The following is a 118239-nucleotide window of genomic DNA, read 5'->3' as shown; positions in this document are numbered from 1 at the left end:
GATTTTAACCTACAGCAAAACACTACTAAAACATCCTGACATACATTGGAATAACACTGCACATCTTCACGGTTATTAACAGGGCACCACTGTGTAGTATTTCCATAATATGGAGGCAAATATAATCTGAATATTAGCCAAACAAAACTAAACAGTTTAATTCGAGGTGGCATGAAAAATAGCATGGCAGTGAGCCCAAGGCTATGTGCACACGGTTCACTAATTAATGCTAAATCCTTGATATGCAGCTCATTCCTCCATCTTCAGTAAGGAATTCACTGACTCGCATACAGAGCTAAATTGGGCTGCGGGAGAATGCTGATGGGGATCTATGGCTCGTACCAGAGCCTCCATGTTGTGGCATTTGGCCACCGTCGACAGAATTACATTCCCGGCTTATAGCTGTGGAGCATGTCACTGTCACTCTGTCCATCCTTATCTCGCTGCTCTCACCAAACGGGTGGCAGAGGTCGTGGTCGCTCTGAAGTGGCAGGGGAATGTCAGGGTCATAAAATGTGACCTGAACCACCCGGATGCTGAAATAGTCAAATCCACATTCCCTAGTAGTCTTTAATAGATATAAACAGCAGACTCCCTGCAGAAAGCCACTGGCTTTGTAGATGTGTAAAATACTTGGCTATAAATACACTATAAATGTTTCACAGTGAGCAGTGTTACATACATGATGAGGCTGATGTTTGATCAGCGCCGGCACTATTTGATGTCTCAGGTAAAGATAACAGTCGGACACATTGGCAGATTACAGAGGCACACAGGCAGTTACAGAGCCCAAAGTCTGTAATGCTTTCAGCTAAAGCGGATGAGCTTATGAGATTTTCAGCACCCACTCCACAACTGGCCTCTATGAAAGCATTAAAGGCAGCGTGTTTGTTTTATTTATTTATTTAATATTATACCACAGATAAAACCGAAATATTCAATAGTGACAGTACTTCTGTCTTGGGTCACTGTTCCCGTTGATGGAAAGTCTCACAAACACTTGGAAGGATGGCAGCTGCCTTCATGGAATCCAGATAAAAATAGCTTAGTCAAAACCACCTCTCACCCCTCCCCCAACCCCACCTTCATTCTGTGTTTTCCCAGACCCCCCCACCCCCACCAAGTGAGTGATGATTAGCGGCTCTTGAGCACATCCTGCCTCACGCTGCTGACATATTCATCATCTCCCAGTGGATGCATCTATAAGGTCTTGAGGCATTTCTATGAACGGTGGTGAATGCTCCTGACTCAGGTCACCCCAGTGTGTTCCCTTATGTGTATAATGTACCAGGCCAGGCTGCTGAGGTCTCACTGTTGTGTGAGGTGAGTGCTACCCAGAGCATTTGGGAGCACCAGCTCCTCTACAAGAGCATGCTACAATTTTCCCTAATGGGTAATTTTGTCTGCACAGATAATCCAAATCCAATAATCCACTAACAGATCAGGGAGTCCTCTACCCCCTGTTACTCCTCTCTCTGCACACTGTGCTGACATGTTGGTACCTCTGCCAGTTTGGAGAACAGCACCGTTAGCCACACTGTTGTGAAAAGATTTGACAAGACTTATAACAATTGTCAGATCACTTGTATTCATACTGTCAAAGGAAATTTATCTGTATCCGTGTCTACCTATTAGTTAAATTCAGGGTTTTAAGACAAGCTAGCAGCGTCCCTTTAGGGATGGCAGTATTGGTATGTCAGTTGGTTCACCCCTTTGTTTCAGGCTAAAATATTTTTTAAAAGCTATTGGATGTATCGGCTTGAAATTCGGTGCAGATGATCACGTTCCACTCAGGATCAATCATCATGTCAAAATTTCACTTATTCTAACACTTCATTTCATGACCAAATACGAAGCAAATTTTACATAGTGGCCAAATGTGGAATTACAACTTCAGGTCCTGTGATGTGATATAAATAAACTATAGAAAAAATTCAATTGAATGATTAATTTCTTACTTTGATTTTTTTTTTTTTTTGGTCAGATATGCAATGATGATTGCTGGGTAATATGTATGTTGATGTTGTCCAATGTCAAGTCTATTTGTGTCCAGGCAATACATGCACAATAGTGTGCACTAGGGCCCATTGTAACTGTCTTACGCTATTGAAATTACTTGATACATTTTTTGACCATCACGACCCCTGTTAAATGACTCATTTCATTATCAGAATTGGATCCATTCAGTCCGGTAACATTTTAAAAGTCCAGAAGAGCCTCTAGGTGAAAATGTTTTATTAACATTTAAGTTAGCATAAGGCTAAACTGGAAGTTAGCTGCTTGGCTGTGTTAAAGTCTGTGGTGCACTTGCTTTATTGGCCCCACAATGCTGAAATTTCATACCATGGAAAATGAGCTTTTTTGGCATCATGCACCATTAAAGGGAAATAAGTAGCAATATGCAGCAGGTATTTGGCATGGATGTTTAAAGAGAATTGAATACAGCTCTTGAGGCGGGCCCCATTCATTCCTATGAAAGTTGCTTAAAGGGAAATTTCGGTTTATTTCAACCTGTCTCCTATCATCCTAAATTTGTTTCAAGTGACTAGTGACATAAAAATAATAGTTAGCATGTTAGCCGTTAGCCTAAATACAGCAGGGGCAGATAAGTAGCATCAGACCTGTTAAAACATAAGTGAACGGGCATACTTCAAGTGCAAAGTTAGTCCACTAAACAAACTTTTTTTCCACAAAGACCGCCTCATTGTTAGGATAAATGTCAGAGAACATATAGAAAACGACATGTAAACGTGTTGTCTTACCTTACCGGTGTGGTGCCATGTTTGTTTACCATTTAGCTCTGCTTTCCAAAGCACGGCCGAAATATCGCGAGAACAAGCTGCGATCTCATACCGTGCCTGAAATCTCGCGAGCTCTAGAAAAAAGCCCAGCTGGATACTACTCCAGGTGGAGGTGTCTCATCCTTGGTCACATCCAGACCTTGAAAATAAGGCTGCAACCGGTCCCATTCCTTGCAACAGAGGCATTCCTCTTCTGTGGGCATTGGGGTACAGCATTCACAGATACACCACCAATCTCCAGAGCTACGCAGCCTTGCAGCAGCCATTCCTCCTCTCTCGTCTTCTACCTGTTGCGCCTCTCTCTCTCTCTCCTCCTCCGTTCTTTAATTTCACGAAGCTCTTCGTTAGTGTATTCTGGCTCAAATAAATAAGGGCGGCCATCAAACTCTGCAAAATCAAATTCCTCAATTCCTCGAAGTCTGGCAAAAAGTCAGCCATTATTCTATAAATCTTTCATAAAATAAATGAATGAACTTTTCAGGTTACTGTCTGGTTCTGCCTTCCAGCTGTTGCTGCTTGTTCTCGCGAGATTTCAGGCACGGTATGAGATCGCAGCTTGTTCTCGCGATATTTCAGACGTGCTTTGGAAAGCAGAGCTAAATGGTAAACAAACATGGCACCGCACCGGTAAGGTAAGACAACACGTTTACATGTCGTTTTCTATATGTTCTCTGACATTTATCCTAACGATATGAGGCGGTCTTTGTGGAAAAAAAGCTTGTTTAGTGGACTAACTTTGCACTTGAAGTATGACCGTTCACTTACGTTTTAACAGGTCTGACGCTACTACGCGCCCCTGCTATATCTAGGCTAACGGCTAACATGCTAACTATTATTTTTATGTCACTAGTCACTTGAAGCAAATTTAGGACGATAGGAGACAGGTTGAAATAAACTGAAATTTCCCTTTAAGCAACTTTCATAGGAATGAATGGGGCTCGCCTCAAGAGCTGTATTCAATTCTCTTTAAACATCCATGCCAAATACCTGCTCCATATTGCTACTTAGCAATCGTTAGCATGCTAACACTTGAAATTAAAATGGTGAGCATGGTAAATACTGAAAATGCTTAGCATTAGCATATTAGCATTGTCACTGTGAGAATGTTAGCAATGCCGACGTTAGCATTTCACTCAGAGCGTGGCTTTGTCTAAGCACCACCTTTCAAGCAACTCAGCTCAACTCTTGGTCTTGTTCAACATCTTTTTCTGTGGACAGTACACACTTCGATGCCTGCCATATAATTACATAAATCTGCATACCAATACTGGACTTCTGTGAGTCCACACATAATAAAGTTAATTGGATGTATAAAAGTTTGGCTATTAAAAGCGGCCATTTTCAAAAACAACACACTGCTGAGTTACAATTATTGCTTCTCCGTAATCTTGCATCATCACATTTAATATTAACATTTTTTAAATGTTAAGCTTCGACTTTGTCCCCTCTTTAATAGCTGTCGCAGTCCTGAAGGTACTGGCACTGTTAAGTTGCAGAATATAAGGACGTGATCACTTTGTACACCAGTATTCTTGCCTTAATACTAAGCACAGCCTTGAGCAATATATCATTACTGACACAAACATCATGCATGATAAACAACACCCCGAGCAGCTATACCAATAAGTCCATCCCATCCTCACAGCCTTTAATTACCTACCTGACTCAGTTCCTCCTCTTTCCCTCTCTTTGCCTCTCTGTCTTTAACTGACTCACAGGGATTACACAGTTCAGTGTCATTACTTATCCTGATACTTCAAAGGAGCTTTATACTGAGAGTTTTAATTTCCATCAAACTCTATCTAGTTTTCCAAGTATCCACAAAGTGTCCAGAAAAAGAGTGTTGCCTCTGCAGGCGACACTCCCTCTTCATTTATGTGTGACACAACATAAACAGGTGCATGCAGCAGCAATTTCAACACTCACTCTGCATGTTAATGGATTACCAAGAATGGGCTTAAAGTCTTATCTAATAGACTTGATCATGGATGTCAGGCATTATCACAGATGTCAGGGGGAAGGCTTTGGGCATCAACAGAGCTGTGCAGGGTTGCTGGGGTTTTGGAAGACAGCAATCGCAAACAGCAAATTTTTCTGGGGATCCCATAATAAGTATCTAGAGGAACATGTCACCCCCAAATGACCATTTGTATATCAGCTACTCACCCTGTGGTATGTTGAATTCATGAAGAAAACTTTGTCTTTCTTGCCTCTAGTCAATGAAAAATCCAAAAAAGGAGAACATTATTGATGAGTGAAGTTTAAGGGGTCCACATTTAACAACAGTGACACTATAGCAAACTCTAGCACAACTCATGCTGGTCTACCACTGCCTCGATCAGTTAGATTGTGTTATTGTTTGACTTTGGTGTTTTAAAGGGTTAGTTCGGATTCACCAAAGTCCCTCGATACACAAACAAACTACTGATTAAGGCAGTGGAAGATCAGCAGCTCCTATGTTCAGCAAGGTAATTTTTTAAATTTTTGTTTAATTTTCTGTTCAGTTCCCCGTCGAAAAAAGGTCTGTCTGTTTGGGAAGTACTGAGCATACGACTGATTAAATGAGACTTGGATTATATTGCATCAGATGTGTGAGAGTTTGTAAATAGATGTTATGACATAGTACTTGCTGTTGTTGAATATGGTTGCCTATGACTCCAGTCCATTGAAGAACTTTCTCACTTTTTGGATTCTTCGTTTACCAGAGGCACACGAGAAAAACAAAGCTTTCCTCACTAATTCATCCTAACACAGGGTGAGTAATTGATATACAAATGGTCATTTGGGGGGAGAGGTATCCCTTTAATGCTGTTTATCACAATCTCCTCTACTCCTTTCCCATTATTCAAATGTAAACATTAGGAAATGACCAAAATGTGACAATAAGCACCATCAGGAGAAGGACAACAGGTGCCATGTGGAAGTGCACTGCTTGCTATGACAGTATCTGAACTATCTGCTGATGTCATCATAAGGCTGGGCGATATCAGGACAATGTATGATATATTTATATATTTTCAAGCAAGATATAGATTAAGACAACACTGTTAATATTGATATAGGGTCAAGTTGCGAAATAATGCTGTTCTCCTGAAAAGCCTAGTCAGTGTGCATCGCTCCTCTCTCACTCTGCACAGCTCTGCCCCACTCACTCACTCAATCACAAGTTCTCCAGCACCAAACAGAGAGACACAGAGCTGCTCCTCTGTTTAATCTGTCTGTTAATTAGTCTACAGTGTGAGGCTAAATCAGTCTGTGAGATGAATTAAATGACCGCAGTGGCACACATGCAATACAGCGCTGCGCTGCATGTGTGGGAGACCAGAGCTGCTTGATTGTGTCAGGTAATCGTTTGTTTGCTAGTTTGTGTGCGAGGTTGATCGTAGCCCATTGCCGTTCTTCTTGGTAGTTGTAGTCCATTTTGTCTCATTGAGACAGCACCTGGATACAGGGGAGGGATGTGTTTTAAAAAATGCAGCGACAACACAGACATTTTGTATACAAGACATATATATTGCTGACAGTGTCTCTTGCCCCGTCCCTCCCTCTGCCTCTCTGTTGATGCTGTGTGCTTATATAAGATGAATAGCCTGAGCAAATAAAAATATTGAAATCATTTTCCGGCACTAGATTAATTTAAAAGGCCATAGAAACCACTTAACTTTTAAGATTCATCTACCTTTAAGTGTAGCTTTGATCACAGAAGCTGTTTTTGTTTTTAGGTTTAAGAGCTGAGGCACATGACTTCCCAGCATCGCCTCTAAATTTCCCACTCAGGTGAGCATTCCCCATTTCTACAGCGGCGGCATCTACTTTGAGCTTGACCATAAGGTCTCAGTCATCATACAGGTTTCATCAACTTTGTCAGAACTGATCCCAACAGTAAATATGTTGTTATTTTATCCAACCTCTTAAAGTATAATTTGATTGCAGCAGTTTTGATATCATCTGTAGAAAACTTTCATTTCATCAATATGCCTCTGGGAGTATTTCAGTTTGAGCTCTTGAATCTCAGTCAACACTTAGAGTAGTTAATTCTCTTATTTGCTGAATCTAGGACTTTCCCCTTTTCATCAAGCAAGCATCTTGCATTTGAATGCATATAAACACTGCTGGTGTCAGCAGATGTGTTGTACTGCCCAAATTTAGGGTACATAAATTAACTAAATCCATATCCGCCCCCAAAATTATTCCCTTTTTCCCGTTTTTGGTCATCAATAAAATCGGTCTGCAGATGAGATGTTGCAAAGGACTCAGCACACACAGTGGGAGCTTTTACCTTTTTGTGTGTCGCACAGCTCTCTTGTCTATTAGTGTCATGCTTAATGTGAATAAGATTTACTGAATGTGTAACACAGACGCACACAGATTAAGAGCCCATTGTCATTATCTTTATAGTATGTTTGTTTGAACAGGCATGTGGCCAAACTCCCAGCAACCAATGGCTTTCTCTCTGATTGGTCAAAGCGGATAAGCATAGGATTCACGGGCCATGTGCTCGCTAAGCTTTTACATTAATTACATCCAAACATGTTTGATTGCGGATAATGCTAGAGCATGCCGGCCAACACAGTCACTGATCCAATCTCTTATTGTTTCTTGGCTTTAGCTCAGTTAGCGAACGCTCGGAAATTATTCACAGTGTAGCGTCAGCCTCTGCCAAACAGCAAGATATAACAGTGTCCTTACTAAATCCCCAAAAACAGATAATGTATTGTTTCTGTTTTGTGGTATATTTGAGCAATCTGAGGAAAGATGTATTAATTTAATTACTGCTGGCTAAGTGGAAATATTATTTTATTGCTTTATTTAAATTGTGTATAAATAACAGACATAAAATGCAAGTCATTAGCTAATGCAGACTTTTTGAAGCTCACCATTAGCTTTTGTAGCTTTTGTAGCGCAGCAGCTATTCTTCCTGGGGTCCACACAGTTTCCATGGTAACAATACAGACATATATTCATACTACTCATCACAATATACTCAAGCCAATTAATTATAAAGACTTATTAACGTTTACAACTGACTGATCTATAAAGCATTACTAAATAATTTATTAACTATTAATTACAACCCTTCATAAAAGGTGCTAGAAAATGGCACCAAAAATGATCTTAACAAGGGACTCGACTAGAACTCAGTGCCCTTTTTTAAAAGGCAGCACAGCTTGTTGTTGATATATGGAGGTGCTACACATCGCACAGCGGTGTGGAATGACCAGACATGACAGTCGGCACTCATAAATTTTGTTTAAGCAAAATGGCATTGAAGAATGTTTCACACTTTGTCCTCACTGCCATCCGTCATAATGAAATGTTTGGATGTTTTTAAGAATTCTCAGCACTCAGAAAACCACTTAAAGGGAGAGGCAGCACATCATCGCTGAGGACAACGCTGCAATAACACACGGCTGTACAGAATGATCAATGCGGCCTAAGTGAAATGAGTCTGTAATTGGAATTGAAAATAATGACACTCTATCTGCCTTTTTTTACACCTATTTTAAACCTGTCCTCATCCCACTGGATATTCCCGACCTTTTGTAAGCTTTGTAAGTGGTGCAACTGTGCAGAGAGAGACATTAAAGGAGCTATGAAATCAAAGTCTTATGTTTTATAAATGTGGGTGAAGGTATTAATATTCAGATAAAATAATTATGGACAAGGCAGGCAGGGTCAGATGAGGTGTTCAGTTTAACTTCTCATAAAGTAGTTTTATAATATAACTGTGTAAAGGATCTCGATGCTTCCCCCTCAGGAGCTGCTTGTGATGTCTGAGTTTATTACAACAGGCTTGGCAGAGTGTGGGAGGTGTAGCATCCAACTACATCACATGCTGTAATTACACTGATGGCAATTAAAGTTTGCCTATAAGTACCCTTGTTGCAGCTCGTGGGATGCTCAGTGTTTAATGGCTATCATTAATTTGATTGGAAAATTGCACTGTACTGTATAGTAAGCAGTTGTTGTCCTCTGACGGTCCAGATGTAGTCCTGATGTACATGTTGTTCAAACACCAGTCTCTTATATAACTGTAGGGGTTGCAGTGTGTGTCTGGCTTCAGTGCAGCACTGATTTATCGACTTCAAATTAAAAATGACATAATGTCTGCAGGGTTTCAGCAGGCCTTGAAGAGTCTTTAAACACATTGAATACCGTTCCCTGGAAAACTGTCACAAAAGGTATTAAAAAGTCATCAGTTTAATTCACAAAAGTCTTAATTATTTTTCTCCTGCCTGCCACAGCTGTAGCCAGTATCTCAGTTATATGTGTTATTGTGTATTAAAGCAAAACAACAGCAAAACATGGCCTTGCACCAACATACATTATAGATTTACTTACGCCCTATGAGCCCAGCTGCTGCCTGCGCTCCTCAGGTAGGGCCCTCCTAACTGTTCCTACAGCCCGCCTCGTTACAAAAGGAAACAGGGCATTTTCTGTTGGAGCTCCACATCTATGGAGCTCCTTACCCGAGGAACTTAGGTTGGCAAACTCATTGTCTTCATTTAAACACTCCTCTGCACACTCTGATTTATCTGATCTTAAGCCTATGTTCAATGTTTTTATTGCTGTTTTTATCTTGATGGTGTGCACTATTTTATTTCTCCCATAAAGCACTTTGTAACTATGTTTTGAAAATGCTATGTAAACAAAGGTTAATATTATTATATCAAAACATCCATTTACAAACTCTCTCAAAACTGGTGCAGTATTATGTAACACCTGGGCCACACTGTCTGTATGAGCAGTGCGTGACGGCCACCTTGCTGAACTGCAGCGTCTTTGCCATGTATATTATATTTATATATTATATTCTGTCCATTTATATTATCCATATTATGTCTGTAATCGATAAATACATTGAAACTTTAGTGAAAGGTGGTACAATGTCAATATAATTGTCAAAATGTTCACCTTCATTAATTAATTTTTGCTAAAAACAAAACAAAACAAAAAAATGTGCATGTAACATGGCAAATATAGGCAAGACTCAAAATCTCTAGATGTTTTGCAGCTGAGCAGCAGCCAAGCTAGACCAGCACTACTCACGCGGGCAGTGAGGCTGCTCTAACCTGTTAACATGAGTGCAAAAAAAAAAAAAAAATACAAAAGGTTCCACAGTGCACACACTGCTCAGTGTGGCCCAGGCATGAGTGACATTTATCCAGTTGTAGTCCCAGTGCTTCCCAAACACATGCATTAACCCTTTGTGAAACTAAACTTAATAATAAAACTTACCTGTGCTCTCCAATACTAGGCTTTTTTCACAAAAATGCATGTGTTTGGGAAGTACTGAGCACACGACAGGATAACTGAGACTTGGATTATACTGCACGAGCTGTATGAGAGTCTGTAAACGGATGCTTTATATAGTTTTCCTGTTGTTAAAGCATTCCTCAATACAGTAAATCAATATGTTCATCGTTTTTCATGGAGGCATGCATAAAAAAGAACAGTTTTCTTCACAAATTCAAGGTAACACAGCATCACTAATTGATTTACAAATGCTCATTTAGCAGGTGAAATACTCCTTTAACTAAAAGTGGGATTGCTGCGACAGTGTGTTTGCAGGAGGCTGTTAAATCCCTTTTGTTGAGTTTCAGTCAGCACCATCAGACCTGCAGCAAACACTGTCACCACTGCCAACTGCAGTCGCTATGAAGCTCTTTATTCCATAATGGATGAATGTCAAGTAAGGAAAACCCATTTTCTGTCACTTATATGAGTATAGGTTGTGTTAATTCACGATATCATTAAGAATTATTTTTACATACTGCTGGGAAGCACTAAAAACAAATGATGTGAGCATCATGTTTTTATTCTGTGACTGATATAATAATAAAATGGATATTAAGTTGCTTTTTATGCGGCACTAAAGAGGCCCTAACAACTCAACGAGAGCCGTGCAGAAGCCCTGTGACTGATGCTATCAACAGGGACCTCAAATCTTGTGACTGGTGGAAAATATGTCACTTAATAGAAAGCTGTCATTGTCTCTCCCTCTAATTATTCGTGCTGTTTGTGTTGACGGAGAATCCGACGCGGCAAACAGGATATTACATCCTTGGAAGCACACAGGGCTCTGAACACGATGCAGTTTGTGGCCTCTGACAATGTGTCTTCAGAAAGTTTTCATTACTGGGCTTTGTTGACACTGCATACAAATTGAAATCTGCAGAAAATGGTCAGAAGCCGTACATTCCATCAGACATTATTATTCCCATTTTTCACTGATAGATTAAACATTTGCAGATATTTATACATCTGCACAAATATGTCAACAGCTTTTCACATTTGCAAGTACTGCAACTTTAAAAATCAAAGAGGTGAAATGACAAGTGTAACCTAAGTCCTGCTCCAAGCAAAGTAAAAATTTACACAGAGGTCAGACCTGGTAAAGATGGAGGTCGTCTAAAAGCAGCACCAATATATTTCTGTGGATCAGTAGCTAATAAGCCACGGTATTGTCCCAGACATCACAAAGAATGATGGAGGGCTCTTGCAACTCTAACACCGTCTCTGCGGGAGTATTAATAGTAATGTCTGGTGCCAAAGATACAGTGGCGCAGTGATTATTCGGTATTACAAATAGTGACAGGTGGATGTATGTGAGGAGACTCTGCAACATACTGACAGACTCTGAGTGAAGTAAATATAGCTGTGCATGTACAGCTCAGGAATGTAACAAGGATAGCACACACAGGAGAGGCTGCAGGTCTGGAACTGGGTCCAACTCCATGTACACATACACAAGCTTCTGCTATACCATTGCATTTGGTGTATAGGATCAATAATTTCTTAGTAAACCAGCCGTTAAATCCAAGTATTTGAGTATATTTACCTTATCAGCTCCTCAGTCTTCTCAGACTTTCCACACTTCTCATTAAAGCCACCCGTGGCTAAATCCCAAACTTGTCTTAAGATTTGTGAGTCACTGTTCTCCGTATCTCAGCCTGTACGGAAAGGGACAATATAAGCTCCCTGCTTATGCCGTGGACTAAAGATTAAATTAAAGCCCCTACCTACGTGTCTAATGTGGTAATATTATATACCAAGCGATAACCTGAAAATTAAACAACCCAATAGAGCACTTTGCAGTCCTCTGAGAGTTATAACAGAGGTGCAGTGAAGACGGGGTGGAAACAGCGATGACGGCTGCTCAGCATACCTGTGTTCTCTCTTGCATTTCAATGACTTCATTCAGACTCATAAATTTTGATTCATTTGACCTAATGATTGTGTGTTGGTGGAGTTTCCGAAGGCGCTAAGAGTTAGTCACTGCTCAGTTGTGCCTCATCTTATATAACGTAGCTCTGATGTTCAGAATATAAGTAAAGTATCCTTTTTGATATCCTTCATATCCCCTTTAAAGAGAAGGGTATAACTAGAAGTATGATAAACGGGGGGTTGTTCACATAAACAGTGGAATATATGGAATAATAAGGCCAGAGATATTATGTATTTTTCTTATTGTAATAAAATGAACAGTGTAAAAGCAACAATAAACTGACCCTACTAACAATTATTTTCTGTTTTGTTAAAGCCTAATAGAGATTACTCCTCTCTGCCATAGACCTCCATTGTTCTCCAAAATCTATTAAAAACATCAATGAGCCACACTTTTGCTCTGGGTGATATTTTTCTTCACTACGACAAACATGGGCACTGTAGTTTATTTTATGTCAATCTCATACATTGTAAATACTCACTAGCACACAAAATGTGTATTAATTCGCAACAGAAAATAGTTCCCCCCAAATTTTGCACTGTTTACTCCTTTTTAAGTAATGTTTGCTAAAAACTACAATGCCCAACTGTTTATGGGCATTACTGAGCCTTTTTTGAAAATGAAATGAAATATTTGTGAGCAGCAACATTTACTTGCCGCAGACAGGGTAGGGAATCAGAAAGTATTGGTCTTGTCAAGGGATTATTTTTGCCAATAAAAAAAAATACAGAATATTGCCATCCTCGTCTTTTAAATAGCAATATAGCTAAAAGTGAAAGCAAAGTATGAATGAAAAGTAAAGGAGTCAATGATGAGACATAGAGGAGAGGTAATAGAAAAGTCTCTTCATGACTGGTAGAGGTGTCAACATTCTCCACACCTTAACTGTACGTGCACACCAAGAGCTGCAAAGCAGCCGAGGTCACCCAAGCAGTGCCGCTGTCCAGAATATTTTTGGCAGCTCAAGTCACTCATGACATCATACATTCGAATGTTCAGTCGTGCTTGTCAATTTAAAGGAGCCACAAAACAGGTTACTGGCTGGAGCACAGCGCCTTTGCCAGCTACCCAGCCCCAAAAGCTAGACTACATGAGTAAAGAAATTCATTACATTAAACAAGGGAGATTAGCATGCTAGGTGTTATATTAGCATGGATGTATTCACTCCTAGTTTAAAAAAATTCTTTCTCAATATCAACTCACCAGGCAAACCAACTACCACGCCTGCTCCTTTTGATTTCAGCCCCTATATAAAAACAGGCTCGAATCATAAAGGACTCTGTGTCCAGCCACAGCAGTGATTAGCTTCTCTCTCATTTTGAATCAGGAACAAATGTTTGGTAGGAACTAAAGTTTCCGAGGATGTTCTCTGGGTTCCACACAAGCGAAGGACATCTCATTTTTGATTGGTGGCTGGTCATTTGCAGCCGAAATGCATCATAGCTAATTTGCATTAAGTTCACGACTCCCCAACTTTCATCTGACGCTCTGGTCGCCAAAACGCGGATGCTTTGCAGCCGTGGTCGCCGGTGCCCATTGAAAATGAATTGAATCAGTCGCCTTTGCAGCTTTTACAGCACTTGGTGTGCACGTACAGTAACAGACACTGGAGTATTTCTGTATACCAGCTTTCATCCTGGCTATAAAGGCAGTAGTGTACAATATTTGGGTGGTTTATCTTTAATCTGAAAGCTGACACCTCGCATACCAATCATTTCTCAACTTCTACAACAAATCCAACCACCAAAGATTGAATTTAACTCAACTTTACAACAGATACATCATTTAGTCATCACAGTTTTGAGCATTGTGGTTTGCTCCATTTGAACTTGGACGTTAGACTTCAGAGTTCCCAATCTGAAATTTAACTGGAACACTCCTGGAAGTTGAATTTTTGACCCAGAAAGTCACAGGAACCTTGCCAACCCCAACCTCAAAATCCAAGATGGCTACTTCTCATATCAACAGTCGTGAAAGCTGCAGTAATATACTGTTTATTAGCATTTCTATCATATTTTTGTCTCATTAAAACAGTCTTAACACAGTCTTGTCCATCTTCTGTCTGTGTACAAGCTACTACGGTGTTTATATGCGCAAAATACAACATAATTTGATGTTATCAACTGATATTGCTAACAGTAGCTAGCCTGGCTAGAACTGGTGTTGCTAACAACATCTTGATTTTCTGTCTTGTATTGGAGCACAGTCAATACAGGTGTGACATCATTCCCAGCTCCAGCTTCAGATCTCTGAGGTAAATGGACCATAGCATTATATGTAGAATGTGAATTTCCTGGGGCGCCCTGGTAGCTCACGTGGTAGAGTGTGTGCATGTAGGCTGGGGAACTGCCCATTGGTTCGACATCCCATTGTTCCGACCATATTAAAGTCATTGTTCCGAAGTCTGTTCCGAAATCATCATGATGCCCTGTGGTTAAGGTCTGGTTAGGTTTTGGCACAAAAACCACTTGGTTAGGGTCAGGAAAAGATCATGGTGTGGGTTAAAATGAAAAAGAAAGTGACAAACTCATAAGCCGTGAGCCTGCTCCGCCTCAAGCCAGTCGCGGCGCACCATACGCCGGCCGCGAGCCGTTCAGCACCGCGGACAGTCGGACTAATGGGATGTCGAACCAATGACATGGACCCGTAGGCTGAGTCCTTCGCAGCAGCCGGTTTGCATCTGACTTGCAGCCTTTTGTTGCATGTAGTTCCCTCTCTGTCTCTCCCCTTTCATGTCTTTGTGTCCTATCTAGTAAAGGGTAAGAAGGCTGACAAATTAAGCCTCAAAAAAAGAATGGAAACTCCTTTATTTGTTATCTTTCTCAATATACATTTAGTTGAAAATTGAAGTTCTTCCTTCATTGATTCATGTTGCACCTTTGGTTTATTCGTCAGCTGTACGTATATAGTCCCTGACCATATGACTCTAAAGGATCTCCACAGATAATGTCTCATTCTTCCACTCTATTATATTTCCTTTCTTTACTGTATCTCCTTTCATTGCTTTTAATCACCGCGGTCACCAAAAGAGACTTATATAGAGCAGTAACGTCCTTTGCGATGCTGCAGAAACCTTTTGACTGGCCAAAGCTACATTACATCATGTGCTCAGCCATGTATGTGCAGCCTCGGGGTTTGTTCGTACGCGTGCAGGCTTTCAAGATTTTTCAGTTCAGCACTCAAGACTATGTTTCTTTCTGTCATAGCTCAGAGGATATCTGGTTCTTTGATTTGTGCGGTGAATGAACACACAGCCCGACATGTTTGGAAAGGAAACCACCCTGAAGTGACACATGTATGGATGAAAGTAGTAGATTAATGCAGTATAATTAGCATTAAGGAAGACAGCAAGTAGAAAAATACGTCTCCACTTCTACGCTAAAAAGAAACGGAAAGACAACAGATAATATTTGTACATTTTATTCATTCATGAAAAAGACCTTTTTTATATATATTTTTTTCAGGGTTTGTTTCCCCAGTGTTGTGCATTTTCACAGTTTTAAATATTTGCCAGAACTGACCCATTTTCAAGTATTGGTGTAGAAGTCAAAGCTGAACAAAGGAACACAAACTGATTTGACTATTTCAGTGCCGTATTTCCAGAAAACAAACCAAACAGAATGAGAAACACAGATAGTCGCTCATATTCCTGTATGTGCTACATTTAGGGTTGTGTTTAAACCATGATGCTTTCATTGTTGAAGTCAGGAGAACAGCGAGATGAATTTTTATGGGATAGAAACAAAAGTGAAAGCCAGGAAAATGAAGGCAGGTGGTCCTGAGTGTGAAGTTGGGATGTTGGGATGGGATAACTTGGGATAACTACATCAGGATCTGAAGCAAAGGTTAGCAGCCCTCAGAAGTGATGGTGTGGGTTTAGGAGAGGAGGCTTTCGTTCACTTGGCACGGCCTTACAAGCAGAAAACACTACAACAAATAATCCTTCACGTGGCTACATTTTGCATTTGTGATGTTTCTCTGGAAATAAATAACAACTTAAAACAGGCCTGTTATTAAGTGCCAGGAAGTTTTAGATTTCACAAGTTACTACTGCATAGTTTTGGCTTTGTCCAATTTTGGCACCTTTTGCCCTCCATACAGCAAACGAACCGAGCGGTTTTGTTTTTCTGTGGCGTAGTAAGGAAGCACATAAAGCATTTATGAAGTTCTTCTATGGTGTGAACATAAAATACACATCATTAACACATCTTTAACAGATCCAGACACACACTCACAGAAGACGATTAAAATCCTTATCCTATGATATAACATAAAATGCTGTTGACAGCTGACAGGCACCCACTCAAAGACCTCATTTCTCTTTTATGTTACACAACACATGTTTCACTTCTTGTTTATTAGCAAACAGGTGTGTTTTGTGCATATGGCTTTGCAGCATGTGCATGTCTTCAGACGGTCCACGTGCCGGGCTGATAAATTAGTTCTCGCTGCCAATGTGACACTGCTGTGACAATCAGATACCACGCCAGGCCTGCTCCTTTCCCCTCAGGGTGTTTGTGTCTGTGTATGTGTGTGTGAGAGAGAGGGCAAGCTCTGTCCCTGTTTTACGACAAGGACATAACCTTCCCTGAACTGTGTTTGTGTGAGAGAGCCAGAGAAAGAAAGAATCATGACTCAACAACAACGGAAGCACATCAGTGAAACTCCTCATCCTGCCTAAATCCCTCAAATGGGATTTAACACACACACACGCTCACATCAACACACACACTTACATGTGAGTATGGGACACTCTGCGTGTCAAATTTTAATCACATTACATGTACTCCAGGTTGAGCACTACCCAGTGAGTCTACAGGTCATCTCAAGACATTACGAGGCAGCTACAAATACTACGTAAGGTGAAAGGTCGCCGTGTTCAAAACAAACCACAAATTAAAATAACTTGTGGTTGATATCCAAGTTGCGCGTGGTAAATGTCACTGTTATTTTAAGCCGGCTTTAATGTCTGAATGGATTCAATTTGTTGTCACCCTTCGTATTCATTCCCTCGTGGCCGCTCGCCTGTCTGCGGGACATTTTGGGACTTTGACGGCTCCCAGTGCACAAACACTTTGACCCTGACCTTTGCTATTTGACCTCACTTAAACCTCAGCCATGACTCTAGCTGGCCCTCGCGTTGCATGGCACGACTCGGCACAGTTCAGTCCATCTAGGGCATATAAGTGTGTCACAGCAGATCTAATTATGACAGCAGTCCCCCAATAGCCTTTTGCTTCTCCTCTCCCTTCACCGCAGCACCCTGCGACCCAGCCTGAAGCTGAGGCTGTCGCAATTATGCATGAACCTAGCCAAGCAGGAGTGTCTATATGAAGCCATGTGTGGGCTTAAAATGTGGCTATAAAGCAATGTAGCTGGTGGCAAGAGATGGACATTGTGAATTGATGTTTGAGCTCTGGTTTGGCTAGATATCATTTGACTTGTACCGCATTGATCCACATGGTGCTCTGCAGAGAATGTAAGCTTGTACACTGAAACCATTTGAGTCACAGTTAAAGAAATATCTCAACATTTTTGTCAATACTTGCTTTCTTGCCGAGAGTTAGATGAGAAGATTGATATCGCTCTGGTATACGCTAAATACGAAGCTACAACCAGGAGACGGTTAGCTTAGCTTAGCATGAAGACTGGAAACATCCTGATCAAGCCACAACTTGTCATTTTTACACTTTTGTTTCTTACAGATCAAACAAACGAGATATAATGTGTTAACTGGTGAGCTTTAGAGGTGCTGGTAGGTGTTTTTGGTGTCTTTGGACAAATCCAGGCTTGCTAAGCTAAGCTAATAGGTTGTAGCTTCGTACTGTGTACACACATGAGAGTGGTATCGATCATGTTATCTGATTCTCGGCATGAAAGCAAATAAATAAGTGTATTTCTCAAAGTGTCAAGCTATTCCTATACAGTCTAGGTAGAAGTATCAGTTAAATCAAAAAAACGTTAAAAAAAAGTTAAATGGACAGAATATTCTAAAAAAGATGTTTCAAAATGTGGGTATTTTGGATAAAATTCATTGTTAGTGAGGAAACGCTTATACACTGAAACAGCAAAAGCTTACTGATCTTTGTGAAATACAGGAGCAGATCAGGCTTGCATGCAAATTATTTCTTTGGTTGGAGGCAAAACGCAGGAACTTGGAGAGCGCACTGAGCTTGCGAGATGTTTGTGACATCTGAAAGTGAAAAACGGCCCTTCAACAGAACAAACTCTCACAGAGCTCATTAACAGACTCTCAAAAAAGTATGCGTATATAAATATTTTGGCTTCCCATGATGCCAAATTCAGCCTTTCTCTCTGCTTTTAAGAGTTTTAACTCAGCCCCTCTCAAAGATTAAAAGCTTAACCGGCATCATCTCGTCTAATGTTGGTATTTAGCTGACCAGAGCTGTTTGTGTATGCGTGTGTTTGTGTCTTACACTTGCCGGCGGTGAAATAAAGGGAGGCAAACCCCACGTTCCTGCAGCGAGAGCTACAACTGGCAGGGCAGAGAAGTGGGTCATCTATATGCCAACCGTGCAGTCAGGATCAAACTTGCATGCCTCCTGCTCTGCTTTTCAGCCTCGACAACAGATAAAAAATGAGAGAAAGAAGAGGGGGAAGGCAGAGGGGGAGGAAGAACACTGGTGTGGATGAAGATAGCAGATGACTGCAGAAGAGGGACAAAAACACGTAACATGAGAGGCATGTTTTGACTTTAATATTACAGAAAGAAAAGGGATGCTATTGATTTAAAGGAAGGCAACAATAATGAATACAATGTGATTAAGATTGTCAGGATTGACAGCGCAGCAGAGATCCTGCTGTGTTTACTCTCCTGTTATTAAAAATTATTTCCCCTGTCTGTGGCTGCGTATTAATCAAAGTATTGATTGTTCAATGTGAGCAATGCAAACACTTAGTCACTCACTGCGGTGAGAAAGAGAAGGCCAGACAGGATGGATGAAAGAAGGGAAGGAAGTGAAATAGGGGCCCTGAGATGGAGTGATAAAGGAAAACTTGTTCTGTTGAATGCTAAAACTGCCTCTAAACAGAATAAAGTGAATGAAATGAGGGTAGCTGAGGAGCGCTTCTGAGTACTTTTTGCTCAGGTTGTTATTGCACGTTATTTCGTTGAGTGCTATCGACAAGTGTTGGCTTCACTGGTGTACTCTGTATCAGCACAGAGCATCTCTTCGGTTGCATAATGCACTTGAAACACAGCTAGTTAGATTGGTTGTATAACTGTCTACGCATAATGCTGGTTGTACTCGTGAGACAATACATTTGTCAGGTAACTTTAACATAACATAAAAGAAGCCGGGTCTTCTTCTGTGGTGTCCTTCCTGTCCTAAACCCACACATACCAGCACCAACAGTCTGGAAGAGACGGGACAAATGAGCAAAATACTGCATTGCACTTGGTTTAAGGCTAAAAATTTGCAGTGGAAAGCGATGTAAACTTAAGGCAGCATGGATTGAATGTCTTGCATGTTGTTTTTAAAAAAAGTACTAAAATCTAGCATGTCACCCAATGCAACAACAACAAACACAATTAAATGCACTCTCTCCCAGCCCATAAATAAAAACACAACTGGTATTCATACACAAGGTTTGTGCATATCCATGTTTGTAGCCCATGCACAGACATGGTCATGTAAAATACTTCAATCCACCCACGCTCACAAACCCCATATCACATGGCCCGGACAGCCAAAATATAAAACTGAAATAAAAAACAAAGTAATTCTCGTTTTTCATGTTTGCAATGATTTCATTTAGCACAGTGCGACCCGACCCAGTTTGAAGGTAGAATGGTTACGGTTTGTTCGCTCCAGTTTTGAAAGTGTGTTCAATCCCCCACCTCAGAGCAACAGCTGGTCTTTTTCTCAGAGCTGGTTTCGTCTGTCTCTGCCTGTTTTTCTCTCCGTCAGTCTTTTTCAAAATGTAAGAGAGAAGAACGTAGAGGCAAAAAAACAACAAAAAAAAGACAGGAAAGGGTTAAAGCAGTGAGAGCTGGTGACAAGTGGGAACATAAGAAAGACAACAAATAAGAGATGATACTGTTAAGGTATCCAAGGCCAGTCTGGTCAGTGAAACAGGTCAGTATTTGGGTGGGATGACAACCACGGGGTCGCCATTCTTTGGCCGCCACATCAGCACCTGGGCGTCATTGGCGTTAGGCTTAACCATGGCGTTAGAGGGGATGGACTCGTTCTTGCCCAGGATCTGGGGCTGCTCCTGGGCCACGGGTTCGTTCAGAACAGCCCTGTGGCCCAGAGGCTTCTCCGGGTCCACTTGGATGTGAAGTCGCATCCTCCAGCGGATTGTCTGCAGGACGAGTGTCTCTGAGGTGGCCTGGTTAATGGCCACCAGCCAGGTCGTAAAGCTCTGGTCGCGGTGGATGCTGCTAAGCTGAGGCACGTTGCTGTCGCTGACGGGCACACCCCAGGTCACGCTGGGGTAGAAATTGTCATTCATACTAACAGTGAACTTGCTGTCCTTCTTGGTGGGGCCTACCACAGTGCAGGTCTCCGTAGTGTTGCCGTACCACGGGTAGTTCACCCCATCCGAGTCGCTGATGGCCTGGATTTTGCCATCACGCAGGTCGGGTAGCTCCCAACTCGACCTGGAAGTTGAAAGGAGTTACAAATGAGGATTTATGCAGAGGTTAAGCTCATAGAAACTGAAGCTCAGGTAAGCAGTTTAGCTTTGCGTCATTGGGCAAAAATTGAGCATATTCTAATTCAAGTGGTCTAAAAGAACACTAGACTTCTGCAGCTTCTCTTGGCTCTGTTGTTTAGGCTTTAGAAGATCTAGCCCATGATGAGAGACTTTGAACAATCACATTTTCAGAAAGAGCAGCTGTCAATCATGTCGGTCATTGTTCCTGAACTGCAGTCAAACTGTCAAACTAGGCAGCAATGATCACATATGAGTCAAGATTCTGTTCCTGCATTGCCTTCTTCTCACCTCACATTTTAGTGTACCGTTTAGCTGTAAAATGACAAAGTTCGTGACCACCCACCATGTTGAAAACAGTCGAGCCAAAACAAAGCACTGCTCACTGGCTCGAGCAAATATTCTCATTGTACAGCTCATAAGTACACTAAAATATGTTTACAAAAACAAAAACAAAAGCGGTCCAACTGTCAAACTACACAGCGCTGATCAAATTGAAATTCTGTTACTGCAGTACCTATTTCTCACCTCAGTGTACTGTTTAGCTGTAAAATCAGAGAGTTTGCTCCAGCTGGTGAGTAATGCATCGTTTTCAACATGGTGGATGGTCACAAACTTTCTCATTTTACAGCTAAACAGTACACTAAAATATGTTTCTGAAAACATTTGAGGTGAGAAATAGGCAATGCAGCAACACAGTCTTAATTTATATTTGATCAGGACTGCTAGTTTGACAGTTTTTCACAAATGACATTGAGAGCACTATGAGGAGGCAGAGGAGCATTTTTTCACAGATTATCTGCTTCACGTACTACTGTCACGGTAAAATGACGGTTATGAAAAAAAATACGATTTTGTCACCTACTGTAGCTTTACATGTCTGTTGTGGTTAAAGGACAATAGCTGCTTTTTACACCTTTGGTCTTTTCACCATAGGTTTAGTCATCATGTATTTCAGTTAGGACAACATCATCGCTACAACTGAGTCTTATGGCGGCAAGAAATAAAAGCAAAAAACAACAATCAAGCCATTTTCTATTTAAACACTTCCTTTAATGGTAAAATAATGTCTTATGTGAAATTTAATTATGCCTAATTACATAGCAAAACTGTGCATGCACAAGTACAGTAGGCCAGAGTTGAACCAGGAAGTTGTCTGTAAACTTAGAAGGATTGGTCCATATTTTTACTTTTTGTTTTCTCTTCAAAATAAGCTGTTTCTTCACCCGTATGACTTCTTTTTTGTCATGTTGTCATTTCTATAAGTGATTTAAATCACAGCCAAAAACTACAAAAATAGGCCCCAAGCTGTAAAAACCCTGAATTATCCTTTAAATTCATCCCCGGTGCACTAAACCAAAGCAAGGGATTCCTCGTGTAAAAACTTCTCCTGTCTAATCCTCTCTGTATAAATAGCTTATAATTTGCATCTCAATAGTGTGACAAGTCTCCCTCTTGATATCCCTGTAGGTCCAATAACACATAACATGACAGACACAAGGAGTCGACTCAAAGCCTCACAGTCGGATCTTTCCACAAATTTTCAAACTGCGGTGGAGAAAATACAACACAACAATAAAATATAGCGACACACACAGCAGGCGACACTGAACGGCTTAAGTGACCTGGCACCTCTGGTCTGTCCACCTATGGATTTTCTGCCCGCAGCAGGAAAAAGATTACCTTTCATTCCCTGAAGTCGAGGATCAGCAGGACAGAGGAGATAACAGTGTGATCACCGGCCACATGACTTACTGCCTGCTTGGCCTGGCCCCGCATTCTGATTTATGTATTCACCCAGGGGGTGAGATTAGCATGTCAGGCATGATAATAGCTGGCCCTTGTGTGTGTGCATGCATGTGTGTGTTCGTGTGTGTGTGTGTGTGTACATTTCTGGTCTGAAAAATCACTTAACCCTCTCAACTGATGCCTCCAAAACAATTTGCAGCAATTCTCCATTTTGTCAGACATTATTTTAACTGAATATCTGCATCTGATTCTCAGTGGGAAACGTCTCCTGTTTATTATTTATGAGAGCAGGGCTTGATATAGATCTCCAGCACAGACAATATAGCCTAACAAGCACATGTGCTGATGAATTTTATCATTACATGTACTGTCCATAACATCATCAAGTGGTGCTTCTGTTTAAGCAGTAAACTAAACTGCCTAAATGCTGCTTTGTTTAACAGGCAAACTGAAACCTGGTCCTGCACATGAACTGCTGTGAAACAGGTGGAAAAGTAATCTATAACCGCACATCAAAAGCAAGAACACACTGCGGCAGCAAGCGATAATGGTGCATGAAGCAGAGTCGACTGCACATAGGTACAAAGTGGCATTGTCTACCTGCTGAGGAACTTTGATCATGAGTGGGGAAAGCGTTGCAGACATATGGCTCACTTCCTGTTTGTGTCTTCACAGCCAAACGGTCTGCAATAAGTGGTGTGTGTCTGACAGAACCGCAGGGATGCTACAAACCATTCACTAAAAAAAATACTGAACTGCCTCGCACTGTGACTCCCGAGCATGTCAGTTGTTGTAAATGTTGCATGCACTCTAGCACAGTGATTCTAAATCAGGGGTGCTTGTTGCTCAGAGGGCACTTCTGCAGCTGCCGAGGGGGTGCTTGTGTAAAAAATATTTATATCCACATATTGTGTGAGCTCTAACACCTGAACACGGGAAGTTGGGACTCAGAGTGTGTGCAAAGTAGTTAGCAAGTCAGCAAAGAAGTCTAAATTGTTGGCTCAAAGCAACTGATAATTGATAACTGAAACTTTTCTGTGTCTGCTGCTAGCAAGGTAATTGTTCATATGCTTGTTTACCATTTGTTTATGAACACACATTAGTTATGCCTGCTTAGTATGTCAGTAAACTCTATGATAGTCCTGCCAGTGTGACGCGAACAGACGAAATACAAAGTGATCTTGCTTGATTAACCAATGATGTGTGGTGGGCTGCATACAGTATATTTTGAAAGACAAGCAGGGGACTGTTTAAAATCATCTGCACGCCACAGTTGGCCCCCGGCCTGGACTTTGGACATGCCTGACCTATTGCTTTAGTGGTTGAAATACTGAAAGTCCTAGCAAAGGTTTGACTGAATGAATGTCATCTTAAGCCACATTCAGGTCATCACCATGATAGCAGCAATAAATCCATCCAAAATATGTCTGCTGTCTTACAACATACAGTAAAAATGCATGACAAAACTCTTAATAAAAGTTGATTTCATAGGCTGAAATTGCCAACTCCAGATTGGTGATACATAAAAGTATTCAAAGCTTTCGCTCTGATAACACCAGGCTTATTAGAAGTTTGAAGAAAGCTTCATTGAGAAGTCATGCATCTGCTGAGCAACGCGGAAACACAGCTCATTTCCTGTTTCTGCAACTTTGCTGCCGCATTCATTTGTATGTCACGGGCAGATGGTTTGGAGTAGCAGAAGTGTGTTTATGAGACATGATAAATGCACCGAGGAGATGCTTCCTGTCACAGGTGGTGAGGACTGGGTCGATTTTATAGAGTACAGGTGAAGAAAGAGGGTGCCAATGCAATTAATTAATTATTTACAGCATGCTCAAGCCTCACCACCTGCACTCTGTGTTTTTGGGTAGACTACCACAGTGCTCTACCAAGAATTACGGTAGCTCACAAATGACTATTTACATATCAGTTTCTCACCCTGTGTTACAGTGAATTTGTGAAGAAAACTTTGTTTTTGCATGCCTCCATGGTGAACGAAGAATCCAAAAACCGCAAGAAACCTGCTTTAAACAACAGCAAAACTATATCAAAACATCAGTTTATAAACTCTCACACAACTTGCACTGTGTAATAAAGTTTCATTTATCCAGTCGTGTTGTCAGTACTTCCTGTGCAAACAGACATTTCTGAGAGGGAGCTGAACAGAGAGTGAAACTTATCTATGCTCTCTTCAAAGCCAGACTCCACTGGCAAAAACAGTCATTTGTAATTCCTATACACGGGAGCTGCTGCTCTACCGCTGCCTCAGTCAGTTAGTTTGTTTGAGTTATTGTATGACTGTGGTGTTTTAAAGGGTTAGTTCAGATTCACCAAAGTCACATAATAAGACTAACTAATCGAGGCAATGGTAGACCAACTGCTCCTTTGTTCTTTAAGGTAAAATTGCTGTTTTTGTCAATGGAGTCTGGCTTTGAAGAGAGAACAGATAACTTTCATTTACCATGAAGTCACTTGTCAGAAAGGGCTGTTGGTTTGGGAAGTACTGAGCAAACCACTGGATAAATGAAACTTGGATGATACTGCACGAGTTGTGTGAGAGTTTGTAAACAGATGTTTGATAAGTTTTGCTGTCAGTTTTTGGATTCTTCGTTCACCAGAGGCATGCAAGTAAAGCAAAGTTTTACAGGGTGAATCATTGACATATATATGGTCATTTGGAGGGTGAAGTATTCCTTTAACAGGAAGTGTTGTGCGCAGTATACATGTTCATGACGAGGGTTAACCTTATTTAAGGAACATTATAGCCATAAATGCTGTTATCAAATGATGTCAATCTTAAACAACAGATAAATATTAATTTCTTTTTTAGTTTCGCTTCTGCCACAGTTCCTATTTTTAGCAACTTTAAATTTTTAGGGCAGCACGAGACATGTAATCACACATGGGTATGTGCTCAGCCCTACAACACTGTACCTCAGTAAAGCTATTCTAAGAGACGAATGCAACAACCAGGGAGGAGAGACTATGAATGTGTCCAGAATCCCGAGCACATCATCCAAAGCCAACAGAGAAATCATCCACATTACCGTCCTCAGCTGTTCTGTTCAATTACAGCACGCCGAAGCTTTATTGCCATCAAAGAAACTACTTAGTATGAGAGACTCAGCAGCGAGAGCGGGCTCATCTCTCGCATCCTAAGAGCGGCTTCAAAAATGAACATCGAGAATAGGTGGCCTTAATGTGGTCGTAATGACTTCAATACTGGAATATGATGATATATAAACTGCTTTTTTGGTTTATGAGCTATACGGGTAGAGAAATATGTTAACACTGCACACAGAGGGGATCAGTGGGTGGGTGCATTCAAACACCACTATATAAAGCACTGTATTTACTGTACATGTATGTGTTACATGCATGTTGGTTAGTTCCAGCTTGTGGTAACTGTTCCCCTTTGTTGATATGGTATATCTGTGTTGTTCTCTTAATTTTGTACTTGCTGGCTGCATTTTGGGCACAAATACATTCCCACTTTTTGGGCTATGTTCTGAAGCACACATCATTAGGAAAGTGCTGATTACTGTTGCTCTTTAATAGCTGGAAAATGCTTGTATTTTCAGAATTAAAGTCCTTTTTAGAGGATTCTTTTACATCTTAAAATATTATTGAAATGATTATCTGTTGATTCCTCTACCGTGAGCCCAGTAAAAAACAAATACCAGAATAAATGTTGGCGTTGTGCATTTCCGCACAGCACAGATATGTAACTTTTGTACGTTATTACTGTGGATATGTTGAAAAGTTACATTTCTTTACGATTCAACACAGTTAATGTGTTGTTACATTTAGGCACAAACCCCACTTTGGTTGTGGTAAGGAAAAGATTGCACTTTTGATGGCACAATCGCTGCTGTTAGTGCAATGTCTCACTCAAAAACACCTGCTTTTGGTGGCAGCTTGGCCGCCCTCTCGCTTAGAATGTCACGCCATCCACCATCTCCTGTGTCTCCCAATGAAAATGTCAGCTCACATACATCTAATGACAACTACTTCACCGTAGAGACGTTGATATGATACATCTGAAACATAAAACTGTAACGTATCTGTATTTTTGCAGAAATGTACAACGCCAACAATTTCCTCTGGCGATGCAGCCGCTGGCAATTAGTAACTGTCTCCAATTTTATGCTTCAGGCTTCAAAGTGGGGAGCTATGCTGCTTTCTGTCTATATTGTGTTTTAAAATTGGAGTTTTTTTGAATGTGTCTGTGCTCCTTTAATATGAACGGCACATCGCTAACACAAAAGAACTTGACAAAAGAGCGTGACAACTCGGTGAGATAAAAGAGTAAATATTCAGGCCTGGATGAAAGAGGCAATTACTGTAAACACAAATGCAGTTTACTGTCTCTTTCTCACTCTCACGCACACACACACACACACACACATGCTGGACCCAGTTTGGGGTGCTGGGAGGGGACTGAGTCTCTAATCTTAGCTGTGCAGCATGCAGTATCTATAGATAAAGCATATTCTGGGTACATGTCAGCTTGTGGTTGCCCACTACAGGATATGAGATGAATGAATGCTAGTTGTCTAACATTAGTACTGATATCCCTCCCACACACACATCGCCCAAACACACTCACACTGACAAAAAAGAAAGGGACATGAGTCTATTTTCTTAAAGCTGACTTTTCTCCTGTTTATAACCGCTGCTGCAGAACCTAACTGTGTATTGACAAGTGGAGGGATCTGAAAGGTCACAGCAATTATTTTCCATCACAATGTCCTGCTCTCATATCTGTCAGATTTTGAAGTACTTTGTAGCCCGCAGGCATGCAGCCACGAGCCCATACACTGCAGATAGCCGAGCGACTGATTGAACATTAAAGTTCACTCGCAGACAAGTCCATTTATTTTACTTTTCCATAAATCTCTTACTTATCTCCCGGCATGCAGATGTTAATGTGTAATATTTTCAAAGTGATGCAACCACAGACAAGTTTCACTACTGCAGAATATTTCCATTGAAGGATAATTTTATCATTATTTGTGAGACTAAAAACAGGAACGCAAACACTCTCACAGTGACATTGAAATAAATGTTTTGGTGGTTGGCAACTACTCTTTGTTTTTTCTCCTCTGGACATTTTAAGGGTTTGGCCTTGAGTGTCTAAAGTACTTGAGTTGGCAATTTTTTACTGAAGTCTGATCTCAAAACTTAAAATTCTATCAATGTAGTTCTCTATTTTGGGCGAAAGCACTTCTCCAAAAGTGTCTTAAATGATCTCGTGTTCCAGTCAGAGTTGGGTGGTACCAATAAAATATATGTACAAGAGTTTAAAGTCAATCAACAGAAAATTCATGAGCAGCTAGTTTGATGATTGATTTGTTCAGGTGATTGACAAGCAAAACTAGATTTTGGACTTTTGGTTGGACAAAAAAAGACATGTGAAGATGTCACCTCAGCCTCTGAAACCTTTTTGACATTTCATAGACCAAATAATTCATAGGTTAATCAAAAATAATAATAATTGTCACATTAATGGTCACTGAAAGTTAGTTGCAGCCCGTATGTTAACTTGTTTCTGTAACCCATGACCCCAGCTCTGATGAGGTAAAGAGTGACTGTGATTAAAACCAGTTTCAAAGTAACCTGTCCAACCTTGATCTAAATGATATCATCTGAATTGTGGCAGGAGTGCAGCAAATTACAGAGCTGAATCTGAACTGTACTGGGGTTTAATATTCCACAGATGAAGCATTATCCTCCCTTTTTGTTCATTTCAAAATGAATATCCTTTATTAATCCCCAAGTCTCAGCCAGATGTGCTCGACACATGCTCATCAGAACTGAATGGAGCAAAAGACGGATAGTGGAAGTTTTGGGGGGTTGTTATGTTGCATATTTTTGTTTTTATGGCAGTTATAATGTCTGCATGGTTGTGTAGAGGTGTATGAGGTATGGTATGAATGTATGGGTGCATGTGTGTATGTAGATCTGTATATTTTTTATACTTTTTTTATGTAGAAATATTTATAGACATATTTCTTCTTTCCACAACTCAACTCTCAACTCATTACAAGCCTGACAACACAGTTAAATAAATACATAAGAGCCCAGGATACTCACATCCCTTTGTTTCCATACGTATTGTAGAACTCCATGTGGTTACAGGCTTGAATCCAGCCGATGGTCCATGTCTCTTTACCGGCTACTGGCGGCACCAGGACCCGGGCATAAGCTCGGAAGTGAGGTGTCCGGTAGCGCAGGACCACGCTGGATGACTCGTCGATGCTGGTGGGGTTTGGGTCGATGGAAGTGTTCACCTCCAGGACGATGATACTGTCTCGGAAACTCTTGGGCTTACACCTGATACTCTGGATACAGCCCATTGCATTAAATAGCAACACAATCCACAACAACGTCCAGAGGTCTGGAGAAGAAAAAAGACGCATGGACACAGCAAAGAAAATCACCACAGGTCGATCCACATCATGTTTAGAAAAAATAAAAATAAAATACAAAAAAGCTTACCAGATTAAAAAGAGTTTATTTACAGCAGACTGTCTCATGTGTCTTTCTCATGTATCTTTGATGCAAAACTTTCAGAAAAGAAGGGAAAAAGCAGGCTCAGAGAATCTTCATATCTGTAGAGCGCATGCTTTCCGCTGCGTAAACGCAACTTCATCAAACAAGCGCAGGTACAATAACTTTCCTTTATCCGTGCACTGGTGTTTTCATGCTGTCAGGTTACAAGTCATTGCCGCCTAACGTTATCACATAAGGACTTGACCTTTTGGCAACATGCATCCATTGGAGAGCTGTGCGTAAAAGCTGCGGGTTAATTATGAGCTGAATAATTAACACGAACTACTACTGTTACATCTTGGCGTCATATTCTCTTTGTGTTTGATGCTTTATCTCAATAACAGCTAATCTGTGGACCATCCAAAGGCTAATGCGCTATGTCCAGCTGGTGACATGAATCATAATCAAAAATGTTGCGCTGGACAGTGCACGCGGACAGTTAGAAACGACTAATGGCAGCTCGGAGGTGACGCTCACATTATGTGGAGCCGCCTTATGGACATTTAATCCGCAATAGCCTCACAATAAAAAGTGTCATTTACCGATTTCAGAGCGCTACACTGAGCGTTTTTGATGCATGTGCGGATTAACGGCTCATGCAGTGCAGTTGCATGAACTGTGATCTATCTTTAGCCGACAAAAACAACATGCAAAAACAAGTCTACCTATAAAACATTTGACTGGAAAGTCTCCAGTGTCTCCAGCAGCAGGGTGAGATCTTGGAGGAATTCAGAGTGGACGGCGGCTCACACAGTTCTTCGGTCAGAGAGGTAATTCCGTTATCTCCTTCACACCGGCTCCCGTTATTTCTCCCCCACAGCTGCAAATGATCTCACCGTCCCACAGAGAGAGGTAGCATTTCCAACAAGCACTGAGACATCGGCGAGTTAGAGACGGAGCACCGCAACATCCAAAGGACACCGCCGGGTCAACTTTACCACCCATTTCACCGGATCCATACTTGGATTTTAGAAAAATAAATAAAAATATAAGACCTCGGGAAGGAGAAATGTCAGCTGTCACATAGTTGGACAGTTGCGCTCCTGTCCTGTGTGCGATGGGATGCAGCTCAGCCTAAATTCCTGCACAAGCTGTCATTTCTCTGTGATCGTCCCATCGCTGCCACGGCAGGTTCACCCCGCTACGCATTGGTCTATTTCAGCTGCCTGGGAAGCAGCTTTATAAGTATCTTTGAGACGACACTTCCGCTCTGGGATGCAGGCATGCTGGGAAGTGTAGGCGCGGCGGAGCTCAGCGCAAAGAGAGAAAGAGTGATTAATAATTGAGTAGTTCACCTCACACAACCTCACGGGAGAAGATCCTCTGTGTGATGTTGAACAGTATACTTTGTGGCATTTTGTCTGTCGACCTTTAACCGTTACACATAAGCGCGTGCAAATAATATTAGCTACTCGTTTATTATAGGCCTAAATATTAGATTTCAGATTCAGATTGAGAATACGTTATTGATCCCTGGGTGGAAAAGGCTAGATGTTACAGTTACTATTATATTATTATGCTATACATTATACTATACAGACACAGAGAAAGTATAAGAAAATAGAAATAGAAAATAAAAGTATGCAAGAAAAAAGTGAATTATGCTACAATATATAAAACAAGAAAATATAAATATAAGGAAAGATAATTAAGAAAATAAAAAAAATAAAACAAAAAATAAATTAGTAAATGTAAAAATATAAGAAGAGATATGTGTGCAAGAAATAGAAAATATGAAATAATAAAATAAAAAATTAATAAGAAAATATAAAAATATAAGAAGAGATATGTGTGCAAGAAATAGAAAAATATTAAATATTTAAAAAAAAATTGAAAATATAAAAATATAAAACGAGATATGTTGTGCAAGAAATAGAAAAATATAAAATAGGGAAGTTAAATAAAAAACATAGGAAAATATAAAAATATAAGAAGAGATATGTTGTGCCAGAAGTAAAAAAAATATGAAATAAGAGAATAAAATAAAAAAATAAATGAGAAAAATATAAGAAGAGATATGTTGTGCAAGAAACAGAAAAATATCAAATAATAAAATAAAATAAAAATAAATAAGAAAATATAAAAATATAAAAAGAGTTATGTTGTGCAAGAAATAGAAAAATATGAAATAAGAAAAAATAAAATGAAAAATAAATAAGAAAATATCAAAAATATAAGAAGAGATATATTGTGCAAGAAATAAAAGAAATATTAAATATACAAATATGTGTACAAGATATATAAGAAATTATATTCCTTTTACAAATTAACATGGAGATGCATGAATACTACAAGGCCTACTACTACTACTACTACTACTAATAATAATAATAATAACGTGTTGTTATTCATCTAGCTTATTTACTTGAGATGTTATGTTTAGATTAATTTAAATGTAATATTTAACTGTAATTTACATTTGACAATACAACGTAACATCAGCATTTATACCAAAAAAAAAGTTTATTAGATTTTATAAAAAGCTTTCGTGCAGACCAGATGTTGTTGTAATCAGTGACGATAAATAATCAACAATTAATCAAGTCTGCGGTCTGACTACCACATTTTTATTATTTTATTAATATGTGGTGTGATTTGTTCCTATAGCTGCTATGTCATGTGAAACGTAGCTTTTATTTTAGGCTATTCTCCACTTAACAACCAAAACGCGTTATTTATGTACGCATTTATTTACTCGGTTGCTTTTGTTTGTATTTGCTGTTTGTTTACTCGCATGGTAGCACCGTGACAATGCTCCCTCTGTCTCTGTGAGGCTTACATCATGCCAGGGCGCTCCTCCTCTGTGCTGCCGCTGTCTGTTTAAGCACCTTGGAGAACTCCGCTCCTCAGCAGAGCGCAATGCGGAGGCTGAATCGGGATCGTGCGTAAACCTACGTCAAATCCGCACGGAAACACCAAATGCTGCACTGGCTGGGCTGCCTCTCCCGCACCCCTTTGTTTATGGCTTTGGCTCATGGTTAACTGTTTGAGGTTTTGCCTGCATCGCTTTATAAGCTACTGTAGATCCCTGTCTCTCTGCTTGCTGCCTGGATATCAGAGGTGTGATGGAGGCTGCAGGGCAGATTTAGAGTGATGCTTCATATTCATCCTGCGCTTGGTAAGATGACAACACCGTGTCTTGCGTATTTCTTTCCTACACTGAAGGCTGTTTTGCACACGCAGTGAAGCACCTGTTAGCTGTGTAGCTGTGCCATGCTGTGGCGCAACAAGATGCTCATGTTGTTATTTTATCTCCATGCTGTAGATCGGGTTTCACTGGATTGGCCGAGGCAGATGCCATTCAATAGCTCCGCTCTCCCAGCGTGCATGGGTCGTGTATAAACAGCATGGCCATCACACATTCCACTGGGTCTAAATATATCTATTAAGGCCACAGGAGGGGGAGGACTGGTGTAGGGGGCTTTCACTGTGGTGGTGAACTCGCACCACTTCAATTATCTTCCACAGATTGACAATCGGTTGTTGCACCCACAGAGGAGAAACTTGGCCCTATCCAAAACATGCCCTCCAGTTACACTGTGAGATCCAGGGCGCGGGAGAGAAACAGCGTCCTGAGCAGACCTGAGTTCATATCCCTGAACCAGCCGCTCCGAGGCGGCGGAGGTGGAGGTGGCGGTGTTGGCCCCTCTGAGAGCCGAGGCAGCTCGAGGCGACCGGGTCAAATCAAGCACCAAACAAGCCAGCCGAGCGAGGAACCTACCGACAGTGGCAGCAAGGACAGGAGAGAGCCCAGCAAGATGCCAGAGGATGACTGCATGCAGCTGAACCCTTCATTCAAGGGGATAGCGATGAACTCCCTCCTCGCCATTGACATCTGTCTGTCCAAGCGCATGGGGGTGTGCGCCTACACGTCGTCCTCCTGGGGAGGCTGCCGCTCCATGGTCGCCCTGTTGGCGCTCACAGGGCACGGCATCACGTGGATCATTGGCACTATCGTGTGTCTCACCAGGAGTAACACTCTGGCTGGACAAGAGGTCCTGGTCAACCTGCTGCTTGGTAAATGCCACACTCACCACCGACCTCTCCAAACGTCAGCAGTAGCTTAATACCCAGCATGCACCACACAGGAGGAGCAAGTCTGACATGCTCTTAAAATCTTTCCTTTTTTGGGGTGAAACTGACTCACATTCTGTCTTTGTCAAAACTTGAAACAGGTGACTGCACCCTGTTTTCTTTTCACCTGTGAATCAGTCAGCTGGCTCATTTAGGCTACTGTATTTTCATGACAATATGGCAACTTAACTTGCTCTACAAAGTATGGATGCATTATTTATTAACCATTGTGAAGCCATGAGCTAAAACGCAAACATCATGAATACTTAATAAGTTCAAACTCATGCACTTAATGATAAAAAAAACACCCTTGTTAATCACTGTCCCTCAGCAACAGACAAAAGCAGCAAAAAAGTCAACAGAATTTTCTATTGCATTTTGACTTAGACTGTTTTTACACACATCACCTACAATCTGATTCACAGATACCCAGCTTTCTCTACTCAGGGGTCACTCTTGCAAAATGACAGGAGGCTAGGGGCCAGTTAATAAACATATAGTATAATAGTGTATAATAAATTAATTGCCTGTTTTCAACATTTAATTCTTTGCCATCCTCACTTACCTTTGCCAAGAGGTAGATCAAGTCACAGCTGCCATATGCAGCCAGTCACAACAATCCTGCACAGGTCAGGTGTACGCAGGGGTGTTTCTAGGATTTGATGACATGCTGGGCACAGCCTGGACCTCTGCCAGGGGACAGGGGTATCCTCCCCTGGCACTTTTTTATATATATATACTGTATGTAAATAAGCTCTATTTTTATGGTTTTATTATGCACTTTAATATCTCTTTTTACATTTTTAAGTGACACTTACCTTTCTGGAAATTTTATGCTTTTCTTTGTTTAGGTTAAAATGCTATTAATAAGCTGATGGCACACTAAAATGTAAGTGAATTCCACCAGAGATAAAAACTCATAATTATACCATTCTCATATGGTTCTAAGAAAACTCTGACCAATCATTGCATTCGGTGGCCGAGCGTCCTGTCTTATTATGAGTTACACCTTAACATTATGTAATGTAACAATAGAATAGACAAAAAAATCACAATTATAAATATCAGGTATAAAATCCATCATCAATGCAAGTCTCAGTATGTGTGTTACATTAAATCAGATTGAATATGCCAGCTTGAAAAGGTGTGTTTTCAGACGGGATTTGAAAGTGGAAAGGGAGTCAATATTGCGAATGTCGTGGAGTAGACAGTTCCAGAGGCGGGGGGCCAGAACGGCTCAACCCATGGTGGTCAAGTGGGCAGATGGTGATGTGAGTTGGAGTGCAGAAGAGGATCTAAGAGTACAGGAGGGTGTGTAGATATGAAGGAGTTTAGGGGCCTTAAAGTTGAGAAGCAGAATCTTGAAATAGATGCAATTTAACAGGAAGTTGTTGAAGTTGCTGGAGAAGAGGAGTGATATGATATGGAGGGGGTTCTGGTAATGATACACGTGGCTGAATACTGGACCAACTGGAATTTCCAATCCAAAACAGCCATGCAAAAAGCACTGACTCAAAGGTAGCATTTTTGCAGCGCTGAGTTGCATGAGATTATAAAATGGTTCATGATATTTGCCAGCCATCTCTATGTATTACACAGTTTTCGATTAAATCAAATTAAAACAGCATGAATTGAGGACCTGTATCAAGTGCACATGTACACACACATGCACAGTCTGGACCCAAACACAGATTATTGACAAACACACAGTACAAATCTCCTGGCTGTGGCCACGTTGAGCTCTGATTGGAGGCCAGTAAATCTCTGGATTTAGGACACTGTTGTATTGTGTTTGAGATATTGTCCGGCCCCAAATGCTTGTTCATTATTTGTCGGCCCAGGATCATTTCTGGTCTGTTGAGGTCTGTCAGGAGAAAATCTACGAACACGCTGAACAGTGGGTGGGGAATTAATATTTAATGCTGACTGAAATTGTGTTTTGTTTTCACCTAAGAGGGAAGTAATCAGCCAAGACTGGCCTGTCAGGTTTGGTTTAATTCAGCCTGCTGCCACGAGCGTATGAACGGTGCAGCGCAGAAATATTTTCCATATAGTGTTTTGAAGTGACTGGGACTGTGTGCAAGACTACTGAGCAAGTCAGACACTCCCAGAGCAGACCTTGACTGTGCAGATGTTCCCGTCCTTATCAGCTGAGGTGTAGCTCTGCTGTGGTGTTTTCTGGTTTCTTCTTCTGTGTTTCCTTTACTCCACTTCCCAAAGAATCTTTCTTTACCTCATCCCATGCACAATCCCTTTGTACATTGATTTAAAAAGGAACATCACCCGCACCTGTTGTCCAGATAAGATAAATGAGGCAGAGTCTTGTTGTCCTCTAAATGCTCAGTTCTCTTTATTGTAGTCGACGCCTGCATGGGAGGTGACAGGAACAAACAGACATGATGAGGCCATGCTCGTTACTCACGTAGCTGTTGTCTGTAATTAATTTTTCACCATGCTTGGTGGAACAGATAGCTCAGTATTTAGCATTACATTTCAAGAGGGCTTATCTGTGTGCAGCTCTTGACTCTCAGTTAGCAGAATAATTTAGAAATGCCACAATCCTTTAAAGCAGCTATAACCAATATTGTTATATCAACAAAGGATCACATGACTACCTGTATGTAAATGGAGACACTCATAGTGACAAAACCACAGAGAATTATCACCCCACTCTGCAGTACCTTTCAGCTCTTCTGGGATTTGTAGCGGCGTGCAACTCATTTTCACTGTCCGGCCCACAACTTTTCTGTTTTTGTTCACTCTTACCGCTCTTATCAAGAACTTTTTTGGCCACAGTTGGCAACTTTCTTCAGTGAAATGCGTGGAGCATTTAGTGGCTGAAGTGATAGATATGGTTGGAAGAGACCAAAAACAAAGCTAAAAGGAGACTAAATACTTGACTCAAATGCTACTGTTGCCTCTTATTTGCTGGATGAGTAAAGTTCACCGTATCAACATAAAAGGTGATGATATGTCAGTGCTGTGTTTACAGCTTGTTTCCACTGCCGCCACGTCACCAAATGATCAGTAATTGCAGGTGTTTAAACAGATATTTTCACATCAAATGCACAACTTTTGTGTTGTGCATTATCTCAGTTTAAAGGGATAGTGCACCCAAAAATGAAAATTCAGCCATTATCTACTCACCCATATGCCTGTGGAGGCTCAGGTGAAATTTTAGAGTCCTCACATCCCTTTCAGAGATCCCAGGGGAGAAGGGGTAGCAACACAACTCCACCTAATGGAGGCTGACAGCGCCCCAGATTCAAATGTCCAAAAACACATAATTGAAACCACAAAATATCTTCATACTGCTCGTCCGTAGTGATTCAAGTGTCCTGAAGCCCTGACATAAAAAGTTGTGTGGAAAAACGTCATTTGAACTCTGTTTTTAGCCTCATTGTAGCCTGTAGCTCTGACTGCCACTCTGTGTACCGTGCTCACGTGTGCGCACTTGCGCGAGACTGTGAGACATGGGCACCGCCTTCATGTGTGTTCACGTGCTTTCGCTGGTCTCACGCACCTGTGCTTTCAATTATGTGTTTTTGGACGTTTGAATCTGGGGCGCCATCAGCCTCCATTAGGTGGAGTTGTGTTGCTACCTCCTCTCCCCTGGGATCTCCGAAAGGGATGTGAGGACTCTAAAACTTCACCTGAGCCTCCATCGGCATATGGGTGAGTAGATAATGGCTGAATTTTCATTTTTGGGTGCACTATCCCTTTAAACTGAGATAATGCACAACACAAAAGTTGTGCATTCGATATGAAAATACCTGTTTGAACACCTGCGATTACTGATCATTTGGTCACGTGTCATTTTGTGTCTCTTTGTGGTTGTTTTGCCCCTTTTTGTAGTTATTTTGTGTCTATTTGCAGTTCCTTTGTATCCTTTTGTGGTCATTTTGAGTCTCTTCCTGGTTGTTCGGTGACATTTTGCAGGTGGGGATCGGGGTTGGGGTCCCGGGGCCTTAAGTGCCTAACACTTAGAGTTCCCTGTATTGCAACTGATCTACTGACTACAATGAGTCAATTAGAGTCTGTGGCAGACACAGCCTTGTTGACAGTGGAAGCAAAGCATAGCAGTTGTTAGTACTCCTCCATATAAGCTTGCTAGTGTGAGAAACAGCGTGTTTGGGATTTCCCCCACAATGCAAGTTGATGTCTGGCACCCTGAACAATTATCTGCCCACACCTGTTGCACTTCTTGGAGCTAAGGTTTCTATTCTCTATGTAACAGTTTCCTCTGAAACAGTAAATCTAAGTTTGAGAACTGACTCACTGATGGTGTATGTTTTTGACAGTTTATGTGTGATCAGAGACTGTGTGCTGTGTGAATCAGGGGCTGACATAAAACATGTTACTACACCGTGCTGACTGCAGTTGTGATGTATGTGCTGACGATGTTTCACAGCTAAAATCACTGGAAAACTATTTACAGTGACAGCACACACTGCAGATAAGAAATCTTGGCGGGGACGAATGATTCACGCAGTCTGTGAGCAGGTGTTTTGGAGAACACAACTGGGATTTTTCAGGGAAAAACCAGGCAAAATGAAAAATCAAATTTTGCTTATTTATCCCCACAGTCCTACTGAGACAAAGTGAATCATCACTGTTGCTTTAGTCAGCTGAAGGGCACCACAAACAGGCTCGACCTTACTGCTGATAATATGATGCCTCACTGCTTGGCTCACCTTCTGCCTCCGCTCTGTACTTTTGAGATGTGGACTGCCAGAGGGCACCATAGGGCCCGACAGCAAACTCCTCTCTCACATTTCACCAGTATCATTGTCTGCTTAGCTCATGTCCTGAACAATTTTTTCCTTTTCTTTACTCTTGTCCCTTCATCTCTTCTTTTGGCATTTACATTTTTCTCCCACTTCACCAGCCTGCCTTTGAAGAGCTGGAGCAGAAGTTTAAAATAATGGCCCTGTTAGGACAGGGAGTGGGCGACTGGAATGAGAAGTAGGGCAGCATAACCAATATGTCAGACAACTGACAGTTATTTAGCGCGTGGCTGGTTGAGTGTGTGTGAAGATGGCAGACTTAAACAGAGGTTAAAGATGGCGATGGTGGAGATATTTTTGGGAGTGCTATAGAGCTATAAACGGCATCCACAAATGTCTGGCATGTGGACTCATAGCAAATGCTTCTCGGTATTGTAAGCTTTATCGGTTATTCTCGGTCACCAAGATATCTGTTTACATTTGAGCCACAGTTGTTTTCTGCTTTCTTTGAAGGCTCACTGCATTGTAAAAAAAAAAGTCCAGATAAAACCATGCTGTCAACTGAGGCAGTTTGTCACCCTCAGATATTAATCATCTGTATATTACTCTGATCACTATTGTTCTGTGCAGCACTGTTTACATGTGTAACAAGACTAAGAGTTTACAGGCGTGCTAACGGCTTTGTGAGGCTGTCCCTAGGCATAAAGGGGCTTTGAGCTAAATGCTAACTTCAACATGCTAACATGCTGATGTTTCAAAGGTATAACTTTTACCATGTACACTATCTTAGTTTAGCATGTTAGCATTTTACATTTGCTTATTAGCAAATTTGTGGACTCAAGTCACCTTACCTCACCTATGACTCATGACATCACTTGGACTTGAGCAGTTTGACTTGAAAACACTTGATAGCCCTAGCCAATATATGCAGAGAAATTTATAGACATGTTTCCAATATGTGATGAGTTAAATACAGTACAACAAATACATGCCAGGGCAGAAGCATACAAAATCCACTGTGTTTCAGCAGTGGTTGGTAGTGCTATATGCTATGAAAGTGCAATGTCAGCACTGCTTTTGTATGATTAAGTTCAGCCACACTTTCTTTAACAATAGATGCTTTTAAACTTTAAAAGCATCACTGACTTGACTCAGGACTTGTTAGCCTTGACTTGGGACTAGATGCAGGACTTGTTAACCTTGACTTGGGGCTTGACTCCGGACTTGTTAGTTATGACTAAGGACTTGATTTAGGACTTGCCTGTCTTGACTAGAGATGTTTGACTTGGGACTTGACTCAGGACTTGACTTGGGGCTTGACTCAGGACTTCCCTGTCTTTACTTAGTACTTGACTCAGAACTTCCCTGTCTTGACTTGACTTAGGACTTGTCTGTCTTAACTTTTGACTTGACTTGAGATTTGTCAGTCTTGACTTTGGACTTGACTTGAGACCTGTCAGTCTTGACATGGGACATGACATGGGACTTGACTTAGGGCTTGACTCTGGACTTGTTATTTATGATGAAGGACTTGATTTAGGACTTGCCTGTCTTGACTAGAGATGTTTGGCTTGGGACTTGACTCAGGACTTCCCTGTCTTGACTTTGGACTTGACTCAGGACTTGACTTGGGGCTTGACTCAGGACTTTCCTGTCTTGACTTGACTTAAGACTTGACTTGGGGCTTGACTCAGAACTTCCCTGTCTTGACTTGACTTAGGACTTGTCTGTCTTAACTTTTGACTTGACTTGAGACCTGTCAGTCTTGACATGGGACATGACATGGGACTTGACTTAGGGCTTGACTCTGGACTTGTTAGTTATGATGAAGGACTTGATTTAGGACTTGCCTGTCTTGACTAGAAATGTTTGGCTTGGGACTTGACTCAGGACTTCCCTGTCTTGACTTTGGACTTGACTCAGGACTTCCCTGTCTCGACTTGACTTAAGACTTGACTTGGGACTTGACTCAGAACTTCCCTGTCTTGACTTAGTACTTGACTCAGAACTTCCCTGTCATGACTTGACTTAGGACTTGTCTGTCTTAACTTTTGACTTGACTTGAGACTTGTCAGTCTTGACTTTGGACTTGACTTGAGTCCTGTCAGTCTTGACATGGGACATGACATGGGACTTGACTTCGGACTTGCCTGTCTTGACTTGGGACTTGACCTGGGACTTGTCAGTCTGACTTGGGAGTTGACTAAGTACTTGTTAGCCTTGACTTGGGGCTTGATTCTGGACTTGTTAGTTTTGATTTAGGACTTGATTTAGGACTTGGGACTTGACTCCGGTCTTGACATGGGCTCGAAACATGCCTGTCTTTGACTTTGGACTTGACTTGATACATGTCAGTCTTAACTTACTTGACTTGGCACTTGCCTGTCTTGACATGGGACTTGAGGTCAAAGACAATGTTTTGCAACTCATGACTTGTAAAACAATGACTTGGTTCCACCTCTGCTAATTAGCACTGAACATGAATTAAAGCAAAGGCCGATGGGAACGTCATCAGTGTTGCAGGTTTTTTAGACCTGAACCATTTAAAATGGTGAGCTGATGATGGGGAGCACCCCCTGCCCCCCCCTCCCCTACAGATTTGAGGTTGCTGGACAGCGGCACGCTGGAGACTGATTGTTTGCCCACGGGTGGCTGCCGTGGCAGGGCCGCGTCGCTGCATCCTTGATCTTCGGTTTTCCAGCGGACCGTTCGAGCAAGTCCAGCTTCTCTGCTGCTGACGCTGCTGCCGGGATACAGCTGAGGAGACTGCTAATGCTATGTACTGGGACACTGCTAATGCTGCTTGCTGTGCTGCTGTAGCTCAGTCGTAACTGTAACTGATGCTGAGACTCTACTGACTGCGTGACTGGTAGATGGCGGTGGGTGGCGCACCAGGCCTGAACACAAATTCAAAAAATAAAAATGTTTTGCGGACCGTAAAAATGTTTTTTAAATGCGAATATTCTGGCTGTACTATTGTTGTCGGTGAGATCAGTATGTTGTATGAACATTATTCCTTAGTCTCTGTGACATATTAGGATGATTTTATGACTATTTGCTTTAGATTTCTTACATATAGCTCCTTTAATGTCTGCACCAAATGTCATGACAATCCATCCAATAGCTGTTGAGACATTTCACTCAAAAGCACAAAGTTGAACCTCATGGTGGCACTACAGGGAGGGTCAACTACTACTTTCAAGTAGTAGTTTGACTTAGTTTGACTTGCCTGTGTAATCTAACTCCCTTTTTTTCACGACAGCCCTCATTCTTGATGTCATGACCGTTGCTGGAGTCCAGAGACTGGTGAAGCGCAGGGGACCCTGGGAAATGACGCCAGGCTTCATGGACTGCGTTGCCATGGACATCTACTCCTTCCCCGCTGCTCATGCCAGCCGGGCCGCCATGGTCTCCAAGTTCCTGCTGTCCCACCTGGTCCTGGCTGTGCCGCTGCGCATCCTGTTGGTGCTGTGGGCCCTCCTGGTGGGCATGTCCCGGGTGCTGCTGGGGAAACACCACCTAACTGATATGGTGTGTGGCTTTGCGCTGGGCATGCTCCACTTCAGCTTGATGGAGACGGTGTGGCTCTCATCAAGCACCTGTCAGACTCTTATCTCCATAAGCACATTCAGCTGGAGCCCCTTTTTCTGAGCTTTTAATACGAGGCTCTGCTAGCACACAAGGTTCATTTGATACACTGTCTCTGCAACATAAAGGACTTGAGGTCTTATGAAGTTATTTTTGCAAGGGTCTGAAGTTCTTATGGGAACAGAGAAACATTCGTATTTGGATATTTGGAATCAGATGCTGGCTTGCATGTAACAGCCAAGGAAAGCAGGTCACAAGACATTACGAAACCTTTATAATGCTTCACAAATCCTAGAACCTTCAGTCAAACCTACTAAAACACACCTCGAACTGAAAATGTACATGAAGGATTTTCTTTTTAGATCTTTTAATTCTCATGCATGAAAACTGCTACCATCCATAACTGAACCTCTTTCTATTCAGCAAAGTCTCTCTTGAGTTGATATGCCACTTCCTCTTTGCCATCTTACTTCCTTTTATCTTTCTTTCCCGCTACCTCTTCCTCTATTCTCCTTTTTTTTAAAAAAAAAAAATATATATATATATATATATATATATATATATATATGCTTTTTTTGGTATTGTAAAATACTTAAACCTTGTTGAGCACTGAATAGAGTTTGGTGTAGGGCTGTATTATTGGACGTAACTCTAAAGTGTATAAAGTAATCATCGTTTGGATATTCCACATTGTTATTGATTGGCATGACTATTATGTTTGTATATTTCTGATGGGATTCTGTTCTTGTTACTGAACGTTTAATATGAACTTGTTTTGATGCCACTGAATTTAGCTGCTTGTGTTAAACAAAATGTCATGTGCAAGAAGAAATATTTTTCTTACAGGGTGAGATATCATTTCCTTTCAGCGTGCCATGTGATTTCATGAGTTCTTTTTTTAGAAGACATTTCTCTTCAGCTCTAACAGATGCTTATGTTTTGTTGGTGATGGTGCCCCACAAGACAAGGGAAGTTTTGGACAACTTTTCTGTTTGGATTTATTTTTTAATGGACCTTCGAAATGAGTTTTTTTTTTTTTTTTTTTTTTGTGGCAAACTTTTTTGTGGTTTGGTGTGTAAATACAGTTTTGTGTACATTAATTCATTTTATTCTGTACAGGGACCTGTATGTCATGTTTTTACTTTGTTTTTCCATCTCATTAATAAAACGAGGTGGTCTGTCAGTAAAACATGGATGCCTCTGTGTTTCATTATTTTTATATATGAACATTCATTCATTCATTTCCATAACAGCTTATCCTCTTGCGGGTCGTAGGCAGGCTGGAGCCTGTCCCAGCTGACATTGGGCGAGAGGCAGGGTGCACCCTGGACAGGTTACCAGACAGCGTTGACATGTAGAGACAGACAACCATTCACATTCACACCTAGGGACAATATAGAGTCACCAATTAACCTGCATGTCTCTGGACTGTGGGAGGAAGCTGGAGTACTTACTTACTTACTTACTTACTTACTTACTTACTTAGGCCTTCAAATTCCCTGAGGAACACAGGCCATTGACGAAACTCCTCCATCCTCTTCGGTCTTATGCTCTCTTTGTCAGTTGTTGCCATGACAGCCCTTCCGCCTTCATCTCCTCCCCTGTGGTTCTTCTCCAGGTGGCTTTAGGACTCCCTTGCTTCCTCTTGCCTTGTGGGTTCCATGTTAGTGCATGAAGGAAGGAAGCCGGAGTACCTGGAGAAAACCCACGCTGACACGGGGAGAACATGCAAACTCTGCACAGAAGGGCTCCCAGGAAACCTCTTGCTGTGAGGCGACAGTGCTAAGCGCTACACCACCATGCCGTCCATATATGAACATAAGTATGCATATTATAGTTGAAATTGTTTGTTTTTATAGTTGTTTTCAGTGTGAATGTGTGATTGTGTGATTTTGCCATTCATCCGCAACACTGTCTGGCAAATATTTTTAATTTAAATTTGGGTGAATCCATAAGCCTACCAGAGAGCAGAAAACCCCATATAATTTGAGGAATGTTTATGAACTGAATCCTATAGACAAGTGGTTCCCAACTGGTGGGTCATGGACCAAAAGTGGGTCGTGGGGCCATTCTGAATGGACCACAAGTGACTTGCAAACATGTCAAGTTTGCAAAAAACACTCTATTTTCAAGTACAGTGAATTTCTGGCACAGAGCTGCATTTTTGAAGTGCTGTTTCCTGCTGAAGAGGGAGTGACTAAAGGACAGCTACTTGACAGAGAGCATACTACCTTACCAACATGGCCAAACGCAGGTATGACACTGTGGGACTTTGAATTGATGACTAAGGAGCAATCTGGACCCCGTGGCTGGACCAGTTGGGAACCACTGCTATAGAAAGCTTAACTGCTTATATAGAAGCAAACTTTCTGCAACAAATTGTTCTGATGGCTTTCATAATCACATGGACTGTTAGGCCTCACATGGTGTACAACTTGGTCAGCAAAAGAATAATGAAGTGTTAAACCATAAGTGATGAGACAGCTCTGACAAGGCCATTATACTCCTTCTGGCTGTGGTAAACTTAAGGGCTAAATTCTATAAATATATCCTACTTATTGCACAGAATGTACTTCACGTAAAGCAACATTACATCCTGACATAACTAAAAAAGAAATGCAAAGATCCTCTATTACATCTCAGAGCAGCTACACAGCCACAAGAACACTGCAGTATGCAAAGGAGGGGTTAATTTGGCAGAAAGCTTTAGTAGTTTTATCAACAGATAGTGCTTCAGTCCAGTCCAGTAGTTGCCTATTAACTGCATTCATGTGATTTTAGACCAAATACTTGACTATCAGAGCAAACAATGTACAATATTTCTGACTGTCATTAAGTCTGTGTGTCTTCACAGCCTTTGACTCTAGTTTCCTGTCACACTACTCTTACCACAGAACAATCTGACAGGAAACAACACCAATGCAATGGTGTGTGCTCTGAAACTGTTTAAATAGCAGGAACTGAAACTGCCTAAAAAATACTCCCTGGCATAGAGAGAGAGAGGGGAGAGAACTTCAGCAGTCAGAGATTCTTGTGTGTTACCTGTTTGTATGTGCATTGTCGGGCATCAGAAGAAAGTTGCCAAATGTGAAGCACATTTGGAGCAAAGAGTGCTCCCTTTTTCTTTTTAAAGTTTTGAATAAGCAGCGTAGAGTAGATAGAAATGGTGAAGAATACAGACCAGACAGACATAATAAGAAGTCTTTATGGACTCAAAGTTTGAACAGTCGAGGAGCAGAGGGTTTTTTGTCCTAAGCAGGATCAAGAAATTTGTTAGACTTTGACACTCCTGCTGCAAACACTGTTTCTTGAAATTTGGGTTCAGATAAAGTTCAACCAACATAAGTCGGCTGGTGGTTCGTACACAGGAAACTGCATTGTCGTACAAAAAACTTTGAGTAACAGTTTTGAGAAATAATGCACAAATTTCCGTGAGATTTGCAGTGGACGTTCTTGGTTCCCAGGGCATGATTGTTCATGTTTACCAATGCCACCATCTTACATCATTTGAATGCACACAAAGATAAAGAAGGAGATTTAAAAAAAATTGACAGTGACTTAACCGCATGGTATGTGAGAACTCTTTCTCTATGGAGTCTTTGCTGTCATGTCATGACCATATATTAACTTAAAGCTTCATATAGGATGATTTGCTCCCTTGCAAAGCACAGCAACATGGCCAAATCAGAGCTTGTCCCAGTGCAGGTTTGTTTGATTTTGCACCAGAATCAAGGCCTCTACAGTCCTGCATAGCACGTACCCAAAATATCCCTGTGAGTCAGTGCTGATAGTACTCGCGGGCCTGTTTCTGCAGGGTTCACATGCACTGACTCAACAGACGACACACTTTCTACTGTTGTGTCTTTATGTTCTGTTTTTGTCATGCTCTGAGGAAACATTAGACGACACAACTCTCCAGGTGCCACCGACCCCTGTGTATCATGTAGGTATGTTACAGGTATTCTTCTGGGGTATATCAGTGACATTTTCTCATCTTCTCAGTTTCACCTCATTTAGTTAAAAAAAGACTGCTGTCTAGGCTGATAAAAATATTGGTCACTGATCTGCAAAATAGTTGCATAAAGACTTAATAAACTCAGCAGAAAATGGTTTGGTCCAAATTAGTGCTGTAAACTATGTGTGTATTGCGGCACACGAGAAACACATATCGTATAGACTCACTGTTAACTGCCTCAAGGAACATTCATGCTAATATACATTTTGTTAGATGATCATTCAGATTAATTCAGCATTCATTTTACACTAAGGTACACATTTATTTATCGGCTGTTGCAGCAATACAAGGACAGACATAGATACAGATAAGCATAGAAAGTAGCCAAAATAAACATATATACATTAACTAAAAAGGGAATTTAAAAATAGAAACTATACAAGAGGATTGGAGACAAAATCGACATGATAATGGTGTGATTAATAGCAGCAGCTCTAGTTCACATTTGCACAATATAAATGCAACTTTCTTACCTTTTCAAAATATCTGCTTTGTCAGCACCAAAAAAAAAAACAACAAAAAACATACAGTAGTTGGTGGATCAGGGAGATACTTGCAGACTTTTGACATGACCGGTTGAGGAAGAGTTAGACAAGTGCTCCCTCTAGAGGGTTCTGCTTGAGCACACTTCAGTGCTTCAGCAAACAGTCTTATCTGTCCATCATGACACAGGCAATGTTCCGGAAAGGTGTTGTTTTGGTTGACCATTGCCGCATTAGTTTACTTGCTCCTGGAAAATGGACCCAAAGCAAAAATGTTACAATGTAATTTGGTTTTATATAGCATATTTTATATAATTTTGTCCTGACAGTTTAAATCAAACTGAAGAGCGTCAGCAGAACCATTTTCGTCCCTTTCACAGGCAACTTTCTTGTGTAGAAATGGGACGCACGTGAATGCAAACATACTCACTGACATAGCTGGATTCACCCTTAAACTCTGTAGTTTAGTCATGAGAAAGTCTTACATTTAAGGAGGTAATTTCTCCATGTCTATCCATCCATTTTCATCCACTGGCAGCAGGCCCCCAGGAAAAGTATTCAGTCAATCAATCATTGAATCAACCACTTAATCACTCAGTCAAGCACTTAATCAATTTATTTGTCACATGAAATCATTAAAGATACAGTCTCTGTGAAATGTAATCCCATCAGATCCTTCAATGTGTGCATGAAAAAGAGTGTAAGTGTATTCCAGACATCCCTCACCCAAGCAATGCTTTCCAGCTCTTCCTGGGGGGCACAGAGGTGTTCCCAGGCCAGATGAGGTATATAATCCCTTCAGCATGTTCTGGGTTGTGGGCCTACTACTAGCTGGACACGCCTGGAAAACCTCTAACAGGAGGCACCCAGAGGGCATCCTGATCAGATGCCTGAACCACCTGGCACCTTCTGGATGTCAAAGCTCCTTACAAGTCTGAGCCCAGCTACCCTGGAGAGGAAACTCATTGTGGGTGCTTGTATCTGCGATCTCTTCTTTTGGTCACTACCCAAAGTTCATGAGGGTCAGGACTTGGCTAAATGAACTGGTAATTTCAGAAATTGTCTTCCGGTCCAGTGTAAAACTTGCATCAATACCGACGCTGCACCAAACTGTCTGTCCATCTCAAGCTCCCACTCATCACCAAAACCCTGAGATACTTGAACTCCTCTTCGTAGGTCAGCAACTCACTCCAAATCCAGAGGGAGCAATCCACCATTTTCCAGTGAAGAACCATGGACTCAGACTTGGATGCACTGACTCTCATTCTAACCGCTTCACACTCGGCTGCAAACCACCCCAGTGCATGCTGGAGGTTACTTTGTAATTCAGCCAACAGAGCCACATCGTCTGCAAAAAGCATGCAATTCTGAGGCCACCAAACCAGCTGTGCCCTGAGATTCTGTCCATGAATATTACAAACAGCATCCGAGACAGGGGACAACCCAGGCAGGGGCCAACACCGGCTGAATACGTGCTTGACTTTGTGCCGAGTATGCAGACACAGCTCGAACTTTGGTTATACTAGAACGAATGGCTCGTAGCAAGAATATCAGTACCCCATGTTCCTGCAGTACCCCCAAAGGACTCCTCAGGGGGCAGGGTTGTAACAGTTTCCAAGTCCACAAAGCACATGTAGACTTGATAGGTAAATGCCCATGACTCCTCCGCAGCAGCCCTGAAAGGGTAAAGAGAGCTGGTCCACTGTTCCACAGCCAGGGTGCAATCTGTGTTGCTCCTCCTGGATCTGAAGTCTGGCAGTCAACTTGTAGAAAATAGTGACACAAAAATTTTGTCTTATTATTCAAAATTTGAGGAAGACAAAATCCTTAATGAAGATGAAGCATTGCAACAAGCCAGTGAGTTCTGCCGCCACAGAGATTTTGTTCTAAAAAGATGAATGCAGGGCAAATTATACAGCCCTGTGAATAAAAGCAGTATATAAATGCAGTCCATTTACAGAGGAATCCCAATCCAGATCTACAATTAAAGAACAGTGAGTGTATTTCTTGGTGTTTGGTACATGAAATAATGAAGATAAAATAAAATAAATGAAGGCCAAGTATTGCAATAACAGAAATACAGAATAAATTACAATAAACAATGAAAAGGACACTATAAAAAATACTATAAGAATTGTGTATAATATAATGAAAGAGCTGGACAGTTTTGTGTGAGATGTGCAAAAATATTGAGCGTGGCCAGTGGTTGTACAAAAGCTCACAATATAGAAGCTATGTGCAATTCAGACGCACAAAGATAATCGTCCAAGATACCACAAAATAGTCCAAGATGTGTGTTAATGTGACACATCTGATCTCATATTATTGTTTTAATGAAATAATAATATGTCTGCAATGTCAGAGTATATTTTTAGTTTTACCCCAGGCACATTTCCTGCATTTTGTAATCTAATATTTATAAAGAGAAATGTAAAATGCTCAAATATGATTAAGGTTTTTCTGTAGTTGCTGAAATCAACCAGCAGGGGCGCCTGTTGTGTTTCCCCATCAGCGACGCTTGGTGACGTATGACGCTCTCAGCCGAGCCGATCCAGCCTACACACAACCCTGTTCATTTCCAGGCCGGGTAGGACCCCAGCAACAACGCTGCGATCGGTTCAACCTATGAAGATTGGGCTCTTCAATCGCCATCCATCCTTTGAATAGACAACAGTTTGTGGAAATAAATCACTGTCACTGATCAGAAGATACTCTAAGTCTTTGAATCGGTGAGTTATGGACGCAGGTGGTTGTGTCAAATCTCCAGTTTTGCTTGTCTTCTCTGCTGCCCAGTTTTATTGTTGCTTTGTTCTGGGCAGCAGCCATTTTTAATCGCCTTGTCCTACATTCCCATCGCTGTCGTGAGACCGTTCCGAAAACCACGAAAGGTTGAAAATGCTAGCACAAGTCTGGGTATTTTGTAGAGATACCCTCAAAAATCAGTGTGTATAAAAATGCTAAGCACAAATGCAAATGCTCTGAAGCCCCCTCGGCCTGTCAGGGTTGTTTTTGAACACTAACGTTAGGTTAAGTTATACGGGATTGCCGTTTCGCTAGTTTTCCAACAAGCTGCGGCTGTCTAAGCTAGCTAATGCTAAGTAAGAACAAACGGCTGTTAACAGTTATTTCTGCGTGTTAGCTTGCATAAGCAGAAAAACAGCAATTTGTCCCTATCTACAGAGTCTAAAATGTTGTATAAAATAATGAAATAAAGCTCTACAGGACCTTGGCCGCTGTTGGCCATGTTTACATAGCCATTTTCTTTAGCCGCTAGCTAGCATATTTCACTAGTGTTGGCTAGCAACTGCACTTCTGGTCATTTTTTATTTCTGAGTTGGTACGTTATAAGAAAAGGCATTATTTGGCTGTCTTTATTGTCTGTTAAACGGAGCAAGAGCCCATGTTTGTTTCGTCTGACAAGCTGAAAGACATTTTGTTTTTGTTTTCGTGCAGCGAACTGACTGGTGTCAGTTTCATGTGCTGGAATTAGCATTTAGCTTTCAAGGTAACGACACCTACAACTATCGCTAACACCAGAGAGGTCAAATGTTACTCTGCGGTCGTCAAAATTATGTGATACGTGTGCTAGTATATTCATTTGTCGTACGTGTGTTATTTTTCATAGGCTGTCTGGTGGAAATAACCTCGAAATTGCAATGAAAGTCGAGAAATTGCTAACGGTAGCGTTAGCTGTCATAACGTTAGCTTCCATTTCTAACCTAATGTTAACTAACGCTAAATTTGTAATGTGGTGGTGCCTGTTAAGATTATATGGCTTTTCTAAAATGAACGTTAAAGGGAATTATATTATGTGGTTTAATTATTCGGTAAAACGACCTTGATGGACAGTTATTTTTCTCGTCAAGTCCCGTTAAAACGCCTATGCGGAGCTTTAACCGAGCGGCCTTTAATATAACCTATGTTACGGGGTGTCTGGCATTCAGCTCAAACGACGATAACTGTTTGCATAGGTTTGTGTATTATGTATTCAAAACATCAGCTTTACGCTGTTGGGGGCAAAGCTGAGGTGGTGTTAACTAAAAAACACGAACATTTAGTTCATTTCATCAAAGCTTTGTGTCTCAGTCTCCTCACATGTATTGTTATGGAACAAGCAGTCTATTGAACAATCACTTGTGAGGCAAGCACCCATGTAGCACATCATGTAACTCGTGAAAAAAAAAAAAACATTTTTGGGGTTTGCACTTCATGTGATTTGATTGTGTCCGTCTAAACCCTTTTATTTAAGATCAAAATAACTCTGCCTTGCTATAGATGACAAGCTAATAGATCTTGTGTTACTAATATTGCTTGTACATGTTTGCGACTACTTGGCTGGTGTGGCAGATTTCAGTGTATGTAAAGTTGACAAACAAATTTTCAAAATCCCCCCTACTTTGAATTGTTTCATCCAGGCCCACAAAAATCACAGTTTCCTGTAACTTTAAATAAGAGCTCAACTGTTAAACATCAATGCATTGTCATAATATAGCAATTTTCTGTACACAGTGTCTTGCAAAATTTTGTTTATTCACGTTTTTGTTTCATTGTGTGGTTAGTGTTGTTAAGTTACAGTAGTATTTGCTACATATTTTAGAGCACAGCTCAAGAGTGTTTTTGTTGGGTAATACAGAGTGTTGAGGTTAACAATTTCATGTTATTCAAGCAGGTAACTTAAGGACTATGTCAGATGCGAACTACTGACAGACACATTGGTGTATATAAGCCTTACCTGATGGTTTGAGAGCCTAGTTGTTAATAAAACATATGCGCCACAAGTCATTGCATCAATTCTATGATGTAGCTCAACAGTAAGGGAAGAATAGATGGAATGGAGTTTCGACCAGGAAAAAGAAGGGATTCTTTGCATGGCAACATCATAATGCTTGCTTCCTGCTAACAAGAGCTTGGTCTGTCATACTGAATTCTGGGTTGAATAAAGGGTTAAACATGTCAGATGAGTGATAGTAACAAAACATTCCTCCTTAGTGGTATCAAGCCATGCAGATGGTTGCAGTGACATAGACTTACTGTTTTTTTTTTTGTTTTTGTGGCAATCAAAGCAAACGAAAGTATGTGAAAAACACAGAAGCAATATGCCGGAAACTATGTTCCCATTTACTCAGGATACTTCACATACCTGAACTGTCCTATTGAACTCAAAACTGAGGGAAAATTGTGATGCTCTGATAGATTAGTGTCTGGTTTGTACTGGTTTAGTTGGACAGTGTACATAGTAATTTTATCTTGCTCAAACATATTCACTTAGCTTTCCCTTAGACATACTGTATGAAAGGAAGCATGTCTGCAGCCTTGGTTTTGTTTACAGCAACTCAGTGCTGTTTGCAAGGTATGTTTTTGTACAAAATACCAGGAATCCTACTCAAGGAACTGTGCAGCTCACATGTCATAGACAGGTTGGACATGTCTCTGCCCTGAGATCAGAATATGCAAAAAGTCAAGCTGAAGTTCCACAGCAAATGGAGACAAGAAGCATATCACATTTTCCCATGTGAAATCAAATACGCATTTAAGGACAGGACTGTTTCAAAACAATAATGTTTAATTTTTTAATACCACATTGTTGATCTGAACACAAAAAGTATTTTGTAATTTGGTTAGGATACCTGTTTGAAACCATGCTGTGTCAGTCGTGATCAGAGCCAACACAGCTCGTGGATTTTCTGTACAGCTTTGATGTTGCTGAGGTCGCAGACGAAATGCTTACGATCATTGTGTGGCCAAGGGCCCTAGAGGAACTAGCACTGACAAAGGGCGACAGATGCAAACTATCCAACCATATCTACATTACTTTGAATCTGATTATGCAGTCCCTTCATGTGCTCACAATATAGAACATGTCTGATTTAAAAGTTGGAACTCGCATTATTAAGTTTTGCTTGGCCTTTCCTTTATTTGCTCTGCAGTGAGTAAAATACAGAGTTCACTGAGTTGGGACAAAAAGATATGAAAGCTTTCTCTCGTCAACTGCAGAGTCATGCATAACGGTCACTCTCAGCTATACCGTACCCATCAGTGCTTCACATCAAGCTAAAACTGTGGTGGTGAGCCATATGAGCTAAGTGGTGGCCCAGTGGTGGTAAAATACCCACTGTCTTCTTAGGGTGTCAGGGCCCCAAAGCGTACTATAGTGACAATGGAAAGAGGCTGTCAGCAGGAGAAACATTTTAGGCAAAGTTTATTTATTATTACATAGATCTTTGGAAATATGAACCCTATAAATGCATTTTTCTCTTGTCCTTTTGTAACCAGTAGACAAAACAAACAGTACCTCAATTACCATTTGCCCCCTTCTGCACCCAAGATCTTCTGAGCAATTTGTCAAAATCTAGTTACCTCCCAACAACACAAGATAGTAGCAGAGTTCCTGCACAGTGTAGTATGGAATTTGATGTTAGTAATTTCCAGGTCTGAATAAGTAGGTAAATAAGAGAACAGTATGGAAAAAAAACATTTGTGTTTCCAGGCTGTTGCCCCCAATCTGTGCAAAGCCCGCATGTAAAAGCCTGCAAAGTAGCACTGCCCCAAGTGCCTTATAAATGCACTAAATGCGGCAATATCTTTGAATTGCATACATACAAGACCTGAAATGCGTGTCAGTGCACTTAAAATTTGAGCTGTGCACATAATTCTGAGCTCTACATCCACTAGTGCACGTAACTTTGTCCAGAAAATAAGTTGTAAAGGGCTGCCAGCTGTCATACATTGGTCATGAGACGCAATTGACACTTTTTATATGCCTCACGCCAGATTTTCACCTGGGAAGGCGATGAAAAATAAATGTATAACAAATTACGTTTGTTTTTTTTCTGCGTAAGTAAAACATACCTCAATGGCTGCATTCATGTGGTTTCTGTGGACACAGTGAATAGATAAGTCTGCATGAATGCTGTGAAAATTACATTTTTAACCCTGTTTTTAAAAAACCACATTGATTCCAGCTATTTGTACACAGATGTCAGATATGGTCTAAAAATCTACTGAGAAGTCTGGAAATTTAGTCTGGGAAAGGTATGGAATTTCAAAATGAGAAATGTGTAGGAATCCTGCAGTAGAGGAACATCCTCCGCTTCTAAGGTTGAATATTTTTCCTACAGTGAGGTCTGTACTTAACATGGGCATTTCTTCTCATCTTTATAGAATCAGAAGGCACTGGGAAGAGGCGCAAAGAAAAATTTCCATACTCGATGACATTACATCGCAATGTCCGATCGTTTGGGGCAAATAACCAAGTCCAAGGATGGGAAAAGCAAGTATTCCTCACTCAGCCTATTTGACAAGTACAAGGGAAAATCAATAGAAACTCAGAAAAACACAGGTAAGATTGATTTATTTTGTCTCCCTCGTCAGTATTGAATGGATTACTTTACATCTACGTAATCATATGTAATCTCACTCTTGCTTTATCTACCTGTGTTTTCTCCTCCAGTAGTTCCGCGACATGGCTTGCAGAGTCTTGGCAAAGTGGCCACAGCCCGGCGCATGCCCCCTCCTGCTCACCTGCCGAGCTTGAAGTCCGAAAACAAAGGAAACGATCCCAACGTGATTATTGTGCCGAAAGACGGTACAGGATGGGCGAACAAGCAGGAACAACCCGATCAAAAGAGGTAAGTGGAGAAACATTTCAGGGAAATCCACAAGTGTTCTTTTATATTTGTGGATGATATTTTATTCACTACATATTTTGACAGCCTTTCTAGTTTGTAGTTTTTAATCATAGGCTGGCATTGAAAGATAACACGTTAACTACCAGTTTATTACAGTGGGTGCCATGCAAAGGTGCACCTTAAGAGACCAACTTTACTTTAAACAAAACACTTTTATTCTTCTCAGCATCAGGAAGTACAATACAGCTCTGAGTTTAGTAAAGTTAGCTGATGGTGCAAAGCTTCTACCCTTATGATAAGAGATAGTTTTTGTATTTACACCTGTCTGGAGGTCCAGTCTGTCAGTGCAAGTCAGTTAGTCTTGAGTTTTCCTGTGCTCTTGCCCTCTTATCAAATCACTGTACCTACGCCTGCTTTGACTAAATTTCACAAACCCGACTATTTTTTTCTTCTTCTTTCTCATTTGTAGTTCTATTGCATCAATACCACAGCTGCCGGAGTTGCAGCCGCAGCTGGCTTTACAGAAATCTGTCTCCAATCTTCAGAAGCCCTCACCGGTAGCCAACCAGGAGGTGTGTATGTCTAGCTATGCTTATGTTCAATCAGGGATTTTTTTTGGCTGATTTTTACCATCATGAAAATTTAGTTTTAACTTCTCTTATTTGATCTTCGAGAAGCATTCCTTAATACACAGCTGCAAGTCTAGCTCAGATTTAATTAAATATGTTAACATAAAGCCAAGAAAACATGCACCTTCTGTGCACTCACACTGCAGTCCTTAAATAAACACGACTGAACATTCCAGTACAATGCCAGCTTTAATAATCCATTTGGTACTTTTTGGCGAACATCATACATTCTCAATGTGTCACAGTGTGAATTGAATACTCTCAACTGTATTATAAATCTCAGTTTGACAGCAAATGTCTCCACTTGGTGGACATACATATTTTTCTAGCAAGATACAGAAAGGATGATACTCAGTCTCTTTTCTGTTGTAGGCTGCCTGTTCTGTTTCAATGTAGCTAACACAGAGAGAGGAGTCAAGATGGAGATTGCAGTCTTAAATCACATTTTGTCAGGGGGAAATAAAGAGTAATTCTGTGTTTCAAAGGTCAAAGAAATATTATGCAGATATCAAACCGTGACCTTGGTATTCCTCATTTCCGCAGAACACAAACACAGGTGGACCAAAGCAATGGGCCCAGCTAAATGGAAAGGCAGTAGAGCAAGATGGTGAGTCATCTCTGATTTGTCTATAATTGAGACTGTGCTGTGTTTATAATCAATTGACATGCTTATGGTGAATAATTTGCTGTCCAGATTGTGACCCCCATATGTCTTTGGCAGTTCGTACAGCATTATTCTGTTTGCATAAGTAACACAGTAAAATATTTTTATTTATGCTGCTTCTTTCAATGACCACATCAGGTTCAAGGGCCTCAAACCGACTTCAGCCCTTCTCTCACGAGGAATTTCCCACGCTGAAGGCAGCTGGAGAACAGGACAGGGCTGGCAAGGAAAGAAGCGGCTTCGATCCGTCGTATGGGCCCGGACCAAGCCTCCGCCCCCAGAGTGAGTCTTAACTCTCAGGAATTGGCGGGCAGTCTCATAGATAAGATGATGTCTGCTGGAAAGGAAATTATTAGATTAGCAGCAAGAGTTTTGACAGTTTGAAATTTAAAGATACTGTTGAAACACATTAACGGCTTCTTGATAAGCTTAAAGAAACAACTTTTAATAATGGGAGGAAGAGAGCCATTTACCCAGTGTTTCGACAACCCAGTCCTGTGTGTTTGAGCATTTTTCAAGCATGTAATGCTCTTCAACAGACATGTTGACTTAACTCTCATGGGCTCACAGCCATCACCCCTGGGATGGGCAGCTGTCCTTAGAGGTAGAGGAGAGGGTAGATGTTATGAAGATTGTACAGACAATTTGGGATGTTCTGGATTAGTTGTTTCAATGATATAGAGAGCATCGAGACATGGCATTGAGGTTAAAAATAGTGTCATATTACTTTTAATGTCATGTTTTGCCAGTGGAAATCATTCCATGTAGAATTTGTGTATTGATATTTCTGAAATCTCCCTACTCCCCACCTCAAGATGTGACGAGCTGGAGGGAAGGTGGTGGCAGGAACCTTCAACCCTCATCCCTGACCCTCGGCCTGCCAGCAGATCCTGAGGGTAAGCTCACTGCCCTGGGTGAGAGTGGCACCCCTCCAGCCTCATCTCACCCACCCCCTGCCACCGGCACAACCTCTTCTAGTGTAGTGACGGCTCAGTCACCGGTCCTTGACCCCAAGGAGCCTTCCCTGCGACCCGCCCAGCCTGTCCGCAGAACAACCGTCCCTACTGCCCTGCAGTACCAGCTTCACCACACTTCGACCGCTGTCTACCACGACATGTTGCCTGCATTTGTAAGTACAATGTGACTTATATGACTCCTACAGACCAATGTTTATAAAAATGCTTAAAAGACCGTCTACTGGTTTTGCTTAGTCAGAAACAGCTCAGATCCTTTTAGTGGCTCCTTGCATTTCTCTGATGAAAACATCCATCCTGCTGTTTTCAGATGTGCTCTAAAGAGACACGTGAAGCCCCAGGTACAGACCACGTTCCCACCACTGTAGCAGCCCCAGCTCGATTTGACAGCAAACCCACTTTTAGACAGAGCTACGCCAAACCTGAACTTGTCAAGTAAGTCTATTCACAATGTGAGAGCATTTATCTGTTAATTAAGTAATGAAGTTTAGAGGTTTAGAGGTTTGTGACATCCAGCAATCGCTGATTTGTCTTTCCACCATCTCTGATTGCAGTGGTGATGTGAGAAGAGAGAACCGCTTTGTCCGCGCTCCTCCTCGACCCTCTTCTCAGCCCATCCGCAGGCCTGGTGACAGACCGCAACGCCCAGCTATCATTAATCCAGAGGATCTGAAGGATCTGGATGAGCTTGACAATGACTGTGAGGATGGATGGGCTGGTCAGTATTTCTTAGACTTGTTTAACTACATCTATCCCCTGCCGCGTGAAGTTAGTCTGTGCTGCATTAAATTACTTCTGTAGCTTCTGAATATTCACTGTCACCATAGTTTGCGTGTAGTGTATTGCTTAATTAGTCAGCATTATGCCAGCATTTATTACTACATACTGCTCTGACTCCACTAATAAGAGTTCAGCTTCCATAATGTGTAAGCAAATTATGAGCCAAAAAGCCATTAAATACTCTTGTTGAACAATGTCCAGCAGCTACTCATCTCTATGGCCTGCAGCCAATCTCACATATGCACAAAAATTAGAGAGAGGTAAAGATTTGCATACTACATGTTGGTAAGCCGTGGTAGCTCAGACAGTTGTTGGTCAGATCCCTTGCATCTTTAACATTAGTTTGTTCCTGTTACTAGACAAGTAGGATGATATTTCATTTGGATATTCCAAATAAAGTGTATTCCAAATGTAGCATTTCTGATTAGGTTGTATGGGATATGCCGATATTAGTTGGGGTTTTTTGGGCCTTCTTTGGACATATATACAGTGCATTCTCATTATGCATCTCAGTTGGGGTTTTCACTGCAGTGTGCAACACACAGCCTCTTGCTTGTTTATGGTCAGCTCTGTGCATTGTTGTGGATGTGTTTCACACAGACCAGTAGTCTGTAATGCTAGGGTAGAGATGCATGCTTAAAAGGAAAACCCACAGTTAAAGATTATGAAAAACTCGAGCCATTTTCTCACATGGACTCTGGACAATGTCTGGAGTATTTCTTTCACACATTTAGCACACAACAGGAGGTTATCTATGTCATAAGTGTTCTCACGTACTGGAAATATTCTGTTAGTGAGGTGACAGATAGTGCTTGGGTAGAGCGTGCAGAAGGCAGGACATGATGCAGATTACAACACGGTTGTGTAGCTGGTTCGTGATTTGGTCGTAAACAACAGTCTTTTGCTGTGTCTTTAATTTGTTTGACAGTTTCGTTCTTGAATGTCATCATCTCTACAGCATCTCTGCATTTTTGTTGCCGTCTTCATGTACATGACACATAGGCTCATTGTGACATTACACAGACTTTGTACTAGGGAGCTGGTGTGTTAGAGTCCTTTTTAATATCTGATCCAAACTTATTTGGGCATTTGCATTCTCACATACAGCTCCTCAGGGTAATGTTGACATATTTCAGCTTTGCAGTGCATGTGTGAAAGCTGCTTTGGATACCAACAGGTTTTTGGATATGCACAAATATCACAATGCCAACCTTGGTTGGAAGATTGAATGAGGGAGGCTGTGTTCCCCCTGTCGCACTAGTCCACCACAGGTGGAAATCTTTAAAAATATCCTGGCACAAGCAGCTCTAGCTATACCACTTTTCATGTTTTGACGTGATAAACAACATGTAAGGGCATATTAATCGTATGTATGCACAGCAGCTTTTAAAAGGAAATATTAGTGCAATATCCTTTTTCATTAGCCATGTCAACAGTTTTGAAGGAATAGTGTTTTTTTTTGTTTGTTTTTTTTGGAGTAAGGACAAAACAAAGAATATTTGGTGCATGTAAATGTAGTCACTTGTTTTCCAGTAAACTAGCTGAGAGCATTTAGCCAGGATACCACTGCCTGTTCCCAGTGCTCTGTATCCCATCCTACATTACTGCTGCTGACTGTTAGTTTGATGCTTTTCCAGGACTCCATGAGGAAGTTGATTACAGTGAGAAGCTTAAGTTCAGTGATGATGAAGAAGACCACTCCAGTGACAAAAACAGGCTGTGGTGAGATCTCTTTCCTTATAACTCATTATTGCTCTGAACATGCACACTCTCCTGTTTTTTTGTTGTCATATAAAGAGTTTGTGATTTAATTTCAATGCGTTACTTTGTAGGAATGAATGGGAGAGGGAGAGAGACAACCAGCGTGACTGCCAATCCTCCCTGAGTTCAGGTGAGGTGTCTTACCCTCAGGAGGGCCCAGAGGAGAGCTATTCCTACCAACATCACCACCACGAGCCTCCCAGGAAGACCAACAGCAGATATCTCTCTACGGACACCCCGGTAACAACACACTGCGCTGTGTTTTTCCACTTTCATCCGCCTCCCCTGAGATGACTTATCTAAGATTAACTCATAATGTTGTCCGCGGTTAAAACACATCTTGTTCTTTAATCTCTCTGTGACTGTGGAGGATAAGGCAACACCACAGAGCATGTGAATAGCATTGTGCCTCCACATACCCTCGAGTGAGACTGTCATTGTGAATCAGGAGAGATGACCTTGCAGTAACCATAGAGATATGTGTCTGACTGCTTTTCAGTTGCCAAGCAAAAGGCTTGGCAACTGAAAATGATGTGACAGACATAATTGAAATACCACTAGTATGGTTGCACATTGAAGCCTACATATTTGATATTTTCTTCCACCAAACAAGTCTGTGAGGCTTTAAAGGTATCAGTGTGATCGGATGTTCTTAGCAGACAATGTAATTTAGGGTATTCGTAAAGCTTAGTTGTCTAAGGTGCATGCATTTTATTAACATCTTTCCCCTCTTGAACTGCCTGTGTTCCGTGTTCAGACCCAGCAGAAAAACCAAGGTGAGCCACTGGCTGACCAGGAAGATCACCAGCGCCAGTCTCAGTCCCAGGCTCCAGCTAGGACAAAGTATGTGTCACCTGAGCTGTCTGAGGCTGTCGAGAGGGCTCGCAGAAGGCGGGAGGAAGAAGAGAGGCGTGCCCGTGAGGAACGGCTGGCTGCCTGTGCTGAAAAACTCAAACGGCTGGATGAGAAGTTTGGGAAGACTGAAAGGCAGACATCAAGGACAGACGAGGGCCAAAAGGAGGGAGAGAACAAGGAAGTTCCACATTCCCCAGACAGGGAACAGAGTAAAGGCCACCATGAGAACTGGCAGTACAGCACAAAAGGTAAAAAAAACAAACAAAAAAAAACTGCAGTTAGGCCTGCGTTTTATATATGAAATTGCTGCACATTATAACAGCAAATTCTAAGCATTTATTGTGATCAAATGATTTACAGATGGAACTGAGTGTCCCCCAGACAGCTCTCCTGGCCATAGTTACCGTGAGGAACCTGCCTTCTCTAACTACCGTGCCAGCGAGGACGATGGACACGAGCCCTCCTCCCCTTCAGGAGAATACAGTGGACGTCATTCCTCCAAACCCATCCCACCTCGCTTTCAAAAGCAGCCACAGCACCATCAGCAGCAGGTGAGCGCCAGCTGATGCCCCTTCTTACCCATAAAGTCTTAATCCCAGACTAATGCGTCAATGTATTAGTGGCTGCTTTGTGAGAAGAGGGCTTTCAAGAGTTCATGGAAGCTGGGATTTTTTAAGGTTGCGGTCATGAACGTGCAGCCAGCCTTGTGTGAAGGGTGTTAACCTATTTGTCTTTGATTGGATTGACCATTGTTAATTCTTGTCATGGGTTTTTAGAGCTCATGTTGTTTGGTTATCTCATGCAAGAAGAAAGGGAAGTCTGTGGAAGGTGAATGAATCATAAATTTTAAGTTTTCACATTTCAGTGCACAGCAAAAGCATTAGTTGAGTATACAGAGGCCTTTTTCACAGGAGACATTTTGACATTTTAAGAGGAACCTTTCCTACTATGACCAGTTAAAACGTCTGCTGTGAAATAGGCTGATTACCGGACTATTGGTTGTCATTTTCTCCTTTCCCAGAGAACAGCTGCTTGGATGACCAACATGCGGGAGTGAAACACAGATTTTCAGTCTCTCTTTTCTTGATGTTATTTTTTCATTTTTTGTCTCGAGTCAAAGTTTTTTTTCTTTCCGTCATTCCTTACAAGTGTATTTGTTTATACTTTCTACAGGAACAAGTATACAAGATGCAGCACTGGCAGCAGTCAGGTCACCCTGCCTCATCTGGCTCAGGCCACGCCCAGCGGGGCTACTATCCCCCACATGTCCTCGGGTTTGATCCCCGCTGGATGATGATGCCACCTTTCATGGATCCCCGCATGACCCAAGGGCGATCTCCTGTGGACTACTACCCCAGTGCTGTCCACTCTTCAGGTGAGCACTAACTCAATATGAATGCATACACTCACATCTGAAATCAGATCGTGTCCTCAGGTTATTTATTATGGAAAAACTCTCCAATATCCATTTCTACCAAAATTATTGCATTTATGCGAGTTTCCTTACATGCAGGAAAACCCATTAAAATATGTGACTCCTTTCCCATTGCCAGTAGACCAGAGGTGTGTATGTTGCTCTACTGCAAAAGAGTTCAGAACCCCATTAGAAAACAGGGTTTGTAAACAGTAGAACGCATCATAGAGGGCAGTGAAAATGTTACAGTGGTTATTTCTTTTTATGCCTCCGCACCAGCGATGGCTGTGAGCTGGAGGCATTATGTTTTTGGGTTGTCAGTCTGTCCATCCCTCCGTCCATCCATTCTTGTGAACACAATATCTCAAGAATGAAGAATGAATGAAAGGAATTTATTAAATTTGGCACAATTGTCTAGTTGGACTTAAGAATGAACAAATTAGATTTTGGTGGTCGTATGTCAAAGGTCAAGGTCACTGTGCTCATGTCTGTCTCATTCTAGTGAATGCGGTATCTCAAATATGTGTGAGTAAAAACTTTTTCAACTGTCCAGTTGGACTCAAGAATGAGCTAATTAGATTTCAGTGGTTGAAGGTCAGGGTCACTTTGACCTTGCGTCTGTCTCATTCTTGTGAATGCGATATCTCTAGAACACCTTGAGGGATTTTTTTTTCTTCAGATCTGGCATAACTGTCCACTTGGACTTAAGAAGGAACTGATTAGATTTTCATGATTGAAGATCAAGGACACTGTTACCTCGCAAAACATGTTTTTGGACAAACTACAAGAGTTCATACACTAACTATAACAAAATTGCACAGAAATGTCTCATATGATATATTGATTAAGTGATGACATTTTATAATCCAAAGGTCAAAGGACAACTTCACTGTGACATCAAAATGTTTTGCAAAAACACTTTTCTGGCCATAATCCAAAATTTATAAATCCGGAACAGAACGGATTACAGCTGGTCAGATACTGAATTGAATTGGTGACACTAATCTGGGGTCCCCCGGGGGTATTGTCTTTCTATCACCACCAATCGGAGCTGCAGCTGATAAATACCTGTGACTACTGCAGTCATTTGTCCCAGGAGTAAATGGCAATTGTAATCTTTCCCATGAAATACAAAAGCCAGATGTTTTTTTTTGTCCAGTGGGAAAGGGACTCAATTTGAACACTATGATTGTTTCCAGCAGGAATGATGAAACCCATGATGCATCAAGACCACCTTAACAGCCCTGGTTCCGATGAGGGATGCCATCCCAACCTTCACCAGGAGAGAAGAGCTCCTTCCACTGAGCCTTACCCTATGTGGAACCAAGATGGCTACCCCTTGCGCAGCTTCACTCCACCTTACCAGAGACAGCATGAAAGCTCAGACAGTGGGCAGCCAGATGACAGGTCAGTTACTGTGTTTAAAATTTTAAAGCCTGTGAATTTTGCATTTCTTTAATACATACATTTTTGTTGTACACTTTTGTGTTTCAGTTAGTCTTAAACCCTGTTTAGTGATAAATACCCCTCTTCCTGGGTCTGTTTTTGTCATTGTTCATCTTTGTTGTATCTTCTTTTTTCCACAGAAGTGATATGGCCTGCTCCCAACAGGACTCCTATGAAGAGAGGGCCAATGACTGCTTGACCCACCCCCAAGATGATATTCCCCATCATGCTTACCAGAGCAGAGGGCCAGACAGAGAGCACCAACACCATGACCAAGGCCTGCTGACCACTGCTCAGAGCCACTCCTTGAATCATGCAGACACTGATTACCCAAAACAGGACTCTAGAGACAAGCATTTAAAAGATGGCTCTGAATCTCATGATGAAACTTTAGATGTCTCCAAGGACAACTGGAAAAGAGATGGAGGACAGAAACAAGACGGAATACTCAACAATCCTCAAAGCCAGTGGTCTGAACCCAGTTCCAGTTCCAGTAGTAGTGTTAGCCAGCCATCTGAGACCAGTGGGCGCACTTTGACTCGCAGAACTGGGCCCATCAAGAAACCAGTACTCAAGGCTCTCAAAGTGGAAGACAAAGAGAATGAGAAGCCTAAACCTGAGCCTGAGGAGAAACCTGTCCCGTACCGCCTGGAGAAAGAAGTCCTCACTAATGTTTACGACTTGAAGAAAGATAACCAGCCTGCCAGCAACAGGCGTTCAGCTTCGCCTGTTGTTGAGAAACAGCCTGAAGAGAGGCAGCGTCAGTCACCAGCTCCCACCAAAACAGACAGGCCTCTGAGCACCCACAGTGATGACTCTCCCAAGGAGAGCACCTGGGACAGTGGCAAGAGCCAGTCACCTAGACATAGCCAGGAAAATCGGGAGCCCCAGGCACCACGGCGCAATAACTGGATCTTCATCGATGAAGAACAGGCCTTTGGTGCAGTCAGGGGAACAGGTCGAGGCCGCAGTCGAGGCTTTAGGGAATTTAGCTCAAGAGGTGGAACCCGTGGTGGCCGGGGTGGAGACAATCTCAGAGGGGCTTATAACAACAATAACAACAGCAGTGGCACTCAGCGGACAGGCAGAGGCAGAGCACCGCCTAGAGACCTTGTCAAGGTGGACGAGTTCCAGAGGGGAAAGCCTCGCAGGCGAAATGTCAGCGAGACCTTGAGTGAAGCCTCTGAGTATGAGGAACTGCCCAAGAGGCGTCGCCAAAGGGGATCTGAAAATGGAGAAGGTTATACAGAGTCAGGAGAAGTCCGTAAGGCTGATAGAGACTCTTGGAGATCCAACAAGGTGTACACAGATGAACAGACGGCCCCTGATTCAAGGGAAAAGACCAAAGCCAACAGGGGCTTTGGTGGTCGCATGCTGCCTCCTAGACTGAACACCACTGGAAGTTACAGTCGAAGCTTTGGCGCATCTAGAGACATTTCTACATGGAGGGGCCGTGGGCCCCAGTTCAGTAGCACTGGTGGCTCCATGCAAGAAAATGGCTACGGTCCTGGAGCTGAAACTGCCTACTCCCGCAGACCCCTTGTTGAACGTGATGCTCTCAAGTACCCCCCTAAATTCACTGGCTCCTTCATGGAAAACGGCACAGAGGACCGTGAAGGAGAATACTATTTTGACAATGACAACCCTGACAGGCAGATGTTAAGGAGACGGCGTCCACCCCGTCAAGACAAGCCTCCACGTTTCCGACGTCTACAACAAGAGCGTGAACCTGGCTCAAACCAGTGGACAAGTGATGAGTACATAAACGGAGACTTTGCAAACCCCTGGCCCGGTCGTGCCAAAGGCAGCGGAGAAGACAGCTGGCCCAGTGGCCACTACTCTGGTGGACGCACTAGTCAGCATGGTCAGGCAGAGGAATGGGAGACAGGATCAGAGAACAGCGACTTTGGTGATTGGAGAGAGAAGCGAGGTGGAAGCGGAGGCGCGGCTACACAAGGACACGGCGATATTCCCTCCGACTCTGGCCACAGTGAACCCGGCTCTGGTGAGAAGAGGGAATTGTGCAAGAGAAGCTTCTCTAGCCAGAGACCACTGGTGGAACGGCAGAACAGGAAAGGAGAGCCTTCGCTGCTGGAGGCGAGCAAGATGGCACGCACACCTGATCCCCCGACCTCCTCCTCTAACAGGAGTGACAGTTGGCAGAATGGAGGGACCTCTTGTAAGAGGTGAGGTGAATAATAGAATAAACTTCAAGTTGAATTGTCCTGTACCCATATGTATTGCCTGTGGGAATGAAGTCTCCTCAGTATGTGCAGGGGAATTAAACTAATGCTCTAGTGTCTTGATTCGGGTGTGGTTGTTACACAGGTTGTCTCCTATATTGTTTTAGACCTAAGTATACCATTGCTTATACTCTCACAATGACAGGACTGTTCAGCATATTTTACCTCACCTTTATTTAAGGCAAACGGCTAGCTTTTCACATGTCATTTTGTCTCTTGACCAAAATGTATCTATCACTGGCCTTTAGGTAGTTTGTCCTGTGGACAGTCCTTCACTCTGCTTCACTGTTGAAGGAAGTACAAATGTTATTTATAGTGTGCTACTGTTTCCCCTGCTATTCAACAAAGCCTGAGGTGCTGAGCACTTCTCACCATGCAGTCTGTCCCAGATGAGGATGTATCTCAGTTTCATTGGCTAGATTAATGTGGGAAAGGCACCTGTGCCTGACAGGAGGATTGGCCACTAACACTAGATTTTCAGCAGCATTCCCCCTGCGCCTGAATTTTAATTCATCCAGTTTCTTTTTTTTGTTGTTCCATCTGTCATCTATAACCTTTGCTTAACTCGATTGAGTAACTGAAAGACATTTTACATATTTGTTTAGCCAAAATGAGACTTACTTGACCCAAGGATTGTCGGAGATTTTGGTGTATTTTGTGACAGTTAATTTTGTTAATGTCAGAATACCCAATTAAATCCCCTTTGTCTTTTCCTTTCCTGTTTTACAGCAGGAGCCCAGATGAGTCTGGCCCAGTCTACAGCATAGAGCAGCCGGAGGAGCGAGAGCCCAGTGAGCCCTCTGGGAAAAATTTAGACAAGGAGCTGAAGCAAGGACCTGTCAAGACAGATATAGCCGAACCTCTGTCCCAGTATGAGCTCAGCAGCTACCCAAGTGAGTCCAATTTTCGTAATTTATCTTTTTGTGTTCTCATAGAAATACAAATAATGTTCAGTACTGCAGCTCCTACCTATCTGCATTTTATTTTATGTTGACCACACACCTGTTTTGCAGTTGAGGGGGACACAGGGGGGCCAGTTTTAAATCCAGATGGATACCAGGATGCCTTGTCCAAAAAGCAAAGACGCCCACAGGAAGATGATAGGAGGAGGAAGGAACAGGGAGCTGCAGTAAGTTAACATATGCTCAATAATCATGCCAAGTATGAACAACAAAATGTGCAATTTGTTTAGCTTTTTTTTGTCATTGCTGCATGTATCAGGTGCCAGTGAAGAACAGGACTATCACATCCAAGATACCGCCACGCTTTGCCAAAAAGCAGGGAAGCATGAGCATCGAACAACCTGAGGAAGCACTTTCTTCCAACAACCTGGGAACTGAAATCTGGGAGACAAACAGCTCAGGTATTAGACAGACCCAACTTTGTGTCAATGCAGTAACCTTAGACATTATTATAGTAACTTGAAATTGTTTGTAGACAACAATAGTCAACATTCATATCAAGTTATAGATGGTTTTAGGCTTTTTTGAGAATGAAAATTGTTTAAAAAGTAGAGAATTTGTTGCAGTCCTCACTAGTAACATTCATTTATCTTTTTTAGCCCTTTCAGTACAGTCCTCGGGGGGAGACTCATGGACTAAGCAGGTGTCTTACACTGGGAGTGAGCCCAACTCTGAGGTAGTACAATGCAGCTGCTCGTTGGATTCTACACTACATATATTCTGTGTCAGCACTGTTTATGTGCACTTAAAGAATATTTCTAAATCCTTAATTTAACATTTGTTTTCCCTGCTTCATCATTGACAAATAACAAATTGGCTGGAACTGTATCGGATTACTTAGAGAAACAAAAAATAATGATTGCCTTTTCTTCGTCTTGGCTAGGACTCTGATGCTGGCCCCGAGCAGAGTAAAGAACAGCACAAGCCAGGGCCCATTGGAAATGAACGCTCCCTAAAGCACCGCAAGGGATCAGAAGGTGTTGATCGGCTGGAAGGTGGCCCGATCACGCCAGTCAATGGTGTGGACCTCCACGTGGACACTGTGCTGCCTGTGCCTCCTATTGAGTTTGGTGTCAGTGCCAAAGACTCTGATTTCAGCCTGCCACCAGGCTCCACCCCAGTGCCCGTGTCCAATCCTGTCAACAAGCTTCAGGATGCACTTACAACCAATGTGAGTAATGTTTGTGTGTTTGTGGTGTTCTGAAAAATTAGTCCAAATGCATTGGTGTTACAATAACTGCAGAAATAAGTAATGGAGTGCTTAAAGGAAATAAGGTGTTAAATTGCAACTGGCTGATTCTGAACTTTCCTTTGTTTTTCAACAGACGGCTCTCAATCAGAGTATCCCCATGCTGCGTTCCAACCACTTGCAGCCTGGCATTAACCTCAACCCCATCTCCTTCCCCAGTGCTGATCTCACACTCAAGGTATTTGAATCACAATCCCATATGAACATATAAGGAATAGTCTGTGTATGAAGCCCTTTCTTGTATGGGGAAAACATACAACATTTCTATGGATTTCAAATGTTTGTTTTTCTGCAGATGGAATCAGCACGGAAGGCATGGGAGAACTCCCAGTCCCTCCCTGAGCAGGGCTCGCCTGGCGGAGGGGTTTCAGGTGCTCAGCCTCCCTGCAGCGTTGGCTCATCCAGCGGTGTCAGCTACAGTTCCTTTGGAGGGGTTTCCATGCCCCCGATGCCCGTGGCATCAGTAGCACCTTCCATGTCCATGCAAGGTAAAACTGCATTTCATTCTTCTATTTGATGAGGGCTTCATCTTTGAGGGGAGCTAAACTAAAAGCCCGTTCTTTCATGTCCCTTCTGCAGGTAATCATATCCCCCCATTATATTTGGACGGTCATGTTTTTCCCAGCCAGCCCCGCCTTGTACCTCCCACCATGACCCAGCAGCAGACCTACCAACAGGTAAAGAGACAAATACATACGCCCACACACAAGCTGTTTGTGTATCAGCAGAACAGTCATTATCTTACATTTGTTCATCCATTCAGGCGGCCGCAGCCCAGCAGATTCCAATCTCTTTACACACATCTCTCCAGGCTCAGGCTCAGCTGGGGCTTCGGGGAGGTCTACCTGTCTCTCAGTCCCAAGAGATGTTCAACTCTATTCCCCCCTTCAGGTACTGCCACCTCAATATATCAGAATTTTCACTGGTCCCATTAATTTATGTCACTTTAGTTGTGTTATGTGTTCTGTGTGTCTGGCACCACCATGAATTTTAATGTTTCCCTCCTTCCTCCTTTCAGGTCCCAGGTTTACATGCACCCCAACCTGTCACAGCCCAGCCCCATGGTGCTGTCGGGTGGAGCCCCTCTCAAGGGACCCTACTCTGCTTTCCCTGGCATGCAGCCCTCAGACATGGTCAAGACACAGTCGGGCTCACACTATCAGCCTATGAACGGCAGCCAGCAGCTAGTCTACGACAGCCAGATCAACCAGGGGCCTGGTATGGGTTCTTCCCAGCTGATGGACTCTCAGCTCATCCAGGTTAGTGGATTACTGAAGCTCAGTGTCACAACTGCTCAAGATGCTGTATTCTTCTTGAAGCTGCTAAATTAAAGCACAGGCCTTCATAGCTTATTCAGACCATCATTAGTTTGTTGCTTTATATAATAATATTTATAATAAACTCTTTTGTTTTCTCCAGGTGACCATGCCTCTACCTGGTTCTCAACTGCGCTATGGCTCAGCTCAGCAGCATTTAATCCTCCCACAGTCCATACAGCTACAGCAGGGACAGAACCTTTCCGTTACTGCCCCACGCCGAATGCTGCCACCTGGCTCCCAGGCTGCTGTCATGACTGGCAACAGAGAGGTGGGACTTTATGGTCTTATGTTACCCCACTGAAAACTGTTCTGTTCAGTCATTAGTGCAACAATAAATCAAACTCATTTTATTCTACTAAAAACTGTGTAGACAAATCTTCATAATGCTGCATATCTCTTATCTATAAATAAACAATCCACATTTCTTTCTGTGCACTCACAGCATCTTTCTTATTCTCAGAGCTCACAGATGGAAATGAAAGGCTTCCAGTTCTCTGAGAAGACCAATCACTCCCCAGGCATATCCGTAGGGTCCTACAGGTGAGTGGAAATAACACAGCTGCCAACACTCCATATGCTGCTTTGCTGTCAACAAGTGAGATATAGTTTATCACAAGTACGTATTCTAGCAACTGGATTGTAAAACTATCTTGATTCTCTCTCTCCTCTCTTCATCAGGCCTGGATCTGCCAGCCCTAGTGGGAAGCCCTCTGGTCCTGGGGGACCTGTAGGCCCTCTGCCTACACATTTTGCTCAGCAGGTATTTATTTTTCAAATATATAATAATATATGTGTCGAGATGTATTTACTGTAAAGGTGTATGAGAGTATTTGGGAGGTGGGTGAGGTTTATCAACACCTAAGGATGTTGAAACTGGTAAATTTGCTGAAGTCTGAAAGCTGTAGTCAAAAAAGCACTCCTAAAATCATCCTAAAAAATGATGGCCCAAGGTTTACCTTTAAGATGATTGGTTAAACGCATTCAGATTTGCATCACTCGTTATGTACAGTAAGTAAAACTATATTTTTAAACACATTGATAAGATGCAATTGAAGAAACAACCCTGTGACTGAATTCAACTATTTGGAACAAGTATGAAAATAATTCCTCTAAGAAATTCAACACTAGCGTGCTAATAATTTGTGTTTTCATTTATTCCCCACCCCCTCATCTACCCTCCACCCTCCTCCTTCCCCGGGACCAATAGGTCCCAACTGCTCAGGGCAGCATGGTGATGCACATGCGGCCCCCCACCACTGGCCCTTTCCCCAACCCCATCCAGAGACCAGTCATGCAGGTCAACAAGCCTGTCATCATCCGCTCCCCCCCTTACCCCAATCCCGGCCGCGACCCCTCCCACTCCACCCCTCCCTCAGCCCCCGAGCCCCCTGTTAAAGGGCCAGAGGATGGCATGAAGGTGAGCCACCCACTGTAAATATAGGTAATTTCATTTTATCCATTTTCTTTTTCTCTATTTGTATTAATTGTGTTGTGTATTTACAGTGTGTGTCTCTGAATTTACAAGTACAGTTGTAGTTAACATATCTGATAGATCATTTGTAGTGCTGTAAGACTTACAGGAATAGTATAATCATATACTATAGATAATATTCATGTGTAGCACTGTACTATTTATCAGTAATAGTTATGATTCTTAGTCCTGAATATGATTAAATTGCTGCTGACACATTTTTGGATAGTCTAAAGCTGTGACAGTAATGTGCCAGTAACATTTTACAAGTGAAATCTAGTCAGCAGGTGATCAGCATTATTGTTATGGTTACAGGTTATGGTCAGGTTTGAGTAGCATAGGCTTTAGAATGGGGTCGGTGATTAAATCATTACCTCTGCAGAGTTTGTGTTGTTAATGTAACAAACTGATCCAATATAATAAAAATAAATAAATGCCAACACTGCTTTTCCAAAAAAGAGGATTAATTAACATGATTTGGCAAAGTAATTGCTGAAATGAACAGAAATGGTGCAGATGGAGAAAATTGTCAGGACTGTGAAGCATCTATTTATTTATTCTTTTAAACCCGATAATGAAGCATCAGCTTTGGCTATCCAAACAAGTGTCAGTGCATAAATGAATGGTTTCCAGGCACTGCTTTAGGTCTTAGTAACTCTTCTAACTTTTCTTTGTGCAGAATAAAACCATGCGAGACGTGCGCAAGGCAGTGGGCGAGGGCAAGACACCATCCGGGGGCATGACCAGCAAACTCCAGGAGCCCCTCCCCTCCGCGGGGCAAGCCAAACCAGCACGCACTGGAGCCATCAAACCCCAGGCTGTCAAAGTAGAGGAGGGCAAGGCATAACAATGGACCTTAAGATCCTCATCACCACTCAGCCTGCCAACACAAGCCCCTTCGACCAGTGTCTGAGCCTTCTAAGACCCACCTGATCTCAAGGCACCGTGGCAAGGGGCTTACAAGCAGACGTCATAATGAAATACCCCTCTCGAACTGTCAGAACTGGACACTATTATTTTACACCACGTATAGAGATATATAAATATATATAAATATATACATAGACAGACAGTCTTTTAAGCAGATCTCTTCAAGGTCCTCTTTAATTTATTATTAGTCACTTTTAAGGGGAGATTGGTAAAGAGAATTTTTTTTTGTGTGTGTTTCTCTCCAAGGTGGGGAAAAGGAAAATGACCAACTCAGACAGATGGTTCATTTTTCATACCATTTTGCCAAACTATTTACTCCCTCTTGATGGACTGTAACCGTTAAGACCAGGCAAACAAACTCCTGTTAAATTTTTTAAACAAATTTGAAATGCAGTGGGGCACTTTTTTTGTCATTTTTCATTGGCATTTTTGCTGGTAAATATAATGTTCAAGTCATCACCCATTCCTGCTATTGGTAAAGGACTTCTTTTACTAACCCCTGAAAAAAATCCTCCAATTTGCGGACATCATTGCATGTCAGCGTGGCAGAAGTCAAGCGCATCACCCTAGAAACGCATCTCCTGGGGGTCCGTCACCCAGCCCGTGAACTGTGGCGAAACCGCTTTAGATTGGTAGAAGTAATTTCCTTTCTTAAAACTCTGTTCTTTGCTTTTACATTCTGTCGCTCGTTCTTCTTCTGTATGTAAATTGAAATCTAAAAAGGTGGACATTTTTACCAGAATCATGTTGCTTCCATGGGAACTCCACTGGCATTGATACAGCGTGTGCATGTGACGTGCTGCACGTGTGTAAACTCGCAGGACTCCTACCCTAGAACAGAGCAACGTTTCACCAAGACTGTACCTGACACTCAGCATTCATAGTGCTGCCATCGACTGTGTGGATTTTTGGTCAACCAAGCTGGCAATGATTTTTCCGGCTCATTGTGAAGTTTTGTTTGTGTGGGCGGGGGGGCGGGGAGGGAGGGGGCTGCATTCACACTTGCTGTAAAGAACCCCCCCTCTCATAATAGCTGATTGAAATGTTTGCTTTCTCGCTTTGTTTGGGTTGTAATGAATCAAAATTGTCTGTTAATGAACATGTGATGTAAGTGATGATTTTTACATCCCTCAGTCTGGGCGTTTAGCTTTCTTTAAAGGCTCTTGAAAGACTCTCAATTTCCGTTTCAAACCCCGCTTAACAGCATGGTGGGGACTTGTGAAGACTCATTTGATTATTCAGCATCTGGTCTCTGAGGTGGCACTAGCAATAAATGCAGCCTAACTATAATCACAATCAGGGTCCAAATAACTTGTTTCTGTTCGAAGCTAATGATCACAAATGAGGGGCGTATAGCATCGCTTGTTGAATTAAAAAATACAATATTTGCTTAAGCTTTTTTTGTGAGCACTGCAGTTCCAGTGGACTACGAAGGACTTTTAAAGTGTTTGTTCTATATGAAAATGTGAAGCTGTTGGATTCATCATTTATTTTGTTTTTGTTTTGTAATGGACACTCATTTTGAAACTCACAATGCCAATGTCATAACTGGTTAAATGTTACTGCTTACCATTACGCTCCATGACACTACAAAATGTTGCGATTTCTCTTTGACAGTGTTTCACTGGTATATATGTATATGCATACTAAACTGTACAGTCGAGCCTTGTCAGCGAGGGGAGGCTTAAACCCACATTTCATTTTAGATATTGTGGCACTATAAAGGATTTAATGTCGAAAAAGGTCACTGTGTTCTCAGAATGGACTGCTTTCACTTGTCGATAGGTTTATCGGGCTTGGAGTGTTTTTGCCTCTCATCCCTTACTGCGAAAGATCTTGATGCTTCTCATCATCATACCTGCACCAAAATGTTGCCCTGACTTTTTTTTTGTACTTTTAAGATGCATATTTCATTTTGTCGAAGGACCAGTGCTTTCTACAGCTGATCCAGCATTCTATTTATCCTACCTGATCTTTATCCTTTCAGATATTTGGTCATTACTCTCCCTTGTTAAAAAAAAAAAGAAAAAAGAAAAAAAGAGCTTATTGAAAGAAAAAGAAATAAAGCAGTTGTGATTTCTTAAATGTACTGTTGATTCTGTATTCTCACTTTGTCATATTAAAATCATGCATCACACTGTTGTGCAACCGGAAATTATGGGGAAATGATTTTAGGCTGTGTCCAGCACGATTTTAGATAATCACTTTTTTTTTTTTTTTAGCCTGTCATGCTAAAAGTGTTAAACCTGAAGGCCAGCTTTTGCTCCAGGCACCTGAGCACAGTGTGAGTGTTTCATTTTCACACTATTTGTGCCAGTTTGCAAAACAGATTTAAATAAAATAACATTTATTTAAGGCACCAAATTAAAAAAGTTTAAAGGGCCTTTTTTTCTGGCTTGACTGTCCATCCTCGTCCAGTGAGCTCTCCCTTTAGAACAGTAGTCATTTTATCAGAGTAACACCCTGCTTCTACACCAGTGGTTCCCTATCTAAGGAGTCCCAAAACTAATCTAGGGGATCCCAGGAAGATTAAATGGATATGAGAGAAAATTATGACAGCTTGACGACTTCTTTGCTGTCCTGTAATGCTGTAACAGGGAATGCACTTTTCCAGACACAGAAACAACTGATAAATTTCAGCAACACTTTTTGTCAAGTTTAAGAATTAATGACACTTCTGAACTGATTTTTAAATCCACTGGAATATTGAGTGAAATTACAATAAAGGTTGTTTCTTATTACCTTTAAATTGCTAGATAATTATCTGCTTTTGCTCACTATTTATTTATTTTCTTTTACTTTTTCATTGAAAGCAAGGTAGAGATGACAGATATATGTAAAGCAATAAATATATTTCTTTTTTCTAAGAGAGCATATACACAATTCCCATCCCATCCCACCTAATTCCAAGGCATCCCAATCTAGAATATACAAATATATTAAAATAAATAAATAATTACAGTAATAATGATAAATATAAACAACAGGTAAAAAAAACCAAAACGCTATTAAATAGAAAGGAAAAAAGAAAAGATAAAAGGTGGAGTTACTTCCTGTTTCACTAATAACAAATTACCGTAATACCAAAATAATACCGCACCTATAAAAAGCAGGCTTCGTGACGTCAGAGGTGTCAAATTCCTGACATTTCTGCAGGACAAAGAGGCTTGTCTGGTCTGGAAGAGGAAAGTTTTCCCTTTGTGCCTGCAAACTGAGGAAGTCTCGAACTTCACCGCAGGATTTTGTGGCGTTTTTACAACCGAGCATTTTGGCTGCTTATATCTACGTCAGATAAATAAGGTACGGTAACTTCTTCTCTGTTTTTAACTTGTTGTTGCTCCAGCTGTGGTAGTCTGGGGACAGACATGTTGTCCTGTGGTGTGTTGGATGTGCGGTTAGACTTTTCTAAAAGTAGCTGGGGCGCTTTTTTCTTTAGTTTTCACTGACGGTGTGCTCATGGGGACGCTCATGGTGTGCAGCTGCAGGGGCCTCTGTTTGCTGGCTAAAATCTCTGCACAATATGAGAACACATCCCAAAAATGTTTTAGTTAGTACTCCAAGAATCTATAGTTTCGGCCTTGTACCGTTAGATGGATGGCATTTAAAGTAAGTAAGCAAGTAAAATTGAGTTGCTGGTTGTATTTCTCATGATCAGTGAGGTGGCTCAGGCCCTGGTGTCTGTTTTAATGGTGACAGTTGTAAAATGTGTGTGAACAGACAGCAGCAGGGTTGCTCACTGCAGCAGAGGGGTCCTCTGTACAAAAAATTGTTCCAAAGATAATATATGCTAAATCCAATCTGTGTCTCCCTCTGCTGGTTGTAAAGTCAGTGAGGAAATGCTTTATGCTTTGGAAGTACTTCAACACTATGTTGTGCTCAAAGGATATCATGTCGAAAATGTCCCCACCAGGGGTGGATTAAGAGCCAATAGGTCCCTGGGCACAGACATGTTAAAGGCCCCCCCACCTCTCCTACAAGACACAGAAGCTATATCCGAAACCGCATACTAACGTACTACATACTACATCAGTATGTACTGCATACTGCATACAAAATGTGTATGCAGTATGCCATTCCAGCAGACCGTTCGCAGTATGCAGTATACAGCCAAGTATCCCAGAATGCATGTCGCACCAGCCAACAGCAAAAGTGGAGAATTCAAAGCAGGCTAAAAGCTGTTTTAATTTCTGCTGTAGCGCTGTTAATGTCACTTTATTAAGTTTTAATATTTTTTCAGGCGTAAAAGTAACCGTTTAGATCCCCAACATGTGGTCAGTTTATCCAAATAACGCCTGTTTGGAAATTTGCTCCGACGTATTCGGGGATGAGAAGAGCCGCTGTGGGAGCCGCCGGCCGGGAGCAGCAAGCAGCTCACAGCCGGAATACCGAGATGATCGCCGGTCAACCTCCGTCGTCATCCCGGGGAGAAAGCAATCCGATGAACTGAGCTGCTGCTCTTTGGAGATTCACCGCTGGCTGATTTAAATCCTTTTGGAAGATAAATGTTGGTTTCATAGATGAAATCTAACAATTGTAGCTGCCACATTAGTTTGTCTGAATATAAAGTGAAGCTTCATGTTTTTACTGGACAGAACAGCAGCGCTACCTCTGGGGCTCTTATGTACAGACATCACAATTTCAATAAATATAAATGTATTAAAATGAACAGATCAGTCTATATTGAATTTCGTTTTATCTTATTAAGCTACACAAGCTTGGGTTTTTATTATAGCTACATTACAGACAACATGATTTAGTGCATCTCTACGTATGTTAAGTCAGGTAGGTATCAAAGATTTGGCATGACGCTTAATAAAATAATATCACGCGCACAGTACAGTACGGGATGACGCTTAATAAAATAATAACATCTCCGCGGTATGACACCAGCTTGATCACTCTTGTCCGCCATTACGACAATTGACTGGTCCCGGTCAAGGGCACATTGCATTGTGGGAAACCGTAGGCAAGGTAGACTGGTCTGATACATACTGTGGAATTTTTCCAAATCAGTATGACATCTGGGTATTTTTTGCATACTGCAGATTTTGCTTTTTTTGCATACTGCATACTATATACTACATTTTGGCAATATCAGTACGTACTTCTAGTATAGTATGCGGTTTCGGATACAGCCAGACTTTGTGGTTTTACCTCTTTTGTTGTTGTTGTTTTTCTTTTCTTTTCTTTTTTTTGGTCATTTTGTGTCTTAGAGGCAATTTCGTGTCTCTTCTTGGTTGTTTTGTGTCTTTCTTTGGTTTTTTTTGTGTCTTTGTGAAGTCGTTTTGTATTGCTTTGAGGTTATTTTGTCTGTTTTTGGTCATTTTGTGCCTCTTTGTACTCATTTTTGGTCTCCTTTTTTGTCCCTTTTTGCTGTAATTCTGTGTCTCTGGGGTATTTTTGTGCTTTCCACCTTTTGTAGTAATTTTGTGTCCCTCTGAAGTAATTTTAAGTCTCTGCCTCTTCGGTACATGTTATGCCAGGGTTCCGACTACACAACATTTTTGTCTGTTCTGTCAGTCACCATGTCAGATAAGGTGATGGAGTCATAAAATCTTGCTGTGACTTGGCTGACAGATATGATGGACTACACACTGGTCCACAATCAATTATGCCTGATTGCCTTTCACGACGTGCATGATGTTATCTGATTATTCTTGTCCTGTTTTTATGGTTATTAATATTATTTCAGTCACTGTGTCTGTTCATATCCCGGCCAAAATGTTATTGTAGTAACGTAGAAAGTGCCACCAGAAGGCAGGAGCTACATTTGAAGTACAGCATACAGACTATGCAAGTCACTGAATCCTCCACAACAAGTTCCTGCAAATGTTTCACAATAAAAGCCTGTTTAGACAATGAAGGGGTAGAGTATTGAGAATTTGTTCAGGGAGACATTAATTATTTTACTTCACATTCTAATAAGCATTATGTCAAAAGCCAGCATGTTTCAGTTTTCTTTGAATAACAGGTGTGTGTCTGTGACGCAGGATGGCGACCAAGGGCGGCGTCAGGCCCGATGAAGGCCTGATGATGATGCAGGAGCTTGATGACCGGCTGAAAGAGCAGATTGACAAACTGGAGCATGTTCGCCTGGCTGCTGTTGAACTGAAGGAGAACTTGTCTGGGGTACATTCAGCATGCAATAAATTCCCCTCTTTAACAAAAATGGTTTGATTAAAACTCATTTTACCTTCTGTTTTGACATCATTTTCTTCTAACACAGAGCAACGGTGATCTTTCCCAGTCTATCGCTGACCATCTGGACTGGTTGAATCACTTGTCAGAGCAAGTAGAGACTCTTCACATGAACACAAGTGTTTTTGTTCAGGTGAGAAACTGATGGAGTTTCTGATGGGATCATGTGCATAGTACAGAAATGATTTACCTTGTGTAGTTGATTGCTGAATTTTTATCTATGTGAGAAAGTAATTAGAGCTGTCCAGCAGCATTCAGATGTTGCACTGAGTTGATGTAGCTGCTTTGTTTGGATTATCATAGGTTTTCAAAGTAAAAAAAAAAATCCTTAATTCTCATTTTTACTTGGGAACACATCAGACAGTTTACAGTGCTCTCCACGAACTTCTGCTTCATGTATCTCCAGATGAATCCCAAGCCTCGTGCATGGGCGGGAAAACAGAGTTCCAAACATGGCTACCGCTTTGGACGTCTCCACCCAGCTGAGGACGCCCAGTCGGAGTTTGGCTGGTCCCCCATCCGCACACGACGAAACAGTGACGCTGCCTCTGAAATGTCTTGTAACTGGTGACCTGTGGCCTAGAAATTGACTCAGGTTGTAGTTAGTTCAAAGTAATGTACAGCTCACTTCCACCAAACTGATTATGAAAAACCAAACTGTTTGCACATTTTTATCGGTACATTTTCACTCATGACGATGCTAAATTTTTCATGTACTGTAAAAGTTAACATTTTTATGCCCTGTATTGTTGTGTTGTTGAACATGCTAGATTTTTAATAAAATCATGGCCAATCCTATCCTGTCTGTACATCCATCTTATCTGTCTTTTTTATCTGTTTATCTTAAATCAAAGAAATTCACTGTACTTAAAAATAAAGTGTGCTTTTTTTTCAGACTTGATATGTTTGTGAGTTCCTTGCGGTCCATTCAGAACAATGTGACCCACTTTTGGATCGCGACCCACCAGTTGGGAACCACTGTTTTAATGGGTTTTCCCGTATTTAGAAAAACCTACATATGTAGGCTAATTTTGGTGGAAAAGGGGTATTTGTAAAAGAAGGATAAAACAATCAAAAGGTGCCTGAGAGAGACATGGATCAAGAGAGGAAGGGCAGGGGGCCCACAGAGACTGCTTATGCATAGGGTCTGGAATTTGGTGCTACCTCCCTGATAACACTCATGACATTTATTCAAGCTTGGACTTTGGAAATGTGTGCACTCTGTTCCCCAAAACAGCCAACAGCTACAACAATCTGATATTGTGTAACAGCGGGATAATAGGCAGTGTTTTCCTGCCTGATGTAATCTGTGTTTCTAAACGTGCAATCAGGGATATTGTACTGTTCAGACCTGTTGATGCGGATGTAGGTCAGCGCGCTCCACCAGCAGAGGGCGCTGCTGACAGGCCTTTATGATGTCACTGTTCATCACAGCGTTGTAAATAAAGCTTTGGCAGAACGCGTGAGTGATAATTCTGGAAGGAGCGTCTGGCTCGCTTAAGTGACACTACCCCTCTTTAAAAGGCTCGTTTTGAACACACCGAGCACTACTTATTTTTGTAACTATATATAAAATATTACGGGTATCGAGTGAACCTCTGAAAACATGGCAGAGAGTGACTGGGACACCGTGACTGTGTTGAGGAAGAAGGGGCCGACCGCCGCTCAGGCCAAATCCAAGCAGGTTAGCATGGACACCTCACTTTTCACTGTTTCTCTCACTTGCTACCAAGCGTACTCTAAACTGTGTCAGACATAGCCTTTTTCAGGTTACACGTTCATGAACACCCAAACAAACCGCTGTTGGGCTGTAAAACGTGATACACGTGGTTAATTTCGGGTTAAATCGACTAACAGTTAGCTAACACGCTTCGTGGTGTAACGTTAGTTTAAGCTAACAACAACAGTGAACATGGCCGTTTGGTTTTTCCAGCAAACGTTTATAACGGTTACCAAAGTCCGAGCTTGATACTGTTAGGTAAATATTTGACTGTGACCAAAATAGCAAGTAGCTAGCTAGCATTGGCCAGCTAACCTAAAAAGGATACGTTACTTAGCTACAACGCTAGCTAGCTAAAGTTACATACAACCAACACCATTACATTAACAAGTATAACTTACATGCTTTTAACACGTAAACATGCCTAACCTTAATGTAAGTGTCATGATTGTAAGTAAAACATGGAGTCTAGTTAAACACGGAAGATCATGATGTAACATTAGGTAAGTCCAGCATACACCCACTGTTACAAGCAGTTTTAATATAAATATAGTATTTGTTTTTAACGGAAAGCAATGTAAGCAGAAAGATTAGCTAACCACAGCCAAGCCAGTTTTGAAGTAGGTGTGGGTGTGTTTTGGCAGGATTGATCAGGTTGTCTTGTGTGTATCATAACTGTTACACTTGCTCAACCAGCTTCATTAATTATTAACTACATGGCTCGTAACACTGAGCCAATAGCTGTATACAGAATAACATGATCCTGGTCATAATGCAGTCTGCTGTCAGTGAGTCTGGATGTTTTTATGTTTTCAAATTAATGACTTTACTGTACCTGTCTGTCTTTCTTTAGGCTATCACAGCTGCTATGAGACGTGGGGAGGATGTTGAGACATCAAAGAAATGTAAACATATGCTTTCTTGTACAAATTTGTAATGTCAGAGTTGTAATTCTGCATGCACTGAGTATATTAAATAGCTTGTGTGCTGATTATGCTTTTTATTTCACGTCTACCACCCTGTATGATGCCCTAACATTATTTTCCACTGCTCCTCACACAGGGTCTGCAGGACAAAACAAACAGCATGTTGTGACTAAGAACACATCCAAGCTGGACCGGGAGACAGAGGAGCTACACCATGACAGGGTTTCTCTGGAGGTGGGCAAGGTTATTCAGCAAGGCAGACAGGAGAAAGGTCTCACCCAGAAAGACCTGGCCACTGTGAGTCTACACACTTCTCTTATATTGATACGTAAGACGTGACAGTTTGTAGTGCTGCTGCTGATGGTAGAGATAAGGGGTGGGCTATATGGCCCTAAAATAATATCACGATACTTCAGTGTAGTTTTGCGATAATTCTATTCTTGATGGTATCATAAATTAGTGCTTATTATCAATTTAAGAACATAAAATTGCAGCAAAATAACTGATATAGCTTTACATGTCATCCTAACCGTTTGCCCTCAAATGTTCAGTAAAAACTAAACAAAAATGATTCCTCGTTTCTTTAGTTTGTCTTTAGTTTATTCCACACGACTGCTTGTTGTGCCATGCGTAACAGTATGACGTCAATATGTCAACAAGTCCAAATATTGCGAGTATGATCATGAACGATAGGATATGGCACATCCCTAGTAGAGATGCCTTTCTTCTGGATTTGTAAATCATTGTTCACCCTGAGGGAAAGGCAGAAAATGGAGATGTAGCTAACCAAGTAACAGTGACACGCTTAGTCATGTAATGTGGAGCAGATATAATTGGCATTATACCGTCCAGAGGTAGGAAGTAGACGGCCCGATGCATTTCTTGGCAAAAAGACTGGCTGTAAGATCTGTGTTAGACTGCCTCTTATTGAACACAGTATCTTAGTTAGCATGTTGACTTGAAAAATCTTTGTGCATGGCAGTTGATTGATACTTTTAAGTCAGCAGGTCGTTTGTTAATTTTTAACAGAAGAACATATGCGTCATCGTCCCCCTCCTTTCCCCTCCATCCAGTGTTCACCTTGCGTTATTGGTCAGTGATTCAGGGCCATATAAATATTTTATTGTCTCTGCTTTCTGTTTAGATTTGAGCAAGTATGTTTGCTCAGAAGGAGCTCTGTCTCGTAGTGGCACTTCACACTGCTGCCTTTTATAATGGCCACGGTCTTGGAACATATGATGACAAATAACTAAGTGGTTTTGAACTTCCTGTGGGAAGAATGAACATGTAAGAACTAGTCCATTCGTAATTAAAAGCTCTGTCTCCGCTGTCTACTTTTCTCTCCAAAGAAACGCGTAAGGGATTTACCCTATGAGGTGTCCGTTAGGAATAGACAAAAGAGAGGCCAGAAGCATTTGACGTGCAGGGAAATGCAGAGTTGATTGGCCGAGTAAAAAAATGTAAGATGATTAAACACATAAAACTGGTCTGCAAATGCTGCACAGGTTGAATCAAAAATGCTCAAAATTGAGTAATTTTCAATAATTTATTGGGTGTGGATCGGACGATGTCTAGGTCTGGAGATGGAGAGGGATATCGGGTTAACAAGGGGTATGCAGTTTGGTCATCTCAAGGGAGAGCGCATCCTGTTTTGCCCCCCTTCAAATCCTCCCTACTGCTTTCAGTCTTGTGTAAAAATAACTGCACACAAACAACATAGAGTAGTAAATGGGAGATGCACAATACTCGTAAAGATTTTACTAGAGAGACATTTGTATTTTTCGTCCAGCTAGCAAAGCCATATCCTGTGCAAACCTAACCATCATTTCTTATCACATAGTTAATGAAAATATGTCTACATGACCATTTTCTCTTGATTACTTGGAGCAGTTCAGTCACAGAAGCTGCAGACATTTAAAACATGTCAGTTTTCTGCAATAATGTGAAAACTGCAGCGCTGGGATAAATTGATTCCAAGTTACAGGAAGTGCTTTTTGCATGCTTGGTAAGTTTTTCTGACTTGTGGTTAAACAAAACAGTAAATTATTTATGGTGAATCTTTTCCTCAGAAAATTAATGAGAAGCCTCAAGTCATTGCAGACTACGAGTGCGGGAGAGCAATTCCCAACAACCAGGTCATGGGCAAGATTGAGAGAGCAATTGGTAAGAATATTAGCTAAAATCTAATGATCCTAGTCACTACGTCTTTATTGTCAGTTGTATGACGCATATGTTCATCTTCTGTGATGAACAGGGCTGAAACTGCGTGGGAAGGATATTGGCCAGCCCCTGGAGCCAAAGACCAAGAAGAAATGAACACAAAGCCTCGAAATCAGCCCCCCGCTCCCTTCTTTCCTTGTTTCTGAACCCTTCCCCCACCCCACTTCCAAGAACCCTCAAACTCTCCCCCTCTCTCCCCCGTACCTCCCCCTCTCTACCTGGGCTGATCTCACCTGTGTCCTGCCTGGGGACCAGGTGCTTCACTGCATTACAGGCTGCATAATGAAAACAGTTTTCTTGACCACATAATCAAATGAATGATGGAACGTGTTTTTTCAACGTCACAAACTCGAAGTTCTGTGAATCTTCCTTTCACCTACGTCTGCTTCGGCTTTGGCATGATGAATTCAACTTTTTGATAGTAATGTAAATTGGTTAAAAAAAGGGTGAATTATTTTTCATGGCCAAACAAACTAGTTCGACACGTTAATTCTGAGCATGACCTAAAGCCAAAAGTGCTTGATTGCATCTTTTTCACACACTTGAGACAGTGCGTGGATGTCATTACAGTGTTGAAATGTTTTAATGCTGTGCTTTGTTTTAATCTAAAAAATAAAGTTTGGCAGTTCTTGACATTTCTGGGTGTGTAATTGTAGCCACTGGACCACAAGATTTAAATCAATCAATTCAATCAATCAATTTTATTTATAAAGCCCAATATCACAAATCACAATTTGCCTCACAGGGCTTTACAGCATACGACATCCCTCTGTCCTTAAGACCCTCACAGCGGATAAGGAAAAACTCCCCAAAAAAAACCCTTTAACGGGGGAAAAAAAAAAACGGTAGAAACCTCAGGAAGAGCAACTGAGGAGGGATCCCTCTTCCAGGACGGACAGACGTGCAATAGATGTCGTACAGAACAGATCAACATGATAAATTAACAGTAATCCATATGACACAGGGAGAGAGAGAGAGAGAAAGAGAGGGAGAGAGAGAGAGCGAGAGAGAGATATGCAGGTAATGACAGTATCTTACAACAACATTAATGGAAGTAATAATATTATAGTTATAGTTCTGGTTACTGCGGTACAATATGTTGAAAGTATGTATTAATACCTGGCAGTATACATGTGTGACAATAGTCATATGTGTATAATAACAGAAGAAGTATGACTAATGACTAATGATGGCAGCAGCAGCAGGAGGCATCTGGCGGGACCACGGCAGCAGCACAACCACACACGTCACGCTGTCCAGGCACCGCTGTGATATGAGTTAATCTGAGAGACAGTGGAGCACAAAGGCTCCGGAGAAGAAGCCGAGTTAGTGACATCCAGAATGGCCGGGTTAGCTAGATGCAGTAATAGGATACGAGAGAGAGAGAGAGAGAGAGAGAGAGAAGGAGAGAAGGGGCCCGGTGTATTATAGAGGGGTCCTCCGGCAGACTAGGCCTAAGTCAGCCTAACTAAGGGCTGGTACAGGACAAGCCTGAGCCAGCCCTAACTATAAGCTTTATCAAAGAGGAAAGTCTTAAGTCTAGTCTTAAATGTGGAGACGGTGTCTGCCTCCCGGACCGTAACAGGAAGATGATTCCACAGGAGAGGAGCCTGATAGCTAAAGGCTCTGGCTCCTGATCTACTTTTGGAGACTTTAGGGACCACGAGTAACCCTGCGTTCTCAGAGCGCAGTGTTCTGGTGGGATAATAAGGCACTATGAGCTCTCTAAGATATGATGGAGCTTGACCATTTAGAGCTTTATAAGTTAACAGTAGGATTTTAAATTCAATTCTGGATTTTACAGGGAGCCAGTGCAGAGAAGCTAAAACAGGAGAGATATGATCGCGTTTCTTAGTTCCTGTTAGTACACGTGCTGCTGCATTCTGAATTAGCTGGAGAGTTTTTAAGGACTTACTAGAGCTACCTGATAATAGAGAGTTACAATAATCCAGCCTTGAGGTAACAAAAGCGTGGACCAATTTTTCTGCATCTTTTCGGGTCAGGATAGGCCTAATTTTCGCAATATTACGCAGATGAAAAAATGCAGTCCGTGAGGTTTGCTTTAAATGAGAATTAAAAGACAAATCTTGATCAAATGTTACTCCGAGGTTTCTTACGGTAGTGGCAGGGGCCAGAGCAATGCCATCTAGAGAAACTATGTCATCAGATAAAGAGTCTCTGAGTTGTTTGGGGCCAAGAACAATAACTTCAGTTTTGTCTGAATTTAACATCAGGAAATTGGTGCAAATAAATAAATACAAAACTAGTGACGTCATCTTGAACATTTCCTTTAAAGTTGTTTTGGCAGTTCCGTTACATCTAATCGCAGATATTTCTTATCATAAATACTGACAAAAAACATAATGTTCTTTGAGGTAATGCCTCGCTAAGGCACTAACTGCCAAAACCAGATGTTTTGAATGTACAAACACATTAAAAAAAGTTTGCAAGAATGTTTTGAAATGACTACATTTACTATAAAAACTATGTTTGGAGTGCTGTACTATAAGGAGCTGGGAGAGAGTCTGCTCCAACAAGCTGAAATCTGAATGCAGTAGTTATCTTCAACCACTAGGTGTCAGCATATTACAAGAAACACTGGGACGGTTCTACTGTCTCAGTATGTTTCTACGAGAATGTTGCAGCAACTTTTGTGCAGAGCTGTGACTACTTAATGTAAAAATGCTACTCGTTGCCATTTATGCATGGAAAAAAATGTTTTATAATAAAAACAAGTACAACTGCTGATAAAGGCACAGGTGCCAAATCAAACAGCAGTGTCAATTAGAAATTAAAGCACTTTGCCAGAGATGGGACTAAGTCATTGTTTTGCAAGGCACACGTAAGTCTCAAGTCTTTGCAATCAAGTCCCGAGTCCTCAATTAAAAGTTTCATGTCCTAAACAAGTCATAATGCACTGTATACCAAATGTAATGCCATTTTTACAAGAGTAGTAATATATAAAATTCACAAAAGTTATGAATGCATTTTAAAATTTGTATTTATTTGGTAAAATACATTTGTTGGAAGTTTTTGTTTCCTGTCAGTAACTTTTCATTCCGCACATTGTGCAACTGCAATCTGTAGTTTGTATAATTTATCGTGTTTTTCAACTCGTGCTCAGTAACGCAACATTCACTCTTCTTGGTTCTCTCCTACAACCTGACTGGATGCTGTCAGATTAGCTCAACAAAGTGGATTTTGAGAATTAAGTGTCAACTTGCTGGGAACCAATGGTGTTATTGTTGGTTGATTCAGAAAATGGCAGACGTGAGAACATTGAGCTGGATTATTATAACCTGGGTGTTTGTGCAGCATAGGGAGGGCTGACTGAAGAGGAGGGAGCTCACCTCACATCCACATGGGTTTTTATATGCATGTTCTCTTTAAATAAGAAGGATGATCTGATTTGTGGCACACTTTTTAAATTCCATACTTTTTACTCTTTGGGCTTGGGGGAAGGTATCCAGTATTTTCAAGTCAAAAGGCTCAAGTCCAAGTGAAGTCATGAGTCATTAGCGTTAACATCAAAGTCGAAATGCAAGTCAATTCAAGTCATCAAATTTATGAATTCAGTCTGACTCGGGTCCAAGTCGTGACTCGAGTTCACACCTCTGCTTTTCACAGAGATGAAATGTTCTGACGTGTGTAGTGTTTGTTTTAGGATCTTAAAAATGAACCTTATAAATTGAGACATGCCTGCACCATTCAAATGTACAACACTAGCTGTCTCTTTTTCTGCAGTGTTCCACTTTCACCTCGGGCTATTGATTTGAGAATGACTTTGCTAGTGGGAAGGCTGCCGTCTGTTTTATTAAAGATTCATGGACCTTATTGTTGCAGAGTCAAAAAAGTGGTGTGGTAAGGGGAAGTGCAAGTGGGACAGAATACATTCAAGGACGGATGTAAACAAAGAATTGCGCAAGGTACTTAGAAGCCTTCTCAGGTGAGACAGAAAGTGTATACCCAGGTCAAGCAGTGTAAACCATGAAGTCCTGTGTCCTGATTAACCTCTATCGAACCCTATGGCGCAATCTCTGGTTTGGTCAGATAAGACCCTGTGGTGCCCCTGGCATGTCTGTAAATCAATGTGGTCATTATTAGGAGGCAGCAGAACACACCTGAAGAAACCTGCAGCTGTGATTGTTGATCATCCACGACTTGTTTGGGGTAGATGGTCCCACAGGATGCTGGGTAACATCACTTTTATCTTTGTAATTGGAGTGCGATGCTGCCACGTCCGTGACCATGACTGTTCTCTTGGGTTTCCTAAAAGGCCTTTTCCGTAGCAGATAGTTCGACTTGTCATAGTAGAGAAGCTAAACTGTGTTTCAGGGAAGAGGAACTAACCTGTAGCCTGAGCATACAGTCGAATCCATCAAGAAGTGAGGCATGGTGCAGCTCATGTAGCTGTATTAAGTGCTTCACCTGTGTGGGCCAAACAGCAGCGTGCCTACGAGGTCAAAACACTGAACCAGAACAGTAAGAACACAGTCAGGGGACAACCCTAGCTGCCCCACATCTCCACTGACCTTCATTTGTCAGTGCTCCCCACTGCTAAGTGAGCACACTAATAGGCAGCAATGTTGAACTGTCAGAGCTGGAGCACTCTGGGCTATTGTCAAATCAGCCGCTGGCTGTGCTGTAACAATGTGAATGGAAATTTGGCCGGGCTGGAAACTTTTCTAGATAGCTTTCCTCGGGCCAGCTGGGCCAGCCAACAATGAGCATTAAATATTCACACTGTTAGTGGGGTGAATAGATGAGCCAGGGTTAAATATGTCAGGTACAAGTTCCAGTCATTTTAGCACTTGAATATATGCAAGGGGAGTTATCACTGCGATTCCAAAGACATGCTGACATGCACATATAAATACATCGTGGGCTCAGTATTGAGGAGCTATAGAAGTACTGAAATATTTAAGAAGTGTGCATGTGCAAAAAAAAAAAGTAGGTAGATGAATTTTTTGGATGGATGCAACAGCAGGACATGATACAAAAAGTCAGATGTAATACACATAATGACCGTAATTACATGTAATTTCGGCTGGATGCACAGTAGTGACCACGTGCTGGAGTGGGTGAGGGTACAGTCATTATGTTTGTGTGCTGAACATATTTTTACATTATAACGCTTTGTCTGAGTTGGCCGTTCATCCCTGGGAATAAGAGAAGCAAGCAAAAGCAGACCTGGAGGTGCTGCAGCAATAGCTGGTGGGTTAGCTTTGAACAGTGTCAGAGTTTTAGAGTGGATTTTTCCTTTAATTAGTGTAATTATGTTTCTCACTGCAGTTGCGTTTATACCATCTTGAGTTGTGGGAAGTTTGGGTGTGGTGTCTTTTTATCCTTTTAGGTGCTGTGCCGCAGGCAGTACGCTGAGATGCATATTTGCTCGAATAAAGTAGGCAACCTCCTGACCGGTGTTCAGTGGATAAACAAAGGAGGGAGCCTTGCTGTTGTTACCAGGGGGTTATTTGGATTCTTGCTCAACAGGCTGCTTCACTCGGTGAGTGTGTGTGTGTGTGTGAATGAGAGAGGGAGACAGAGACTGACTGCGTTCCTGGAAATGCCATTCCATTGGTCAAAACACCATAGCAACATAGTTCCACCTATGACAAGGGAGCAGCCAGTGGTTTTGAAGGAGTGATGTGAAGCAGAAAGCTACATGTGGGGAGGGAGTTCAGGGGGGAAGCGCTGGGGGAGGGATTGGAAGTCTGGGGTCTAGTTTTTGCCTGAGGCTCTCAACTCAAATTGAGATTCCACCACACGTCTAACCTGTTGTGTTGGTCTGTGCGTTGCTCTCTATGTCTCCCCCCACGACAGCAGGTACTTCTCTTTCAGCTGACTGTTGAGTTTTTTTTGGCTTTTTTCTGTCCATTAGTTTTGTTCCTTACCTTTTGAAAATTGCAGAGTTTGCTTTAAAGGGACAGTTCACCCTAAAATCAAAAGTACATATTTTTCCTCTTACCTGTAGTGCTGTTAATCAGTCTAGATTGTTTTGGTGTGAGCTGCAGAGTGTTGGAGATATCGGCCGTAGAGATGTCTGCCTTCTCTCGAATGTAATGGAACTAGATGGCGCTCAGCTTGTGGTGCTTAAAGCAGCAAAAAAATACATCTGAAAAATCTCAACAGCAATGTCTCTTTCCAGAAATCATGACTTGGTTACTCAAGATAATCCACAGACCTTGTTGTGAGCAGTTTCATGTAGGAACTACTACCATTTGCGGAGCCTGGGCTGCCTACAGAGACCAGACTTTTTCACAGCATATTCAGAGGACATGTAGCTAGTGGATCGTAAGGAGATGTTTGCTGTATTAGACAAAAATTTTTCAAGCTTAGGAAGACTTAGAGAGCCTTTAATGGCGTCCTCCTTGGCTGAGCTGTAACATTAGCTAGCTCAGTGGTGCTAGGTGAGCTAGCAATAAATGCACGCTTCCTTCTGCACAGTGATACAGTTGACGTGAGTAGATTGGTAGAAAGAAAATAGGTCCCACATTAACTACTTACAGCAAAATCTGTGGATTATTTGGAGTAACCAGGTCGTTTTATCTGAAAAGACAAAGCTGTGTAGTATTTCAAAGGTATTTTTTTGGCGCTTTGAGCACCACAACTCAGCCAACATTTGTAAGTGGGGCCAATGTGGGCAGTAAATAGGCTAAAAATAGGCCCTATATGGGATTGCCCATGGGTTCCATATTGACCACATGCCAATTGCCCACATGGGTGGATTTACCCAAGTGATCCCTTGATAAGGTGCCAATTTTGGGTCTATCACAGTTGCTACCCAGGTTACCCTTGCATAACCGATGTGGAGCCTCCTTGGGTAAACCCACCCATGTGGGCAATAGGCATGGGGTCAATATGTAACCAATGGACAATCTCATATGGGGCCCCTTTTTCAGCCCATTTTGTACCCACATACAAATGCTGGCTGGGAAGCTGAGTGCCATCTAGTTCCATTATATTAGAGAGAAGGCAGAAATCTCTACGGCTGATATCTCCAACACTCAGCAACTCACACCAAACAATCTAGACTGGTAAATAGCACTACAGGTAAGAGGAAAAATATGTATTTTTTTTTTTATTTTGGGTTAGACTGTCCCTTTAATCCTTACACAAAGAACTACCGTAGTGTATGTATGTAGCTTCAAGTAGATGTAATGTAAAAATCAGCAACATCAAACTTCCTCTGTCACAACCTATGAGGACTAGATTCCAATAGAGCCCTCATTTCTTGTTGGATCTCTATTTAAGACTTCAAATAAATTACATGAATGTCACCATAAGCAAGGAATGTATGTCTAAATGTTGAAATCTTTTGCAGGGGTTCATTAGCTTTCCAGCAGAGGCAGCTGGTGATGCAAACATAACATTAATTGCCAAATCATTTAAAGGGGATGCATAGAAAAAGATCAAAACACCAAATAATACTGTGAGAAAATATATGCACAGTTTATTGATAGATGCAAATAGGTGAGGCACACACAAAATAATTCAAAATCAATCATGTATTAGTTGTAAGATCTGACCATGTTTGTTTCTGCAACATTAAAAACATCAGTCAGTCACAGACTAAAACCTGGTGCAGACTGTTAAATTCTGGACTTTATTAGGAAACTCTTTGTTGGAGATAAAATACCCATGAACTCAACGCTCTCTCTGCAGCCTACATGGGACGCAGGAGGCAAAAAAAAATCCAAACAAACAAAAAACAGGCCCAGCTGCTGCTGCGCCAAAAACAAATCACTTGATAATCCACATATGAAAATAAACAGAGAAATTCCAGTGACTACTACAAGGATAACAAATTATAAATATGTTTTAACCGCTGCTCATATTCATGGCTTTTTAAGACCTGCTTGGGCTCATTTTTTTCTTCTTCTAATATCATCTACAAATTACTGTACAAAGTTGTTTCTAGAACATTCTGTGAAAGGCCAGTTTCACGAAGGACGAATGATCAGGAATATTTACATTTGGCTTCTGAGTCACTGTAACATATACAAAGAACAAAAGGCACTGTGACAGATGTCAAAAACATTTAAATATATACTAAAAAGGTAAGCGTGAGGAGAAACTGGGCATCCACTCAGTCGAAGCAATCGCAAACGTTGCCAATTGTTTTGTCGGTCCAATTAATATTTAGTCGTTAGACAGCATGGCTTATGATTAATTCATGCTAAGTCCTTGTTATGCAATGCTGTCTAACAAGGATTGTGCAACTTGTACACCAGTATTCACTGAGGAGGAGGCATTGTTCTGCAACTTCCTGTGGATTTGGTTACCTTGACTTTATGTGTGCACAGTATACAGTACGAGGTGCCCATGAATAAACATGACAGAAAAGGTGCAACAGTCTGCTTGTGACCTCGTGTTTCTGTTAAACTTAAAAAGTTAGCTGCACATTTATGTAGACATGACACAGCATTACTTTGCAAAGCTGGCTGACACAGAATAATGCTATGAATTGATAGCCTGTTCTCACTGGGTAAGTAATATTTAATAAATACACACAATACAGTGTCAAACATGGAACTTTGGTAAATGTATTATAGGACTTTTCCTTTTTTTAACAAATGTATTCATCAGCATCACTGGCACAAAGCGATTCTAGTTGGTAAGTGAATGTTTTAGTGATTTTGTCCGTACGTCTGTGACTGCTACAGGAACATTTAAAAACAGTTGAATTTTCACAGGTCGTTTCTTTGCTAAGTCTGTAGCAAGATGTGTGTGTACAGAGTGGACGGTTAGGTTGTTGCATGGCTCTCGTGCATGCAGCAGTAGCGCAAACAGGTGGGTAGTTTCACATTGTCTCCCATCCATAGTGTCTAGACATTAACATTGTTGGTCTTTTGCGCACACACATTCACACGTTACGTAAGCTCCACTCGCACGTTTCCGACCCCCAAAGTGAGGCGTCACTTTAGCGAGTAGAGCAGTTCAGCAGTATGGCAGAGAGACAGAGGGTGAGCCGAGGAAAAGTACTGACAGCACAACCAGTCCTCCAGCTCCGCGTTCCTCTCTGGCTCCAGCGAACGCTCGGCGAACTTCATCATCAACAGCGCCCGTTTCACATCCAGCCAGTTCAGGAGGCCCTCGTGCCGGGATCCGTCGACAAAGCCGACCCCCTGTCCGTGCCTCTCCCACTGCTGCTCCATCAGGTCCCTCCTGGGGCCCCAGAGCAGGCTCTGCAGTATGCGCTTGGCCTCCTGGATATGGATGCGTTTGATGGGGTCGGGTTGGAGCAGAAGTTGAGCCAGCCTCTGGAGGCCGGCTGAGTAAAGGGAGACCGAGGGGATTGGAGGCAAATCCTCACAGCGGTAGTCTTGCTCCTTCAGAGCTGGGCTCACCTCAAACGGGTTGGGTTGGTGGAGGAGCTCGTAGATTAGGATGCCAGTCTGGAACTCGTCAAATTTACGGTACTGTGCTGCTGAGAGGATCTCAGGTGCCAGTCTGGCGTGGTCACGCTTGATGCGAGGGTCCACACTGGTTGAGGCGGCATCCTCGGCGGAGCGGCGCTTGGCCTTAGCAAAGTTGCTGATGAGGAGCCGGGGAAGACGCTGACTGTCCACACCACTTGAACCGTTACTGGTGCTGTTGTCAGTGGTGGTCTTTTGGGGGAACTGGGAGGACCTACGAACATGAGGCACCAGCAGCAGGTTTTCGAGGCAGAGGTCGCGATGCGTGACCCCGTGCTCCTTCAAGTGCTCCAGGCCATGGCAGAGCTGCAGGAGGAGGAAGCATATCCGGCGCTCATACACTTCTGGCTGAGTTTTATGAAACGCCGCCCACTCCCGAACGAAGTCTGCCGCTGTCTGCTGAGGGATCTCAGAAGTGATGACCACCACTCGCTCTCGTTCTGTCTGCTGGCCTGGCGCAGACGTGGAGGGCTGAGGCAGCGACGAAGCAGGTGTGGTGGGCAGAGAGACTTCGTCAGAAGGCAACATGCTCTGGGGGACGCAAGCGAGAAAGTGGCCACAGTCCTGCTGCAGGTTGAAGTGGGGAGGCATGCTCTGCTGCACCGACAGACCGTAGAGATGACCCTGTTTGGCATCCATGGATGGACTCTTGCAGATCTGCAGAGGTATAAACACAAAGGTCAGTGGGAGGAAGGAATGAAGCAAAGGAGAAAAAAGGGGACAGAGGGAGGGGGGAGAAGAACTCCACACATAGAGATGGAAGGGGAGCAGGGCCAAGAAACATAAGAAAGGAAGTGTTGTTAGTGTGGTTTCAAGGTCAACACCAATTCAGTTCCTGCTCCCATTCAAAAGAAATCAATGTCCTTGATGCAGAAAAGCTTGAAAAACTCAAGTTGTTTTTAAATAGTGCAGCCCCTCAGTGTCTGTCATTGTCTCGGAAGCTGTGGCAAAATCAGAATTGTACAACAAACATACAAATGTTACAAATCTCATTGTGTGTTGGGGTCAGATTTATAAATATAATCTCTTCTTAGTGATTAACTGCATGAAAATCTTCTTTCATGGAGTTCAAATATCAGTCAGCAACACACTGGAAGGCACATCTAAATATCAATACATAACGTTTAACATGTTCTGTATAACACCAATCAGATTACTATATAATCATTTGTATGTGTGTCATAATGCATCATGTGTGTTGGGTTATGTGTGTCTGTTGGCCTTGACAACAGGGGGTTGTCTGGCTGTAAATCCTGCCTGGAATCCAAAGATTAATTGGGCCTCGAGATATTAAGCAAGACTGCAGGCACCCACGCCGTGGCTCAACACATACTGTACAAACAGCTGCTGCTTTGTACAACACTAATGACTTAGGGACAAAGGTTAGTGAGACTGAAGCCACAAACCCTTCTTCCTGGATGTTTACACTACAGGCCCTGGGGGTTTGTGCTGCAGCGTGGCCACCCCAACAGTAGCCTAAGAACAAACAAGACCACCGCCCGATTTTAATCTCCTCCTCCTCCTATCCTCAAACTGTCAAATCCCTGCTTAAAAGATCGATGTGCGACACCCACTGTGCAAATCATTCCTCAAACAACAGTTAAGATAATCTTGAGTGGGCTGCGAGTTGCTCTCCTGAATACAACCTCTTACTGGAGAGAATAAAACACGATCTGCACATTACAAAAACATTATAAACACACACTTGTTTACAATACTACACAAATTGTTCTATGTACTTAGTATTCAAAGTCAATTCCATCCATCAAATAATGATATGGTTCATATATAAGCAAAGACTGTTCAGTCTCTGTAAAAATCTATTAAGCATTAAAATTAGGTATTTGGTGATGATGCAAAGATATGGACAATTCTGTTTCTCTTTGGCATTAAAGTTATAATCAATTAGAATTACCTCAAATCCTGTTTTTGATACTGTGTTCTGCATTTTTTAGCAATAACTATCCATTGTATTTACATTTACAGTTTCCTCTCTATACATTAGTTTTCCTGTTAGTGGCGGAGTCCGCCATTCCTATGTGAAATTCACATTTCCTGCCTTTGCATGAGGGATTTGGAGGAAAACAATGCATTTTATCTCATTGATAGTAGCCTCACTGTTTGTTGTTCATTCACTTACGCTCTATTTGCTTTTCACAAGAATTTAAACCTTTGAACCCTGATCGAATTGGTGTGATTTCTTCCAAAAACAAGGGAAAATGGCAATGAGCAACTTGATGAGAAATGTCCCACAAAATGAAAAAAAAAACTGGGGAAAACTTTTTATTATTATTATTATCATTACTACATTTTGAAATTATGTTACAGAATTATTCTAATTTTTAAGAACTCTTTCCAAGTCATTTCCTTGTTTTTAACCTTCTTTTTTGTTTATTTTTTTCTTGCTCAATTTTGGGTCATTTCTTCTTCAGTTGCTCATTGCCACCTTCCCACGTTTTTTAAAAGCCGTCAGGCCATATTGCCCAGGTTTCAAAGGCTTAAGTTGCTGCTAATACAGACCACACATTCCCTACGACTACTGCTTCACATTAGAAGTGTCCAAATGGCATGGTGGCTTTTATTGTTAAGTAGTCACATAAAACACAAGGTTAGTGGTAATCAAAAATGCATCTACAAAACAAAACATTTTTGCATTTTTTAAGACAGTAGATCAGTAAGGTAAACAACTTTCCTGTCCCCTGCTGTGGTGTGAAAAACTGCAGAATAACACTGCACTTGCTGTCACCACCAGTAACCGCAAGTTAGAATAAACGAATCAGGACTGAAATATTATAGACTATAACTTCAAGGTGTTCTAGTTAAACCAAACCCACATTTAACAAAGTCACTGTATAAAATATTAGGTCTAGTATTTAAGGATTACCTTTACAGCATAGGAGTTGGTGGGGTCTGAAGCGCAGGCAGCAGAGTAGTACACAGCATCTCCTGAGTTGCAGCTGGGCTTGTTAGAGGTGAGCCTGAACAGAGACCAGTTGCTCTCCTCAAACCTCAGTGGGTTCCTCTGGGAGTGAGTGAAGTGATCCTCACATTTAAGAGCCAAGCGCCGCAGAGACTCGGCGTACAGGCCTCCCAGTTTGGAGTACACGCCCTCCCTACTGTCTATGTTACTGAGAAGAGTCTGGAGCTGCAGGCTGGAGCCCAGGTTTGGAGCAGAGCTCGGTTCTGAGGCCGAGAAGGGCACGCTGAGTTGGGGGGAAGAGGAGCAGGTGATACTGCTCCGGCAGTGGACGCCCAGACGCCCGTGAGTCTTTAGTGGCTCATCCAGTGTCCGGGACCTCGAGGGTCGGCTTAGCGGGGCATGGCAGCGCTCCAGAGACTCATTGGAAGAGAAAATGGGTCGTGGGTCAACCGGGCTGGATGGTAAACTGGACCGTGAGTTGACATCAGCAGGTCGACACACGTTGCTCTCCGAGCCCGAGAACGGAAGGCGTGGGTAGGCTCGGACAAAGGGTCTTCCGTTCGAGTTATCTGGAGCTGACACAGTGCGGTTGACCATTTTCTTCTCTGGGAGTGGAGGTGGCTGGTTACTTAAGCTGTTCACAGAGGGCGGGTGAGGAGACCCTGGAGCTGAGGCCGCTGGACTTTTGGAAAATGGAGAGGAACAAGACATCCGTGTAGCATCCCGAGACCCTAAGAGAGAAGAAGAAATAACATCAGAGGGTGTCAAGTTAGTTACAGTGTCCTCCATATGTAAGGAAAGGTGAGTGGTATGAAACATTGGTACTTAGCGAACAAGAACAAACTCTAGTACTCTAGTTCACAAGTACAAAACAAATTTCGTATTTTGGGAAATACGTTTCTTCTGGTTTTCACAGAGATAGATAGATAGATAGACTCCTTCTCCATTGCCAGTGGGCCACACTGGACAACAGGTTAGTAAACAGCTGAAACCAGCATGGAGGCCATGGAGATAATGTTGAAGTGGTTACTTCTTTTTTTAAGAGTAATATAACTTATTCAGTCTCTCTTTCAAACTCGGTGCTAAATTTCGGACAATGTTTGAATGCTGCTTGGGCGGATACAGATGATATTTTCTACATCCTGTCATTGCATCTCGCTAGCCAAGGGGCTAAATTTTGTATTTCCATCACTGCTGACAGAAACTGATTGCGGCGAGAGCCAATAAATACCTGGGACTACTGCCGAGTCATTCATCCTGGGAGTGAATGCCTAGTGTAACCTTTCCTATTGATACAAAGTCCAGATGTTAGCGGGTGTTAACATCAGCCAGAGCCAGGCTAGCAGTTTTACCTCTTTTTTCAGTCTTTATGCTAAGATAAGCTAACTGATTGTAGCTTCATATTGAACAGTCAGATGAGAGAGTGATAGTGATGTTCTCATCTAAATAGACTAAATAAAAAAAGACTATTCTTTATATAGAAATAACTGACAGATATCGACTTGAAAAATAGACACAGACCATTGGAGACTTTCCTTTTTCCTGGATTCACACACTATATCCTTTGCGCCTTAGCGTACTTGTGAGTTAATTTCCTGTAACCTCACGGCACTCACAGACTTACATACTCCTGCCTGACAGCTGTGAACTTGATTTATTTACGACACCCCTTCTGTCACTGCCTAGCGCTCAGCCTGAGTACAAACACATACCTCGTTTCCTCAAAAGAGCTGGAAATTTCCACAATCCAGAGTTCAAGCTGACACTCAAAACATCTTCCATCCAATTATGATCCATTTGTCAATTAAAGACTTAAAGTTGGAACTTGACTTTACACGGGAAGAGACAGATACTGAGATAATTGCGTGGTGCAGTCTTCAATAACTGCTTTCACAGAGTGAAGAGAGAGAGAGAGAGAAAAAAAAAAGGACTCTGTAGGATGTAGCCAAGCCCTTTTTCCCTCGTTATCAGAGTCCATAATTATCTCTTCAAACAACGTTGCCCAGGAAGTTACAGCAATTACAAACGTCTGCGCCACGGAGGATACGTGAAGGATGACAATCGTTTCTACACCGAGATCCCGTGCCACTCATTCTGAGCCATGTTTCAGGTTTGGTGATTGCAGAAATCACAGCGTGAACATTTACAGTCAAAACAAACTGTATACGTGCACTTGACGAAGGAGGAAGAGAAGAGATAAGTGGCTGTTGTAACACCAGGCAGCGCTCCCTTTCCTCTTTTCACTGTTGATGTACAGTTTCACTCTGAACAAAGTGCGTTTTCAAAGCTCAAAATGGTAAACAGGGCCAGAACAGCGAGACAACTAACACGCAGGCAAACACATATCAACTGCAGAAGAAGAACCTAACTTTCTCAATAAACTACACATTTTTTCTCTGTGCATGTTTCTTTTGGAGTAAATGGACTTGCACCAAAATATAATGAGTGTGAGTGGTACTTACCAGTGTCAGCAGTCAGGTTGTCAGAGGAGGCTGTGGGTAGGCTGGAGCTGCTCAGGCCTCGTAGAGATGAAGTAGGACTCTCCACTGACCCTTGTTGGCTGCAGCGATCCAGCTCCATGTTGCTGCCACTCATCTTACTACACACTCTGTAATGGAAAAAAACAACAGAACATAAGTGAATATGATGGGACAAACAAGACACAAACAAACATGCATTCAAACCATATGTATGCACTGCTGACATCATTGCCTAACATCGGTCCAGCCGAGCGTCCCCTGGTAGTTAGCCTGTAGGTTTTCTGCTGAAATAGAACGTTTCCTTTTTGTTCATCTGTTTATGAATGTGGAAGAGATCCACTTCCTCATGATGTTTTCTTATTTGCACTATGCATCGCTAATGACTCCATGTGAAAGAGCACACAAGTTGATTATAAATGACGAACAAGTACGGTCAGGAGTAGTTTCACTTCCTCGTTCAAGAGGAGCACTTCTTGATTCTGTGTTGATTTATAACTGCGACAAACAAGCCTCAAGACGAATAAAAATCATCATCATCATTAGAGAGGGCAGCTTTTCTTGTTTCTGAACACAAGTGGTGCAACAGGATAGTGGCACACTGGACTTCCCTACATTTCCCAAGATTCCCTTGAGTTGTTTTCTTTAAAGGGGACTTCCACCAATTGTACACATCAAATGCTGTTTATAGGTCTCTGCTGCATTTATGACAAAAGTTGTATGAAGCTTTTTGTGGCCCCACAGGGAGCTGCGTGATGTTTGAAGGTAAAGAAAATCTGCGGGTGTGAAATTTGAAAGAGATGAGCTGAACAGGAGGGTTTTCCATAAGCACTGGCTGCAGCTGCATAACGGACTTAAAAATTTTCCCAGCCAGCTTTCTTACTGTTTCAAGTCACGTCACTCTCTCTTTTAGATTCTGGTCAGTTTTACCTAAATCTTTTAAAAGAATGAAGGATTATTAGAGGATGTCTGGTTCTTAAGGTATCAGAGAAACAAGCTGAGTTAGCATAGGAGTAGCTCAGTGAAGAGTCTCCAGACCCCCTGGGCTGAACCAAAGAGCATCACAGAGACGCTGACATTTAATATGAAATTGCTTTATTCAGTATCTATACCAGTTTTAATTACCTGGTCTGTTTGTTTTGGAGAGGAGGAGACCTCTGCGGATAATTAGGCTCACAGTAAAAACCCTCTTGAATGGTCAACACTGAAGGAACACTAATATAAAAACAAGATGAGCACTAGAAGCACCTAGCTGAGCTAATATTAGCAGCAGCTCAGCTCGTGACATCTGGCTGCCAAAGAGTGTTGGAAAAACACTGATTTTTAATGTGAAACTGTTTTATTCAGTGTTTTTTTTACATTTCATTTTTATCAGGTCTGTTTGGAGGAGGAGGAGACCTCAGCAGATGATTCGGCTCATGTGGAGTGTCCTACAAAACAGGACTTGAGGTTAGAAAGGTAACAAGATAGATCAGCGTTGTACCTATGCTGAACAGCTCACCTGCACCAGAGCAGGTTCACTTCAGAGAATTGGATCACAACCTAACTACTGACGAATTAGATCACTGGGAAAAACTGACAAAAGTCCTGAATATATATTTCTGTCACTGTACCAGGCTTTCTATTCACATTCTGGTTTTAAAGCAAAAACTTTTAACAAACAGAGACACTGATAATGACACTAAACACATAGGCTGAAGATCATTTTAGACACTGATTCCATCACTGCGGCTCAGAATAACACAAGACACCTACAGTACGTGATGATCATTGGAATAAAACAAAAGATTATCTTTTGTTAGACAACATATCCACGCTGTTTATTGGCTCCCATGATTAGAAATGCAATATTTGGTCAGCTAGATCTCATCAAGTTCCACTCTTAACTTCAATAGTAGAACAGTTCGGCATTACTTTGAAGTGTTCTGATGTGATATATTCAGAGTACTTTCTTCATCATCCAACAAAACAGCAGAAAGTGCAGCTGGCTACTCCTCTTCACCCAGCTGGACATTGCATGCACTTGCGGAAAAACACTGGAATAGACCTCTGTGCCAAGCCCCTCATCTCTGCTGGAGGTCAGTGCTTTGAGGCTACATTAGCCAGCACTGCATAACACATCTGGATCTCCAACCAGATTGTCAGTGGTTGAGTTGCAGTCCATGAAGTCTAAAGGTAACCTGAGAGCTAACATTAGCCACCAATACCTACTGGTCATACCAGACCAAGTAAAGCTGTGCCAGCAGGGCACCCTGATGGTCGATGGGTGGCCTCGGTTCTCAGCCAGCTGGGGACTTTTATTGCATGTAATTTCTTTCTCTTCCTTTGTTTCCTGTCATCTCTCTCCTATAAATAAAGGCCTAAAATACCACAAAAATAGTTCTAAAAGCTATAGCAGCAAACCCTTGAGTGTTCTGAATTGAGTGTGTTTACTGCTTATGAGTTCAACTTTTCATTTGTGAAGGAAAAACAGATATTTAAACTGTCAAAAGTGACACAGCCTTGCTTCATGTCTTTTTACCTGCCAGAAAGCAGCTTTGCATTCTTCTCGTGCAGCTCGCCTGACTATCATGATGGCCACTTATAATACCAATGAAAACTGTGCATGAGCAGACTTCCTAATCAAGGTGACCAATTAGGCTGAGTGACAGCCATTCACTTGTCTCATTATGCCCGCTAATGGCTCGGGGAAAGCGGGGTCCCATCTCATCCCTTCATCTCTCTCCCATCACAAAATGACTCCTCTATCCGTTTATCTGCTCGCCCCCCGACTTCAATTCCACCATAAATCAGCACAACAAACAGACGAGGAGGAGAAAAGGCGAGGAGCGCATTGGGGGAGACAAAGGGTTAGGTATTCTCCGTGGGCATTTAGCTAAAGGATCTGCTATCGGTTTACAGACAAAAGGACAGTGATGAAAGGCAGTGGAAATGCTGAGGCAGAAAGAGAAATGGTAATGGGTGCGGGAGTTATGAGTGTATGTGCATGTGTGCGCCTATGCATGTCTCACTCCAGATCTCTCAGATTTGTATCCAAAACATGAGATTTTCCTTGGTGAAAGAATGTCACTGCTTATGTCCTGCGGGAGGATGTGCATGGATGAATGGGCCTTCTGAGCAAGGGCATGCAGGAAGACCTTGACTTAGATTAGGGCTGTGTGTAAAATTATACAAGCATTTAGGGGCTGCGACTAACAGTTATTTTTCATTATTTTCTTTGTTTACTGACTAATTGCTTGGCCTATGAAATGTCAGAAAATAGTAAAAAAAAAAAATGCCCATCAGTCCAAGGTGATGTCTTTAAATGACTGCTTTTACCTGAATGATTCAAAACCCGATTATAATTCCTTTAATTCTCAGACTGCACAAAAAGTAGTGCTATGTTGTGATGATGTTACAGGGGCTGTTATAAATACACATGCAGATGACACTGCTCTGATTGCATTAAAAAAATATTGTTTTATGCGTATGCTGGTGTGTTCTTTATACTTTGACAGTTTTCGTAAAGTTGGATTTAAAGAAATTGCAATATATTGCCTCACTTACAGTATCACCACTGGCAAAAATGAACAATCAAATATTTCTGAACGACCCTTTTTAGTGTCCGGGATGTACCAGGTCAGCCTGTTGAACATCCGGGTGCTCATGATTCCCTAATGTGTCGTAAAATAGTGCAGCAACAACACTAAATGAACGAGGGAGGACTGATTAAATCAGACTCAAAGCCAATGGTGCATTCAGGTGCTCCTCTGATGGCCATTCTTCCAACTGTGGTGTGTTCATGAGCTTTAAGTTGTAATGCGGAAACAACATGGACGCTACAAAAGCAGTCCAGGTGACTTATGAAATATGTTGATTGGGAACTCATTTTTTCAACACCACATAAATGCAGCACAAAGCTGCGGATGTAAGTGTGAAGTCTGCTACTTGCCCCTCAAAGAAGGACTGATCGGTGGGTGGGTAACATTCTGTACCATCCTATTGAGCGTACATAGCCTACCTACATACACGAGGGATCAGTGCATTTAAATTAATATTTTATCTTAATTCATGTTAACTTGTACATTGTGACTGTTAATGCACTGAGGAGAAGTTTTGTGTGGCAAGCAGCATAATCTATGTATCAGAGTGTCATGAAGAAAACTTAACACATTTACATGTAACGCCTCGACTGTTGGTTAAATAATTATGATAATCGATCAATCAATTACCATAATATTTGCAATTAATGCTGTGTTAACTGACTGACAATCCCTTACTTACAACCTGACAGAGACAGCATTAAAATTAATGATTTAACTAATGTCCAATTACCAAAATCATGTCATCAAGACACAAAAAAAGCAGCAATCATCAGGATTTTATCACTCTACGTGGAATGCACCGTTTTAGTCTAAACATCTATTAATAAAGATCTTAGCTGCTTATTTCCTCAGAGGAGATTTAATTACTTCCGTAGCTAAAACAAAGTGTGTGAGAGACACAATCGCCCCAGCAAACCTGTCACACAGGGTCTGACTTCTGCAATCAGCCCGGCAACGACAGTAACCCAGATTTAGAATGTAAACAATCACGCTACAGTGAGGAACACACTGGATCTGCTGACACGCATGCTACCCTGATGTATGTGTGTGTATTTGTGTGTGTGTGTGTGTGTGTGTGTGTGTGTGTGTGTGTGTATTTATGTGTGTGGTATTAATAAAGCTGTGTGACGGGAGCTGGGGGAGTTTTTTAAAAAGGGATCAGACTGGGGTTACAGCTAAGTGGCAACAGATAGTGGTGTGACAGTGTAAAATGAGACCCAAACTAAACTGCAGCAGTGTTGTTGTTGTTGTTGTTGTTGTTGTTGTTGAGGATCAAGTTCACACAACTGGTTTCACTTCCTGACTCCTATTTAGGGGCCTTCTCTGTCATCAATATATATAATGACGACCAAGCGCTGCATGTCGTTACATCTTTTGGATGTGCAAATACACAAACACATTCGCTCTCCTAGAGACAATAACCTTTGAGTAACAGTCTGAATCAGACTGTACTCAGGTGTAGGTGGTATCATGAACACCTGTACAATGTAATGCAATCCCCCTGCAACAGCCATGTAATACACACAACCTTTAAGTGGCTTCCAATGTTGACATTTTAATGAGACGGAGAGGATCTGATTCAACTGTTCATTATATAAACTCACAAAAGGTACTATTAATTGCATTGCTGTTAGATTAAATCACATTATATCGTGCATGTGTTTTCACTTTGTGTGCAACCTCTGTATGTCACAACACACACAGCACAGAGAAGAATGTGTTGTTTCTTTCCCATGATGGTAGGATAGTAACCATGGCTATACAGCCATATAAACCAAGTCTTTGAAACAAAGATCCATTAATGTTTGACACCAATCCTTGTTATCTTCTGCAAACTGCTCCAGCCCTGTCTTCTTGTCGTCTCTGTCAGCTATCTCCTTTCCTTATCCAGTCCGAGCAACTTGCATTTATTGGCCTCGCATCATATAAAGCAACACACTTTGCTCTTGAATTGATTTCACTTCTCTTCCTCTCAAGCTTAACAGTGCTTCAATCTTACCAACAGGAAGGGCTCAAATAAAATAATGACATTATTCAGGTAGTAAAGAATTAGACGAGTTAAGAAGAGGAGCAAAAGGCAGGGTGTGAAACAGAGGAAATACAGAATACGCAAAAAGTTGACCACATGCTATCTGTCATGCTATCTGTGCCTTCGAAGCCACCTCTGAGTTTTGACTACCGAGTTCCGGAGAGAGGTGTGAATAGTAGCCTGTGTGGTTTCCTACTGAGACAAAACTCTGCAACTGTCTTCCTGTGCGACAAGAACACCACTACCTCTCTTCAGGTGTCTAATGAAAAGTGCGCCATCAATACTTACAGAGGACCCATATGAGAAAAAGATGCCTTCAGGTGCCTACCTCATGCTGGAGAGGCACAGGTCCTTGTCCGGCTGGCGGGCACAAAATGCCCCTGGATCAGACCGGTGGCTCCCTAAAGCCCCGCCATGTGTAGTAACACAACCCTGTCTCCACGCGAGTCATATGTGTATTTAAAGTCAGCGAGCAAGGCAACAGCACCATTAGATGCGCAAAATTTAAGCACTCACATCTCATATATAGCATTCACTCATTGACCTAGCAGTTCACTTCAGACGGCAACAAGATGCTATCTGTTCTGCTGCACAGAAGGGATCAGGACGCCTCTGTGAAGGGAGGGGCAGCACGTCCTGGAACCATAGTTTAGAGAGCAAAAGGCTATTCAAACTCAGCGAACTTAAATCAACGTCTGATCTATAAATTCTACTTCTACTTGTGGCAACAGACCGCCAGGCTGGGACAGTCTGGGAGTTGCCAGGGGCAACAATCTGTTCACTAAAGCCCCTCCCTTTGGCAACCTTCACTGACCGGTGGACACGCCTTCCCCGTTAAAGAGTACTTATATACACACTCATGCATGACATTGGCACACGTACAAACACACATGCCTCTGGTTGACACACCACATGACATGTACGATGACCTTTTATGAGGAATAAAAGGGAAAATTTGGTGTTTTCAGCTGTGATCAAAGGCTCTGGGAGGCAGATTTTTCGAGCCATCTGTGACTCTTAAATGATTCAGCACACCAAAATGCTGCTTCATGGGGTGCATGTACACGTCTTTGTATAATGAATGTTTTCCATTCATGCCACACACAAGATTCACATTTTTTGTCAATTATAAATCTTTCTATGAAGTTTTGATTGCTTTGCAGACAATATTTAGATTCCCTGCAGTCACACTTGCTGATTAAATACACTAAACCCGCAGAACGCCTCAACTGTCGCCGCCTGGCTCAAGTCATTCCCACATGTGTCTCAACAAGGTGTATTTTTATCAGTGCAGAATGTCGGCAATGTCATAACAGGAGAGATGTGTCCCTACTAGGATTACCACAAACATAAGGGCCCTTGAAACGTGATCGGCAATCTGTGTTTTAGACAGTAAAACACTCCCGCTCGGCTTTTGCTGACTCTAGCAGCTCAAGATGGCCGAACATCTGTTTGTCTTGAGGAAGTCACAGTCTCGCGTTGCACCTCATCCTGCCACTGTTCCGGACAAAGCAAAGTTTATTTTGAGGAGATCATTTGATGCTCTAATATCTGCAACACAAGGCCACTTCTCTGTTTCTGCTTTGGCGTAGCTGACTCAGACAGCAGAGTGTATTCTTAGCCTCATGCAGACTCTGGGTAAAGCACGTGTGCAAATGTTACTGCTAATAAATGGCTATGTAAGCCAGGAGCATGGAATAAATATTGTTACTAAGCCTTAAAAATAACCAGATTTTAAGCACGAGGCAACAGTGCAAACAAGACAATTTTTTGCCCACAGATGCATTGAATGCCTCCTAGAAACAACTTTGTCCCCGGATGAGAATATGAATGGAAAAAGACCTTTTTTTACAGTTCTGTCTATTGTGCTGCAGCCAAAACAAATTTACAGCAACGTGACACAGTGGGGGACAATTTAACAGACCCACTTTGTGTGTTAATTAGAATTGAAAAAGTCACATTACTAGCATGAATAGAACAAGGCATGCATTGAGGAATATGCCGGAACAGTTTGAATGATCACAGGCTGCAAGAATGGAGGCTGATTCAAGGCTGAATGACGATGCAGTGAAAGGAGAGGGCACAGTAAGATGCATGCATGTGCATTGTCACAGGCTATACACTTATATCCTATAAGCAGCACCAATACTATACCATACCATCAGAGAGCGTTTATGCATTTAGACTAAGTGCACGATGTTAAGTGCTAAATTATGGAATATAATGAAACCATAGTGCCGTAGCTGAATTACAGTCCCATTAGTTCAGTGCAAGTCTCACGTAGGAGACTGAAGGATAGACACGCAAATGTGTGCTATAATGGGCAGCCCAGGTTTGATAAATGCATAGCATTCATCTTACAGCAAGTGTTTAGTTCACAAGTGTGCAATTAAACCTCTATTAGATTTTTTCTTCCACATAGCTGTCTTATAGAAAACAGTGTTTAACACCAACCTTCCCTCTAGATGGCTGCTGCTTTGCCCTTATTCAGCATATATATGAGAAATTTATAATCTGTAAATTGTTGGAAACGACATGTAAACAAAAGTTTTTTTCAGCTGCACTAAATAAAATATAAAACATGAAGTATAAAAAAGACTTAGGAAGCTGAATGATGATGGCAGAATGCATTTAATTCTTGCTTTATCATGTAAGTCCTATATCTTGAGAAAATACTTATCATTTCGTGGTCACAGCTTCCCAATTCTCAAGAACTGCTTGCTTTTCATTGCTTCACATACGAAAGTGAAAACCATGATGATGAATGTGTGTTAGTCAAACTGAGAAAGCAATGTTATGGTCTCACACCTCGCCTTCAAAGTGGCATTGTGCAATTACTTCTGACATTTCACGAACATGGTGGACTGAAAATTGTAAATCAATAATGATTTTGTTCTGAGATTCATCAAACACAGACCTACACAGATACAGTGCTAGTGCTCTATGCTGTTTGCAGGTTAATGATTGAATGTGTAAATGCCAAACAAAAATGTCTTTGTTATTCCTACCTGTGCAGTTTCTTAGGTGGGGGAGGCGGTGGATTGGACTCATTGTTGGCTCCCTTCCCTGCTGCCAGCAGCTCTGATGAGCCGCCATGCACCGGTTGCTTGGACGGCATGCTCCCGTTATGCTTGACCTCCTCCTCTGCACCGGTGCCCTCAGTCTCCCCCTGACAGGCACCATTGTTGGGGGCAGCCGGGGGGGCCGTGCCTGGCTCTGTCATCAGAGGGGGGCTGCTGTGGGCCTTCCAGTCCCTGGCCTCCTTCCAGACAGCGGCACCATTGACCAGGCCTGTCTCCCGAGAGGTTGGCCCTGGGTCGGCGGCCAACTTCTTATTCTCCCCCTCTTTCCGCTCCCTCTCGTCCTCCTCCTCTTCTTCCTCGATGCGACAGTTCCAGCCGGAGCTGTGGTGGTGGGGCTTGTGCCAGCGTTCGGACACCGCTGCGCTGTGGTTGTCTGTGTGGACCTTGAAGTGGCCCTCTCTAGCAGAGACGAGGAAAAGCATGGGGAGTTCGGGGAGAGGGACGGGGGACGAAATGGACGGTGAGAGGCTAGAGGTGCCCAGTCTAGGGAGATCAGGAAGAGGCACCGGAGAGGAGATGGACGGTGAGAGGCTAGAGGTGCCCAGTTTGGGGGAACGGGTGGTCCTTTTGGGGGGAATGGGTGGGCTAGACTGAGGCTTGGGGTGAAGAGTTGGGCTGGCTTCTGTCACCAAAGAGGGGGCGCTGTGGCTGGGGCTGGGCCAGCGGAAGGCCGGGCTGCTGGGGTCTTTACGTGCTGTGGGGCTGAAGTGGCATTGGGTGCTGATGGCTGAATCTGGACTGCTCAGGTAGAAAGTTCTGTTGTTCTGCTCTGTGTGAGTAGCCATTACAGTGATGGTGGTCCGCTGACTCTCTGCTGAGGACTCAGAGCCCTGGGAGGAGTTCTTAGTCTGGTTTGGCGACACAGGATGGGATTGCACCCCATGTCCTTGCTGCCTGCGCTTTTTCTTGGTGCTCTCTGCATAAATGGGTTCCGAGTCTGACTTTCCATTGGGAGAGTTGGGAGCTGATTGCGGGCTACCCAAAGCTGGTGGGCTTTGGGGGCTCCCTGACCTATCTCGTCTTCCTCCTGACCCTTCTGCCCCAGGAAGTGAATCTGTACTACTACGATAAGAACAAGAGGAATCCGATAAGCTGGTCTGAGCAGACAAGACGGGAGGAGAGTGAAGGGATGGTGGGGGATTATGACTATTAGTGTCCACACTTAAAGCTGTGGCAGGGGAAGTGCTGGATGTCTTTGCTGTAACAGCAGCAGTACTTCCACTGCTGATACCATTGCTATTAACCGTGGGAGGACTGGACGGGACAATATCCACAGAAAAAGGTATCTCCACAGACACCTGATTGGACTCCTGACAATTTGCTCTGGTGGTCACACCAATTCCATTGTAAGTGCTCTTGGTTCTGGTGGGGGTTGTATTCTGCTGCCTACAAGCGTCCCCGTTGGCGTTCTTCTTTAAACTCTGAGAACCTCTACCGTCTTCCTGGGTGACGAAGATGTTGCTAATAATCATGGAGTCTTTAGGCAGGATGTTGGGGGATAGAGAAGACAGAGAGTAGCAGTTGTTGTAGTCCATCTTGGCTTCAGGACTCTGAAGAACCGCATCTCGGTGGGCCTTGTTGCAGCCGTTATTGTCAATGTAAAGAGACGACAGGTCCAAGAGCTTCTTCAGGCCCAAACGCTCAACTGGGCTCTTTGTGTTCTCCTGAAACAGACACATGAGCACACATTAAAGAACAGATACACAAGTCTGGACGGTAACAGACTCTGAGGATTGTTACAGGAAAATTAAATTTAAGAGAACCACCTGCTCTATGTTCATGTTGACATCAGTCACCGACTCGTTGGTGTCAATGTTCATCACAGTAGGTTTGACAGCGATGGTTGGCTTGCTGTAGGGTGAAGGCGAGGTCACTCCAGCTTCTTCATCGCCTCCTGGGGTGCTCTTCAAACAAGCGGTTGGCACACTGCCACTCAGGCCGCTGACAGTCTTGTGGTGCGCACTGAACGGGTGGAAGCAGTTCTTACAAGAGCCCGGTTTCCACACGTGTTCTGCAAAGTCACTGCACGCTGACATCTTCGGTTTGCTAAATCGGGTTCGGTCAGAAGCAGCTGAGTGATGTGGCAGATATCGGATGAACCATCATGGCTGGACCAAAGAAGGTTGCAGCATCACAAGATGTTGGTCACAAGGCAACATGTAGAGGAGAGAGAAAGTTAAGAAGAGATTCATTGTTAAATGAAGCCACAATGTCTATGTCAGCACTCTTTTTTGCCCATTGGTTGTATCACAATTAGAATCTCTTGTCTTTTTGACCAAGAAAAACTGCTTGTATTGTAAGAACTGTGTAAAAACCTGTTTATCGTCTTCCACACTTTACAAATAACAGAACTCATTTTCAGAGCAGCAAACTATTTAACAGGTTGCTCATTTTTCCCGGAGATAAATGGAGATTAGGTCTATAAATTGTCAGAGTATGGTGAAAAATGTCAATCATTGTTTCCCAAAGCCCAAGATGACGTCCTCAATTGTCCACAACCCAAAGATATTCAGTTAAGTGTCATAGAGGGGTAAGAAATACAGATAATTTTCAAATTCAAGAAGCTGTAATATGAGAATTTTGACTTTGCTTTTTTTTCTCATATTCAATTGATTATGACATTAGTTGGTGATTAATTTAATGGTCAAACTAATTGATTAATTGTTGCAGCTCTACTAGGAATGCACCAATCCATTGTGCTCATCAGTTTCGGCTTAGATACAGACCCTATTAATCTGATCAGGTTTAGACAATGACATGGCCAATCCACAATAAGACACTTTCTTAACAAAAGTCAGAAAAAATTCTGTTTCCACAAAAAAAGTTAAAGTTGCAAAAAAGTTCAAGCATCTGTTTGAAAGTGTAACGACAGTGACGAGGGAGTCCAAGCTGACAAGTGTCCCAAAGCTCATTAAAGACCTCCGTTAGGCTTTAAGTGTCATCCGCAGATGTAACTTAAGAAGACCTGGTGGGTGCTGTGCTTCTTGTTCCCATGGCCTCCGAAATTAGAGGGTATGTGGTTTCTGTTCAACCAGAAGGGCCTTGACGGTGTGAGCCCAGTGACATAAAAGCCCTCCAGAGTCCTCTGCAGCCCCCGACATGCTAGAAGAAGACGGAGGAGCCTCAAGCATCCCGGAGGTCGGAATGCCAGGAATGTCTAAAGTCTCACCAGGGTGAATCTCACACCCGCGACCACCTCCCATCCCCCCTTCCACACACACACACACACACACACACACCTCCCCATGTGAGTCCTGCTTCTCTCACAAACAAACTGACCCACACACACACCCACACACCTCCTTCCTCTCCTTCTTCTGTGTGTCCTGTTTAACCGGGCTGACAGTGAGAAGATCAACACCCATTTCAGAGACATCATTTGTTGTCCCTGCATCTGGGTGTCCCTCTTTATGTTCTTTGCACAGCTTTAATTGCCTCTCAACAAGGTGCTGCAGTGACACATGGCAACATTAGCCCACCATCTAGACTCATTATCCAGAAAACAGAGGAAGCAGTGACTCCCCTAAGACAGTAAACAGAGCTCTATAAATACAGTGTGGGAGCCTAAATATGACTGCGATATTCAGCATTCTTTCAGCCACAGTGATTCTTGATATCTACAACTTTTTATCAAAGATAAAATTCCCCAACAAAAGATAAGGAACGCTTGAAGCTTGTTAAGACTCCTGGTAATTCATGGCTCCAATATAACGACCTTGCCATCGACTAATCCTATAGGAATGAAGAGTTTTCCTGTTGGTAAAGATAATGCATGTTTACATTTTTCTTTGTTCTGTCTGACTCAGTTTGAGTAGGAAAGCGCCCGCTAGCACACTGTTTGTTTAACCGTTCCTGCGACAACAGAGGAAACGGAGCCTTGCCTAACATCTTATGGCATTGTGCATGAGTCATATGAAGCGATGACTGATCAGTAGGCCACTGGGCCTGCCGCTGTAGAGAATAGGCTGACTGCCAATCAAGACCATGACTAGGGGGGTTTCATGGGACGATAAGGCAATGACAAGGCAAAGACAGACGGAGCACTGTCATGATGTGTTTTGTAAGTTGAAACCAAACTGTCAGGGACAATTTAGTCTGCTGTTGCTCCACTTTCTTTACAGGGAAATTAAAGAAAACAACAGAAGGGGATTCTTTAAAACATTTTCTGCATTTCCAAAGAAAACAGATCCACTTCACCTCAGCTTAGCCCACCTCCTGTTTACATGTTCCATCCCTGCTTGTTTGAACAGAGATAGACCCCGCTGTCTACATTCCCCACACCTTCTCAAGCTCAAGGTCCAATATTTCTCACTTCCTCTTGTAAAAACACACACAGAGAGCACACAACCGCGAGAAGTCCAGCCATATGATAAAATCCAAGGCCTGCCATCAATTAAAAAAAGTATGAAAAATATCTCATGGACACGTCAGAAGACGGGGGCTGGAAAAATAAGATGAGGGCGAAGAAAAATGACTTGAGGCTGGATGTTAGTTTGCTGTGGAATTTACAGTTTCGGGCCTTCTAATAAAGACACGAGCCTTGAAGTCTACAGCAACATGTACCTATGACCTCTGTGCATCACACACACACTCTTGGCCACTAGATGTCTCAAAACACACACTGAATTTTGCTGAGAATTTAAACCCACTGCTCCAACATCCTAAAAGCCAAAATTGCACATGGCTTTCTGTGTTTGCTTTGAGCGAGCAGGCTGTACTGCACTGAAGAATGTAGTAAAGATGCCATGTCAGACTGGATGGCTACAGTTTAAATAGCCTAGAGATACGGTGAGCAAGGGGAGTCATTAAGGTAAAGGTTAGAGGGCTTATCAACACTGAACAGCTGGTAAAAGTGCACTTTGTCTGAATCCTGCAACAGCAGCCAACATGCAGGCACCAGCAGCAGCACGCACACACCAGCACTGACGCACGCGCACGAGCACGAGCAAGCAGAGGGGCAGCCTTAATGAAGCATATCTGATGGTTATTATTCTGTAAAATACTTCACTGCATTACCCTGCTGGCTGCTTTTTACTGAACTGCTGTGCCATGCCTACAAGCCTTTAAATGAATGGGATGCCCATTGAATCGCAGTCATTCATAATCCAAATAATTAAACAACCTATAGTCCATGTTTCGGTCTGATAACCAGGTCACATCAGCTTGTTAGTCACCCACTTTGAATACAAATGCTTTCACGAGCAACATTTGTCACGCCTGCCTCACTCACACAGCCCATTCATTCATATAGAGGGCTGTGGGGGGGTTACAACCTGTTTCTTCCAAACTCGGTAGGGATTTCCGCCAAAACTTGACAACTTCTGCCAAATGTCCCCAAACTTCCACCTTGAGACTACTCATTGGTATGACTTGTAAGCATGTTTAGTTAACACAAAATCGGCGTATCTTACACACCCTGAGTGTTTCCCTTTAAGGTGGCGTTTTAAGATTTGATAAATGAACATTGGGGCTGAAACACTTGACTCGCTTGTAGCTAAGTTTGGTTTACAGCAGGTTATCGTAGCTGAAAAATGTCCTCGCGCGCTAAAAGAACTGGCAAAAATGGCTGTTTTTATTACCTGTATTAATATAACACATAAAGAGGAAATGTAAGGTTCAAGCTGTGTCGCTGGACCACAACATAGGTGCCTAAAAGGGAGAAAAGGAAAGCTATAATGTAAGGAAAGTAGCCAAGGTTAGTGTCTAATGACTGGCTGCTTACCTGCTCGGACTTTCTCTTGCCTGGCAACACAAAAGCTCTCCCAAAAAAAAAAGAAAAATAACCACAGCTGTGTCGTATCTGCTGTTTTAATTCCCACAGAAGCCAATATCCGTCTTCTTTTAGTTGTCCCACACGCGACAGGTTAATGACCCAGGAGACTGTGCTGCTGCTGCTGCTGCTGCAGGCTGGTTACAGCTCCTGCTTCTGTTACTGCTGCTGTTGCACTGTGCAGAGGTGGAGTGTTGAGGCAGAGCAGGAGTCCTCTGCAGCAGCGTGGAGAGAGCACAAGGAGGTGGGAGGAGCTCCCAACCAAGCATGCAGTCTGGTCAGTGGCCACTCACAGATTCTCATTAGGGCTTTTGTTCTATTAGCTGTCATAAGGATTATGATTTTTACAACCCAGCTGCTGTTTGATTTGCAGAAAATTGCACCAAGTTGCAGCTTGAGGCAAAGGGTGTCACAAAAGCAACATTTTTTTTGGTTGAAACCCCCCACTGGGCTGTGCAGGTTTACTCTGCAAGCAATCCATCTTGATCACACATCACTTTGATGTGGTGGAGGTGGATGTATACAAGCTTCCCTGGGTTTTTGCTCACCCTTTTCCCTCCTGCTACCCCCCCTGGGCTGCTCCTGCTTCTGTTCATCATGGCTGGGGGTGACAGAGTGATAGAAAAAACACTGGCGCTGTTACTGAACCAGGCCGGACCCCTGCTGGTTTCCATTACAGGCAGCAAAAGGAGAGGCAGAGCCCACAGAGTGACAAACACAGCCGCTGTGTCAGATGAAGGCGGTCATCTGGAGAGATTAACCTTTTAACTAAGCATCTTCTGTTTTGTCTCACTGAGAAATAACACTGAGACAAAGTGTTATCTGTTGGCTTTTTGATTATTTAAACAGGATCTGCTCTAGTTTGTACTGGTTGCGATTCTTTTGTTTGTCATAATGAGGCCAAAAAGGCCCTGAAGAGATGGGTAATGGCTGAAACAACACAGCAGCAGATCTGTTAACCCCCAAACCAAGCAGCCCTTCCCTTCACCCTGAGGATCCAATTCCTCCTCTACTTCCTGCAAAGGGACACATCCATGTACACGAATCGATTGGACACAGAACCTGCCAGTTTCCTGAACCTCATGCGAGGATTTATAGCCGAGCTGAGACAATCAGCATAAGTGGCACAGCAGAGACTGGATCCAGGAAAAGTGATATCTTTTACAAGACCACCTGTTGAATTTGGACAGAGTCACAATCCTCTCAAGAGGATTAAGAGTTTGTTGCACTGCATCTATTTTTGGCAGCACGGAGCATGTAATAATTCTGCTAATGGTGTATTTTCAAATGGCCTGCACTTTGCATAAAAATATGGAAAAGCTTCAAGGCACATTCTGCTATTTAAGCTTGGCCTGCGAATTGCAAATTATTATTCATCTTACATTAAATTCATGCAGGTAGTAGCATATCCTGTTCTTTCTGTTCTGTTCTTCTCATCAGCTGTATGTGGTGTCATTCTGTGCTCAGAGGAAATAAAACTGTTTCACGAGACACAGCGAGATAAATCTTCCATTACAAGCTGGGATTTTAGTGCTGAGATGTTGTGGGAACATCCAAATTAGAGGAGCACGGCAGGGGGGTGGAATCACTTATGGATACTGCAGTGTTGGAAGACTTTTTCCCACATAATTTCTTCAGGGGAAATTGCATAGTGAGGAAAATCACAAGGGTAATTTGGAGAGTGTGGGAAATATAACTTTTCTGAATAGATTCACATGTCATGTCATATCCACCAGACCATTTACCTTATAATATCTATAAATTATCACAGATAAATTAAAGATGTCATTTCCCTGCATGTATTGCATGCTGCAGCTCTCGCCTATGCTGGCATGAGGCTGGAGTTGTCAGGCTGTGTACAACGTGTCCCATAAAACATTTGGATCTGCTCATCTTTTATAGCTCTTCCTTAAATTATGAAGGGAATCAGAGCCACTTAACGTTAATCTGGCCATGGGAGCCTCTGCCACACTGAGCACACTGATGAATTAGCAGTTTGTTGACTTCCTGCAGGCAGCTGTGAGTTTGTGTGTGTGAGAGAGGGAGACTGGAATGGAGGCAACCTCTCTGTACTCTCTACACTGCAACATGAAGATGCTGTTGGAGAGGAGCCAATCACAATCTGCCCAGGTCCCAGATACGACATCAGTATGCTGAAATATGAGCAGCACTTTGACAGTCCTGTATGATGTATGCTATCTCCTGATGCCCCTGCACCTCTGCACCATGACCACCATCACACAGGTGCAGAATAAGTCAGTGAAAAGACAGAATATTAATGTTTGATGATATACATTGATCCACTTTTAAATAGAAAGATTTATGCGCTGCACGCCTACATACACGTGTCCACATGCTTTGCCAGCTTTCAGACCACTGTACCTGTTCTCTTTTTTCCCAGCATGAATGAATTATTAAAGGGACAATCATCTCAAATTAAATTCAGCGAGGAGAGAAGCGGGTTTTAATGCAAAGTAGCAAGAAATAGGCTTCTCCTGGTGATTGAAGGTATTACTCAGGTCAGATAGGACACTATATCTCCCGTGAGTCTGCTGTCAGTCACTGTGAGTAGGGTAACAATAGACTGCTGAGAATGGTTCTCTGAATATATCAGCGTTTGAATGAATCTGAATATAAGGAAGGTACCTTTTCTTCCTACAGTATATTAATTCAGGAGGGCTCTTCTGTAAGTTCACATCGGGATAATGCACTTAGCTGTCAGCCCAGTCACCAGAAGAAAATGTAGACGTTGTGCATTTTTGCAAACCATGTCCACATTACATACGTACATTTCATACAAACAAATGTAACGTATCTAAAGTGACATATTATATAAGCTGACATCTGGAGGAGGAGGATATGGTCTGATGATGTGACACCTTGGTGAAACACCTGCCAAGCTGCAGACCATTATTTGAGACCTATGAACAACAAAATTGGTTAATTAATTTAAAGTAACCTTTTACTGCATTTCCAGTTGGGATTATGCCAACAAAATCGGTTATTTTAAGCAAAACCATATTCTTTTTTATAACAGTAAATGGTTTTTGTGTGTAAACCAAGTGGCAGCTTAAAAATGAAGTCAACGCAGAAGTGCCAAAAACTGCAGTTCCTCTAATGTAACTTAAAGAGTATGTCATGCCACGTGTGTCATGCATTTCACATTATATATGTTTGTTAGGAGATGTTAACATTAGTTTAAAAAAAGAAACAAAACTGACTTTTGGTTTCATCATGCAGTAACCTCTAGGTCTGAAAATGAAGCCAATGCCGAAGTGCCAAAAACTGCAGTTCCTTGAATGGCCACTTGAGGCTGGCTCCAAAAGCAAGTCAATCCTCATAGACGCCCCTTGTTAAAATACCTGACTTTAAAGCAGAAATATTATCATGTAACTCACACATTTACATTCATTTTGTTTTTGTCACATCACGTGTGTTATTCGGGACATTTCGAGCATGGAGATTTCTATTGTAAGAGATTTCTCTTCCGTAAAAGGAAAAGTTCAGAGTTTTGCCCCCTTACTGTGTTTGTTTGGGCTAATTGACAAACCAGGTATTGTAGTGCTCAGGTTTCTGTCTGTTTCTGTGTGTCACTTCCCATTACCACAGGAGGCCCCATAAAAGATATCCTGTCACGACACCAAAAGGTCTTTGTTTGCATTTGGCCTGCATGTGAAGAATACTCCTTAGTCAGTTACTGGAGACATTGGACTCACTAGAAACTCAATGCGTCCCTCAGATTCTCCTCCGCTGAAAAAAAAAAAAAAAAAAGCTCAACTTTTAAAAGTTCAAGTGAAATTTGAACATTTTCAACAGGTGTTTGAAATCAAAGATGAAAGACGGAAGGAACCTCCTCTGTTTGCAGTCGGTCTGTTTACTGCTTGTCGGAAACACTACAAAGAGCGAGAGGGGCAGAATGTACACCAGCTCCCTCAGGACTCACTTTCTTCTCCGCAGGTCGTCCCTCTTAAAACCTCAACATTCAAAGGTAACCCCCTCGTGTAACTGTATGCCTCTGAGAGCCAGGCACCAGGAATTAATTGTGTGTGTGTGTGTGTGTGTGTGTGTGTGTGTGTGTGTGTGTGTGTGTGTGTCAAAGGGAGAGGTGGGTGTCAGATTTAGTGCCTTTCCCCTCCTGGGTTGCCATGGCAGTTGTGTAGAGGAGTTTGTGTAGTTAGGAATGCAAAGATAAGGCAAGGCAAAGCCGCACCTCACACACACAGACACATTTACGCACAAAGTCAAACAGCACACACACAAACCCACCCTGTATACCTTCAATCACCTACACAGCCTGCGATGACGATATTTCTCCACTGCCTCCATCGCTGCATTCCTGTACCTGCCCCTACAGGCTCATACCCTCTGATTATGAAACGCACACAGAAAGCCTCACCATCAATAGACACATCATTTGTTTATGGAGATTGAAAGATTTACTTACGTAATCTCACTTTAATTTACCCAGATTACTTATAAGATACGGCATGTCTCACAGTTAGATCAAGAGCTATCCTATTTCAAAACTTTACAGAGGTAAAGGCAATCCATGATGTTCTATGTAAACCTCACCTCCAGACACCTCACAGTGTGTTATCACACTTATACCTCAACGACAGGCTGTGTTTAAGTCATCATCCAATGTTTGAAATTCTTCTTGCAGCCCATAGTTCAGTTAGGAGTTAACTGGCAATATAGTGAGAAAAATAAGCATTGTTGCTATAGTTACTTGACGTCTAATACAGCCTTAATAGATGGTTTCAAGTTAAAAGTCCTGTTTATTTCCAAGACTTTGAAGGCTTGAAAGGACATGTCACTTACAAGTACAAAATGAACATCTGCTTTTGAAAATAAAAGGTTCTTAGATAAGAAGTGGAAGGTTTAAAGTCTGTGTACATAAACATTAAAGCCATAGTTTGTCATTTTGGCAAATTTGCTTATTTGCTTTCTTACGGAGTTAGATGGGAAAGTCGATACAACTCATTTGTCAGTGTGTTAAACACAGAGCCAGAGACAGGAGGTAATTAGCTTAGCATGCACAAACAGCTGCCAGGCACAGTAACTTCCTCTCCATCAAGAAAAAAGTTATGTTATACAATGGGTAACTTCCAAAAGCCTAAGTTGATGTTTTTACCAAACGACAACTTCCAAGGTTGAAGAATGAAGCCAATGCAGGAGCAAAAAAAACGCTGCAGTTCCTTGAATGGCCACTTGAGGCTATTTCCAGAAATGAGATAATCCCCATGGACCCTCATGTTAAAATGCCCAACTTGACAACAGAAATAAACACGTTTATAGCCTAATACAAAAAAAACGTTTTGGTCACTATCTGTAATTTAAATGATCATGACAACTCCGCATGGGGTTAATTTTTATATAACTCACATCTTTAAATGCTATTAAGGCTTAAAGTTATGCATAATTAAGCCTGTGGCTGCTCTTAATCACAGGTGAGTGCGTTCTAATGACAAGTTGCTACCTTGGCAACAACATTGGTCAGGTAACGTAGCCACAGGTGTCGCTATTTCAGTGTGTTTTCAGTTCATGTAATTGTATGTTTTGGCTGCGTAAAAAAGTCTTGTTCGGTATTTCGATGTGCTAAAAGAACCCCTAAGGGTTTTTGTTTTTATGGTTTTAAGCCTATATATCACTGGCAAAAGTTAGCATTAGCATTATCACTGTTAAGCCTAGCTGTAAATGCACTCCACTAACCAAGCTAGCAGCTAGCATTAGAGTTAGTTTCACCCTCTCGTCCAAATATGGTCACATCTGACTCCAAAATGCTAAAATTGAGGCTTTAAAATTGGATTCCACAAACCAATGGGTGATGTAATGGTGGTGGCAGCCATTATTTTTATTCAGGCTTGGTTTTCACAATTTTGTTTCTGAACAAAGGAGGTTAAATGTGTTTATTGGTGAGCTTTAGGGCTGTTGGAACAGAGTCTGGCTTGTGGTTTCCCCTGCTACCTGTCTTTATGCCAACCTTTGCTAATCGCCCCCTGGCTCCAGCTCTATACATGACAGAAACAAAATCAGGATTTTTCACAAATCTGAAATAACTGAGACTGATTGACATGACATATTCATATAGTAATCTTAACTTACTAATCAGGGACACTGAGAATATCATTCAAATAATAAACCTCCTTACTTTTTGCAATTCTCTACACCTTTCATATTGATTTTGTACAGCAGACTTGTGAATTCAGACTGGAGCTGTGTGTGAGGTGTCCCACCTGCTGACCAACCAGAACAGGGTATTTTCTGCAGCCATGGTTTAACAGTGAACGTGTCCAGTCAGAAGGTAAAATCTCATCACAATCCACAGGACCAAAGCTGATAGATTTTTGCTACCAGGCAGACATGCCTGTCAGGCAGTGACACAAACACATAGCAGCTGGTCAGTTTGTGATTGGCTGCTCATCTGGCTCACACTCAAACCGCACTAATACCTATTGCACACCATTGACCTGCTTGTCCTGGGATGGGGCTGCCGCTCTGCTTGAATACTTAACACACATAAACAGGAATGTTAGCATAGTTTTCACAGATGCGCACACACGCCAGTACACACACACACACACACACACACACCGAGCCATCTGCCAGATGCATTAGCCGTCTACAGATGCCCAGGTCAGGCCATGCCTCAGCTATCATAGCAGGGCACCGGGAGTGTGCGAGTTCATGGGTTCATGGGAGGCACAGATAATTTTAACTAGTCAGCCAAAGGCCTACTTTCTCAGTGGGGGTTCTTCCCTCCCACACACACACACACACAGATGGAGAGAGAGAGCACTGATCATCTGCAAAAATCTAGTGGTTTAACACTCATCAGATACCTTTACATGAACTTTGCCATTGTGGTTATAAGAATCTATCACTTTTCAAGCGTTTTGTGAGTTTAACCCAGCCTCTCAAGCACAAATCACAGAGAGAGACATACATTGCACTATAATTGTTTTGTCTTCATGCTACAGATACTACTATCTGTGTAAAATTTAATATATGGTTTGATTCAAAAACCTGCAGAGGAAGCACATTAAGTGAAACAAATCTGACCGTGCACTAGATCTACTCTCCAGATTTATGCCTCTCAGCAGCATGCAATAAAGTTGACAAGATCTGGCTGATTTGATGTCTCACTGGTATGGTAGAAACAGATTATGGGCTGTAGTGGAGAAGATAACAAAAAAATCACTAGTTTTAAAATGCAAAAGTTAAAATCTGAAAGAAAAATAAAAGAATATATTCATTTAGGAAGTAAAATATCTTCTAACGTATGATATCAATAGCAATGTCATATTTTACTTCTGTTAAAAACTCATGAATTTGTCGTAAAGGGAACAAAATGTTCCACATGTCACACACAAACACAATTTGACAGGTTAAACTATAACTCATGTACTCCAAGGTACAACGTGAGTCCTTATAAATGTTGTCACTCTTTATGTAACCACAAACCACATATTTCATTTCATTTTTTTACCTGCTTTTTCTTGTGACAAGGTGCTGGAGCATTTCCCAGAATGCATCAGTGGAAGACAAGGCCAAAACAAACAGTGGTGAAGTAAGGCCAAACAGATAAATGCAAGGAAAAGACGTTTGGTCTTTAAATGAGAATGCATCTATGTTGGTGGGTTTCTGTAACAGGAATAAAACATATTAG

The 118239-nt window shown here is 42.1% G+C and overlaps 5 protein-coding genes across 15 annotated transcripts; 3 read left to right on the top strand and 2 right to left on the bottom strand.

The window, feature by feature from the left end:
* Positions 1-15434: 15434 nt before the first annotated feature.
* Positions 15435-32871, bottom strand: fam78ab (family with sequence similarity 78 member Ab). 6 transcript variants are annotated; one of them, XM_049603675.1, is made up of 4 exons: positions 32735-32813; positions 28960-29027; positions 28555-28858; positions 15435-20656 (listed from the first exon to the last, which is right to left on the bottom strand). In XM_049603675.1, exons 3-4 carry the CDS (start codon positions 28815-28817, stop codon positions 20131-20133), a joined length of 789 nt encoding a protein of 262 aa, XP_049459632.1. In that variant the 5' UTR covers positions 28818-28858; positions 28960-29027; positions 32735-32813; the 3' UTR covers positions 15435-20130. The 6 variants fall into 6 exon arrangements, with proteins under 6 accessions (XP_049459632.1, XP_049459631.1, XP_049459634.1 ...); XM_049603674.1 differs by lacking the exon at positions 32735-32813 and adding an exon at positions 29679-30192; XM_049603677.1 differs by lacking the exon at positions 28960-29027 and having other exon boundaries at positions 32735-32871.
* Positions 31858-42520, top strand: LOC125905599 (inactive phospholipid phosphatase 7). Its single transcript, XM_049603671.1, has 3 exons — positions 31858-32131; positions 32279-33030; positions 41077-42520. The coding sequence occupies exons 2-3, from the start codon at positions 32535-32537 to the stop codon at positions 41463-41465; spliced, it is 885 nt and encodes a 294-aa protein (XP_049459628.1). The 5' UTR covers positions 31858-32131; positions 32279-32534; the 3' UTR covers positions 41466-42520.
* Positions 42521-48462: 5942 nt separating this feature from the next.
* prrc2b (proline-rich coiled-coil 2B) lies at positions 48463-71971 on the top strand. 6 transcript variants are annotated; one of them, XM_049603607.1, is made up of 31 exons: positions 48463-48628; positions 53061-53238; positions 53353-53527; positions 53997-54099; positions 54700-54763; positions 54959-55102; positions 55636-55949; positions 56105-56229; positions 56349-56512; positions 58212-58296; positions 58407-58575; positions 59093-59438; positions 59551-59741; positions 60364-60565; positions 61804-62011; positions 62191-64236; positions 65023-65186; positions 65307-65422; positions 65515-65656; positions 65855-65931; positions 66139-66426; positions 66581-66682; positions 66800-66992; positions 67084-67181; positions 67268-67395; positions 67523-67763; positions 67924-68091; positions 68266-68363; positions 68502-68583; positions 69031-69240; positions 69974-71971. In XM_049603607.1, the coding sequence occupies exons 2-31, from the start codon at positions 53124-53126 to the stop codon at positions 70139-70141; spliced, it is 6726 nt and encodes a 2241-aa protein (XP_049459564.1). In that variant the 5' UTR covers positions 48463-48628; positions 53061-53123; the 3' UTR covers positions 70142-71971. The 6 variants fall into 6 exon arrangements, with proteins under 6 accessions (XP_049459564.1, XP_049459566.1, XP_049459563.1 ...); XM_049603609.1 differs by having other exon boundaries at positions 53350-53527; positions 61807-62011; positions 68284-68363; XM_049603606.1 differs by having other exon boundaries at positions 53350-53527; positions 61807-62011.
* A 5888-nt stretch (positions 71972-77859) lies between these two features.
* Positions 77860-81923, top strand: edf1 (endothelial differentiation-related factor 1). The gene is made up of 5 exons (XM_049604514.1): positions 77860-78106; positions 78996-79047; positions 79205-79365; positions 81138-81231; positions 81323-81923. The coding sequence occupies exons 1-5, from the start codon at positions 78029-78031 to the stop codon at positions 81382-81384; spliced, it is 447 nt and encodes a 148-aa protein (XP_049460471.1). The 5' UTR covers positions 77860-78028; the 3' UTR covers positions 81385-81923.
* Positions 81924-88799: 6876 nt separating this feature from the next.
* Positions 88800-110761, bottom strand: LOC125905955 (inactive tyrosine-protein kinase PRAG1). The gene is made up of 6 exons (XM_049604291.1): positions 110523-110761; positions 106567-106908; positions 104726-106464; positions 96090-96235; positions 93592-94358; positions 88800-91364 (listed from the first exon to the last, which is right to left on the bottom strand). Exons 2-6 carry the CDS (start codon positions 106834-106836, stop codon positions 90207-90209), a joined length of 4080 nt encoding a protein of 1359 aa, XP_049460248.1. The 5' UTR covers positions 106837-106908; positions 110523-110761; the 3' UTR covers positions 88800-90206.
* Between the last annotated feature and the right edge of the window lie 7478 nt (positions 110762-118239).

The sequence above is a fragment of the Epinephelus fuscoguttatus genome, linkage group LG18 (assembly GCF_011397635.1).
Source record: "Epinephelus fuscoguttatus linkage group LG18, E.fuscoguttatus.final_Chr_v1".
Lineage (NCBI taxonomy): Eukaryota > Metazoa > Chordata > Actinopteri > Perciformes > Serranidae > Epinephelus > Epinephelus fuscoguttatus.
The sequence above is the reverse complement of the archived record's forward strand: the minus strand, read 5'-3'. Positions and strand labels throughout refer to the sequence as shown.

Coding starts and splice junctions, on each gene's coding strand:
- fam78ab (XM_049603672.1), bottom strand. CDS start 28,880: ATGCGTCTTTTTTCTTCTCCAGACCTCTGGACGTTGTTGTGGATTGTG. Junction 20,657..28,554: donor ACGTATGGAAACAAAGGGAT/GTGAGTATCCTG, acceptor TTCAACTTCCAG/GTCGAGTTGGGAGCTACCCG.
- LOC125905599 (XM_049603671.1), top strand. CDS start 32,535: ATGCCCTCCAGTTACACTGTGAGATCCAGGGCGCGGGAGAGAAACAGC. Junction 33,031..41,076: donor CCTGGTCAACCTGCTGCTTG/GTAAATGCCACA, acceptor TTTTCACGACAG/CCCTCATTCTTGATGTCATG.
- prrc2b (XM_049603605.1), top strand. CDS start 53,124: ATGTCCGATCGTTTGGGGCAAATAACCAAGTCCAAGGATGGGAAAAGC. Junction 58,576..59,092: donor ATCTCTCTACGGACACCCCG/GTAACAACACAC, acceptor TTCCGTGTTCAG/ACCCAGCAGAAAAACCAAGG. Junction 69,241..69,973: donor GGCCAGAGGATGGCATGAAG/GTGAGCCACCCA, acceptor TTCTTTGTGCAG/AATAAAACCATGCGAGACGT.
- edf1 (XM_049604514.1), top strand. CDS start 78,029: ATGGCAGAGAGTGACTGGGACACCGTGACTGTGTTGAGGAAGAAGGGG. Junction 79,048..79,204: donor TGTTGAGACATCAAAGAAAT/GTAAACATATGC, acceptor CTCCTCACACAG/GGTCTGCAGGACAAAACAAA. Junction 79,366..81,137: donor CCCAGAAAGACCTGGCCACT/GTGAGTCTACAC, acceptor TCTTTTCCTCAG/AAAATTAATGAGAAGCCTCA.
- LOC125905955 (XM_049604291.1), bottom strand. CDS start 106,836: ATGTCAGCGTGCAGTGACTTTGCAGAACACGTGTGGAAACCGGGCTCT. Junction 94,359..96,089: donor CAACCTGACTGCTGACACTG/GTAAGTACCACT, acceptor CTTCTCTCTTAG/GGTCTCGGGATGCTACACGG. Junction 91,365..93,591: donor CCAACTCCTATGCTGTAAAG/GTAATCCTTAAA, acceptor ATACCTCTGCAG/ATCTGCAAGAGTCCATCCAT.